We start from the raw sequence: 110,770 nt of genomic DNA on the forward strand, positions 1-110,770 counted from the left end.
TCATATTGTTAAGTTGTTCCTCTTTCTGATGGACTAATATCTAAGGTCTTGCAATTAATATTGACAACTTTTCATTATGTATAATGAAAATACCTAATTTCCTTTCAAAATTAACCAGTTTTCTTAGTGACTAAATTGAAAATTTCACCCTCATTTTTCTTCCCCCAAATGCCCTCATTTTTACTTCTGGTGAGACTTAGCATAAATGTATGCTTTTATCCCTGAGATATTCTGTAAACTCTTGTTGATTGTTAGTAAGAACAGTTACTCAGCATTTCCACATTAAGGTGGGATTTTCATATTTGAAAGTTCAGCCAAGAACATTTTGTAGAATTACTTATTCTACAATATAATATCAGGTTCCTCACAGCCTTTAATATTCTTCATTAAAAAATAAATAAAAGTTACCTCCACTCTTGTCTGATACACAGTATTAAAAACTAAGTACTTTGGATCTGTTTTGCTAAGCTCTTTTCAGCCAGATGGGCTTTCTGCTGCTGTTAGCCTAATTTTCAGATTTTCAGAAAAGTCGGTAGAAAGTGGCACTTCAAAGAATAATTTTTTCAAGTTTCATTTTTCAGAGGTTTTGATAAACACCTGAAAAAAAAAAATCAGAGGTTAAATTATTTTCTAGAATGTGCAAAGCATCCAGTGAAACGTCAGCTTTTTCCCCTCCTTGCAGGCATGACAGTAGTTTAAAGTTCTAGTAAATCTCTTCAGTGCCTTCTTCTGAATGTTTTGTACTTACAGGGTTCACACGCATTTCAGACAGTTGGAATAAAAAAAAAAAAAAAAAAAGATCTGTGTTAATCTGGAAATGTTTGCATGTTGTGACTAATATCTACGGTGGTGACTGAAAAGTACCTAAAAATGCTTAGCTGCCTCTTTTGCTTTGTTTACTTTCACAACAGCCGTGACCTAGATTCTAGTTACTGTACTTAGTGTTGCAGAAACCAGGGAGTCATCGCATTCAAACATTTCCAGTACTTTCTGGATTCCTCTATTGGATAATTAATACATTTCTCTACTCAGGGAAATTTTTTTGCACAAGTTCTCATTCAAAATTAGATGAAAACGAAAGAACTATGTGGTAAGAGGAACTGCAGTTGATTTAATAAAAGACTGATTAAAATGCTCCCCATATGCTTACCTCACTAAGTATTGCCCATACGGGAGAGTCAGAATTGACTGACAGACGAATAGCCTGTATTTTTCCTACTGACAGACTGATGCTGCCCTCTGAAATTCCATTTTCAAAAGTACCTAAATAAAAATTTTAAAAAGATCAGTACTAGTATATATTAGAAGAAAATACACTTTCAAGTGAACTTATGTGAAGAGTCTAAATTACAAATTATAAATAACCTCCAGCAATGCAACATTAGCAAAAAAAATCATTTAGGAAAGTTCAAACTATAAAAACTGAAAGATCAAGCTAATCAAGCTATAAACAAGAAGAATTCTATTGAACAGAATAACTCATTTTTCAGTCAAGCCTATTAAGAGCTTGCTTGGAAAAAAAGGCAAAAATAAAGATGTTAAAAAAATAAATTTAACAAATTTTTTAAAAAGAAATTTTAAAAAAGGTAGTGATGCCAATATACATATGATCCATATGGTCACGTTAAAGAATCTAAAAGAGCTTTCTCGGAGTTATAATTATTTTTATAAAAGACATACTAAGAATCATGGATCAAATCTGATATATCCCTTCCCTTTCCTCCACCCTTTTTCTTTTTTTTTTTTTCCTCTCTTTTCTTCCATGTTAAACTGGTATAGAAACACTGCAGCAGAATGAAAAAAGTTCATCCCACATGACGTTAATTTCTTATCAACTTGCATGTGCAACAGAGTTGACATCACATGGTTTTAGAGCTCTAATTTGAGGAAAAGGGCCAAAAGGAGGTGGGGGAGAGATGCAAATTGAAGTAGACAAGAAGTGCTGGAAAGGTGGGAGTGAGGTGTCAGGAGAGAGGAGCAGTGACGTGGTAGGAGAGACAGAGAAGACAGCAAGCAAAGCACATCTCGCATTAGTCCATTTTTGTTCACACGGTGGCCTTTCAGTTTAGCGCAAGACCTTGGCAGGTGTATGCAGCAGCTGCAGTTCATTTAGAGAAGACATCGAGGACTGCCCTGAGGAGGGGAGAAAGGGAAAGCTGAGGTGTGGACAAAAGTGGGGGAGATGCATTGTGTGAAGCTCCATCTTCATTTCAGGCTGGAGCACAAGTTACTGTTGTCATAATCAATAAAAAAATATTCTCTTCGGGTAAGCCTGCAAAATCCAACCAGAATTAATTATTGTACTTAGACCATGCAGCATATGAATTATTCCTCTAATTAGATGCCTTGGCTTTTGTAACTTCCAGAAGAGGGTTTTAATATTCAAAATAAAATAACAAGTGGTCAAATATCACATATCACAACATGCAGTAGCTCAAAGTGTTTCCTTTCCTTACTAGCTCACCTTGGAATACTGTATTTATTATAGAGTTAATGAAGTTCTCAAGTGCAGAAATATTTTAGATACAAGAACAAAGTTTCTGGTTTGGGAAGTAAATAACTTACCTATCTTTAAATATCCATCTTTGGTTGCTGGGTAGTTGAATGCACTTCCACTGTCAAGCAGTGCCTTTTTTACCGTTTCCTGTAACAAACAAAGGAAGAAAATCTCCAATAATGTTAAAAGGACATGGTCCTTTATGCCAACATCATTCATAAAATGAAACAACATTGTATTTTACAGCTGGAAGTGAGAGACTTACATCAGCAGGTAATACTTCCACAGTGGTGTCAAACAGTTTATCACCTGGGTGTTCCATGTTTCCACTTCTAAACAGGTACCTGATTATAAGAGGTATATTGTGATAAAAATATACTATTTCTGTGTATATTGTATGCTTCAGGGAAAAAAAAATCTCGATAAGTACTTTTTTTCCTGTTTTGGAGCCAGCTGTGAGCCACAGAGAACAGAAAATAGGCATTAAAACTTTCAAATACGTGATCAAACCAGAGGATTTACTTTTTAAATGGAACAAGCATTAAACCCATCCTTATCTGGAAACCAAGAATACAGTTCTGCTGTTATGGTACTCAAATCTCAAATCAATCTTTTTTTTTCCAGGCTTAGATGGCTAATGAAAATCTGTCTTCTGATTAGTTCCTGTCATGCTAAGGCTTAGGGGGGAAAGGCTTCTGTAGTACAACAGTAGAAAAAGCACCACAGTCTCTGCCACATTCTTCATGTCAAGAGAATCCCCCTCTACATCAGAATGGATCAACTGATGCAACAGTATTGCCATAGTAAGAATCCAATTATCAGTATCATCTGGAAACGTCGGTGAGTTTAAAAAAAAAAAAAAAAGTTTTGTTTTTAATTTTCTAGCATTAGAGTTCTTTGGGTTTTTTTAATCCAAAAATGGCTAAGGAAATTTAAAGCTTTAACCTCCCTCTTCCAGCATCAAACAATTGAGCCCTAAGAAAACCACAGAATATTACAAGTTTCACTATATATTTTCAGGGGTCAGTCACAGGAGCAGGGAGGAAGCAGCCATAAGGCAATACTGTATGTAAGCTAGCTTCGCCCAGATCCAACAAATAGGAAAACGCAAAAACACAGGCCTCTTACCTTTCCAAAACATAGGCCAGGCAACTATCAATGCGAGTTACAGAAGGCTACTCATGCTCCAGTGTTTATTTTAATAGCTGGCATTTAATGCTGATCACTAGATGGAGATATAGGCTTGTTTTTTTAACAATTTTTTTCATAATAAATGAGAAATCTTGAATATTTGCAGAAATGAAAGTCTCTCAGTTCTGTGACTGGTTGGAAACTCCACTGAAGACAAGTTTCCTGTCTGCATATCCTTGCAGAGAATATGGTAGTTTGTGTCAGATACTCCCCTAGAGTTTTACATGTTGCTGGGTTAGTTTTAACTCAAAACAGGTGCCCAGATTTACATGGGAAGAAAAAACTTTGCTGAACCAGGCAAGACGACTTCTTTTGGCAAGACCATCAGTTTGAATTGTTCACAGAGTAAATTATTCTGAAAAACACCTCTCTGTCCTAAGCTACAGGTATCTCTTCCTTTCAAAGAAGCACAAGTTGTTAATGTGAGAAGACAGAAGACAGTTTTGCTTTGTTTTTTTAATGACAAAAATGCTTATGGTAGGAAACAGCTAACAGCTATATTTGGACACTTGAAAGTAGATCTCTAGGTGTGAACTAGGTGCTCAAGCTCCTGCTACAGGCTCTGACTCAATTCAGCCAGCAAAGCCTAAAGAGCAACTCAGGGGACCAAGCACAGGATGAGATGAACTGCTGTCCAGATTCCTCTGACTGGATCAAGCAGATCTTCTGCATAGTAGGAGCTTAGACACCTGCCTCTCATGTAGGCATCTCCACCAAAAACACACCTATTGAACTCTCTGAATGCCACCTTTAAGTAGTTTGCTGTTCTTTGTTTCTCCACAGTGTTGGTATTTTCTCTTTAGTTTCACACACATGAGTAAGTGTGTAGCTGGTCTGGGAAGCAGCCTGTGACCTGACCAACATAATGTAAACAGCCTTTCTATTGGTAACCGTAAAAACTAAGGTCCACTCACTAAATGCATTAGTTAAAAACCAATTCCTTTCATAATGACCATAATAAAATGCAGAATGTGAAATATTTTAACTGAAGAAAGGAAAGGAAACGATGAAGAAGCCCTCTAGTTACTAAAAAAGGAAAGTATTTCAATAGCAGAATTCAAGAAGTGGGGACAGATCCATAGCAGATCGTAGATATCAGGTCACTAAAAAGGCCACAGTTTATGCAAACAGCTGAGCACTTGTCATTTTGAGCAGACTAAGTAATTTCCCAAAATGGAAACATGTAGACTTCCATATCAGGTAGTACTTACTTTTCTACTTTTAGTGGCTTCAAAAAGCTGAAGCTGATATAATCCCCAGCCACGGGCGCCAAAGCCCAAAAACAGTCTCTTCCTTCGTAAACTTTTTCCAAGGTATACTGCTGAAAAATTTTTAGGCTTGTATCCAGTGTTGCAGGTGGATTTTTGTGTGCTTTATGTAGCACATTTTTACCAAAATCTTTATCCTGTTGGATATGAAGAAATGTAAATTCACACATAAAAATACAGTGGAAAAAAAAAGTTCCAAAATCATGAAGTACTACAGAGAACAATTTCAGAAAATAAGGGTAACTCCATTTTAAAAAATACACAACCTATTTCTAGCAGAAATCTTCAGTGGAATCACCGAGATTCAATGTTGCAGTTTATTAAACAGCACTTTACTGATTATTACTGAGCTTTCTAGATTTAAAAATAAACTTGTTTGGGGTGGCCTGTTCTGTCGCTGCCTGTTACACCTTCCACCAGAATATATGCTATCTGCGAGAGGCTACGTAAACTCTAGTCTGATCCACTACAACAATTTGATCATCGTGAGTGGTCTAAAAGGCACTAAAGGAACATTCCTGAAGTCCAATACTTCTTAGTTCTTGTCCTTAAAAGATAAATAGTGGATTCTAAAAAGCTCAGTAGATTAGTTTGTTAGCCCTGAAAACTTCCAGTGTCACTGCTATAAGTATGCACTTGTTCTGCGAGTATATCCTTCCTATTCATAAGCCCTCGTATTTGGCTTGTGGCTGTTTGGCCAAGCAGGACCACCACAACCCTTTGTGTGTGTATGGTGTGCAGCACTACAATCTTGCACCGTGAAGAGGGCCCCGATTACGTGCGATGCGATTCTGCTATGACTGGTCACGCTGTGAGATTCACCACTGTCTGCCAGGAACAGTCTGCACCGCCTGCAGTTCTGATGTTAGATTAGTATTATCTCCAAAATCTGTCATGAAACAGTTCTTGAGTTTAGAAATGCCTTCTAATGCCTGCATTAAGATCCAGTCCTTGATACTGGTATGAGAAACAAATCGGAACGTAAGCATCCATAACAAACTAGAAATATGTGAGAAATTTCATCATCTTACTTTCAAATTCTGTATCTTTCCAGACAACGATGAATGAATTCCCACATGCTGAAAGAGAGATGGCTTAGCACGGATACGTAACTTGGCCTTTTCCTTTTCACAGTGTACCTAGAACAAACGTAGAAGAGAGTGAAGTTTTGTTTCAATAAAGGAGATGCTGAGTGACATGAGTAAGGAATTCCAGTATGAAGTTGAGGGTGTGGGTCCTTGCTGTTTACCCATATTTACATAAATAATTCTTAAACAAACAAAGATATTTTGCATTCAATACAGTCTTTCCAGAATTAGACTCGTAACTGCACACACAATGCTGTGTGGACTTGCAAGTTCAAACATCAGTAATTCAGGGATTTCTGCACTGTATTCCACTATATTCATCAATTTCATCAATTACACTTCAAAATATGGAGACACATGACAAATTAGAAACAGTTTGAGTGCATTCTGCTTCTGGCAAATACTACATCTGAATCCTGATTTTCCATTTGATTTGTATTTTGTGACATCACTAAGACATAAACCAGGAATTAAATAATTGCATTGGTACTGATATCTGGATTTCTGATTTTTCTTTGGCAGTAAATTATTTCTTTACATGTAAATTTTGCTCTCTATCTAAACAGCAGCATGGTTTGATACAATAAAGGAAATGTACTAACCTATATGCTAAGGACATGCTAATTAATATGACATCAGGAGGCATAAAGAACAGAGTAAAAGGCTCCCTGTGGTTTACTGTTATTTCTCCCACTGAAATATTGTCTAAATTTGGAAAATCTTGATCTCTGTGTTTCCCAGTTCTCGTATCTTTATGTTTGAGACAATAGTGTGTTTACTTCATGCAGCTAGCTTAAGCACCAAAACTCATAGGGAATTTATGTTTCTCACAGAAGTACTAATTAGAAGTTCAAAACCACCTGAAAGGCCATAAATAGAACCAAGTATTTTTACATTTGTCCACAGCAGATGTTCATCAAAAGGTAAAAAAGCAACACCACAAACAATACATATAACCGGATTTTTTTGAAAGGAGTGCTATATCTTTACTAGAAAAATTTCCATACAAGAAAATAAATTAGTGATTTTTCTACTAATTTACAGTTTATCCCCAGTAAAAATACTGTCTCCAGTATGTCTCCTTTTATGCCACAGTTGCCCTGCTCCTTCTGGGAGTAACTGAGAATGACCAGGTGCACAGGATAACTAATGGAAAACGAGGCCTCGTGCTGGGCCAACTGCCAGGGCTCCCATCCTTGCAGCCTGCTGGTCCCTGCTACATGTGAGCTGATCGCTCTGTGCTGCTGCTAGTCAAACAGGCAAATGATGATTTTCATTTTTGACCTCTGCTACCTCAGGCAGGCAGAAGCTTAAATTAGAGTTGTGTAAGCCCCACTGTAACTCCTAACTTGAGCCCACCTAACAAAAGCTGTCGAATTTCAATGCTTAATTCCATGTGTGCAAGGCGAGAATGGAGACTCCTCAGTGACACTGCTGAAATGCAAAACCAGGCTCTTTCTGCCTCCCCCAGGAGTCCTCTCTCCTACACAGTAAAACTTGAAGCCCGTTGATTCAGCTCTCCTCAGTCTCAAGCTCTGTGCATCCTCTATGTTTCTCTTCCTCCTTATCAACACAAAAGTAACACATGTGCAAGCACCTGGAGTGGGGACTCACTACACTAATCAAATGAAACTCTTGAACCTTAAAAAAACAAAAGGAGCAGAAATATAATCATTCCTCTGTGGCATAAGGCTGTTAAAAGAAGTGTGGTCTAACAAGGCACCAGCGCCTCGTTAGAGAAGACAAATAAATATTTAACGTATCACTGAGTAAACCTATACTGAAAGAAATTCAGTTCATTCAGTTCTAAGCAGTTCAACCCAACTGTTCTTTCATTTTTGGGAGGAAAAAAAAAAGTATCATTCACTCTATTCAGTCTAAATTTTTTCTTTGCATTTTTTTTTCTCTTTTTTTGCATGTAATGTAAGGTTTAAAACAAAAGAGACAAGCACCACTTTCTGAGAGAAAAGAAGTGGTGCACAAAACTCAGAGCAACTATGATTTTTTAAAAAAGCATACTTTACCAACCTTCATGTCGTGAGAAGCAAGGGTCTGCACAGGCTTGTATATGAACATGCTCAGTGTGCTGCTGCCTACGTGAAGCCCTGCAGGCAGCTGCGAGCTCGCGCTGCCCACGTGCTGAGCTCACACGAGCGCGGCGGCTCCGACACAGACCGGCGCCTTTCAGCCAGGCCTCTCAGCAGCACCTGATGGGCTCAGGCCCCATGCAGATCAATGGCAAAGTTTTCCTCACAAATTCCAAACTGGGTAAATCAAGTTTAAATGATTTGTATGCTGTTTTTTGAAAATAAATTATTTTGTCACTGGTATTGTTTGCAAGTTCACGGACATACTTACTGCATCCTTTTCTGGGTTGCAGACTTTAACCCAGAGGAGGTGATCTAGAAGCCAGTCTATGGGCTTATCCTTATGGAACATGAGAAAAAAATCCACAATGAACGGCAAATCTTCTGATTTAAACAGTTTCCCTGAAAGCAGGACATTATTAAATTGTATAATCTCATATTTTTATTGCTGGGCAGAAACCACTGACTACTTCCGCTACCCATAAGCACACAGATGCATTTCTGACATTTAGTGGAAACTTCATACAGGCTTCAGCTCTGATGATTTTCTTTCCCTCCAGCTTGTTGGGATTTTGAAAAGATTTCCATCCCCATGCCTGGAAATACTACCAAATAGCCAATGAGATGATCAAACACAATTTTTATATCCTAAACACAAACCTGCTAGTCACCAGTGTCAGTGTACCGTAAGATACAAAATCTGCATATATTATCAAAATGTTAGACATACAATTTCACTGGGAATACTGTAGTGTTATATATTAAAATCAAGTCTTAAGAATGAAAAAATGCTTTATAAAATACAATCCTTACTCATTTGGTTCTCCTGATATTTGTATGACCAGATTTTGCTGTGTTAAAATTATTTAATAGTAACAGTGGTATATAAGATAAACATCAAAAATAAGAAAAAATACAAAGAAATGTGTGTGTGCATATATATACATATACACAAATAAATGTACTGCTACTAAAATAATTTTAAAATCTTCACTGTAAAATGCTCCATAAAGGAAAGCAGATTCTTCATAGGTTGTGCAACTTGCAACGGCTATGGTATAGAAGCCTGTGGTGTCCTGAGGGGAACGATGCGCTTCTTAAGGGAACCCAAGAACTAGATCCTATGCTGAGGAGATTGTGTATTAAAAAGACATTGTCAAATGACACAGAAAGTGAGACTTCAAATGGGAGCTTTCCTGAAATTTTAGCATTTCCTGAAGAACCAAGGAAGTTTTGATACATTACAAAGCACAGAAGGACTAATGTAATTCTCATGTGTGAGACCTACTCTATTTATATAAATGTTCAGATCAAATCCAGCTGACCCTGCTGGGCCTAAATACTTACCAATAAATCCTAGTTGGGAGAACTCAAGAATCATCCACTCTTGGGATTGTTTAGCGGCGAAGTTGTTTATAGCTTGAAAATACTCAGATTTGGCTATAATATCATCTTCCAGCTGGGCAGAAAAAAATACAGAACAAGACAACTGGTGGTTTTATGGCTTACAGAGGCGGGGGTGATGTTGCCACATGTGAACGATAACCACATTGTGCTTGACTGCTGTAGAGTGTTTACCAAAGTTGTGCCAAGCAGAAGTGCTTTTATACTTAGTTTCTACAGATATCTCAGTAATGTTCATTAAATATTTATTTACAGCAGTGACCATAACAGACTGAGTGATTCCTACTTTTTCAAAAAAGAAGAGGTCTCTATCTTAAATAACTAACACTCGAAAGTAAATAGGGAACAAATTGAAGTTAATGGAGAGGATAGTAGGCAATTTGCACCAAGGCTGTAAAAGCATCAATAAGTAGAGAGACATAAAAAGTAAAATAGTTAGAAGCTTTGTAGATTAGCCTGGGCAAACTGTCATACCCAAATGGTGAAATAGGGTTAAGAACTGAAGATACTTACTGAGACACTCGTAGGAGGTGAGGCGTTTCAGAGAATACTAGCCAAGAAAGAAGGTACATGCTGGGAAAGCACAATGAAGGACAGAAACACAGAGCTTGCAGGGTGCTGTAAAGGCTCAAACTGGATACATGAAGAGAATCAACTGAAGCATATTCAGAGGAGGAGAGTGGTAGCCCTCAAGAGAATGAGAAAGGACTTCGCTGCATTTTTCACATAGCTTTCTAGGAAAAAAAAAATCCTGAAGAAGAAAAAAATAAAATGAAAAGAGGAAAAAAAAAAGCACATTGTTTCCTGCAAATTTTGCACACTCAACTGACTTAGTGTAGAATCAGCAGTAAAGTAACAGTTCATGGGAGACAGTAAGGAGAGAGCAGACACACAGTTTTCAACTGAATTTTACCACTATTATGAGTGAAGGGGGTGGGAGTGGTGTTGTCAACAGTGAAACGAGGCCGGAGTAGAATGAAACTTGATAGATATGAACTGAGATGTAGAGATGTGCTGAGATTAACACAATCTGAAATCTGACATTTGAGCTGAGGTGTCAGTTCTACAGTTGAGAACAGAGAGAGAAAAAAAGAGAGAGAGGAAGAAATTCTGCATAAAATCAAATGAGCAACGAGCATTATCCAGTAGCTAGATGTAAAGGGAGAAGAACAGTGAAGAATCACAAAGAGCTGCAGAGAATCCTCAGAATGAAATGGAAGGGACACAAAAAAGGAGAAAAAAAACCACAGCTGTATAGAGGAAAAGAAAAAGAGAAGGAAAAAAAAGAGAAGAGAAAAAAAAAAAGAGAAAAGCCAGAGTACCACGTTAAGAAAGACTAGAAGAAAATGTAAAGAAGCAGGAAGGCTGAAGAATACAGAGGCATGTGCAAAAAATGCACTGATGCACTGGAATTAGTTTACATAGAAAGGAGCCTAAAAACCTTTTTTCCTCCTGGAGCTGACTATTGAAAGTCATTATTAGACAATGTAGTTTGACATCCTATGTAGCCTATGACATTAATCATTTAATCCCGAGCTGTACTGAGCAATTTGTGTTCAGTTAAAGTGTGTTCAGTTAAACTACTTGAAGAGCATCTACTATTGCCTAGCGATTTCAGTGTCTGTTCTTTTTCAGTAAGTTATGCTATACGCATTTATCCTTGTACCACAATTCTAATTTGATTTTCTTCTGGCTTTAGCTTATAGCTATTGGTCATTCATGTGCTTTTAGGCACCAAAGGAAGTTCTGCAATGGACAGCAGAACACGCAATCACCATCCCTTTTTTAAAGTATTTCCCTTTACTCATCAGTACTTTCTGATGAAAAAAAGTCCGTGCACAGTAGCAAAGAAATGTAAATTTCCTAAGTTACAGACAATAAATGGGTTTTCCATTTGTTCTTAGTATGTGGCTTATCTGCCTAAGAGAAGTTAAAATGAGGTAGGAACAGAAAAGCAATACATACATGGGATACAACAGAAGTGCAGGAATCTGGCAGAAAAGTGTCTTCCATTTCATATTTCTAAATTGTATTAATGTATTTTTACCTTTTAAATCACTATTAAACAAATATGCAAAGCCTGTGAAGCTGAAAAATCTTATTCACTCATTTTTCACATACAATAAACCGCTAATGGTCCATTCCATTAAGATCCTCTCTCATTGCTTTTTGAAGAAATAGGCTAAAAAAAGACTATTTAGAATAAGCAAATAGAAGACTAGACCTAGAGCCTGCTGAAAAACAAGAATAAAATCATTAAAAGAATTCTTAATGACTTCACCTTGCTTTTGTTCAGCCTTTAAAACCATTAAATAGCTATACTAGGAAAAATATTATAATCTCTGTGTAAGTGCTACTGGCAGTGTATATCGTCAGTCTCTCGCTATATATGTTGCATAGACACAGTGCATCTCTCCTAACCTCACTGGAGGGAAAAAAAAATCTCTCAACTAATGAGGTGAAAAAAGTACAGAGTTCAATTAAATAAGTCTGAATTTTATAATAGATTTTAACTGAAGATGGTAAAATGTATTTTATGTTTTATTTTCAGTTCCCCCGAGTGTTTACAGAAAATGCCTTGAAAAACTGCTGTATCCAAGTTTCTCAAAGCTGCTTCCAGCCTTGAAATCTTTCATTACTTCAGAATGAAGTGTGTCTATGTGGAACAAAGAACAAACACAGCTCCTCACAGCTAGGGTGAGATGTGAATACCTGCTTAATGGTTGTGTTAAAACCCCATTGGATTCATTCTTAGTTCATTATTAGAAGTGTCTCAAGAGTGCCAAATCTGAGAACAGAGCTTAGACCTTGAGTAGCCAAGCTCAGTTGTATCTGTGTCAGTTTCTGACAAGAATTGTATGCGATATCTTTTGGTTTTCTCTTCTGCTCCTGGGATTGTGTGATACACTCATGTGGTATCAAGCCTTGGGGAAAATGAGTAAGGCTGAGAAAGTCTCTGCGTGCAGGCGTTTGCTTGAATGGATCTCACAGATCTGCAAGATCTACCATGGAGAATGAGCAAGGCCCTCTAACTCAGGCTGCGTCTCAAGCCTGGAGAAAAACCTTAACATCACTTGGTCCCTTCTGGGTTAAATCATACTACAGCCAAGTCAGATACGACTCTGCCTGGTATACTTGAGTTAAAAAGTCACTTCCCAGTAGAGCCACTGTTTTTGTTTATTAACAGGTTCCGCAAAGCTGCCTAAGCCATTACAGTATTCTAAAATTTTGTCATTTAGGAGTGCTAATGAGCAGAAACCTAGAACACCTAAATGCATGTGGATCTTCTTCTAACACTAAAAATTCTGGAGAATTTATAGAATCTGTAGCCACTTAAACTATAACTTTACCTTGTCTCCAGAAACATGTCAGTATGTTTCTCTGTTTGGAAATGTTTCTTTTCTTTAATTTTTTGTTTTCTTGGCATTATCTGGGCTATCGCCTGGACCTACCACCACTCTGTTTACTCGCCAAGTAGAAACACATTAAAACTCTTAACACCCCTAACCTAGTAAGTGTTTCAGCTGCCTTGTTTTACAACCCCATAAATGTTAGGAAGGCAAAGGTAGATTTAATCAAATGGCACCTATCTGCAAGATGTATATCACGCCACAGAAATAATCAGTATTGTACCTACTTAATGATAATGTGAACATACCTGTAAATAAAATGTTCCCTTAGGTTGGGCATATAGCATTAAAAAGCTATAATCCAAATTCTGTTTCGTTCTCCACCTAAATGTAAGCAGCAAATTCTAGTAAGTTTTTCTTGCAGTTTTGCAAGAGTTATTTGTATAATAAAAGCATTAAAACAATCATAAAGCTGAATAACTCATTGTTAAGTGAATAAGAGGAATAAGAGAAAGCAGAAAGCAAGTCTTATTTTTTTATTTAAAATAACCTCTTCTTTAAAGCTTCCCCCATAATCAGTGTTAGCATTTGTAAATAATTCAACTTTTCTTTTAAATTTAATGGTAACTAAGCAAAATATATCAATCTCTATCAACTAAGCCTGAAACAAAAATTTTAATTAATATGTATACGTATTAATATGTGTCTTGTTAAATGACTTAATAATGCTAGTCATTTTGTGAACAACAGAAATTTATGCAAAATTATTTAGAGATTATTCAAAATGCTTTAAAATTGAGTGTTTTTACTGATCTGCAAAATAGAAGCAGGTTGATAAGCTTCATTATCAAGTTTCAATGTAAACACATATTTTTCTCCATAAAGTATGTCTCATTTTACTAAAAAATAAAGTTCATATTGGATAATGAATGTTAAATTTTTGGTGATTCGTAACCATTTAGAGCAATTAACATCAAAGTGTATCTATATTGTGTCTAATTCAAATCTAATAATTTCTCAAAAAGTACATAAACATATTAATGTTCTGGAGGGTAGCAGGCTTTCTGTAAGTCCCATATACATGCACACATATAAATATGTGTATAAATATTTTTTTATATGTTTGTGCATACATACATTCTCTAATTTCCTTCACCATAAAGTTTAAATACTATAGTCCTCCCTCTGGCATTGTTTGGGTAGCTTCTAAGCTCTTTGAAATCAGAGAAACTATTTTTCCTAATAAGTTACCATTACTGCTGGTCAAAAGACAATTATTTTCCCATAGTAAATCAATTTTGTCAAGTTATAATCTCTGTCTTAATGAATTCGGTGCACGCGAGCCAACAAAATTCCCAGAAGTTAGGATGTGTTATTAATAGCAGTAAATAAAGTCTACAAGCACCAAAAGTTTGGTCATTAATTAAACCTGCAGTAGTTCTTACTAGTTAGTTACAAGGCCACATGAGGTTTTCTTTCTGTAATCCCTCCCTTATCATCAGAAAAAAACATTTTCCTATTTTTGTCCTCTATTACCAAATCATCTAGCCTATCATTACCTGGTATTTTCCATCTGGTTTAAAACCCATGGGATACCTATAGTCCAGGCCCATGGAAGAACCATTAGCTCTCACCCTGAAGATGATGTACAGTAGGAAGTGTAGCTTTTCTCACGACACTCTTGTGTAATAATTTAAAAAAAAAAAGTCACCGAAGGTCCATTATCTCTGAAATTCACTGCTCAGACAATATTGACTTTCACAGACTTTTCCATTTTACACTTGGAAAAAGTTCTCAGATTTTATACAGCTATATTACCTTACTCTGTCCTCTGAATCCCCAAATGTTTTCTTCAGGTTGGAAAAATCTGGATAATAATAAGCAGGAGGAGAAATAACTTCCAGGACTCCAGACTGGACTTCACTAGGGAAGCTGTGAAGAGAAGTTTAGGGAGACCCCCAAAGACAGCAGTTCCTAAAACTTAGGTCTACTCCTTCAAAGTAGAATTCACAACTCCAGCAAAAAACGCAAATCACCTATTTTGTAAGTTGAGACATTAAGCTCCAAGAAAGGATTTCTGACAACTAGCAGAACTGGCAGGACACTACCTCTCTTAAGCCACAGCAAACACTGAGGAGATGTGTGTTTCGGAAAGCCTGTCTCTCCAAATAATGCTCTCAATGATTTTTTTTTTTTTTCCCAAACACTCTAATTTAGTAGTTGTTCTTCTCAAACTACTCTTTCTCACATGCACATGATGCTGTAAATATCTGCAGTAAATAATGGGAAAGAGAAAACAAAAAGTGAGAGCAATGGAAACCAAGCCTTCATTTGATGACTGCTGCTTTAACTCGGCATAGCAAAGAACATGCATCTCATGCTATCCATCGCTTAATATTATAATAGAAGCTGATTGCTGGCCAGAATCCATTGCCTTTATGCAAAAGGGACCAATTGGGAAACAAAAATATTTGGAAAACATAGAAGACGTTAGAATACATTGCGGAGCACTGTAGTCCGTGGAGACATAATACATACAGCCCCAGGTGCTTTGAATTGCATCATGAATTTCACTGGAAAAAAGACTTAGTAAGTAAACATTTATCAGAGGCCTCACTTGATTACTTGAAGAATATTTATAAAATGAGAAAAAGAAAATAAACTGATACCCATCTTTGTGTTTTGAATTTCACAGACAGTTATGATGCATATACTAAGCATGCACCTTTACTTCACTTCATATCAGTTTCAATTCAGTAGGCTAGAATTTTATATCATATCACTGAAATGCTCTATTTCTTTCCCTAAATGCTGAAAGTGTATTTATTAACTGATGTGCATTACAGCATACTACTTACCTGGTCCTAACACTTGCTGCAACACTGTTAACATATTCTTTATCCACCTGGTAAAAAAAAAAAAAAAAAAGCATGGGGGGGTAATATGTATATTTCACCCATTTCATGTTAAATATTAAATAACATTTTCCAGTGAATATTTACATGTGGCCATTTCATTTTTATTCTCTAATTCTGATCATTCCAAGCAAGTGAAGCATTTCTACTAAAAAACAGTATTAGTTTTCAGGCAACTGAAAATGAATTTCCAACCTAATTGATAATATAACCAAATTATCTCTAGCTATGCTTTCTGCATTTTGATTTCTCACTGCTTCTACATGCACTCCAGCCAATTTCTGGGTAAACTGCTCTACAGCTTCCAGTTATGGCAGGAAAGCACGGTCGTACAACTGTAAATAAAAATAAATGTTTCATATTAATCATCCAAAAATCATAAAAGAGAGCCTATTGCTGCTGAGAAAGGTCATTTCAGCAAAATTTCTTAAAGCTAACAATACCAAAAAATTTACATAGAGCTTCTTAATATAACAAACTTGGGGCACTTAGTCTGAAAATTATGAGGACATACTTACTCATTGCTGTGTCGAATGAAAAATTTTAGTGTGTTTTAATGTGGAAAATATCCGTTAACTACATTAAATGGTGCTAAGTTTTCTGGATGTGATTTCAAAGCAATCCATGACCCACATTAGGAGTTTAGATTTTTTTTAAAATGCGTAAGTAATGATCATCAGCTCTACACTAAATTTGCAATAAGTAAAGATAATCTGATGTGGTGATGAGAAGAAAATGCCAGAATTTATTCACTTTCAGCCAGTAAGTTACTCTGATTTAACCCATGACATAAACATTTAACTTGATTTTCTAAAATCATCTGGAAAACTGAGTATGTGGAATCATGATCAGTGAATAGACCTCCCCTTCTCTGCTTGCATGCTCTTATCACCTTTCATATCATCATCAGCCAGTTCTAATTTACTGCATTGTTTGGGGGAAAAAAAAAGTAAAATAAGAAAGAAAAAAAAAGGAAAAAAAAGAAAAAATGAAAAAAAGAAAAAAGAATAAAAAAAGAATAAAAAAAGAAAGTTGAAAGAATGTGATGTTGTGGAAGGGAGGAGAGAGAGAGCTCTCACGGGAGCAGTTTAAGCTGACCATGAAACTACAGCCTAGTTAAGAATGCCACTCAGGGACTATCCAAAGTGGAAAACTACACCGTTTTAGAAGTTAACACATGAAAACTCAAAGAACTCTGAAGTAGCATAAGGGAACATTTATCTGAATGGCAGTTAGGCAAATCTCGTATTACCAAGGCTCTTCATTGGGAAATACACAACTCTAAAATAAAGTCCACTCCTGAAACCTGAAGGGGAAATGGAGACAGTAGAATTGGGCTTACTTATCATCATGATCCAAACTGAAAGGGGAAGTGAAGATATAACTATAGTATTACAACTGTAAAAGCTGTTGTAAGTAGTGATTAAACCAAACCTTTAACCTTAATTAATACATACATGAAATTTAAGAGGAATAAAGATTAAAAAAGGCCTGAGTGTCTCCCTAGTCTGTCCTCTGCAAGTCACCAGCTAATTCCCTTCTACAGTAAAACGTCTTGATCAACTGGAAAGCAGAGAAATTTTATCTACCACTAACATTTCAAATGGAATTTTTTTTATTTTTTCAAATGTGCATTGCTTGTCTCTGAATACTTTAAAACAGCTTGTTGAATGGCAGTTCATCTGCAGAAGGCAAGGCTCCAACATGTCAGAGCACTTTTCTTAGACTGAGTAGGTCTACATTTTTTCAGGTTCCACGGAATTTTCCTGAGGGGATTTACTTTTCATTCTTGTTATAGAAAATGTTACTTTCAGAGATAGCAATATGACTTTTTTCCCCTCCCACCATTTGGGTTGCATGTTTGTATGTTTTTGCCCCCACATCTGAAGACTGAGGCACTAAACTGCCTCCTAGCTTCTCCACTCCTAAAGAAATCCCTTCAAAAGTCCTGGCTGACACTATATTGCAGAATCATTATATTAAAACACAATTTCCATATTGTCTTTTTTATTACCATACAGCATGTTTTCATAATAACCTACCTCTGCTACAAAGATGATTATTACACAGTCATTCTTCTGCTCTTCAGAAAGTCCATATAATAGGGAATGCAGTGTATTCATCAGATAACTCTGTTTTTCCCTTTTCACAGTAGGAATACCCATGACCAGTGAGACTGCAAAGACAGGAGACAAAAATTATTTCATGTCAGACACAGAGTAACTTTAATTCCATTTTAGTTTTGATTTGACATGACCATGAGATCATATGAATCGGTCTGTTAGAAGATAATTATAACCATTAACCGGCTGGCTTTTTTGGTGACTGTCAGTATTCCCACAGCACTATAGTAGCATTTGCCCCCAGCTAGATTTAAAGTAGAGATACTTTTATCTGTGTTCTAAGCACTGTAGCCATTAGTTCTAAGCCATTACTACCTCTGCCAAACATGCAGGCACCGGCTACTGAGTTTCAGAAGCATGTATTTAAAACATTGCCCTAGCCATCTATATGGAGCTGGAAAGATCTCAGCAGTAAGAATTACCTGACACTGCTTCAGTGAGCAAATGGCTTTCTCACGGGAAAGGAGTCCTGTATATCTCAGTAAGGAATCCTTAAATAAACTGCTTTCTGAGCAGTTGAACTGGTATGCACTGATGGCTTAAGCACAATCAGTAATAAGATGAAAGGAACTGAAGTCTACTCTGGCCAAGGCTGCAGAGGTGTCAAAACAATGCTATATTACATCATTAGTTTTTAAGTACAGTCACTCTTCTTTAATGGGTGAAGGCATTCCTGAAATCGAAGAGCTAACACTTGCTCTGTAAACCCATGAAAAATTGTCCTAGTCATGAAAAGCTTGCGAGGCTGGTAAGAAAGCAGCATATTTTGAAGGAAATGAATAGATGTTGTGAGTTGGTCGAGACTTCATTATTGTTATCAATGTCAATTCAAAACCAGAGAAGTTCCAGTGTTCCTTTCCGGTGTGTAACTTGCAAAACCACTGGGTTTTAACTTTTCTTCCCACACACTGAAGGTCAACCTGTACTTTTTGTAATACAGTCTTGCTATTGTGATTTCAATTTATAAATAAACTTTGTGTTCTTCTATTATTTTTTACTTTTATGTTTGCTAGAGAATGCATCAGGTTTTCCATGATTTTTCTGCAACTGTTTGGTAACTGCCTCTGGTATTTTGCAGACCAACATGGATCTACAGGCACTCAGCAAGAACTACTGCACTAGGCCACACTGCTAAAATTGCACTTAACTTGTGAGAAGACTGTAGAAAGTTACCTGCTTTCATGAGCAATCACAAGTTTTTCCTTAACTAAAAACAAAAGTGCTGTTAGTTTTTCTTTACAAAAAAAGTCAAAACTTATACGAATATAAAAACCAAACAAATGGCTGACCAGTTTGCAATTTGTTTGCTCCTTTTGACTTATTCTTTTTATCTACTACCTGACAGTTTGGAGAAGCTGTAATTTAATCATTTTTATTATGGTTCATCAGAATTCACTCTTTTTCCTCCATGCATCAAGTTGATTTCTCGCTTGGATGAAGAAGTTGAGTAGGAATTTTACTAATATATTTCAAATTCATATATCACCTTTCAAATTCCTTATATCTTTAACAGATTGAGCAGATTGGAAATTCTTCTTGGGTTCCTTGTGCATACTGATTTTGTGGGAAAAACATCAGCCAATGCATCTTAGCCAAAAAGATACTTTACTAAGAACAAAAAGTTTTGTTTCTTACCTCCGGTTCTCTCTTGCCCAATGACAACATTTGGAAAAATGGAATCCTCATATTCTCGAAGGTGAGGTAGATAACAGTACATGTTTTGAAGATGCAGGGAAAATTTTCTGGTGAGATTTAATACTTTCCACTTCACATCATCTTAAAGAAACAACAAATCCACACATGTACATAAAATAAAAATCCAGCTGCAAAGACCTTTATTCAAAATGTTTTCCTCAATTAAATATTAGATTACCACACATACAAAGTTACTTAATCAGAATCATTTATCAGAAGGGATTACATTTCACATGAATACTTCACAATGCTTAATACTGAGCTTGCCTGGTGATTGATTCCTGCTTCAGTCTAATACAAGTTTCCCAGTTTCTCTAGCAGACCTCAGGAAAAGGCCTGACGAGATGTCAGGAATGAGTGCATGGCAACGCATGTCAATAGCACATACAAACCCCAAGTAGACTGAACCCTGCCTGTGGTTAGAGATTAGTTGAGAACCTCACACCCAGAAAATAACACAAAGCTCCAATCCTGAATAACCTGTGGAACTCCAGATGGAGTTCTCAGTGCAGAGATAATTGCAGGACTGGGTGAAAAGTTGTTTTAAATGCAGCTGGAGAAAGCTGATATATGCTTTGTGCAGGTGGCAGGTCATTTTTTTAATTAACAAAAAGAAACATGTTAACACAAATCATGTTAACAAAGTTCAATGCTTTTCCCCAACGTAACTTGTGGTAATTTTCAGTACAGTTCAAGTTATAAAGTTTTCTACAAAAGAAAAGGACAATCAGAATCAAGTTTTTAAAAAAGGTCAATCAAATTCAAGCCAAAAAAAAAAAAAACCCACACAACACCATATATGCTGTAGCTAATAGAGAGAGAGAGAAAAAAGAGGGAATATTCTCTATTATTTTAAAATAAAGATAAAAAATAGGATACTTATTAATGTTAAATATAGACTTTAAATACAAACCTCTTGAAAAAGTGCGAACTATAAAAAACATAACATTCCTTTATTAACTTATATTTCTTTTTATAAACTTTTTAAATGTTCAGGTTTAACACGTCTGGAACAATCTGCTTTAAAATTATTAGAACGTCACTGATAAACTTACAAAAAAATCATAGTTAATGCAAGACAACCATAGGAACGTAGATTATAGGCACAATGCAATTGAAAAAGGAAAAAGTAAAGGGGAGGTGTCCAAAAGAGATTATATTTTATGGAGGAAGAATATTGAATGGTGCTTGCTTCCTTCTTTGAAGCAAAACAAAAATACTCTAGGCTATATATTAACCAGTTATCTAAAGGCTTAAATGGACTTGGGCTCTCATACAACAATTCTGTTTGTCAATCTCTGCTACTGAACTTTTCTATACCCTACTAATTATCCACAAGGTGTCTTGCACTGAAAGAAAAGAAAGCTCCCATTAATTCACCTAAGATAATTCATACTTAAGCGGGCACCTCCTCCAGATACTTCAATCGTCTGTGTAAAGAGGCTGGGGATGGGGAACTTCGAACAATACCTCAAGTAAATTTAGCCAACAAAATAATTTTAACCAAGATACAGAAAACTCGAAAACCCACAGTTTCACAATCAGTAGAGCAACCCAAGGCTTATTGACTTAAATGAAGTTATTTTGCCTAAGAAAGGCATCTGGAACAAACTGTCAAATTTACCACTACTGAAAGCCCCTTAAACAATCCCTACAAGAGACTATATTCAGCTTTACTCATCCAGTTAAACACTGCCAGAAACTCACCAAGAAGGCAGTATCTCTTGGAAGTTCTTCAGTCTCTAAGATATTCTCACCAAAAAAAGAAAGATATGTTGCCAGAGATTTCCCTCTCCCCCCACCCAACACCGTTTCAGCTTTGAAAAACATTTTAATATATATGTCTAGACCTTTGTGAACAAAGACACGAGCAACTCCTTCTCTAAACTTTGATTTACCATTAAACATACTGGATTTTTGCTACATAGAAACCATTGCCTGCCTAACTTTTCAAGCACTTTCCATTTTTATAAGAAGGAGTCTCTGTTGTGGGCTAGGGAAAGCTTATTAGTTTATATGTGATAAAACAAGGCTGGAATGGGAAGCAGAAGACTAAGTAAAAATAGAAAAAAAAACAGTGATGTTAAAGAAATTTCTGCTTTGAATCCTGTGAACCGACAACGTCAACACATTTGATGTTCATTTGGCTTCAGTAGAATAAAAATGGCAGGGGGAGCAAGACAAACCTGTATGATTCGTTGTTGAGTTCATTGATTTTGCAACGAAACGTTTAATTTCACTTAGGGCACTGCTCAGTTCATGTGATCTTTTTTTGTTTTCTTCTTCAGCATATAGTAGTCTTTGATGAAGCTCCAGAAGCTGAGATTTGTACATGTCTAAGTCATCTTCTGTAAAGAGAATATAACTTATTTAAGAAAAAAGTTAATTACATAATTGAATAAAGAGTAATTTTAAGAATGCTGAACAGTCCTGAAAAGACATGACCAGGAGAGTATAAACAATTGAACAAAGAGGCCATAGAAAGTTTAATCATTGAATGAAGTAGTTTGAAAAATTATTAAGTAGAAACAGTTCAGGGAGCACAGATGTGTAAAGTCTTGAAAGGAAGGCAAAATCGGAACGTGACATAAGTAATAAGGAAAAAGTCAAAAACACTATGAATTGAGAGAAAAGTATAATCCAGTAAAATCAACATTTTTTCCAGTAGTGACAAATCCTGATGACTCCATTACACTGAACACAGTAATTATATAGCGGCTTTCTCTTGTATAAAACAGCTATTAAGTTTTTTTTAAGACATTATATAAAACATAGTTCTATCTCTCTCTGAAGTTATACAGTCTTCATCTATGACTTAAAAAGTGCCTAAAACACATTAAGAATTATTAGAAAGGATGGTTATTTGAACTCCTGGATATATTTACTTCTGTCAACAACTGGATTTGTGCTGTCTTGAAAGTTACCTTTGTAATCTTTAGACCTTCTTTGATTAAATAGCCTACAATCATATCCAGATCAAGAAGACCTTAGTCTGAATAACAGTTAGCAGAAGCCTTTGCTTTTTGCATAACATTCTCACATAAGGCAAGTTCAAGATTGTTTACAAGAGATCCACTTTCAATAGGAGCAAAGACATAAAGCAAGTACTGTTAGTCTCACGCGGAGAACTTCTTAGTTATCACAGATTATATACAAGACTCATAAGATATCAATGCCTTCACTGTCTCACTGACTTGTGAACAAAGACTTCTAGACTTGTTAAAAATGACAGGAGGTGACGTGTCTATAATGTCACTCAGCTGAGGACCTGAAAATGACAGGAAAACCACGTGAAAAGACAGTACCAAAATAGATAGATGACATTTCAGAACTTTCCTATTCTTATCTGTAATATATATATATATATGCAGGAGAGTTAGCATGAAAATCAAACATAATTGCGACAACCATAAGGTTATTTTTTAGTCCATTTTATCATATAATGATATGTAACAATATAAAAAGTTGCCCCCATTCTCAGAAACTATTTTCCCACCTTTACTTCTTAGAAATTCATGTGGCATCCTGACACAGGAGAACTGATCCTCTTGCAGCAGAGAGTTTTCTGCTGGCATATTTCATAATTAAATGCTTAAAATTGCTATTCCATTGCCATTTTCAGTATTGTAATAGCATAAATTTTTGCTAAACTGTATTCCCTCAGTACGATTACGTTAAAGGAAGAACCAATAGCGAAGTTACACATGAATAACAACATTTACGATCTCCCTTTCTGTTTATAATTCTTTCAGCTACCTAGTGTCAGCATGACTCAAAACTACAGGTACCACTACCAAGCTGACATTTTGGCATACGTCAAGTACTTGCACGTTCACTTGTTTATTTTCAGGTGTGCCTACCTATAATATTGTAGACACCTCTGCCAAATAAAAGATAACACTCAGCTATCACTGAGGGCAGTCAAAAAAGCTGGTGTTTGTAATGGGCCTTACCTCTTTCTTCAGGCCGGAACAGGGAAACTGTTTTGAGTCTTTCAGAATTGAAGCATTAATAGAGCAAGATTTCCAATATTTGCATATCTCATTCAATTTACACAGCTAGTGAAGCAAGAATTTGAAAAAGAGAACAAGTATTCATTTGCTCTTAGTAAAGAATAATTTTTTATAACACAAATGCTTCTGTAGTCTGAAGCAGAATGAGAGGTAACAAGGTATTAAAATACATCGTATAGAAATAAGATTACTGTTAGCTAACCTTTGGCAAAGAGTGTATGTTCAGAGTACAGTACTGAAATTTGTACATTTTGTTAAGCAATAGTATAGTCACAAATGCTACTGCTATTACTGTAGTAAGCTAAGAAAACAAAAGCGGAAGTATTATGAAACTAAATACTCAAGTGTTTAGCATGCTAAATGGGGAGAGGGTGCTCCTTAAGGATCTGCACAGGACTTTGACAAATATTTTTAAATTCCCATAGCTTTCTTGGAAAGAATAGACAAAGGCGTTTTACAAATGTATCTCATCTTGGTGAGGCAGAGAGGGCTCAGAAAGAGGAGTTTCAGATATACTGCAAAACACTCTCTGTCTCCAATTATCATCTTGCCCCACAACACCTAGTCTACACGAAAGGTCCTATTTGCACTTGGGAACATCAGGATAAACCGTGATCTATGGGAAATAATGTAATTGGAAGATGGCAATACATAAGATGGTTTTAAATGCAATCTTGTGTTATCTCCTAATATGTTTGTATATTTATATAACTCTTTACAATGGAAACTAAAACTGTTTAGAAACAAAACTAAACTCTAAAGCAAATACTCATTCTGAAAGTCAAGAAGGATCGTTTCAGCTTCACACAAACATACTTCCCGTTTTCATGAAGTCTTCTAGTTTTACTAACAATTGATTTTGGGAAATGTAGAAGAGCTCTAAAACAATTTGTCACTATCTCCTCCTAAGATTCAAGGGAAAAACAAAAGAAAACTAAAGCAGAACTGGAAGTAGCAGCAGGAAATGAAGAAAAATCTGAGTCTAGCAGTGCAATAACCTTTCTCCCATTTCTTGATTACAAGCTACATCCTAGAACGCTTTCAGAAAATCAGTTTTGTTAATGCCCTGTTTAAAAGAAAGCTAAATGATCACACCAACTGCAAAAGATCTAGTCATACTCTGTGCTTGGAACCACTGCTCACTACTCAGGTTAATGAAGCATATTAAAGAATTCAAGCATGCCCTGCACTAGTTAGCTGTAGTGGTTTATTGTCTTCCTGTAACTGATCTAAGGAGATAGACCTTCCTAAGTCTTCTTATTGCGCACTTTGCATGCCTAGGTTTTGCTCTGTCAGAATGAGGAGGTAAAATTCCCCAAATAACACCTAGTTCTTAAACGCTTAAATTCTGCAATGCGCTAATTTCTAAAGGTATTTCTGCACCCTTCCCAATATGGGCACCTTCCAAAATTTGTGATACGTAAATCGCCTTGTTGATAATGCCACAGCACAGAATTACTTGCATCTTGTAATAGGTTAGAGATAATCAAGACAAATTACTATAAATTCAGAAGCAGCTTCACCTGCACTGGGTACATTCACTCACTCTGTACAGTCCTGGTTAGAAGTGCAGAACTGCTGGGCCTTGCCCACAGACACAATATGTCTTAACACGCATCTTAAACCTCCGTAAGCCTCTGAAGTAAGAGTTCAGGCTGGTTTGTTTAGTATAGTTGAAAGGGAAAATTTAGTGAGTGAAGAATTGTTTCTGCTCATTTGTCCCATCCATACTCTGAAAGAGATGACACTTGCTATAGCTGATGCTGTAGCCCAGAAATAGGAGAAAAGCTTATTTTAGCCAGGTACAAGTCTCTGAGTAGGTTGAAACCCTCGCCCAACTGCAAGTCTAGGTTATTAAATACAGAAGTTCAGTAGGACAATGCACGGGGTTTAACTTGCAGTAAGGATAATCTCACGCTGTTTTTATAGCTCTTGACGTAGGTATTTAACTGAGGAGAGTAACTAGGTGGGAGTATGCTCTGTCTGCATCTATTTGTCTTGATAATATCCACTTCAGGGGCTCAAGACAGCAGAGGCCAACACAGATGCATCGTATGGACCCAGTGACATCAAAAAGAACAGTGTGTCAGCAGTTTTGTTACACAGGAACTCAGCGTTCACACTAGGGAGAAAACCAAAATCATATTTCAATACAAAACAAACAAAAAAAACCCCACTACACCCTTTTAGGATTAACTGCAGATCAAATCTAATCACTGAATTTTTTAATTGTAGAATGAGCTCAGGCCCACTATTGTTTTTGGCATAACATGTATTGGTATATATATTTTGAAAATATATTAGCATAGATTTTTAAATTTCATTTAAATACTATATACGATATCTAACTGAAAATAGATAAGCAAATCTGTCTAAAAGAAAACAAAACTAAGTTCTAATAGGGTGTTATCTTAAATGCTGGTCAAAAAACAAACCAAAAAAACCCAAGAAAACAAACAAAACCCCTCAATCCTCATTTTAGATCCAAATCTCTTCCTGCATTAGGACATAGTAAAAAGCAGCCTTAAGACATTTACTCAGGACATTATATACAGAAAAGCAATAAAAAATAAGTGGAAAATGCATAAATTAAATATTCCATGGTGCTTGTCTATAATTGGTGGATTGTTAGTTTTAACATATCAATGTTAGTAACAGTTTAGGTTCTTAATAGGAATGGAAAATTTTGATTTGAATACAGTTTTTATCAGATAAGAAAAATGTACTCATTCACTTATGACAATTAAGTAGTTATTGCTTTGTTCTGGTTAATATTTCAAACATCTTTATTGTTCTGCCTGATGTAGCAACAATCACTCATTTATACACTTGTGCAATTAAACGCCTATCAACTAAAGTATTTCTAGATAAAATCATATTCTTCCAGGAACATGTAGTGTCAGGAAAGCATGAAGGTCATATATTTACACTTGAAGTACAGGTTGTGATGATACACCGCACAGAAAACAAAGAGAGGTCAGAAATGTTCCTTATTCCTTCCTTTAAAAAGAACAACAGCAACTAGTCTCATTTTGTACCTGAATCTTTCCAGGATGACTCAGTTCCTCTGCTTCTGAAGACAAGGTAACTTTTATTCCTGCTTAACTAATTGCAAGAAGCCCCAGATTCTTAATTTAGTAAATGACATAGAACCCAGTAAACCTATACAGCTTTCTTAAGTTTTGTATAGAAATTTTGGTATCATATTTAGGATCAGTAAACACACTCTCTCAAGCCTCATTTGAGATGCATGTTATTTAAGTGTCAAAATGCAGAAGTATGCAAAAAAAAATGCAAAAAACAATAAATGGACTGGAGACACTCTTCTCTTACTGCACTGTGCGTTTTGGTCACATCCTGCCTGTACACTGGAACCAAAGCCACATGTGCAATAACCTCTGCATGCTCTCAGTTCCACTGAAAGGAAACGTAAGCATTAACGAAAGGAGGGAAGATTTCATCAAGCTCCTGATATGGGCTCCTGGGGGCCTAGTACTGTGGTCAGATACAGACTAAGAGGCCTAAAGCAGATGGAAAAATTGTTTTCTGCGCATTCATAAATCTGAATAAAGTGAAGAGATACTGGTGCACTTCAGAACTCCTTGTCCGTCTGTTAGTTTGCCACTATTTAACTGAACTTTTGAGCCAGAGAGTGCTGCTGGGTCTGCATCAGACGGCCTGCAGAGAGCTTTGTCCCCGACGCCAGAATCAGGTGAGGAGCGAAGCGCAAGGTGCGCAGCAGGAGCAGCAGCTGGCTAGGTGAAGCATTGCATCATATCTCACACACACAGCGCTACAGGAAATAAAAGCTAAAACCTGAAATCACTTGTTTGCGCTAGCACAGCACATATATTTACTTCTTTATTTCAGCCAAAAACAACTGAGGCTCATCAGAAATCCTTTTTTTTTGTTATTACTGCTCTCTCTTTCCTGATGATAAGCTTTGAGAAATAACGAGAAATTTAATATATTAAACAATCTGCTAACCCTTAAAGATTCTACTGAGAATGTGATGAAATGCAAACAGTTCCTCTTCTCCTTGCCAAAGAAATAACTAAAGAAATCCAGACTTTGCTATTTTTTGACTCAACTTATGCATTAAGATGCTTATATTCTTGTGACATTAGGTTTATCATGAGTTTCTCCTTCCTACTAGATACGGTTTAGTTTTGATTTACTTAAAGAAAGTACCCCACAGATTTTGGTGAACAGAGCAGCTGCACATTATACATGGATTCAGGGACACCTAATCCTGAACTCACACAAGGAACGCGAAGAAGCATTGCCATGATCCAATTTACCTCATTACTGTGATTTCTAGAAAACTCTGTTCCTCCATCAAGACACCATCATTATTTTTCATTCAGGAATAGTCTTTTCTGTGAGGGAACTTTACATAGTTAATTCGTAGTGAGTTTATAATATGTTCTTATGAAGTTCCTTATCTCCTTATACCTACTTGCTCTGCTTTTGTATACCTGTGATGCTTCTTGTTGATTAATGGAAGACCCTAGTTAACATTGGGTAAGCAAAGCACTACACCAATCATAAACTATACACAGCTGTCCATAACTACAACTCTGTAAGACGAGTAATTATATGACAGCAAAACACTTTTGGTCAGGAGGTGAAGTAACAGCTGGACTGCAACTCAGTTGCATAACAGTAGGAACATCTGCATCATCCTGACAACAGCCTTCCCTGCCCTCAGATGCAAACTGTTTGCTTTAGACAGGGTTTGCTCAGGGGAAGGACCAAGACCATGCAGGATATGGAACAGGTATTGCTACACCAGGCAATCTGATTACTTGCTAATTGCAGCCTGCCTCTACAAGCACCCTAGAGAATGCCAGAGGAATAGTCCTATTACCACACCAGCTTGAACGGCATCAGATCTGCTGGAGATTTGGTGATTGCCAGTTGTCTCTACAGCTTCACAATTCTTTTGCCACAAAACTGTCAGCCTACCAAAACTGAAGCTTTTACTTATTTATGAGGCAATGGAAAAACTCAAAATGCAAGTCTCACGTGTGCTCAGTGAGGCTTGCATTAGCAGGATAAAATAGCCAATTATTTACTGCAATGCCGTTACTGATAGCAAACGAACCTGACTCATATCTCGCAGGCTAGTAGTCCCTTTAGTATCTCTGGCTAAAGCTCTTGATTTTTGTTCGCACAGGAATCAGGACAGAGACAAAACCTGATTTGTACCTCAGGTCAACACTGAAGGGCAGAACGGCTGCAGACAAAACCAAACAAGAGTTTGCAGAATTATTTTTATACTATTACTGTATTTAAGATGACTAAGTCCAGATGACACACACTTGATGTCACTACAATCCAAGAAACAGTGAATGGGTGAATGGACAGAAAACAAAGAGAATATCACTGCGTAATATGATATGCTACAGTCAAAGATCAAGAAAACACTAAAAGTTTTTTATGGGAAGAGAAGGAAAATAACTATCTGAAAGTTTAACAAATATGAGAAAGAAAATGTGCCTGGAAGAAATATTGGCAAATAAGTGGGGGAAAAAAAAAAAAAAAAAAAAAAGGTAGCTGTTGAGCAGGTACATTACTTCAACTCTCAGTTACATGTGGGTAAGTGAAAAGGACATTAGAAGAAAATAAAAACAAAAAAAGAAAAGGCTGTATCAAGTTGATTTCACTGGAAAGATACAAACTCATTTACTATATATTGTTACCTCCTCTTTTAGTTATAATTATCAACTCTCTTTGTTTATCTGTGACACAACACTTGTAAGGGAGCACGTTTCTAAACATGCGCTTTCGGACCTGTTGCTTTCTGTTCTCAAGTCCAGTCTTTTTCCTCTCTCTCTTTTAGGTTAACAAAATTATCATTCATTTTCTAATCCAAATATTCCTCCTTACAATCATGCATATCATGCATAGCGAAAAGAGAAGATCGGAATCTTTCTTATTAAAGCAGGTGCTAATAACAAGGAGAATTATGTCACCTAGGAGGAATTAATTACTTTGCTGTGGAAGAAGCACCTGTGGAAGGAGAAAAATTAAATCAACCTCCTCCTCCTCAAAAACAGAACTTACCAGAGAAAGGCCAAAAATAAATAATAATAAAAACTGATTTTCAGCAAAGAGGAGTCACAAAATTCAAATCAGAAGATTGGTGGGGTGTATTTGTAGATAGTGCGAATGCTTTTGCTCTGTCATCTCCTGAACCTTAATTGCATAAGCACCAAATTCTTTCTTCTTTCTCCTTCCCGGCTCTTAGCGGAACATTAACCAAAAAAAAAAAAAAAAAAAAAGTGTGTAGCGTAGTGCTATAAGATAAACAACTTTTAGTTGACAAGAAAGGATTAAGACAGCATGACTACTGTTGTCTCTGGATTCATCATCAGAATCACACTGTGGCTTCTGCTGCCACTTCTATGTATTACAGAAATAATTAATATTAAAACATTTACTGCTACTCTGACAGTAGTTCTTTAGTTCAGTAGAATCTTTAGTTCATCCTCGAAATCACCAATTGCCTTATTCAAATTATTTTCCATTTACACAAGAGGACTTCTTTTGAAGGAACATATAGGAAAAAATAATTACAAACTGTCATATATGCCTTCAGGCTCAGAAGTGCCGTGTGGACAGACCCTCTAATTTCTCCGTGGAAAATAACACCGGTTTAATTTTCCCTACTCAGAAGCTCTTGGATGTGGCTTTCTGCAGATCTAACCAACATATACCAGCATAACATATGGCAAAGGCATTACGCTTTCTTCATCTATAAGCAGGCATACAATAAATAAGTAAATAAAAGTCTGATGTACGCGTTTATAGCTCGGTGCATGTGCGCTGAGGAGGAAGAGAGAGAAAAGGAAAAGCAAGGGCAATAGAAGAGAGAGGCGTAATTGACTTTGAGCACTGCCAAGCGCCCGCTGCAGGAGGTTTCCGCGGCGCCGGGAGCAGGAGCGCGGCAGAGGCGCGCGCGGAGCCGCCCCCCGCCTTGGCCCGCGCGCTGCCGCTCTCACCTGCGCCGCGCGGCCCCGCCGCGAGCCACAGCAGCGGGCAGGCGGCGCCGAGGCAGAGCGCCGTGACGAGGGGCCCGAGCCGCAGCCGCATCTCCCGCGGGGCGCAGGAGCCCCGCCAGCGCCGCCGCCGCCGCTCCCGGCCCCGCCGCGCCCGGGCACGCGCCGCCCGCAGCGCCGCCCCCGCCGCGGACTCGCCGGGGCCGCGGCAGCTGCTGCCAGGCGCGGCCCCTGCCCGGCGCAGGGCGCGCGCTCTCCGCGCGCACCGCCGGGCCCGTCCCGCCTTCTCCCAACGGCCGCGCCTCGCACCTGTGCGCGCCCCGCAGCCGCGCCTCGCCCGCCGCTCCTCCGGAGCAAAGGTGGCCCCGCAGCAGCGCCCGAGCACCGGCCCCTCCGCGCAGGGCGCGTGTACGAGCACGCGCCAGCTTGAGCGCTCGCCTCCGCGTGCCCTCTGCCTACTGCCGAAAGCATCTCCCTGTCCTCCTCCTGACGGTAATCCAGGGCTCCCAAAATTACACAGCGCTGCCCTTCCCACGTTAGAGCAGCATTACAGAATCACAGACTGGTTGAGGTTGGAAGGGGCCTCTAGAGATCACCTAGTCCAACCCCCTGCTCAAGCAGGGACACCTAGAGCACGTGGCACGGGGTGGCATCCAGGCAGGTTTGGAAGATCTCCAGAGAAGGAGACTCCACAACCTCTCTGGGCTCACACAAAAATCCATCCCTTCCCAAATTTAACCTCAGCATCTAAAAATCACAATCTGGATTTGAAAACCTGCATATCTACTCCTAAATTTCCAATATTTGAACGTTTACATGGATGAGTTGACTTCAACATCTATACTTAAAGGTAATTCTCAAACGGAGACTTTTATTCACAAATGCACAGCAAACTCCTAAGTAGCTCGCATCTGTATCCAAATGGGCAAATACAAAACCAAGTATGACTCTGTGAATCACTGGGAAACCTGGAGTTAGATTTCGCTGCTCTTCACCCATACCTGAACTAAACTGTCCTCCGCCTCCTTTTACTGTCTTGCACAGATATTTTTACTACAAGCCTTCTTCAAATTGCATACACTTCAAATATATATTCCTAAATGTTTTAAGTTAATAGATTAAAGCTCAAAACTACTTCTAATGGAAGACCAATTTAAGTTCTGGCGTATACTGAGTAAAATAGACATTTAGACCTAACTATTTCATATGTTGTATGTAACGAATAAAAATGCCTTGACTTGCCAATGAGTAACAAACCAAAGTGAACATGAGATGTGGTCAGACAGGAAGGATATTGAAGGCAGGAGTAAAAGGAACCTAACACACACTAAATGTTATTTACAAAGCCAGTTGGGAAAAAGTTATCATTGCATATTTCCTCAAATTAGTAACAAAATATATTCCCTATGTATGGGGAATGGCTGTGGAGACTGTCTCTAAATGCATTAAATGTTGTTTATGTTACTCAGCCATGCTGAATTATAATGATCACTTAACGCTGGCGTCTTATGGCTGAATTTATTTATGATGAGGTAAGACATTAACTGTTCCTCAAAAATCAAAATTTATGTCATTGAAAGTCACAAAGTTCCACTTGCAGACAGGAAGTGGAAGTCTTGTTTCATTCTTTTCTAACATCCTGCTCTCTATCTTTCTCTCTGTGCTGTCTTCATATGTTATTTCACATGCTCAAGAACTTTATAAAACATGAATTAAATGAACTCTTCTGGGGACTTGTTTTGTAAATGTTTCAAACAGATTTTGCCTCCCAGCAGCAGACTTCCTATGTTTTTGGTAAGCAGGTCATTTTTAAAAATACCACCTACAACATATCATTGAGTAACCCTACTATTAATCCTAGATGAAATTGAATGGCATACTTCTATTGAGGCAGCTTACCTCCAAGGAACAGTTTCTAGGCTTGGTCTCGTGGTTTTTACCTCAAGTTCTTTTTTCTCGCAAGCTGCAAAGATATTTCTCACATATTCCATACGCTTTTCAAACATCTGTGTACAAGCAAGAGTAGAGATCAGACAAATTAAAATAAACATTTGACAAAATATATGCTCCCAGGTGAAACAACTGGTGGAATACTTTGCACGTGGGATGCAGCTGTCCTTCATGTGCAAGGGGACACAAACACAGAACAACTGCCATGGGAAGTTCCTGACTGTACAGCAATCTAACTGACATTGCGGGTTAAAGTCCTCTTTTATTTATGATGTTGTCTTTGAAGAAATCTAATTTATAAGTAAACAGATTGTCACCAGCCTAACCAGAGTCGCTATCAGGATTATACTGGACGACAATCACTGAACGCAGAAAACAGAGAAAGTTAAAACTTGTTTCTTAAGCTACCCCTTTAAATGTTTGATGTTGTAATGCAAGTTACGAATTGACTGAACACAGTGAAACACAGTACATTGAGTGATACAAGTAGCAAAAGGCCTGTAAAACTAAACATGCTTTCTACTGGATCACACAGCTGTGTAAAGAACCAAATGAACCTTTAAGTCGTGTGTTTACACTTGCTTGCTGTAAAACAAAATAGGAAGTGGGACCAATTCCAATAGACAGAGCACAAAAAGAACTTGCTTTGGTTCTCAGCATCCATACAAAAAAAAATATATTGAAGTACACACATTAGAGAAAACAGACATATCCATACTGATATGAAGCTATTTAAATAATTAGAAGATCTAACAGAAAGCGAAACTCTGAGCCACACTGTAGGAAGCTTTTATTTTGGTGTACACAAGGAAATTCTCAGCAGCTGCACCTGGTGGCACCTTCTAAGTAATGCTAGCAATTGGTGCCTCCCGCCAACCCGCTGCGAGCTTTCTCAGAGCAAGGAGTGTGTGGGACCCCAGCACCAGCAGTAAGGAGCAGATGCTCATCTCCTCTCCCTTCCAAAGCCAAGCGGTAAAACGCCTGGGTGCTGCTGCCATCGAAACCTGGGTCCTCCTGACTCCAGTCTCTCAGTCCAACTCTGTTTAAAATAATGCTGCAGCAGCAGCGCTCTGCCAAATAGTCTGGATGAGAGGTGCAGTTCACTCTTTCTTCCTGACCTGGATTATTTGAAGAGTTGCTTTCTATGAGTATTCAATAGAGGGAGACATTTTCTAGCTTATTTTCATTCTGTAGCACTCTACCATGGTAAAAGTCAGATGATTCCTTTAAGAAGTTGCACTGAAAAAGAAGATTAAGCTCCCCTTAGGTTTTGAGCATAGAAATCAAATGCGCATAGAAATCAAATTTTGGGACATAACTGAAGTTCACATATTAGCAATTCCCCCACACTAAACTCTGCACCTGAACATAAAACCTGAGGAGGCATGCCAAATCTTCCGGTCCACCCTCAGAAATCCCATGTGGGAGACAGGCCCTCAGACCTACTGTGTGGCTTTTTATTCTGCATAGAAGGTACTTCTATTTTCCTAGGTTTAGAGAGGTGCCAGAATGCTGCCGAGCAAGTCCTGCGGCTCCCTTGGCGCCCTCCCACCCACCTCTGCATACAATCTGCATGGGAATAGAAATTCTCTCTGCTGCCCCAGAGGGGCCATTCAACCCACATTTACAATACAGTGGAAGTACATGCCAGTACTAAATGAAATCCTCAGGCTGAGCCTGTTTTTTGTGGCCATGGTCAAGCAAGACCCCCAGCAAGGAGGCCTCCCCTGACAGCATTCAGCCCCACTAAATTCAGAACACCTCTCTCGGGTTAGAGCTCCTTTTGGCCATCACTGCGGAAAGGAACAAGCCTTCAAAGCTTTGTAAACACTTGAGCCGGCAGGAACTATGACAAACCTTTGTCACTGGGCATCACAAGCTATTTAAAGGTGCTAAGCAGCGAGATAACACACTGACTTTTGGCCCTGGAACAAGACAGGCTGCCTGGCGTCACGGCTGCCAGCTCTGTAACGAGACCGTTTGCGTCACGACTACCAGGGCAGTGCAGGGCCAAGCTACACAGGGCAGGATACCACGGGCTGAGCCAACAGGAGCCCTCCTCGCGGGACTCGGTTACCACACACGAGGCTCCGAGCGCCGCGCTCAGAACCGCGCGGCGCGGCCGTTAGCGGCGGCCCTAACGGTCACTGTAACGGCCGGCGGAGCGCGGGCCGGCGAGCAGCCCTCCCCGGCGGCTCCCAGCCGACACACGCCTCCCGCAACCACTTCCAGGTCGCGCGGCAGCTTCCGGCGGGCGGCGGCTCCGCCACGGCAGGTGCCCGCGGCGCCAACGGCCCGCGCCCAACGGCCCCCCCGCCCGCGGCCGCCGCAACGGCGCCCCTGCGCGGCGCGGAAGATGCTGGCGGCCTTGTGGGGCCTCCTGTACAGCCGCTGCCTCCGCTCTTGGCTCAAGTGGCTCGTGCGGCTGCTGACGGGCAAGTGCGAGCTGCAGCGCGTCGTGGAGGCGGGCGGGCGCGGGGCGCCCACCGCGCTGCGCCTCGGTAAGGGCCAGCGCCGCCAGAGCGCGCGGCCACGCAGAGAGGGGGAAATGAGAACTCCGAGTGGCGTTTATGCTGATACCTGACACTCACTTTTCTTTGTGTTGCAGAACACTCACTAGAGTCGTCAAAGAATAAGGTAGGAGATATTGGAGATCAGTGCGTGATTAACCCACCTTTCGTGCCTGCTCTTCAGCAGCGCTGTCAGACATGTCATTGCGCTGAGTTTCTGCTCCTCGAGGCAGGCTGTTCTCTCTGTTTTGGAGATAAAGTCGGATTAAGAGAAATTATGGTTAAGGCAAATGCAATATCATTGTAGCACTGTATCATTGAAAGAAGTGCAACATTTATGGCTAAACATTAGTTCTTTCATAGTTTTTGAAAGAACAGGTATGTGGCAAGCATAGGATATAAACTGAGAAATAATGAGAATAAAACAAGACAATAGATTTCTGCATTTTATTTACCTTACAGGTTTTAAGAAATGCTGTACATGTTGACGAAGCTGACGTGGAAAAGTGTGTTAGAGATATAATGAAAGAAAAGAAAATTGAGCAGAGGAATACAGGGTATGTTTGAAACTATAAACATTTCTGATGTAAAGTTTGATTTTTGAGACTTAAAAAGTTATGGTTATCTTAATAAAGCTGGGATTCTCCTCTTCCCATCTTCTTGATGTACAAGTCTGAAATTTTGCTCTAAAATTTGTGATGGGATATGTGTTTCATATATATAAACTCCTATAGCATTTTGCAAAAAGTGTTTATATGGGGAGTTTTTTTTAAGATTTATGCCATCTAAGCTTGAGGGATCACAAGTCTTGTGAGTACTTAGGAGCAGACAAAGGTAAAGTATTCAGGATAGTAATGGGAGTTTTGGTGCATGATCATGGAGCTTTTAATAATTTTTTTTTCTCCCATATTTTTAAGGAATAGTGCCTGATTGTGCACCATGGAAATCTCGTAGAGGTGTTCTAAGTAGGATCATACATCAGTATACTTAAACTGTGTGCTGTGGTTCGGAAAATAAAGTGGACTAGTCCACTTCCTAATCTTGGTGTTTATATAGCCTTAACGTAAGAAAGGTCCTATACATGCAGTTGAAGCAAGAATTTATGGCTAAATTCTAACTTTCGCTGTGTTTTGTTACTATTTCAGGTTTAAGACAAATCTGCATATATGCTTGTTGCAGATATCAGGATATAAGAAACTTTATTTGAGTGTGGAAAGTCTGAGAAAGGTCCCTTATGATTCAGATAACAAAGAGCACGAGGAACAGTTAATTGAGGTGAAAATAATTTTCTCTCTTTTTAATTCTAAGGATATGACTGAATAGCTTAACTTAAATTTGTAAGTATAGATTTGGTGGTGTACCCAATTTGGTACTCCCATTCGGTGGGATATTTGGTTCTCCCGCTCCCCCCGACAAAGTCCAGCAGCTAGAAAGAACTTAATTTATCTACTTATTGCTAGCATTTTTAACAGAAAGCTGGCCTATATTTGAAGTTCTCTGCTGCTCTGAACTGCTAAGCCATTATAGCAGTGACTCATTAACACATCAAAGTAAATTTGTAAACTAGTGTTATTTATGCAGAGGTTATTTCATGTGAAATCAAACTTAACTTGCAAGTAGTAGATTTTTTTTTGTGTGTAATGGATTGCTAAATGATAACAGCTATGAAGATATTTAACCTTATGCACATCTCTAGCTTTATAAATCAGTGATTATTAAAAAAAAGACACCAATCTTTAGTTGTTACTAAATCTCACTCAGCATCAAAGAACGTAACTTAATACTGGAAGATGAAAAATACCAGTAGCATTTCAAGTAATGGTAAATAACTGCAAATGAGTAGTGTAGCACTGCTTAAGGCTTTTTAAAAATATCTTCTACTGTACAAGCATATTAGCATGCCATCTTAACATTTCATAATTGTCTCGCTCGCTAGGCGAGTCCCGTGCTGTGATGTGCTAAGCAAACATTCATTGTGAATTTGTATTTCAATTTACAGCTGGCCTGTGAGAGCACGATACGCAAATTAACTTCTGAAGTGAAACACGTATTTGCTACTTGAGCGTCAGTATATTGCCTTTGCTCTGAACGGGAATCAGCACATTTAATGCTAAATGTAATAATTATCTTAATGGTTGAGTAAACTATGACAGTGTGATTCTAGATTGCCCCTAACTGAAAAGGCCAGCATGTCCTTTGTATCTCAGTCCAGGGTGGATGGTTTGTAATTCTGAATTGTGTGACTTGCTCTATGTAACATGGAAGCATGTTTGTGCAGCTCTGGAATTTGCTCATGCCTCATGAGAGCCTGAAGGCCAGAATCAGCAAGCAGTGGTGTGACATTGGCTTCCAAGGTGATGATCCCAAAACAGACTTCAGAGGAATGGGCATGCTAGGATTAATGAATCTGGTGTAAGTGAAAATAAATATTACACTTCTGCTGTAACTCGTTCCCAGTATCTATGAATTCTCTCTTGTTAAGGCCATTTCGAGGAAAGACTGAAACAAATAGAAAATGATGGCTTCTGTCCCACTATGAAAACATGTATTTTAGATAAGACAGGTTTCTAACAGCTGCCCTTTTGTGAATTCGTAGTAGCTAAAAGCCAAAGGTTGAGGAAAGGAAGAGCTGTCCAAGCCAACTTCTCTCTTTTTTTTTTTTTGGCTATCATATGAGAGATTTGGAATGTAATGACTTAAAAGGAAGACATTAAAGCTTTTAAAATTCTGAATTACTATTATGTGAAGTAAATATGTTCACATAACTTCATTAAGTTAACCTGTGGATTTAGGAGATCTTCATATTTGCCATTCTATCAGAGTGATTGTTTTATTGTTCATGCTCAGTATCGTTTACCTTGCAACAACTATTTTTCATTTCGTGCTGTTTTTCAGTAGAAAGTAGTAGTTAATTCTAGTCTGAAGTTACACATTTTGATGTTGAACACGTGAATACTTTGTGTATGGACTAAAAGAATTAATGAAAGGTTTTAATTTACATTGACAGGTATTTTAGTAAACATTACACTGAAGAAGCTCGTCAGATCCTTTCTCGTTCAAACCACCCAAAGCTGGGGTAAGTCATTACACCACTTTTTCTGTTTTTTTTTTTTTTTTGTATAAAAACTCACATGAAGACTATCAAATACATATGCTGAAATTTAAGAGGAGAATGTTTGTGGTTTTCCACACACCGTAGGTACCTTTAACCTAAGTTAGCTTTTTGTTTTTTTAATAGGTTTAGACTTAGAAAGAATGCTTATTCATTACCTACTTACTCATCCCATGTTGGAATGGATTTGCTGGGCTTCTGTTCCACATACAAGTAGAAGTTTTGATGTTGCTTCAAAGCTTTACTTAATTTCCAAAAAGGGTCTGCCTATTTAAACGTTTCTGCTCATTGAAGAAGAAAACACTGTTTTAAAACAAATCAGATAGTGATATTGCATATATCGCTCTGATCCATCCGCTGCCCCGTTAACTCTGTCACCTGCAAAGAACGGGAGACTTTCATGACTTGAACTACAAAGGATATGACCTTACGCAATGAGGTGATGAATAGGAAAACTGAGACATTTTGCATCATCAATTAAACGAACATATCATTGACCTTGTGAATTCATCTCAGGAAAAATGGACTCAGTTATCCTAATGCAGACTGGCTCTGGAAAGTTCGTGAGTCCTTCTGTCCATATGGTAAAAGGTTAAATGTGAAATATGATTGCTGTTGCAGATACTCTTATGCAATAGTGGGAATCAACCTGACAGAAATGGCATACAGCTTGCTTAAGAGTGGTGCTCTAAAGCCTCATCTGTACAACGCTGTCTCCGGGTTGCCACAACTGGAGCACTTCCATCAGTTCTACTGTAAGTAACGGCAGCTCCTGCAGCACAGGTTCCCGAGGGAGGTCTGTGCAGTGCAGAGCTGTATTTTTTTAGAGTGCACTTCCACTCTTTTTCTCATTAGCTACAGCAAGCTAGTATCTGCTGATATTTAATCTGATCTGCTAATCTCTAGTTATGTTAGAGAACTGTACATTAAACTATTGCATTTAATGTGCCAGCAATTTATTTCTGAGCATACTTCACTCCTGTTTCTTCCAAATCCATCACTGGAATGGGCTGCTATCTTTATGGGATAAATATGTGAGGCTTTCTATAGGTTACTGGATTTAGCCTGAAAATGCAGTGCTTGCACTCTTCTCCTGTTCATTATTACTGAATACAGAACGCTGCTGTGGACTAGTATGAGACACTCCCTGTCTCGAGGGCTTGAAGAGAGTCCCAAGGACCATTTGGGGGCTAACTGTCTCAGAGCAGAAAATTGTGGGACTCGATTGTGCAGATTTCCATTATGTTTTCTTTACAGGTTATCTAGTTTATGAGTTTGACAAGTTCTGGTTTGAAGAAGAACCAGAAAGCATTATGCACTTCAACCAGTACAGAGAGAAATTCCATGAAAAAATTAAGGGACTCCTTCTGGATTATGATGTCATACTGACCTTAAGAAGTCCAGCAAAACCATAACCTGCTCTGTAGTCTGTCAGATTCTGCATTAAAAATGGAATTATGCATTTGGATGGAAGTTTTGCATATTTGGCCAAAAACTGTCTAACAATGGAACTTTTTTAACATAAAAAAATCAAAATTTCGATTATGGACGCTTGGACAATCAACCTCTGTTTACAGCTCTTTATATGCTATTCTCCAAAGGACTGTCTTTGTTCATTTTTTAAGCATAACTCAAAAGTCTAAAGATCCTCTGGATAACTTGGTTCTCCCAATTTCTTTTGTATTTCTTGGTGCAGGAACACGAAGCAGGTATTTTATGCTGAGTCATGTTTTTCATTAATAGGTTTAATTGTTTATTGTCTTTTAAAATATATTTTTAGTTCAAAGTATTCTGATTTTACATTTTTTTGCATCCTTCTTGTTTTCCGTGCAAGGTTGATACTCCATAAATCAACGTTAAATTTCTCTGTGATAATGAGGTCTGTGAAGGGGATGTATTAATCACTTACGATTTTAGAGACGAGAATTAATTTTTGGACATGGTAATGTATTTAATACAAATTCGTTTTGTCTAGAGAAGTTTTCTACCTGGAGATTTGTACCTACAAATTCCTATGCCTAGAAAGACCTTACTTTACAGACAAACAAGAGGAATGACAAATAAACAGTGTAAGGATCAAATCATCAGACCCTTCCAAGAATATTCCTGCTATCAAAAATCTTGATTCTCTGTAGTCAGGCCCTCCAGTTAGCTGCTCAGACTGCTTGACTTTGCCTCTGTTTGTATTTTTCTTTTAGCAGCTATTGCTGCTAGTGGGAAGCTCAAGAGAGTTAGTTTAGTCCCTCTTATAGAGTTTAGTATGAAACTTCAATGCAGCTGCAGTTCCTGTTTTGTGAAAATAAGTTCCGAGTACAGCCTCTGAGCAAGCCGTGTTTTCCACAGAAGGGATGCAACTGTGACACGTTCCTTCATACTAGCATCTCAGACAATCTAGTCAATAGGGCTTTGTGTCTGTATTGTGACTAATTCTTGCTTAAAGCAGCTTTAAACCAATTTGGTATGACCGTTGCTTCATTTTCTAAAATGTACTATTTAAATAAGTGCCTTCTGCTTTATTCAATCAGTGTTTTAATTTGATTCTGCATCCAGATCATAGCCTTAGAAGCTTGAATTTTTTGGACAGTCTTTCATGATACACCTAAATAGCACATAGCTACACAAAATTTGTATGCTAATACAAATTTTCATGCTTTTTTGTTTTAATCATCTCAGGTAAATTAACTAACTTCTATTTAATTACTAAATCATAAAGAGATTCTCCAAGAACACTAATTTTCAGTAAAAGGGGAAAAGGACAGCCTCTTTTGGTGGCAAGTGACACTAAACTACGTGAGTTACACTACAGAAATAGTATATGTATTATATGTAAAATGAAATCTCCTTGGAGATACTCGAAACCTGACTGGACAAGGTGCTAAGCTGCCTGCTCTAGCTGACTCTGCTTTGAGCAAGGGCATTGGACTGGATGATCTCAAGGGGTCCCTTCCATTCTGTGATTTATCTTATAAAACAGTGACTTCTTGCACTGCACGCAATTGCTCTTGGCCCCTTAAAAGCAACCAGCAGTTGCTTGTTTCTGGAATAGCTCCTGATCAGGGTAAAAAAATCATTTTCGGAAAGAGGTAATGCAGATGTTCCATTTTCAAGACAAGTATAGGTGAGAGTAAAGAAAGTTTATTTATGAATATCTTTTCAATACCAATATCTAAAATTATTTGATGTAGAAAGTATTTTTAATATGGTAAGTTTCTCCTACTGTGCGAATGTGCACAAGTATTAAGTATAAGAATTGGAAGACAAACAAGTTCAGTTAGGAATAGTCATTTTATATGGCTCTAATCAGTATTAAATTTAGTCATGATTAAAGTTACTAGAGACAGCTATCAAAGTATAGAAACAGGATCATAAAGGATCAAACAGGATCAAAGAGGAATTTATGTAACATATCACCATAACGTAGAGGGTAAAGATAAGTAGAAAGTGTTACATTAGAGGAGAAAAATCTCCTTAAACTTAATAGTCTGTTTTTAAAGATGCAGATGATAATCATGATGGTCTCATGTGATACAGTGTAAGACACCTCAGTGTCTAGAATTGAGTCCTTTGTGAGATGCATTTTTTTTTTTTAATTAAAACTATGAGCTGGGAACATACTGTGAGAAGACACAAACTGAGGAAGAAATCTCAACCATCATTAAATGAGTGGCATATGGTTTAACAAATGTATTACCTTGGATGTTGTAATTGTGTAAAAGGAATATTCAGTGTTAGTATCCAATACATTTTTCCAGTAAACAGTCAGAATTTGCATGCAGTTTTTTGCAATCCAGTACCTGAGTCCTGTCTAAGAGTGACTATATTTAGAGTAGGACTGCATTTCCCTTTTTGCACCACTGGTAAGCTTATTGTATTGTAGTAGTAATTAAAATATATGGAAAAAATGTATCTAGGATAAAGCACCAGTCAGACGGATTTTATACCAAGTCTATCACATTGTAGAGTGAACCTAAGATAATCCTACTGTAATGGAAGATTAAAAACAGTATTAGGTCACCTTCCTGCAAGCTGATATAATCAATTTATTTAACATCAGACCTGGTTGCTCATAATTTATTCTAAATAGTCTTAAGGGTTAAAGCCTTGGCAAATTTTCATGGTGTTACTAATTAAGTGTCACATCTTAAAGTATGTACTGTTTTATTAGAACTAGCAAGAATTGTTAGTTTTCTAACTTGCTGCCTCTTTAAAAAATCCACTCTTGTGAAAGTTTGCATGTAAATAGTAATATTTTTGAAAACAATCTAAAAAAGTCAATGTCAAGCTGAAGACAAGGTGGTTCTGTAAACTTTTGTTGTTGTTAAGCTGTTCCTACTGGAACTAACTACCCTGTTGTTTAGCATATACTTGAAACATGGTGCTACTCCATAAACACACTAATAAGAAGATAAAAGGTTTGCTGTAAAATAAAATGTAGTCTTTCAACAAGTCGAAACACATTGTTTTGCAAGTAACCAACTTAATTTGAAAGCATGATTTAAAGGCAGTGCTGCTTAGGAAACCAGGAGCATGTTTTTAAAACAAAGTGGCTGTGCTTTGTGCTCTGGTACAGCAGTGTGGAGAACTGGGCATTTCGTCGTAAAGCACAACAGGAGAAGGGACAACTTAAGCACCTCAGATGAAAGGTTATAGATTTGCACTCTGAAGGAGCAAGCGTTCATTCTTCAGATTTTCCATCCTTCTTTAAATAAAAAATGCTTTACACACACACACAAAATCAGACTTGATTTATGAATTACTGTTTGTATTTAGTTAGATGGGAGTTCAGAGTCAGTAGTCTTGGAAAAAAAAAAAAGTAGTGAATGCATGATAAAAGTGTGACCTACTGTTCTTGCTATCATTCCTGTTAATGTTGCTGTAGTGCAATGGTAGTCTGTCTCTGGAGAGATGTTTCCTGTGCTAGTCTAGAGTATTGTCTTTCACGAGGGAGAAATGAAGAAGCAAGTAACAAGAGCTTGTGGGCAGTTTCTTCTTACCACACAGTGCCGAGACAGCTGCATACTAATAGAAATTGCCGTTTACCACAGTATAAAAGCAATAATGTGCAAAACTGTGATGTCTGTGTACTGGAAGGAGATGTTTACAATGGTTGCAAATAAAGAACAACTTATTCCAAAAAACTGTCAGTGCACCATTAGTGCATTACAGCTTGTTTCGAAGTTGGCCTTGCTTTTTGTTCTTACAGACACACTGTGATAGAAGAGGAGGTTTTATCCTATTTTTTTTTTCCCTCCCTAGTTCTGAGAATCTGTTTTAAGAGTTCGTCTAAGGTTCTTTTACTGATAGGTACAGGCCTTGCATCTATGTCTTTCTTAAGAACTGTACAGCACAAATACTATCTGTTTAGAAATGGTAGGAAGCAGAACATCTCTATGGAAGCTGAACTGGATGAGAAAACAAATGGATTGCAGAAGGGAGGGTTCACAAACGCTACCTGGTTCACACACTACTCCTCATTTTTAAGTTGGCATCCGAGACGTACCTTAAATCGACCTATGAATTAAACTAGTAACAGATTCAACTCAGACTGCAAGATGTGTGCAAAATATGTTTGTATTTAACCCTCAAGGCTAGTCTGATACCACAGAGAAACTTTACATGCAAGTCCTGAAGCGTTATTTCTGCTGTAATGTAAAGTTGTAAAATTGGAGTTTTTTCCTTCACCTCTGACTAAAGCTTGTGTATTACAACCTTTAATCCTCCTTCCCCCAATAAAGTTCACAAAAACCTCTTTTTCCTTACAAGTGTTACTGCTACTGTGTGTCGTGTGGTCTTATTACATAGAGCTATAAGGAAGGGTCTTCTGCTCATATCTAGATGACAAACAGATCCCATATCTAAACCAGTGAGCTCGGGCCCTAGAGCTCTCCCAGAGTCGCCTGTTGGGCACCTCGGCCTGAAGGAAGGCCCAGCAAGGGCCAAGATCCTCTAGACAAGCAGCAGGCCAGGACATAGGCACCATGAACCTCCCCTGTGGTAGGGGCTGAGCTGTCCTAAGCCCCTACATTGTTCCTCAATATTTTTTCAGTTTTTCAGATATTTTAGTCTAGCCTGACTATTCCATTTTCTGACAAAAAAATTAACAAGTACTTGGTGACAGTTAATACTTAATTTCTGGTAAAATGCATCTTCTATCTAAATCATACCTCACTATTACCAAATTATAAAGAACTAGAAAAGACAAGAAAGGCTGATGGAAATCTGGAGAGTAAAAGCAGAAGAGTTGATCAACATGAATAAAACCCCAGTAGATGAAGACTTGGCAAGTTCTGTTTCCTACCAGTACTGAACACATAGATACAACTACGCCACATGCAAAGAGACACAGTCACCACAGGTTCAAAATGCTCCTGCGAGACTACTGGGTAATAACAAAGAACCTATAATAGGAGCAATCTTGGAGAGTATCCAGCTCAAGAGTCAAAAACAACTCTTCCGTACCTGGCAGTGCAGCTTACCAAGCAAAAGCACCATCTCCTTGCCTTACCTGCCACATTATGGCTATTTGCTTTCTCTTCCATATTCCTGTTCTCACTAGCCTCTGCCATCTTCATTTAGGAAAGCTGCAAATTCAAAAGCTGTTTGGCTAACAAAGGCTTAGCGAGTCTGAAGAACTAGAAGATACCAACCGAGACCTCAGTATCTGGCCACAAGTTCCAGCACTGAAGAGGAAGGAAAAGTTCTTCCCACTTTCTGTCTCTAAGATTATCTCCCCCAAGCACACTCTACATTTCACAGATTGAAAAGCATATCCATGTCAAAGTTTATCTTGTCAAAGGTAAGAGATACAGGTGCTTCTAAAGCCCTCCTGCTTTGCACAGCACGTCCACAACATGAGACTTTTCTTAAATACTCACTCATATTTCCTTGAAGGTCTTCACATTACTGCACGTCAGGCAGCTAAACCCTCTCCACAGGCTTCCTCTTGCCAGCTCCCAGTCACCACTGGAGAGAAAGCTGGGGCAGACCTTGCCATCAAATAAGCACTTGCCAGGAGGTCACCTGGTGGCTATCAGGCCATCATCAGGTGAGCAGCTTCACCAAAGCATCCTGACAAAATCAGCTCACCCGACTGCTTCCTGGAGCAAAGGCACTTGTAAAGGTGACCTGGCTTACAGTACAGGTTTTATTGACAGGGCTGTGTTAGCTACGGAAGTGAGGAAAGCTAGAGGAGCAAAACAAAACCAAAAATCACCTTGCAAAATGGCAGCCATTACAATGTGCTTGTGGATGCCTCTTGTTACCACAGCTGGGAGAGCAGAAGGATTCTCCTGCTCCAAGTGGCACCTCCACCTTGTTGGTAGAGCAGAGCGGGCAAGCCCTTTTAGGATAAAGAAAAGTTTTCAGCCTGTGGGCATGTGAAGCACATATAAAACAGAAATTTTACAGGTCTGCAGGATGCTTAAATGGGTATTGAAGACTACCATGATAACTTACTGAGTTGCCAGGCATTACAATAAAGCACTCTACTCTGACCTTGGCATCCTCAGCTAAAACACTCAAAATCACATTATTCAAAATAGTAATTATAGCTTTAAATGAAGGTCACACTTTGATACACATTTAAACCAATCAACAGGTTCGTATGCAGAAAGACTACTGCTTTTTTAATTGTTATGTGTAATCTACATAGGGCTAAAATACAAAGGAGAGAACTCTATACCGATACAAGAAAAAAATCCATTATGAAATGATTCACACAATGGTACTGCCAGTTCAAAGCACTCAAATTGGCAGCTATCTTTTTCAAATTGACCTTATATATACAAATGGTAGGATGCAAAATCTCAAAAGTAAATATGTATTCACTGAACAGCGCACACTCTAAGCTGTTCTGTCACTGTTACAGTTTTGAGGCTGACATCTCAGCTTCCCAGTGAAAAACATGCTATTTGACAATTTAAAAGTGCACCTAAAAAGCTCTGGCAAAACACAGATGGTCTGTAAAATACTGGGGGGGGGAGGTCCTTAAAAAGTAGCAACAACTGTGGCTGGCAAATGTAAACATAACAGGGAAAACCACCTTAATGAACTTGTGCCGTGTGAGAAGCTTACATGGGTTACTTGTTGCAGATGGATTTAAACACATTCAAGTATTAACCAAAACAAGGGAACTGCAAATGTTTTTGTTCCAAAATCTGTTGATGATTATCCAAAGTCACTTGCATATGTAATAAAACACAATCACCTGCTTTTCCCTCTAGCATGAGTTTAATAGTTAAAAAATCAAATCTGTGCAGAGTGTATTTTATTTGTTCACATTACCCTATTTATGGTTAAAAACCACATCTTCTGACAGTTTAAAACCATTCTTTTAAAACAAAAGAATTAAACAGCAGCTTCTGCTAAAAAAGTCTGCAAGTTACATGGAAGCAATGTACAGTAGTATAAAAAAAAAATCAACAGTGTTCTACTGAAACAAAGTTTAGGCATGTAGGCATGATCCTTAACTGAACAAATATGAAATATAAAACAGCTAACAAAATCAAAAAATCCTGAAAATCTGTATAAAAGAAGCAAGGATTCAAAGTGCAGGTGCTCCAGTTTTCATTTTAACATACCATTCAGTAAGTTGATACAGGATACTATTCATTTTATATAAAGTGACAGTGTTCTCAGTAAGACTTAAACATTCAATTACACTATCTTGCAGATTTTTTCATTACTTCTACTTTACAGTGTTTTAAATGAAGACCTATGCAATACAGGTTTTTAATTTCTTAATCTAACATGGATATAATAGCTTGGTGGTAAAGGTTAATTTTAAGAGCTAAGACATATATGCTGTAGATCCAGCTATCAAAGTATTTTTTATATTTAAAAATGTCTTTCTGTTTTTTAAAAGGGACTCTACCAATCTGTTTCAGCACCTGTATACACCTTCTTTGGAACACAATAGCAAAATTCCTAAGTCCACTTGCTGGGAATTCAGCTCTGCAGGATCACAGTGGAGATTTTCCCTTGGAAGTCACAGCTAGGAAAGGGATTTCTCTGTTGGGTTTAGTATATCCGGAGACAGCCAAAGCCTAGAAGAGCCAAATGGCCTCCACCTCCTCTTGGGGTAGAAACCGGCACATTTAGCACATTTGCCTGATGGACCAGCTAGGCTTACAGTGGACTTCTCCCTTTTACTTGAGTGTACTTTTCTTAGGTAGAGGAAGTTAGGACCCAGGCAGGTATCACTGCAGTGAGCTTTCATATACTCAACAAAGTAAATAAACATATACATTAAAAACAATTATCCTCTTTGAAAAACATTTGTATGAAACAAAATTTATTCTTCACAGATACTGCCTGGAACTTAATTTCACCCGAGGTCCTATTCAGGTTGACAGTGTCCCTTTAAATTTCAGATTCTTCCTATTTATTTTTTTGAAGAATGAGATCCCTATACAAGTCTGTTTTAAAAATGCACACAAATATCGGCATTAAGTTCACATTTAAAAACTGAGAACTAATCTTTACCATTTTATATTGACAGCAAGGTTAATACACACACTTCACTGACAACTGATTATTTTTTCTGTAGTTTGAATAAAATCTGCATTCTTGTAACATTTCCCACAGAGTGATTATACTTCAAGATAGTTAAGTTTGCACCCCAAAGTTTTCACATTAGTGAAAAGTAGCACATATTGAAAATACCAGGGCCTATGCCAGGTACTAATAAATACATAATAAAACAAAATAAATAAAAAAGGACTGCATTTCATCCCGACATAGTAGAGATTTCATAGTCACTAGCCGATGTTATTGGTTTACCCATCATCCTTACGTTCTTAGCATTAGTAATCCTGGCCATCATGGACACGGGCTTGTCAAAGTACTTCACCAATGCTGGCTCAGTCAAAAGGGAGGCTAGGAATTGCTCAAAGGTGATGGCCCAGTCTCTGTCAATGCTAGTGCTTCTACGCAGAGAAGTGGTGTGGTTGCTCCGTACCAAAACGGTGTCTTCACCTATGTCCTCGCAGTGCAACTTTTCTTCCTCATGTGAACCTGCACTCAGTACTGAGTAGGAGGACATGGAACTGTCATCTTTTGTGTCATCGTCGGAAATCAGCATAGAGGAACAGGCTCCATTGTCCCTGGGAGAGGAGTCTTCGAGCTTGATATCTTCCATCTGCATGCCCAGCGCGGCGTCAGTGCCAATGGCCTCCTCATCACTGGTAACGAGGCTGCCTTGGAATGGCTTGTGCTGCTCAACAGGGTGCTGCTGGTTCTCCTTCTGGAAGAGCTCGTTCCGAATAGCTTTGCTGCAATTGCCACTGCTGCTGTCCATCTCTTTGGTGGGCTGGATGGTGAAGAGCTTACCGACCTCACCTATCTCCAAAAGCAAGCTCGTCACAGCAGCAGTGGCGTGGTACAGATCTTGTTCGTTGGGGTCTTCACTGAACATATTATACATTGTCTTGCACAATTCAATGAACTGTCCCTAAACGCAAGGGGAGGAAATATCAATGAGAGAGCAGGAAATAAGTCCAGCTTTTGACATCTAGTAAATCAGTTTCAAGGAAGCTGGAACAGACCCATGATGCAAAGGTATAAACTGAAATTTGAATTAATGTGTCCAGGAAGTACTTTTTAGGACTGGGCAGTCACATGTACTGTCTGTTGGAAAGGCATTTAGAGTGAACTGTTCAATGTTGCTTCCAACAAAGGAGAAATTTATTTCTCTGCAACCACAGGAGGGCAACAGAGGGTGAGCAGTGAGCTGCTTAGCATTCATTTTGGGGAGGGGGTTTCCTTTGTCTGAAGGATGCCAAGTATAACTAGGGGTCTGATAAAACTAATGAAAAATAATGAAAAATGAAGCAAGTGACCTGTGGCACACTCTTAATTGGCAGCAGCAAACTGACTAATCAGAAAGAGGAAGGGAAGATCTGCTTGGGCTACCTAAATTAGGAGGAATTGTTCCCCAGGGAATACACGTTCCCTATAGGTTAATAGAAGAATCATCCATCCCACTGGATCTTTATACTCCTTAGCAGCTATTGATTTAGGGAGAATGAGATCGCCACAACAGAGGCTTCCTTTGCCAGAACAGAGGCTTCCTTTTTCAGGTAGTGAGTATAGGATAGTGTCTGCTAGTCAGTAATGTTTATTGTCTTATCACTTTTTGCCTGAAGATCAAATAATTTGCTGTCATTCCTGTACATGCATATCTCATTTTGCAGGATATTTTGGGAACTGAACTGCTTTCGGTATATTGGAAACATCAATCAAATTTTGCTGACTGCTGCTTTACTAAAAGATATATATATATATGTATATATATATGCTTTAGGACAAACCTCTATTCAGTTATAATATGCTGAATATTTATTGATATGTGAAAAAAGTTTCCAGTTTGTGAAAAACAAATAAATGTCAGCTAAAGTACCTGATTCAGTTTGGGCAAGTCCTTTGCATTTTTTGCTTTCGATTTATTCTCTGGGCTCCACATTCTCAGGTAGTTTCGATTCTCTTGTGAGTTCTTCTTGCCTACTGTTAACAAATTACCCAGAAAGGCATGAAAAGTCCATCAAGAGACCTTAACTTAACACTTTTTTTTCTATCTTCAAAATGAGCAAATTTTTCAAGAAATTTAAAACATAATTCAAATTGAGGACCATACACACCTTTATTTGTTTTCAGACTCACTGTAACAAAGCCATCATCTGGTCCGTGTTTGTTCCTGCTGTCTAGGCCAACGACTAGGAAGTATTATGGAAAGAGGAGAAAGAGTTCAGTGTCGTTTTAGATACATATCTACTTCTCATGTGTATGGTGCAAAATAAGTTATTGCATTACTGAAAACGTGGAATAAAAATGACAGGATTAAGCTGTTTTAGTCTGAACTAAAAAGTTTTTGCTTATTCTTGAATCTGAAGAATTCTATATAATTAATAATATAAGTTCTTACACAAAGACCATCTGATGTTTCGTTTGCATAGCAGAATGATGTAGGCTGTGTTTGAAGCTCTAAGTAAGTTACAACACAGGTACAAGTATGATGGGTGTTTGGTAATTATGTTAAGTGCATGCTCTTTTAAACTTAAGCTACTCTTAAAACTATTGCTATTTTGTCAAATGTTTATGTGTATTTTCAAACAATACATTTCCTTCCTCCTGTCATAGGGAGGATGGGAAATTCTTTTCTTGAATCTGAGAGAAACTTAACACCAAGTAGCTAAAAGAAGAGAGTGCTATTTTAACACAACAGAGAAGACTGACAGCCAGGTTCCCACAGGGCGCAAAAAAAGATTTGAAACTCCCAAGCTATCCTCTGATACATCTACTGGCTTCAAATTTTTGGAATTTCTTAACATCTGGGATCCAAATATATCCTGAAGCCAATATATTTATTTGCATTCTCCATTAAGGCAAATATGCTGCTCTTATCACAAAATTACTTCCAAGGCAACACACTGAAGATATTTTCAAAGTACTTCTGTTGCACACAATCCAGGGGAGCCCTCATATACACATGCCCACATCTGTAATGAAATAAAAATATGTACTAAGACTACACATTTTACTTTTTACAGAAAATACTTCACTTACGGAGATTAGGACAACGAAACAGAAGCTTTCGAAGAAGACCTGGTGTCTAAAATGCATTTCCCTGCCTTTTCATGCCTGAAGCAAGATGCTTACCATGTGTACACTCTGGTGTGATGTCTTCAAAAAAGTACTGAGTGGCTTCAAAGGCAGATTCCGGCTCTTCTTGCTCAGGGGATGGATCTAAGCAATATAACAAAATTCTTTCATTAAAAAACCTGCTCTAATTAAAAACTAGAACATATTTTCATTGATATTTTTAGAGTCTTACTTCCTAAAAGTAATGGTGTGAGAGTGTGCGGATGTAGTAGAGGGACTAAAGGTAAGATGGTAGATCCTTTTGCTTAACTGCTTATTGATGAGTTTAGGAAATGACTTATTCTGTGTGCTGACTTTTGTTGGGTTTATTTTACTTTCCTGCAAAACCCCCTGTATTAGTCACTTGCTATCAGAGAACAGGCTTCCTTCTGAATCTTTCACAGTAAGTTTTATGAAGCCAAGCATATGCCATAACATACTGGTTGGCTATATCAGTGAGGCCTCCACAAAGTATCGATCCTCTTGCTGTTGTCCACTCACTTTCTGTTCTCAGCTGGTCTGGCTTTTCCTCAGGATAATCCACCTTCACGGCACAGGCCGCAAGCCAGGGCAGTGATGAGGACATTGGTACTTTCTTCCCTTCCTTTCCACTCCTCTTGCCTCTAGAATTTTTTCCTCCTCCCCAGACTGCAACAAGAGAGCCACTGCAAGCCACTGGATTCTTTTTCCTCCTTCCACAACTCACTCTCACCAAGTACTACACATTTACTTCTACATTTTTTGGTGGAAAGAAATCTGCCATTTTTGAAAGATAAGTATATCTCACCCCATCATCTCAACTGATAGAAGACTATCCAAGCCTCCTTGGCTTTGTAGCACTGAGTCTGTAAGACTGGGATTAGCTGGTACCTCGCAAAAGTACTGGGCAAATACAGATCTGAATCCAAGCTACTTAACTAACTGTACTCAGCATACTGCCCTTGGGGAATCATCTCCTTAACACTCACAAGAAATAATCAATTGGATCTGGCAATACCTTTTTATCGTCTCCTCCATATCCAGTATTGTCTGACAAACAAGTAACAATTTTCCCTCAGAGTCTTGTATGTTTATCTTCCCATCACTCATTTCCAGTACTTTCTTCTGTGCATCTCAGAATGTGCAAAGCAAGGCATGAACCCTTTCCTAGCTGGAAATGGTCTGTCATGACTTAGTATGAGCTTACTAAATCCTGAATACCAGAAATCCTGTCTCAGAATTGAATCTTCTCTAAGGAGTTCAATAAAATTCTTCTTTAATCTTCTTTAGTTACCTTACTGTATCACTCAAGTCTACATCCATGATACCCAACTGGGAGCAATCAGGGACACATTCAAAGCATCCAGGAGAACACCCTCTCACAGCTTTTAGGCATCTTCATCAAAGGATTAAAATGCACTGATGAATTAAGGAACCCAAACAGTTTTAACATACTTAAAACACAGATTCAGCAGAGACAGTAATAGGTGCTTTATAAACCACTTATAAAGAAACAGAGAGGATGTAGTTTCAAAATAGGTTTTCTTCAGAGGAAAAAAATGTGCAAAAATGTTTCCATTCTTTTGCCACCCACTTTCTAAACTGCCTTTTTTTTCACTTAGTTCAGTGCAACAACTTGGAGGGCTCCCTAGAAAACACATTGATGAAATTATCTGTATTTTGATAGAAAAAAAGTCTGTCCCTATGAACAGTTTTACTGGCTGGATGGGGGACCTAGAAAAGCAGGGACACTTTAAGATAGCTTAATTATAAATAAAATGCATTACAATAACAAATCCCAAAGAAGACTTCATTAGCTATGCATGGGGGAAGACACCAACTCCAGCTAAATTGTCAAGGGACCCCTATAAAACTCCTGTCTGTGAAAGAAGAGCAAGAGAGGCCTGCATGATGCTTTCAGATTTTCCAGTTCCAGATGGTTAAAGCAGAAGCTCTTTTATTTTACTGCTGCATAAATACCTAAAATAATTCCCACCATTTTATTTTTAATTTGGAAAGCTAGTTGTAAACACTTCTGCTCCAAATTTCTACTCTCACCAAGGAGACACAGATTTTAATATGATTTACTTACCGGGCAAAACATGCATTTTATACAATAGCTTCAACTTCTCTGTGAGATCTCCATGGCATGCTGCACCTAAAAAACATTATATTCAAATTGTTAATACTTAATATTCACTATTTATTATCGCTACAGTAGTGCATTTTTAGAAGCTGCTACTTTCACTCCAGCAAGCATTGTTTCTCTCTTCACAGAGAGATCATAAGCCAGTCACTTGACTTCTAAGATCATGCAGTTTGCAGTAGAAATAGGAAAAACAAAAACATCCACATCCCTTACTCCAAAGTAAGAAGCTTTTATGAAGTTTTACTTCAGCCTTGGAACCTTCACAAAACATCTATTTTGTAGTTCTCAAAATAATGCCATAAGGTAAAAGTTAAGATGGCCTTTTGTGCAGACTTGAAGCTTTCAGATCTGAGGATCCAATAATGATTTAGAAAAAACAAGACATTTACCACCAACAACATCAGCAAAAAGATTCAAGCAAACATACTGCCAATCACATTTTAGTCAAGCGCTACACTGATGTTTTTTGTAGTACTCTCTACTGCTCAACCTTTACTAGGTTTACTAATTTTTCAATTAATTTTTGTATGAAATCCGGGACACCAATTGTAGCGCCTCTTTCCAATTAATTAAATTGACATTAGTTAATTCTAAAATTGTAAAACAACCTATAATCAGACAACTTCACAAAGTATTATGACAAATAACTCATAAATGAATTAATTAACCTTCATTAAATACGTTCAGCTGAGATTTACTTTATGGATTACCACATCAACCTTGCTTCTGCCATACAAACTACAGCAAGCGTGGTTTGGCAAATATGAACAACTACAGGCTATTACAAAGCTAAAGATTGCAATAAATAGAGCTGTTAGGTCAACAAATGCATCCTCATTAGCCATTTTGCATGCAACTTAGGTCATTTTTAAGCATAAAATCCTGTGTCTGCATATGGTGGCACATTTATATATGTGGTGGCATATCTATGTATATTGTGGCACATTTGGTGTGCCCACCATGAAGGAAATGGCTTCTGTTCTGGTGACACTACTGTCTTGAGGTGGCATAGCCAGGCATTAGGTGGCGTATGCCAGGCACTCATGCCAGGCAATTGGCTGCAGGGGTCTACCGAAGGACTGGGAAATAGCACTGCCTTAAGTTTATTTTAAATTTATTCCACACTGGTAGAAACAAGGGACAGAAGTGCGTTCCCCGTAGATGTATCCATACAATGGAGGTCTTTGGATGGAGGACATCTCACACAGGTGCCCATGTTCCACTGTCTGATATACAAGGGTCATTTCATGGCAAAGTCCAGAGAACTTGAGGGCCACCTGCACTGTCTCAGCACCCCCTGAACCGAAAGGCTGAGGAGCCAACCCAAGGCCTGTGAACAGCACTGGGAAGGAAGGTGGCAAGGCCTTGGCTCAGTCGCAGGAGAAACACCCCCTCCTCCCCAGCCTGCCAGAGTACAGTCACGGGATAGACACATTTTCAACCTTTAGCAAGTCCTGTCTCTATGCAATAGAGCTCTCGGGTTTTGTACTGAGAGCCTTTATTCATACACTGTGTTGGCTTCATGGTCAGAGAGGAAACGGTGCTTGGAACAGAGCATGAGGACATATTCAGAGGCTTTCCACTCAAAACAGCACCTGCCCTAAACCTTCCCTTTGAGGGCTCTATCACCACCCCTTTCACACTGTGATTAGGAACAACCTGAGCCCACCCTGGCTTCTGATTATTCTTCCCTTACAGCATTTAGAAGAGGTTGGTCTTTTCTGAGCATGCTATACATAAGCTTTCCTAACTTGGTTGTAGTCATTACAAAGTAATTAAATCAGAATAGGTTTTTTTTTCCTGTTAATATAAAAACAAGTAGCAAAAAAGAAGTGTTAGTCTGAGCTGTTCTTCCTCTGAAAGCACATGTAGGTGTGAGACACAGTTGTAGAGCAGTTACCTCTCTGAAGGAAGTAGAGCAGAAGCGTGCAGTTTACACTGCTTTCTGAAAACCCTCCTCCCCTCCATGTGGGGAAAAAAGTTGCCTTTTTTGGGGGGGGGGGGGGGGCGGGGAGCATTGGGGTGGGAGGAAGCACTCAGGTAATTCCCCTGAAACACTGTGTTCATAGTGCTGACTTGGGCAAGCAAGGCAGCAGTGAGTGTTGCTGTGGTGGGAGAAGTGCCTGCTCCAAGGAGGGAGCCCCACACTGAAATGAACAGGAAAGCAGGGTTAGGGGATGCCTGGACTGCACAGGGAAGTTCCCCTAAAGAAAACTGAGTCAACAACAGACATGCTCTGATCTAGTACTGTAGCAATCACTAATCATTCCTCTAGATGAGTCATCCAAGCAGTTTTACTGACATAACTTCTCTGCTGCCACAAGAGGACAGGTGTTAGTGCTGCTCTAAAGAGGCTTCACTGCAAGGCTGCATTCAGGGTCCTAATACTTAAATGCTGTTACCCAGAGCCAATGAAAGGGAAGTTGGGATATTTGTCCCTTCTCAAAGAGGACAGTTATAGATTCCAGAAGCCAGGTTTGCACTACCTCACTAGATACCTTCCTCTCACACTTTACAGGAACATGTGTGTGGGGTGTCAGCAGACTTCTGAAGGGATGGCATGTACTTTTATTCAGGGACAAATAAAACTTTGCTCCTCCCACTCCTTCTTTTATACACACATAAGTTTTTCAATAGCAGCTTCTTTATACAGAACTGAGGAATGAAAAGCAGCCTCTCCCCCCTTTCCAGAAGGGTAGCACTGACAAAAGGTGCAAGCTTCCAACTTCGAGGGAAAGTTTAAGGAGCAGACTACAAAATGCAGTGCCACCCAGAGACAAACACTCGGCGGGGGTGGGGGGGAAGTACAACACAAATACAACAGCAACAACAACAAACCACACAAAAGGCTTTCCCAAAGGAAACACCTTAGCTGAAGGTTGGTGTTGGTTGAACACCTTGATTATTTCTATTAACCACAGAAATTGCATGTAATCTTTGTGTTGCCAGTCAGGTCAGAGATACCAAGTGCAATGCACAAGGCACAGAGATTGTAGTAATTGAAAAATATTCTAGAGAAATCATTTCACCTTTAACTGTAAAATGCAGCCAGAGATAAAGTTCTAGAAAGGTATTAAAAAAACAAAACAAACAAACAAACAAACAAACCCCCAAAAAACAAAAACACACACACACACTATCACTGCTTCCTGTGGTTAACCTTCAGTTGGCATCTTGAGTGCCTAACCCTTCTAAGGAACCATGCCCACCACAAAAAGTGGCACAAAGCTAGAAATTCAGCTACTGCAAAAACTCCTTCATTGTAGTCCAGATAGAGATAGTAAAGACCCCTGCTCAGTCACAAAGCATGTGGCATGTTGGCATTCAGCATGTCCCACGGATACCCTCTTCCTGGAGTAAGCTGTATAGAAGCACACATGCTTCGCTGGGACGTGCAGAAAGAGTGTGACCAAAATGGTGATATAGGATGCGGTTGTCTAGGGAAAGCCGGAGAATTCAGTGGAAAAGGAAGCAATCACACCAGATGGCAATGCCCTGCCCTTTTAAACTTCGTTTGGTAACTACTCACTGAGTTTGGAAAACTATGGAAATCATGGAAAGACGCTTTCCTTAATTTTCTTTATATGCTTCTCAAAAATGCTGAGAAATAGTATGTCCATAATAGCCTCTGATACCGCCACGATAGATAGGAAGGTTGTTTCAGACTTGCTAATGGCAAATTGATTAGCTGCTGACTCATAAACTAGCTGTCGCCAGAATCCAGAGACAGGCACTGTCTCTGTAATAAGAACAGACTTCCAGAATTTTCTTTACTATTGCAGTCACTGGCTTAGCTTTGAAAGCTGCTCCTCTCATGCAGGAGTCTTGCACGCAGAGCTCTTAGTGTGATCCCACTGCTCCAAGCTCTTCAGTCATGCTTGGAAAACACTGGCAATGCTCTGGCCACAGCTAGGTTTCCACAGGGAGGAAAAAAAAAAAAAAAAAAAAAGAGGCCTCAGACCACTAGCAGAAGGAAATCATACAATCATAGAATTGTTAAGATTGGAAGGGACTTAGACACCTCAAATATCAGGGCATCCACTGAATTTTTAGGTTTTACATATGAAATTAAGTACTTCAGATCTGATGAGGTCATGCTGTGTTAAACTGAGCCAAGTTTAGCAGGTCAGATCTCAAAGCAGAAAGGGATTTTGTGTTTTATCATTTTGGTTTTATGCAGGTAAGTATTTGAACTTGGAATGTGATCCTAAGTCATACATTAATATTGTATGAGGTATCCCTGCTTGGCTTGGCATGTAAACCTCAAAGTCAGTTTCCAACTTGCTTTGTTGGTATTAGGTTATAATACCAGTATTCTACCAGTGTGCACATCATACATGTGTAATGCTGAAACTTGATGTTTCACCTCTTAGAATCATAGAATCATAGAATGCTGAAGGTTGGAAGGGACCTCTACAGGTCATCTAGTCCAACCCCCCTGCACACGCAGGGTCACCTAGAGCACGTGGCACAGGACTGCGTCCAAGCGGGTTTTGAAGATCTCCAGAGAAGGAGACTCCACAACCTCTCTGGGCAGCCTGTTCCAGTGGTCCATCACCTTGCTGTTAAAAAATTCTTCCTTAAGTTCCTGGGTATTGGCCAATAAATAATTTTAATAAGTTTTACCCTTTATAACTGTGAATATCCTGCTTGCAAAGGTCCTCCATCCATAGCAAAAGGCATCCAGACAAACTAATCCACACAGAGAGGGTTACAAAGTAAGCAAGAACTATATGATGTAGGCAGGCATCTCCTTCTCTGATATTATTTAAGAATTGCAGCTCTGAGAGCTAGATGCAAAAAAAATGAGGGGTGAATTTACCTTCATCCTTTGGTGCAAGCTATTGAAAAAAAGTGAGTTTCTGCATCAACTTGTAGCCTTGCCATACTCAGTCAGCAAAGGGTGTGAGCTAATTGTTAAATTCAGTTCAACAAGTTCCTCATTAGGGGGAAATTACCTGAGTTTGGAATCTGCTAATTTTCCAATCAGAGTGAGTGTTTGCACTTGTGATTTGGAAATAATTAACACATGGTATAACATCAAAACCTACATAAATGGTGTAATGAAGTAAGAGGAGCTGACAAGACATTTGAGATTGCTTGTGACCGTGAAAGAGCAGCAACCATCTTGTCCCCTCTGAATCTGCTCAGGCATTGACATGCATTGATTGATGTAATACTGAGCTGTTGTTGCAGTGGAGGGGGGAGAAAAAAAGAACAAAAACAGAATAAACAGAAACACATACCCAAAACCCACAGTTGCATCCCAGTACAGTTAAAGATTTCCATGTAGCCTCAGGCTACACCATCACCTTCACATGGGTGAAGGAGGCAGAGCTTTCTCTAGTTATGCGAGAAATGAAGTGGCATAAAGAGTGCATAAAGTGACAACATTCTGCTTCTTAGGGATGCCTACAGCTGAGCTCCGAGTCAGGTTTCTTGGGAAAGCTCTGCTTCACACCACTGGTAGTGGAAATCAAGCCCTGATCCTCATAATCCCACTGCTGCACACAGTGCCACGGTAATGCACACCATGAAGTCATCACGTCCTTAGACCTTAGCCCACTGCACTGATGCTTTTCCCAACGCAATACACCACTAGCCGATACAGTTGCACCTCCTGAGACCAGCCTAAACCCCTGTGGGGATCACTTCATAGGCATGAAAGATTAGTGAATCTTCACATGTACAGCTCAAAGTTGGCTCTAGCTTATCCAAACTGGAGTACATTAGCTATCAGATAGTGAGTTTGATGCAGGATCTGTGTTTCTGACAGAATGGATCACCTTTAGAAACAAACTGTTTTGGTCAGATTATTTTACAAGTATTGTGAATTCTCCTTACTTAGCCCAGAGACAAATTCACGGAAGTTGATGAGCAAGTCTCCATTTTCATCAAGAAGCCTGAATAAGCGTGCAGCTAACACATCTGAATGAGTTCCACATGCCCAAGGAAAGAGGAGAGCAAACATCCCCTTGAACTGCTCAAAATCAATACGGTACTGTTCCAGATAGGGCAGGCTGGGATCATGCCGGTCAATGGCATTGCTGTTCCCTCCCCAGTAGCAGCTAGTCAGATGTTCTGCCTGAACAGAAGGAAAATGCTGTGAGATTGTTATCAACTCTGGAAACAACTCATTATTATCAATGATGAAGAAACAGCAACAACAAAAACAAAAGAATCCAGACACACAGAGAAAAAGCCACAAAAGCTAGTCACAAAAGGCTAAAAAAATGTTCTTCCATCTACATAGTCTTAGCATTTTTGATAAGGTAAAGGCTTGCTGTGGTCACTCTCATTCCCTTTCACTTTACCACACACAGTCAAGTCAGGAAGGAGACTTGTAAAATATTTATTTTCACTTAAGATTACCATGATATGATTTTCTTTTTATTAGACTAGTCTCAAGAATATTTGGTAATTTTAATTTCCTCCATCTTACTGGAGTCGATGAAAGCTCTAGGGCTTATTTCAAATGAATCTACTTCAAGTCAGTTCAGATCTCAGTGGTAACTGGACAGTGATCCATCAAAGTGGTCTGTCTTTGCCTCACTGATTCCAGGGATGGAGAATCCACAGAAGACTAAAAGAAGGCAGTGCAGGATTTGGACAGTTGTAAGGCTTGGTATTAGAGATGGTAAATTAAAGGGAAAGGAACTCTTACCAGAATATTCTGGAGTCCCTGTTCTAACAAATCAGAAGTCAGTCGGTCTCCTGGTTGAGGGCACCATGCATGAGAATGAAGCTAAGGCACTTTAGCTCCTGACCTTGAAATTTGTGGATCTAATGTCATTTTTGCATAAGATGCATCAATTTGTGACACTAGATTTCCATAAAATATAGTATACAGTAAGTCATGAACACTGGCAAAAACCAGCTAGCACAGCATGAAAGTATTATCTGAGAGAGCAGAATGAAGATATTTCTGCTCTAAATTCTCAAACCATGTCCTTCAGTCAGGTAGACACACATACACAGATTCCTAAGGACCTAGAAAAGACTGTCAATATTCACTTTTTCATAATATTATTTGGCACGATCTTTATTTTTTCATGGACAAAACATTTAACGGATTATTTCTTGAGTTTTTTTTTTTAATGGCCTTCAATAGCACAGCAGTTAATTCGAGTTTACATTAAGATATCTGATAGTAATTCACAGACTTAACTTGGTCTTTAGAAAACATACAATCTTTTATTTCACTGTTTATTTTTCCTGCAAGCACATTATCTTCAGTTCAGCATTACCTTGAAAAGGGCATACAGTTCCTCCAATTCATCAATAGTAAAAGAAGTCTCTGTCACGATAGTCCGCACCTTTTGAAAAACAACATTAATAATTATCAATTCAAAGTCTGTCTCACGGAAAAAAACCTAATTGCAGAAATTGACTCACCCTAAACTTCAGAAAGAAGATTATTTCAGTACCTACCACATTGCGCTTTGTAGTATCTTCAAGAGTTTGGATCACTTTGAGTCTTTGTTTGAATCGCATTTGTTCAATCAAATCTGCTCGGATACTTCCAAATTTCTTGAAAAGAGAAAGGAGAACAGTATACTCTATTAGTATTAGGAATACTTAGTGTGCATTTTCTGTATTAAAGAATTCTGTAAGTGTTCACATATGGTATATCTCAAAAACTGCTCTTAAGGCAATTTTCTAACATATAACTTAGTGACAAAGACTTAAGGAATTTGCCAGTAGTATGACCATGGGCCATGGACCATGGTCATAATCAGTACTGACTGAAGTCACTGAAAAGGAACGAAATTTCACTGATTTGAAAATATCTTTAAAGTCCTATTTACTTCAACATTACAATTTTGAAAGCACAAAAAAGCTTAAAGCAGACTACTATCTTTTTTTTTTTTTAACTACAAGTTCAGTCTTTCATTTGTAAGCCACCTTTGGTTGTCAGCTGCTCATATCTTTGCCTTCTGAGATGATGCTGCAGTTACTTCTTGTTCTACCAATTCCAAACAAAGCTGAGTTACAGACTACCAACTTCTGTAAAGTTCGCTAGGTTTTGTTAAGAAATCCTCTCCTACCTCATAAGAAGACCTGATTAGTCTGAAGATATCCACCTCAGGATATGGCTCTACATCATCGCTGAGCAGCGAGTGAAGATGAGGAATGGGTGGAAGAGTGCTGTCCTTATTAGTTACACTGTCCAAATATCTGTTGAGATAAAGAAATGAGACCCAAGATTTATTTCTTCACTCTCCCTTCAAAGGGACACATATAGATCAATTGAACAAAAGAATATAATTCATTAGCAGAGTGGCTTGTTCATTCTTTTTGACATAAGTAATTCACCAATTCCTAATAATAATGTTAATACTGCTTCTCTCAGAGTTAAGGTAGGTCATCTTTACCAAGATACTGCTCTGATCTAGCTGGCCACGTTATAAGTGGCTCACTGAAGAGGTAGTTTTTCTTTCAGGTTACATATTTTATATAAGGTGTAACAACAAAGACCTATGGGAACAAGCAGCAGCGTGCTTCAGTCTGCATAGCCCCCATCACACTTATTGCCCAAGCTCTTGGCAGGAGGCTCTAAGGATTTGACTCTCCTGCTGGTGTAGCTGCTGTAGATCATCTGTCTTCTACCCTGCAGCTACTGAACACTCAATTCCTCAGAGAGCGCTGGGATTTACTTCAGAAGACCATCATAGTCCCCTTTAATCCCAAAGGTCAGGGAGAGGAGATGAAACTCCAGTACAGCTATACTTCTGAAACTTAGTAGGAAAAGAAAAAAAAAATCCAAAGTTTTCAGCAGCACCTTAAAAACTATTTTAAGTTTTACTATTTTTAAGTTTAACTGAATGTCAGAAAGTTGGAGGTTGCACACTGCAATATTCACTTGTATTAAATGTCCTTACTCAGTCTATCCATCTCCCTCTTGTCTCCATCTCATTTTCACTACCAGAAGTCCATTCATTGGTATCTATCTAATTCTACTGAGGTCTGTTTAATCCATTTCCAAAAGAACTCGCACTCTTTTTCTTAGCAACATTTTAAAGGTAAGAGGTACAAGATAAAGTAACAAAAGTAGTCAATCAAAACAAGTACCTATAACCAGATGCAAGAAGCTTATTTGAAAGTTTTAAAAGACGATTTTGTACTTTGTTAGTCTCTTATTATTTAAAAATGATTATAAAGAGTACTACTTACGGATTTTTTTTTAAAAAAAAATCTATAAGTATCTAGAATATTTACATCTAGCACAGTGTTTTTTTTTCCAAGATAGCAGAATATAAGTCAGGAAAGGAAGCAAGAAAAGATCATTTCATTTTCTATAACATAGATATATCTATAATATATACCTTCCCAGGACTGTCATGGCTTCTCCATCATCCTTACAGTTAAGCAGCTTGTCTACATTAGCATCCAGGACTGCAAGTGCTAATTGGAATATCACCTTTATTCCTTCACAGAAGAAACAATCGACAACCACAACAGCACTCTCAAATGGCATTACGCTGAGGAAAAGTGTGAGGAACCAGGACAGAGAAATGGTGGATATTACACCCAAGTCCTGCATGCAATCATAAAGCTGTGGAACATAATCTCGAGCCAACTCTTCAAAGACACCTTGATCCACCAGTGCTCCTGTTAAAAATAAACAAGGTTGGATGCCCATTCATTTGGGAGCAACTGAATACATGAGCATGAATTTAGGGTGAGGGGGAAGATATAAGTAAATATATATATGAAAAGTAATGTTAAGTATGTGCAAAAATGCTCTATGTGATGCTTTCACACATTTTCTCATTTTCAGATAATTGACAGATTCTATTCCCCTCCTGAGCTGTGCACACAAACTGAACTCAGCAAGTTTGTTTTTGTTTTAATTATACACCTCACCAGAGTTAGCAGGAAAGCTGAGTCTGCAGAACACTTACTGTTAAGCAAGACAAATGTATCTGTGCCTTAACATCCGTGTGTAAAGTATATCAGGAAGAACCACTTCTGGGACTGAATGAGTGGTTCAAGCATTTGTGAGTCACAATAAAGGCAGTTTTCAGGATAAATTGACATTAACTGCTTTTATATACATAAGGAAACTGTCCTCTGACAGCAATGAATTTCAGATACTGCTACCCTTTCAACCAGAAGTGAACAGCATCTTCTACTCTAAACTGATCAAACTCCTATTCCTACCTACCTTAATTAAATAACTGTATCCTCTAAAATTCAAAGTCTACCCTGTCATTTCTTTTCAACTTCTTTCATTGCGATTCAGCCCACTTTAGAATTCTACCTAGTCCTAAATAGATAAAAAAAAGTTAACTATCAAAATATTTTTATGGACTTACTTCTGTACTCCTTGCTTATCATGCTGCCTCATCACAAATGTTGACAAATGTTTTTATATCACAAATGCATCCATACATACACCACTTCTACTAAAAGTCATACAAGTTCATTTGGTTAATTTTGGTACTCTGTTTTCAGATAAAAATCCCCGTAACATACCAACAACTCTTGTGTTGTAATAGTCAGGAAGCATACGTTCACACAAAGCCACCAGCAACCAGAAAGCTTCCTCCTCTTTTGCATAAAGGAGGAGTACTGAGGTGACAATATTCATAGCCTAAAAAAAGAGAAAATTATCAATCACTATGCACCATTTCTTCAATACTTAGTGCAGTAAGTGAGCAGATAAATGTTTGCTGTAGTTAGGAAACATATACCCTCTCCAGCTCCTAACCTGTTTAAATGTTTTCCTGCAAATACAGCAAGCAGTGTTTTACCAAAGCTGACAGTAAAGCTTAAGGATTTTTTTTTTAATAGGAAAGAAATATCAAGAGATTTCTTTGCATACTTTTTTCCCCGCTTCTTTTCTAATACCATAGCATTGTACAATGACCTTCAAATTGTTTGCTTAGATCCTTGACTGCACTCTGTTAGTCCAAAAAAGTTAAGTATTTTTATTCTATTTTCTTCTCAGTTTGACTCCTACAGAATCAGTTGCTTATTTCAGAATGTGATTCATTAAAATTTAAGACCCCAACTTGAACCGGCAACTTAGGCTGCAACCAAAATTCAAAAATATGTTAAAAATCTTCAGAGATCTGTGCCATTCCATTTTGTCTACCATGTATGAAATACTTCAGGCACTGAATTCTCACTGTAACTGTGAATCAGCATCCTGCAAGCCGTGGACGAAACCCCAAGGCTATTAACAATTTCTCTGACAGCTTTAGCAAACACACACAATGTTAATGCTTACCATTACATCTCTAAGTAAATTATCATCGTTTTTCTTTTCTTTTTTTTTTTTTTTTAATTGTTTCATTTACCTTTTTTTTTTTTTAATTAAACATCTTGGAATCTTAACAGTCAGCTGTTAATCAAGGTCTTAGTGTTCATAAATTCAAGTATCCTTTTCATAACATTAGGTAACCAGGAGAAAAAGGTTCTGGAAATTGCTCAAAGCTACATAGCAAGTGAGCGCAGTTTGGATTAAGGTGGACTTGCATCATGGGCCTAAAGACTCTAAAGAATGCACTGCTTAACATTAACTATAGATGTGAATGGCTATTGTACAGGGCAGCAAGACACCCTTTTAGAGTTTTTTTTTTTTTTTTTTTTTTAATGTATGATTGAATTACATAATTGAAAAGAATTAAGGAGGTTTGGGAGCGTTTATCGAACAAATATATGTGAATAGGTAAGTGAAAGTTTAAGTACAAACAATTAATAAACTCCTTCCTGCTCAAAAGAATTATACCTTTTCCTCATAATTTGTCATTTTTGTTAGAAGCATTTCAGAAAAGCTCTGTAATCACCCTCTGTATAGCCTCTAGATTTATGGCAATTTCAGTACTTCAGTACTGCCAGTACTTCTACTAGCTTAGGTCTGTGTGTCAAATCCCACTGACCTCAGTATTAGCAGCACTGAGGCTTTCCTTCACACGAGTATGCACACTGAGTGTCCTTTACATCCACATATGCTCAAACATACATGACTAACAAAACAGCAGTATGATGTTATGAAGTACAGTTCCAGATCTTGACATTTTTCCAAGGAATTTCAGTTACCTGACAATATCCTATGTTTGGATTTCTAAAAGCATAAGCTGTCAACACTCTCCTCAGAGCAGCAATACCCATCTCATTCTGGAAGGCAGGGTGTTCTGGGAGGGAGCGGTGCAGATCCCTCTCTATCTCCTCTGTAGCAAGATTATACTTCCCCATCGATTTCTCCACTAGGTCCTCATAATAACCAGGGTGAGTGGCCATTTCATTAATGGCTCCTGAGAGTTGGAGACAACATTAAAACCATGAAAAAGTTACAACTAGCATGTAATATTACCACATAATTTTTTTGCTGCTCCCCTAGTATCTTGAATGTTAGGTTTAAAACCCAATAAGTAATCTGAAAACAAATACAGCTTAGGTGATTAATATGTTGTCCCTTTTTATCTTCTGTCTACAAGCATTTTATAATGAAGATTTATAAAATAATGAAAAAATTCTCAGCCATAATGACACAGGAGGCATGAAGAACAAAACTGCAGGCCCTGTAGCGTTTCTCTGCAGATTTGGAATCAATGTCACCAGGGTGAGCGACAACGTATCTGCCCGTCCTGTGTTCATTGTTCACAGAAGTCCATCTACACCAGTCCCTCATGTGGACCAGAGCCACAGGCAGTGGGACACCTCTGCCTGTACTGTTTAACAGGTCAAAGACTGGCGTGACTTTGACCTGTGCCAACTGTGAAATCTCAAAGCAATCCTGTGAGTGTGCATTAGCATCCTCACTCAAAAGGCAGGGGGTTAAAGTGCCCTGCCCATCATGACAGGAAGAGTCACTGGCAGAATCAGGAGCAGAGCTCAGGCATTCCTGTCTCTTGCTTTAGGCTTAGCTATCGCACAGTCTGCAACCAGACACACTCCTTCCTCAGGCAAGCAGCTTTCTCAGAGGCATGTCTTTAGTTGTTCAGGATAATCAAACCCATAGTCAGCTGTAGGGAGGGCTCATGATGCCTTGTGATTGCACAGTCACAAATGAAATCAAGTCTCAGCAAATGAAGCAATGCAGATAAAATAACATACCCAAAACACCCAAAAGAACACTACTAATTACACATACACAGGGAAAATTGGTCCAAACTAGCTATTAATCAAGCACAGAACAGATCTGTGCATCCCTGTGTATCCTTTTGGAAAATATTTGCTAATGCTCAGCAGCAAAGGTATAAAGTTAAACGTAATTAGGGAGCAGAAACAGCAGTTTGCCATTATATGAAGTGTCTGATGTGCCCATATCATACATGCTGCAGGCACCTGTGGTCATTATCTCAGGAAGCAACAGAACTAGCAAGGTCATAGAAAAAGGCAAAAAGTATGAAAGAAGCCGGAAGTATGGGATTATTTCAATGTAAGAAGTAATAAAATGGATAAAACTCAACTCCCTCAAGGATGACAACACAGATCTAGAGAATCTCCAGAGGCACAAAAAGATGGACATTTTTCACATGTTAGGGGCGCATAATCAAATGGTACAAAAGCATGCTTAAACAAACACACACCAACAAAACATGCTGTTTCCATGCAACAACACTACATTCTAGAATCACTTGCAAAAACTTGCTGGGAAGGCCAAAAGCAAAATTGGATTCAGAAATGATTAAATAGATGGAAAATTGATGGTTGTTGAACATGTTTGAGATGCAACTTTATGTTTAGGAACCCCCTTAGCCTGCTCACTTCTGGTTAAAAAAAAAAAAAAAAAAAAAAAAGCAGAACACAAACTCCTGTTTTTTTTTTTGTTTTGTTTGTTTTTTTTAAACCAATTATGTAAGCCTGTTTAAGGATACTGCCAGTCTAGACAAAACTCTGGCCCTAACCAGTGTGGCATCTGATAACAATCAGAGCCCCACTTGCTCTAAATGTTTTTAGATGCTCATGCTCTGCACTTTTCTTTTTTAATCACTTCTGAAATCCTCTCTCTCCTCATGCTTTTGTTTATATCTCATACTCTAAATGAGTACCTACCTGAAAGCAGTAACCAAAGTTCTCCCCTCATGCCTTCTGGAATGCCCTTCAGCACGAGGTCTCTAGTCTTTTCAGTACGATACATACAGACTCCTTGGCCATATTCAGCAAAGTGAATCTTCCAGGCCTGTTCCTTCAAAAATTCTTTAGCCTAATAACAAAGAATGAAACACGTAAACATGTAGCTCATCTTCCTAACACTCTGTCCCATTGAGATATTAAATGCTAAAAGTCTGCCTTTTTTTTTTTTTCTTCTCTCTTTTAAACTTTCCAAGGCAGCAAGAAATAACTTGGTTATAGTCCCGTTCTCTTAACGGCCTGCTTCTGCCCACATTTTAGTTTCTTCCCAAGAACACTTTGGTGTAAAACACTGTTGGGTTAGAGCAGCTGGACATAGAAGCAGGTAAGCAACTTCTACTTGCATTATGTTTGTACTTTGCTTGTGCATATAGAGAAGTTGTACTGATAGAAGAACAGCAAGTTTAATGCTTTATTTTTGTCAAAAATGCTCTCTCTTAACTGTCTGTCAAAAAAACAAACAAATAAACGACATAGTTAATAACTTTAGGCACAGAACGCTGAGATATCTTACCAGCTTGGGGTTGAACTCCTCAGGTGACCTCCGGCGATACACTGTCATTAAAGCCTGGGTTGCAGTTGGAATGCCATTGCCATTAAGATTAAACTGTCGCTCTCCATCAGACTCAGAGCTCAGGCTTTTATGAGGGCTGGCAGAAATGATGCTACTTGATCTTGTAAACACCTGCAGAATCAGTCACAAGTAATTCAGGTGTGGGGCTGAACAGGACTTTGGACTTTCTAATACACTGCATTGCAGTCACTATGCTAAAACAGCTAACCCAAATTGAGCAAACTCACTAATATACAGTCCCAGAGTGAGTGCATGGCAGCAGAAATTGAACAGGCATAAAATAATTAAACTGCCTCCAGTTTGTCAATGTCTGCTCCCATCCCATCCCATCCTTTCCAGGAAAACCCCAGATTTTGCAATCAGAATTGCTGTGGTAGCATTAACTTTAAGCAGCTCTGCAGTAATAAACTTCCTTCTTTAGCCTCCTGCTCACGTTGGAGGATGGATGAGTGCCCAGTCTCCTTGACTGTTCAGAATAAGATTCTCACACACACAAAAATACATACAGGAGAGAGAGGGAAGGAGGTGTGCAGAAAGGGTGTGTGTGGGTATGTGTGTGTGTGTATATACAACCCTGCATAGAGATGTTTTGCGGAAAGATAATTTTCTGGCTTTTCAGCTTTGAGAAGTTATGAAGTCTCCTTCTCTGGAGATCTTCAAAACCTGCTTGGACGCAGTCCTGTGCCACGTGCTCTAGGTGTCCCTGCGTGTGCAGGGGGGTTGGACTAGATAACCTCTAGAGGTCCCTTCCACCTTAAGCATTCTATGATTCTATGAAGAGTCTTATGGTTAAGATCTCTTATGGCACTTCCCACCAAATGTCTGAAGTTGAAAACACTCTGTTAGTTATGCATGGTTCCACAGGTAGCTCTATTGCTAAATGTAAGAATAATGCTTCCAATTATTAATTTTAATTATTATTCTACATTCAGAATTGTGAAAAAAAGATTAATTTTGGGCAAGAGGAAAAATTTCTAATCAGTGAGGGTGACAGAGCCCTGGAACAGGCTGCCCAGAGAGGTTGTGGAGTCTCCTTCTCTGGAGATCTTCCAAACCCGCTTGGACGCAGTCCTGTGCCACGTGCTCTAGGTGACCCTGCGTGTGCAGGGGGGTTGGACTAGATGATCTCTAGAGGTCCCTTCCAACCTTAAGCATTCTATGATTCTATGATTCTAAGAGGTGAAACATCAAGTTTCAGCATTACACATGTATGATGTGCACACTGGTAGAATACTGGTATTATAACCTAATACCAACAAAGCAAGTTGGAAACTGACTTTGAGGTTTACATGCCAAGCCAAGCAGGGATACCTCATACAATATTAATGTATGACTTAGGATCACATTCCAAGTTCAAATACTTACCTGCATAAAACCAAAATGATAAAACACAAAATCCCTTTCTGCTTTGAGATCTGACCTGCTAAACTTGGCTCAGTTTAACACAGCATGACCTCATCAGATCTGAAGTACTTAATTTCATATGTAAAACCTAAAAATTCAGTGGATGCCCTGATATTTGAGGTGTCAAAGTTTACCTAATCACATATTTTAAACACTATTTACTTTTCGTATATACATGAGTGTCTTAAAATAGGGCTATCTGCTGTCCAGGACAGAAGATTTTGTGCTGTTAGGTTTTTTGTGAAGTTTAATAGTAGTACACATGCAGTTTCAAACTTGCTCAGCTCAGATATCCTTCTTTGAAGGATCAAGTTAGAGACTTGCATAAACAGTGTTTCTTATAGCAACTGACAATTTCTTCAAGATATGAAAATCTCTCAATTATATTTTGACTTTGAAAAGTCAATGGGTATTTTAAAAAATCAGTTAATCTGTTAACTATGACGCTTCCCAGTGATATCTGCTCCCATTTCAGAACGTAACAATAGGAATTAGAAGAGCTCTTCTACAGCAATTGTTATTCCTTATATATAGTTTTCCCTTCTCTTCCCCATCACCCTCCCAATCCATATCCCATCCCCCCGCCCCCAAAAAATCTCAGTCATAATACCTTAACTTTTATGCTTAGTGCAGCTAAAGACATTAACACAGATGAGGTTAAGATTTTGTGTAAAGAATCTTGGTCTTACAAAAACGTTATGTGTGTTTTGTGTGTGTGATTTATCTCCTCCTCCCAGTTAAAATTCCCTTCAAGTAAATGGTTAATTTATTTCTTCTACATACCTCATCATTTGAGCTGACATAGCTTCCAGAAATATCTTTTTCCAAGTATATTTTTGACGTGGTTTGTTGCAGAAAATCTGAGATCCTTTGTACAAGAAAGTCTCTGTCTTTCAAGTTGGCAAAGAGGAACGTCATTCTGTTTTTAGTGCTGATGGATAACGGGCTGGGCAGCACACTGGAGCTGTCTGCCTTTTCCACTATTGTCACCTAGGGAGAAACAGGAGCCACAGGTCAAGGTCTGCAGCTAATCGAGCTGCTTGGTCTTATAAATCATATGAGGAAAAAAAAAAAAAAAAAAAAAAAAAAAAAACTGTGCCATTTTTTCCCTTACATAAAATCTTTATGAGCATCTTTTTGCTGGAAAAACAAGGTATGCATGGATTCAAGGAGTCACAATTCAAATACAAAGACTATCAACCCCTTACAGCTGATTTCTGAACTTTCACTAGCAAAAAATCCTTTGCACTGCTTATTTCTGCAAGCTTTATTATAGAACAATTTAAGACAATGGAACTTTTTCTGAAAGATGTATTTTTGAGGTCTTGAACTTTTTCTCAAAAAATATTACAAAAGCCTCAAAATCCCTCTCTAGGTCCCTAAAACTGGTACAGATTGCATCACTAGGGGATTTTTCATTTTGCTTACTCTACATAATTAAGATAGGCAAAGAACTTTTTTTTTTTTTTTTTTTTTGCTAAACCATCTGTCCTACTATGCTAGAGCTGCATCCCTTGCAGCAACAGCCATTATCAACCTGTATTTTCACAGAAACTATCCCCACATCATTCATTACAAAAGAAAACACTTAACACTAATGCAGAGGTTTCTGTGTGGCCTTCAATTGCAAGTGAGGGGGTCACTGATCTAACTGAACTTCAACCAGTGAAGAGTACTCAAATCACAATCTATTGACTACAGGTCACTAATTTACCAAATTTTGGAGTGTGTGCTAACTTAAATGTTACAGGTAACTCATACATTGTAGATGAATTATATATCATGTGCATGTTCTAAACACCACTAATTACTAAACTTAAAAACAAATCAATCAAGTTTGTGCAGTCAGTACGACGAATAAAACACAGCATAAGTTAAGTGCTTCTAACCAATGCTTTTATGGCTTTAAACAGAGTCTCCTAGGTAATAAGGATTGTGTTAGTGTCTTCAAGATAAAAGAGGGCACATTTCAGTTTATCAAGATTTTTTTTTAAGCTAGAGATCAATGGTGAGCCATTAGCACTATAAGCTGAAAGAATGAGATAACCTTTTTTCCACATAACATTTACTCTAAAGATACTTTTAAAGACCACAACACACAGTTCAGATACTAAAATACTTCTCTTCCTCTATCCTGCCAACTTCCTTTTATTTTTTTATTAACCAAAAATCTATCAGCTCTTTATTAATTTAAAAGACCCTCACTAGCAGCATACACAAGCCAGCTAAAAAGTGTACCTGTATTATCTTCCTGAGCCACTTAAGAGCTGAGCACAATCAGCACAGAAGACAGACAAATTATGCAGGCATAGGCCATAACAGGAGCCCAAACCCACTTACACACATATCTGCTTGAATGGGATGTATCTGAAGTGCCCATCCTGGAGACTGGACTTCTGTCTGCAGGGCAAGGGCACTTGCTCATGAAAAAAATTTGCCTTTCTGATTATCACTAATGAATCAATGCTTTATTTCTGCCTGTCTGTCCAGACATCTCCAGAACTCTGGAAGGTTTAATGCAGAGCTTTGAATAATCAGAAATCTTACACCTAACTACTAGGGGCGCTGATCTATTGTTCAGTGGGTTAGTACTATCCAGTTTGACACCAATTTCCTTGCAGGGACCCCATCTGTTCACATAAAGAACACTTACAAAATACTTATTCCTTCAGCTGTTTCTTTCTGTTAAAGGCTAGGAGCTGCAGTTATCAAAAGTGGTTGCTGAATCTGCATCCAGGAAAAGAGATCCTGTTAAATACAGACTCTATTCCTTTTTTCCTCTACCACTTAGCTTCACTGGGAGGACTGTTGTTCCCTTGGAATTTGCGGCTGGAATTGAATATCTCCTCTCAAATAATCAAGGTCATTGCATTCAAAAAATAACTTTTTTAGGATTAAAAAAATAAAAGAGAAAAAAAAAATCTGGAGTGGGAGTGAAGGGGTCAGGAACTGAAAATAATCTATCGTTCTTCCGATGAGACTTTTTTTTTTAAAAAAAAAACAAAAACAAAAACAAAACAAAACAAAAAAAAAACCCACATAAGTCAGTCTGTTCCTGATTGCCCAAAAGCTTTGCTACTCTTTCCAAGGAATACCTTATACACTCTTCATTAACCTGCAAAGCAAGTCAGTCAGTCAATCAGGCAAGTCAGCCTTCCCAGTATAATTATTTTTTCCATTGCATCCAACTTGAATTCTTTTTATAGAACAAAAAAATTAAATTTTATGCAACCAGCTTTAAAAAGGACAAAAGATCAATTTACAAACTCCTTACATAAATGTTTTTCACATACAGGAAAAAAATGGTTGTTTTCCTATGTGAGGAGACAATTCAGAGCATTAGCATTATAGATCTTAAAAAGTCCATCTTATCTGACAGATTAGTGGACAGATGTTCCAAGAAGTCTTACTTTCCCTCCCTACAAGGCACAAGGAAACATATTGTGAGGTTGTAGATTAAGATATAAATTATGAGAGATGCACAGCTCAGGAAGGTTGTAAAAACTGACACTGGAAACCTCATCGTGAATTTCTGTAGTACGTTCTTAAAACTAAGATACCTAGTCATTAAATATTACTTACTATGTGCCAGAGTGATACACTCACCAGAGATCAGAGGGATGGAAAAGAGCTTTTCATCAGTAATGAAAAAATAAATAAATAAATAAAAATTAAAAAAAAAATCAGAGCTAGGATTCAGTTTACAATAGGATATGCTTTTTGTTTGCCATATCAATCTGCATATACAGTATTTACCTCTCGGAGAGGGATAATAAGGCTGCACAAGTTCTCTTCCTTACTAGTAAAGCAAATGTAGTTTGTAGAAACAAACATCTGACCCAAAATGTGCATTTTGTTGAATGGAGTCCACAAAGTACAGTCTGTGTGTCCATCTAATTTCTCATCCTTGGGAAGTCGGAACAATGCACGGTATCTCTCACTTTTTGCTCTGGCATCAAGATCACTAAACGCAAAACAAGAGATAGTAGTTTTTAATTTAGAAAGATACATAATGCAATGATTTTGTATGAAATGATTTAACACAATGTATCCTACAATATAAGTAACACACAGCAGTTACATACTCATGCAATTAAGCAAAGCAAAACAGTGGACAAGGTTTACTCAGAGGGGCTATCTAATCTCCCTTGCTAGAAATTCTGAGACTACATGCAAGCAATATTGGTCAAGAATGACTTAGGTACAAGGATCCTGACTGCTGAGAGGGAACAGATTAGGTGATCTTTTGGCATACAGCTCAATGAATCCATTTATTAATTAGTGACACGTGATGATTATGACAAAAATATTTCTTTGAGGCTGATTTAGTAATGAGATAGAATCATTATGTCTCAAGTTTGTTAACAACTTCAAGATTTAGTCTTTTCAGTGTTAAACGCTGAGAAATAATGGGTTTGTACTATGAAGCAGACAAACCTAAATAATACAGTAACAGGTCAGATGTCAGTAAGTAATAAAAAATAAAAGTAAGTGCTTGTCACAAATCTCTGTGCCTCACTAACATGATCAGCATATAAAATTAACATGGAACTATTTAATTGCCATATAATATCAATAGAGACAGGCAGAAATATTTTCCAAACTGTATATCTACTACTTACAATAAGTTCTGAATAGAATTCTTTATCTATATGCTATAAGACCAAGTCTCTACATAGGCATGTTTCTTACTGACATTTAAATCGCTTCATAAATGGGCTTTACGGTAGACATCAAATACAGCCAGCATTGAGAGATGTGTAAAAGAGCTTGGGAACAAAGCTCTCAAATTTGGCTCAAGGATTTCTTTTGTTTTTGTAACAGGACCTTACTGGCCTATCTCCTTTTTTATTTCAAGAGGAGACCAAATAATTACATATAAATAATTCTCTAACTTCGCCATCATCACAAAACAATCATTTCTTTTGAAGAAACTGCAAATGGCAGCATCATCAGGAAGCCTCTAAATGAAATGCTGCAAGCAAGAGGACTGAGAAGAAGCTCATGAGTAAGAGTCAATAGTCCTCACCGTTTCAGGGCAGATACTTTTTTGGGAGACTTCTTTTTCAGTTTGGGCAATGACCTGTCTTGTTCAAATCCTTCGTTGTCCAAGAGCTGCCGCATAGCTATGTTGGCAAGCTGTTCCATTAGTTTAAATGTTTCACTGATATTGAGGAACACTGAGAAGAAATGTTCACTTGACCTTGTGCTCACTTTGATCATATCAGGGAAGAGCAGCGTAGCATTCTTTTCAAGTTGAGTGATATCAACCCAACGGATAACTAACTTCGCTGAACAGAAGCAAACAGAAAAGATTTAGTGAAAAAAAAAATCCTATCGCAAAGCATTTATCTTCCATTTTATATATTCATACAGTATTTTCTTTCATCTTGAAAAGCTGGAAGGACAACATAAACAGATAAACAGACACACATACACAATTACTTGGCAAACAGTTCTTACCACCTGGTAAGTGCAAAGTGTTCAAATCTGAGTTTACTTCTGTACAGGATACCACACCAATTGTTTTAGCCTACCTATCTTTGTAATGTTTATCATTGCCACTGCACTTAGACGTCCTATCCTTACAGGAGCAAGGAAACACAGCTTGAACACGCTAAACAGGCTTCTGACTACTGCCTAACAGCTAAGGAAGGGCAATTTACTGCTTTGCAGTCTATTTATTAGTGGGTTCAGAAAAATCCTTAACTAAATTATAATATAGCATATCACTTCACTAACAAAAGAAAAAAACTGGAACTTGAGCAACTAGACAAAAAAAAAAATCATAAAAGACTTTATGTAGGCCAGACCAGCTGATACATTTAATCTTATAGCCATATGTTTAGTCAGCTGTGGAAATTGCTCTAGCAAAGGTGGACCATTTTTTTCAAAATCAGTATTAGTCTGCTTTATTTTAGAATTTCAGATATTTCATGGACATTCAATCGGCCTTTCTTTATTACTGCAAAAGTATAACATTCAATCTAGGGGGGAGAAAAGTTTCTTTAGTGTCAAAGCATACAATCACAAACATTTAGGAAACCCGGCAATACTGGCACAATCAGGATTCCCCATAGTATTCAAAGGACATCTTGCATGGAGGGTTGAAATAAGTATTTCTCCTATATACATCTGCAATTGCCAGTAGAGTGGCTGAAGATGAAGGATTTGCACTAATATCTCATGATCTTCTTCTTTATGATTTTTATACATTAAAACATAACATTGCAAAACACTACAGCAATGCCAAATCCTTGGCTTTTCTTTCCACATCATTACAGGAGGTTTGGAACTGGTTTCTTAGAAGAGAGAGTAAATTAACTTTTTTTTTTTTTTTTCCTCCTCTCCCCTCTCAAATACAGAAATCAATCATTCTCTTCACCTACACAGCTAAAGAGAAAGACTTGGGCATGAACCATTGCCCAATATCAAGTAGCACAGACTGGCTCACCTCCTGCACTGCTTTACACGCTCCCTTCAGGGCATGAATGACTGCATAGCGCTAGAGAGCACTTGATTCCGAGTTTCCTCTGGGCATGCTGTGATCCCCTGGTGTGGTACAAGAGTTGGATATTTGAGGCTGCAAAGACTGCCTGAGCTAGGGGAATTGAACAATAGTGGGGGAATCCAAAAGTGATGTTATTTCACCTCTATTTCCTTTTATACCTGGAAGTGAACAATAGCTCTAAATCATGCCTGGATATTTTTTGGAGAGACCTATTTTGCAAAACCCAAAACAAACTAGGGAGCAATCATAAAATTAAGTAATGCTGACAATTAAGGAATTGATTCCCATTCCCACTTTACTTAGCAGTGTCTTTGTACCCTTAGCATTCAGCAAGCAAACAGTAATAAAACAGCAGAAGATTTCCTAACAGCTGTTAGGTATGGAGTCCATCATTCCATTTTTTATACATACCTTCCCTTCCCATGAGGAAAGAATAAAAGCAAAGGTGATTAATGCTGAGATACATCCAGCCCTGACGGGGAACTTTCCCCTTCCAATAACTGCAGGAGTAATAATTTACTAATTTCTCTTCTTCTGGCATCCCAAACAGCTTGTGAAATTTCACTATGGCTTCCTTAAATTTTTCTGTATCATCATCCTCCTTGATGCCATTGATTTTGTTGTACTCTGCAATGATACCCTAGCAGGCAAGGAAGGAAGCACACAGCATGTTAGCACAAAGTCTTTTCTTTGTTCTTTGTTTTTTATTTGTTTTTGCCTACATAGTTAGTTACTATATGTCACAAGTAATCAAGCACCAATCAATTAGCTTCTCTGTCAGCATCTTGTTTTAAACTAGAAAGCCATCTCAAATATTTCTAACAACTTTACAAGACATCTATGGCCTGTAAGTTTTTCCCCACCGAGGTAGGGTGTTTCTTCAGTAAAAAAGAAACAGGATTTTACTAGAACATTTTCTTAAAAAAAGGCAAACAAGAAGAACGTATTGCTTATTGAGGAAAACAAACAAAAAGAACCTGACCTCTCTTAATGGCTCCTGAACAAAAGAGAAGAGAAACAGAACCATCTTCTATTAGACTAATGAAGAGGTGCAGAAGAGCTTCACAAAATATTAAATGGCAGTAGTCTAGTGAAAATTGTTTTTCTGAAACCTGAAAAATGTTTCTGTTAAATAACTCAAGTTTTGTTGCACTCAATTATTTTCCAAACAGTTTCATAAACCTTCTTTACTGCTCTCTTTCTTAAAGAGATATAAGGGAAGCTACTTCTTGATAAATGGCTGCATTCATATAGAGAGCAAAGATGTCTAACACATGATGGTTCGCTAATTTTAAAAAATATGTTTGTCCAAATCTAAAAGTAACAATCTTCTTAAAGGATTATATTTTTACCAAACAGATGCCTTCTGACATCAGGTATTTTCATGAGCATCCATAGCCTTCATATTTGATCCACTGTGTTGCATGAAACTCAAATACAAGGGAATTTTTAAGAGACTTATCCCAAAGTGTTGAAAGAAAGGATTGAGAAAATGTCTGAAATATGCACAAATTATGTACAGTATAATCACTTTGCTTATGCATAGTCTTTTGTAAGTGTTACTTTTTATAAAATTCTTAGTGTGGATGAAGCATGCAAGTTTTAGCAGCATAGCCACTCATTCTCCTGTGGAGGGAAAAGACACACTGGCAAAAGAGACCGAAAAGAAAAAAAAAAAAAAAAAAAAAAAAAAAAACAACAACTAGCAACCCCCAACACCTATATAAGGTGCAAATGCCAATACTAAGCCATACAACTACACAGAGGTGGATAACAAGTAACAGAGCATAAAATAGAAGCAATAGCACAATTAATTTTGAAATATCTAGATGATTGGAGGTCTACATATAATTTTGTTTCTAACCACACTGTGGCTATGTGCACTAACACTAGCCTCCCTAATTTTGAGTACGTGTTACCACTCTCCATCTGGTTTCCCTTCAAAAAAGTGGAGCGTAGAATTCATGCAGGCACATCTACCATTAACAATGTTTGTAAGAATATACTTAACTACCTGTATTTTGCCTCTGACAAACGTGTTTATATCATTCTCATTTTCAAAGATGGAAAGAGTTTGCAACAAATTCTGTTCAAGCCACTCCCAATGTTCAGTGATTTCCTTCCTTGAGCAACCTGCATAATAAATGAATAAGTGTTACCAAATTTTTATGCCCTTTTAATCATAAATCAAAACTTGCCACTAATGAAAGAAGAAATATTTCACCACATAGCACATACTGTATCCCTTGAAATTCCAAAAATTCCTTGCACAATCTGTATTTTCATAGTAAATAAATGGCAATTTTCAAGATCCTTTGTAACAAACAGGTATTGCTTATCATATAATCACAAGGAAAAGAAAAACTGAACTTAGAATCCTAGCCACAATGACAGTATCAAACTGTTCAACTTGACCTTGAAAAGTTAGTGAAGGTATTACTTAAATCTCTTAGGAACCATCACCACCAAAAAATAACGGTTGTACATTCTACACTTGGTTCTTAGTTGTTCAGCCTATTACTGTACACTATCAAACAATTATAAAACTATAAGCATAAAAGTTGAAAAAGACAGTTTTCCTGACAACTCTGTTGAAAAGCATCTTCCTCAAAAAAGACCAGTACTGAAAGACATCTAAAAGTTAGGTCTTTTTAGGTGTGGGAGAGTTGTCAAAAGTAGCTTACTTGAAATGATGAAAGAATAAACTGAACTTCAGCAACTCAGGTTTTCTTAGGAGACCCAGATGGGTCAAGCAAGATAATGCTGATGCAGAAGAATCAGCATACACATAGTCTGTAATGTAGTACAGTAGAAGAAGTTTCTGACATGAATTTGAATTGACATATACAAATTTCTGCTTCCATTTTATTTGAAATAGCATTGCAATAAATCAAACTTTCATTTTGTCCATTTTGTTATATTTAATTTGCATAGTAAAGTCGTTTGTGCGGCTCAAGATCTTTCTGTGAGTATACAAAAAGAAGAACAAAACCCAAGCACTTGCAGAAATTGTGTGTCCCCAAAATGGAGCCTGTGGGTTTTATTTCAAAATCGGGCTTACATAAAAATTTTATGAAAACAATCATTAAACGTTCACATAAAAATATCTGCAGCTGAAGCTTGATTAAAAGTATGTCATTCTTTTTCAGCCACAGCTTTTGGTTCTTATTAGCAAGAACTAGCTAGGAGGAAAACCAGCCAATCATTTTAAAGAGGCTAAACTACAACAAGCTACTGCTAATAAATTCTCCAGCTTTGGTACAAACACAACTAGACTGTCACCTATCCAAGGCACACCATTTGGACACAAGTGTTTCCATGGTTTACAGAAGAACTCAATACAGCTGTCATGAATACCTACCAGAAAATTATTTGGGTATACAATCAGAGCTTTATACAACTAAGAAAAGCAACAGAATGCAAAACTTAGTGCCGGAAATTCCACATTTGGGAAGGGAGGATGGGAGATGAGAGGTTGCTATTGTTAGGCCAGAAGCAATCTACAGGTCCCTTACATAACATTTTTGAATTTTAGGTAGTGTAATGAGTTCTAGAAGTTAATAGTCTATTAAAAGGATGACAGACATACATGTGTTCACCATGTGTTCTCTTTTTGAATTTTCTTTCACAAAAATAGAGTTCTGGCTGCTGTCTAAAACACTTTGAAACTTTAGGGCTAGTGAGGTATTACATTCAAAAGATTTTCATCTTCCAAGACTCGAAAAACAGGACTATCAAATTGAGGATCTTACAAGCTTCGTCAATAAAGGCTAAATAGCTTTCATTTTCTGCATTCGGCTGCATATACCTTTTCCAGAGTTGGCAAATGGAACCAGGCTACATGCTGCTGTAATAAGTGCCTGGCAGCAGAAATTAGTGTCTAACTTTTCCAGGACCTGATGCATGCAGAAATCTTATTAACATACCAAAACAGACAACTTATTGATTTCAGCAACCAATATAACAACAGAAGGAACAGCCTTATTGCTAGATATGACAAAGTTTGAGTCATTAGAGCTAAAGCTCTTACGGGTTATCGCATCTTTTTAAGAAAATTCACTCTGTATTTAATCACATAACCCTGGCACTGCCATGCTGAATTTTAGGTACCTCAAATCTAGAAGGATGACAAACTCTGTCTGAAATAACCAGTCAGGAAGTGGACATCCCTGGGACTTAGATGGCACTTACCTAGAAGGAGACTGAGCACACCACCCAGGAAGTGCCCTACCCATAGCAAGTGTAGACTTGATATTCAGTAAAAGCTGAGATTGCACTAACTTTCTACTTTTCATTTCAAGGGGGGCCAGGTGCCCAGTCTAAGTAACTTGGGGACCATAACCCAGGAACTCCCCCACCATAATATCTGGAGGATCACCCGGGAATGCTGTGCTTCAGAAGTCTGGCAGGAATGCACCATGAGTGTGCGGAAGAACATGCAAGGAAAGGGTTAGACTCTCGACTTGCTATCAGGAAACAGTTTTGGGAGATGAACAGTGGAAAATAACACAGGCCTCTGTCCCTGCTTCAAGGCCATTTCTGTTTTTACTCAGTCATTGCCTAACATAACACTTTCTATTTCCTAAGCTTCCTATTTAACCCCTAGACCAAATTTTCTATTTCATCCTGACCCATTTATTTGTCCTGAAATGGCTGTGCTCAGTAGGCAGGATGCTCTCTTAGTTATGTGGCACAGCATCCAGGAAGAAAACAAATCCACATGTCAGTAGGCATATCCTTACCACAGGCAATAGTCCAGTATACCAAGGAGTCTGGTGCCTGGTAGAGGATTCGATATGGTGCCACTCTCGCACTGGAGTCCAGCACAACATCAAGAGTACCCACAAGGAGACCTACAAGACAGGAAGTAACAATGAACATTCAGTGATCATAGAATCATAGAATGCTTAAGGTTGGAAGGGAGCTCTAGAGGTCATCTAGTCCAACCCCCCTGCACACGCAGGGTCACCTAGAGCACGTGGCACAGGACTGCATCCAAGAGGGTTTTGAAGATCTCCAGAGACGCAGACTCCACAACCTCTCTGGGCAGCCTGTTCCAGTGCTCTGGCACCCTCACTGTTAAGAAATTTTTCCTTAAGTTCCTGTGGAACTTTTGGTGCTTCAGTTTGTGGCCATTGCCTCTAGTTCTGTCAGTGGCCACCAGGGAAAAGAGGCCAGCACCATCCTCCTCACTGCCTCCCTTGAGGTACTTATAGACACTGATCAGATCCCCTCTCAGCCTTCTCTTCTCCAGGCTGAACAGGCCCAGCTCCCTCAGTCTCTCCTCATAGGGCAGATGTTCCAGGCCCCTGATCATCCTTGTGGCCCTGCGCTGGACTCTCTCCAGCAGCTCCACATCCCTCTTGTACTGTGGGGCCCAGAACTGGACACAATACTCCAGATGTGGCCTCACCAGGGCTGAGTAGAGGGGCAGGATCACGTCCCTCAACCTGCTGGAGATGCTCCTCTTAATGCACCCCAGGATCCCATTGGCCTTCTTGGCCACAAGGGCACACTGCTGCCTCATGGTCAACTTGTCCACCATGACACCCAGGTCTTTCTCCGCAGAGCTGCTCTCCAGAAGGTCGGTCCCCAGCCTGTACTGGTGTCTGGGGTTATTCCTCCCCAGGTGCAGGACCTTGCACTTGGCCTTGTTGAATTGCATGAGGATTTTCACCGCCCAGTTGCCCAGTCTGTCCAGGTGGCAGCGCAGCCCTCCGGGGTATCGGCTACTCCTCCCAGTTTGGTGTCATCAGCAAACTTGTTGAGGGAGCACTCTGTGCCTTCATCCAGTTCATTGATGGATAAACTGAACAGGACTGGACCAAGGACTGACCCCTGGGGTACCCTGCTAGCTACAGGCCTTCAACTAGACCCTGCACCACTGATCACCACCCTCTGAGCTCTGCCATCCAGCCAGTTCCTAACCCACCTCACTGTGCACTCATCTATCCCACACTAATGGAGCTTGCCCAGGAGGATGTTGTGAGGGACGGTGTCAAAAGCCTTGGCGAAGTCGAGATAGACGACATCCACCGCTCTCCTCTCATCTATCCAGCCGGTCATTCCATCATAGAAGGCTATCAGGTTAGTCAAGCAAGATGTCCCCTTGGTGAATCCATGCTGACTACTCTTGAGCACCTTCTTGTCCTCCATGTGCCTGGACACAACAACCATGAACCTCAGCCACAACAGTGATGAACCATCTGGAATGCTGCATGCCTCCTTTCCTTTCTTAACTCCTCCATTTCACCCTCCACAACCAAAGACAAACCTTGTCTTCATCCCAACACACTTATGCCTTCAAATTGCAACATTATTTCAAAATTCAAATTGCAAAAACTTCCTGCAACAATAACTATGATATGTTATGGTCTGGCTCTTCAGAGTAGGAAGGATCAAAAGAATGAAGCTCTTTTTCAGCTGAAAGGATATTGATGAAAAGGTCACTCCACCCCCAAAGGAGCTTTGATAATTCTTTGCTGCTGCATGGCCAACAGGTGCACATTCCCTACATTACCAATAACACATAACAAGATTTCCATTACTTCTAGATGGTAATAGGAAATCATTAAGGCAAATAAACAAGGAAAAAAAGAGTTCTTGTTATCCTTTAAAACTACATGAGATTCCCCATTTTTCACTTCCACAAGAAAATCTTCATCTCCTGTGCAGAGATGTGGGTTGTAAATTTCTGTGTTGGAAATTCTCAGTAGATTCACCTCCTGGAAATGAACTTCCAAAGGAACTGTTTTTTTGCAATACTTACCAGGGCAGAGGTTACAGTTTTCTACCAGCTGAAGTAATCTATATGCACTTCCATTTAAACCCCGTTCTAATTTCAACCGGTTGTTTTTACCTTTTACTGACAGTTTTGTTAGTTCTCCATTCTGCAGGGTCACAAGCGGTATAATAGGCTGCTTTCTTACCTCTTCCTCTTTCAGACTTGCTTTATCCATCACAAATATATAAAAGTGCTATCTTAGCAGAGCCATTAAATCCAAACCGCAACTGACATTTGGAAATACCCCACCTACCAGTGATACTGTGTTCTCCAATTTGATGGGTTTTTGTTTGTGGAAACAAAATCCATATTAAACGCACTCTCTTCCCACGCAATCTATTAATACTCTCTTTTTTTAATCCAAAAATTCTGAAGAACATGAGAAACACACCTAGACATCGTATCAGGTCATTATCAAGCAAGGCCAGAAAGGTGTCTGCTGATAACAAAATATGACCACAAAATAGTAATTTTAAATGGTCTAGTGTTCATTAGCCAAGCTAGCTTTAGAAGTTACTATGCAGTTGTACACCCGCCCCTCTCATGCCTTTGTGATTACTGCTGAACACTGCCATCTTCTTCAACATTCTGCTGGCCCTCCGGATACTTCAGTGTGATGAGTTCAAAAGAGTCAAGATGTATTTTTTAATGTTCTTTTAAACTTCCATTATCTTCCACTCTTTCCTGCTAAATACACTCTCTCCATTCCACCATTAAAAAAAATCTGATCCATAAAACAATGTATACACATTTCACTTCAGCAATGGGCAGAGATCCTCAAATGGGTAAAGTTACTAGTGAGTTTAAGAGTATTTCTCATTTGGAGCACAGACTAAGCCAAACATTGAGTTTTTCCTCTGAATTTGCTGTAAGAAAAAGTGGCAGCAGGGCTTATGCCAAAGATTATTCATGCTTTACAACATTACATGTCTACTGATAGTATTAAATATGCATTTTTGCATATTTATTTTATGCATTAAATATGCAATAATATGCAGATTTACAAATTGCAACATATGCATGCTTGATGCAATACTAAAATAAAGCTCTATGATGACTAAACATACTTTTCCCTAGGGTACTGAAACTACTGGAATTTTAGAACTACGCTCATTTCTTTCCTCCTACTGCATTGCCTCATTTATTGGTTTGTGAATGGTCCTACCAAGTTTGCCACCCACTCTTAGGGGGGCGTTACAGCTGTGAAAACTGGGATCTACAGGTGAAGACAAAGAGCTAGAATAAACTGATTGACTTGCCAGGCAGCAGCACCCTCTCCCTGTGACACCACTGGTGCAGTTAAAGTTGCCGAGTCCCTTTTTCCTTGAAATAGGCTGTAGAAATATCCTTGCAGTGAGCTTAAGGGAAGAAAAACTACAGAACTCCAAAAAGTCCCAAGGAAAATTCAAAATCTAGCTTTCTGAATCAATTGCGAAAGACACTTTACCATTAAAATCTTACTTATGGAATAGAATATCTGTTTTGAAATACATGAATGTATGGAATATATGAAATATAGATTTTAGAAGATATTTATGTGCTATTATACATCAAAGAAAATTAGTATTTGCTATTCTAATCAAATACCCTTATTGCTATCTTTCAGAAATGGCTCCATTTGGTATTGCAGGTTTTTTTTTTTTTTTAATGCAAATACATGATGCAACCACAATGAAATAATAGCAGTTTAAACTGATAATATCTCTGAGGAATTTCTACAAGGAAGCAATCATAATAAAGAGAAATAAATAATTGATTTTAATCCCGTTCATTAACTCTTCATATAGTATGTACCTTCTGAGAAGCACTAAAGAAACAAGCAACTGAAAGTACATGTAAAATGAAGGAATCATACTGGTTGGATTAGATCATTCCTTGGGCAAGAGCCAGTGAATTACCCAGTTATCAAACCAACGCGACTATACTGACTGTAAATTTATTTCCCCACATTTCTCATAAGATACAATAAGGAAGGAATTTCTGGTTTAAGAATACTGAATCTGCAAGCCCATGTTCAAGCGAGCACTTCTCATGAGCACAGATTTAAATAAGGGGTTAAAAATCATTGAGATTAGTGCCTAACTGATGACAGCCCTGCTTCCGAAGGCATTCAAGCACAAATAACCTTCTACCTAGGAACAGTTCCACATGCTAGATGTCTGGAGCAAGCAGGCATAGATACGGGGAGAGGCATGAGAAGGGAGAAAGAACGTTTGTGCTTTGCTTGATAGCAAACTTTTTGAATAAAATCAGCTTCTTTTACGTTCTCATGTCATAAAGCAAAAGACCAGAAAAAACATGTGCCTTTTTTTTTTTTTTTTGGATGTGAAACATTGGCATTAGCAGAGAAAAGTCAATCACAGATGTAACGTCTGAAACTAGGGAAGACACGGACACAACTGGCTAAGAGGTCTGTGCAATTGCTCTTGCACTGCATTACTGGAAGGATGCACAATGTCCTGGATGATATTACTGGAAAGGAATCATGTTACTTGATGCAATTTACACCAAGGGAAGAAATCATACTACAGTTTACTTATCTGAACACTGTGCTTCACATTTAGTTTTAAGCAGGAGGGTGATGGGCAACAACTGCACAAAAGGTAGAGATTAGCAGTCTGCACTCATGGATTAAATTATGATGTACCATACTTGTACCTTTATACTAGCATTCTACTTCACCACAGCGTACTTTCCAGAGGGGTATGTTGTCTTGCTTTGATGACTAGCCCAACCGATCCTGACAGCTGGACTCTTTCAGCCACCCCTGCACTCTCCTCGTGGATCTGCAGGCAGTGCCAGACTCTTGCAAATTGCCCACAAATGATATGAAGTTGAAAGATGACCTGCAGCAGAATCAAGTTGCCATATCTTAAATTATCACTACTGAAAATACACACGCTTTGTAGGACATGCAGATACATAACTGTAGAAGTCACAACATTCTTAGCAATTTGGATATACATATATTCCTGTACTAGATGACTGTAACACAACTGTTTGCTGCAGGTATATATATTTTTTTCTGTTTTATTTTAAAAATATAACAATTACATTTTTATTTTCATTAGAATTTGCTAATTTACTGCAAGTTACTGATGTTTCACTTAAAATGAACAATCATTTTTTGTTATAACAGGAATTCTTCCACCGAAGTAACCCTTTATCAACAAAAGTCATGTTTTAACTTAAATAATAAAAAAATGCATGCACACACACATATCAAGTAGTCTTTACTGCCTTGCTACAGTCCACCTGACAGCAATTTTATCACTAAGTTTGTAACTTTGCAATGTTTCACCCCCTAAAACACACAGGGTCCTCATGGTAAATTTGATTACACAGTCAAGAGTGAAGACCTGGATTATATATCATCTTCTGTGGCCCACATTAAAACACCAAAACCAATTTAGATACTGTTTATGAACTACAATGAATCATGACCCTTCAAGTCTTAAGTTATCAGCAGCGATGCCTTTCTTGCACAGCTAACACTATCTAGCTCAGAACAAGGTCAAAAAGTAGCTACAACATTGCAACCCTCAGATTTGGGGTGTTTTTAGTTAAGACCAATCATCTATGGCCATTCTTCAGGGTCATGGGCAACTTGCACAAGTCTTGCCTAGACCTGAAAGGAGGTCATTTTACAGCTGGTGCAACTGTTGTGCCTCATGCACACTGCCATCTAGGGACATGCTCTCCTGCCAGATTGCCAGATGCTAGGAGTACGTTATGGGAAGAGGGCTGAAGCTGCCTGTCCTTCACCTGGCTCCTAGGAGCCTCGCTACCATCACTGCCTCATCTTCCTCTGGCTCTCCTCAGTGGCTATGGCAGCTGCAGAAGACCCAAGAGCGAAGGAGAACAATGCTTGATGGGCAGCAGCCACTTGCTCCTGGGAGTCACATCCACCCTTCTGCCCCAGGGAGAGGCTGAAGAAAGGTGCAAGCACACACAGAGCATGTGCGCAGAATAGAAATGCAGCAGCAGCTACTCCTTATTTGTTCTACCCTTCCTTTTCCTCTAATCGTCCAGCTACTGCTGCTACTGGCTTAGCCTGGGGCTGGGACAGCGGGATCCAGAGTGTATTTGTTACCACTTCGCTTCCCACTCCTAGGGAAGCTGGTTGTATCATCCCCATGGAGGCTCTCAGAGACCTGAGCGCTACCACCTTGCCAGGGTCAGCGCTTCCTTTATTTCAGTTTATCAATAGAACCACCCTGCTGAGGATCATTTTCACTATATGCACAGATCTTTTAGTAACACCATCATGCAGGTCTACAACAATAAAAATGCACCATGTCCCTCATTATTGCTATCATTCCAAAATTTTACATAAATTATTTCCAAGAGATGACAACTGCTGACAAACCCTCATTTACATAATAAGCAGCCTGTCGATCTCTCAAACATCCTCAGTAGCAGTTCTTTATTTTTAAAAATGTCTAAACAAACAGCAGGCATGCATCTTTTTAGCACAGAGAAGTGCTGAAGTACACATTCCAAAGGAGCTAAGGCTTAATACAGGTCAGACTGTGGCTCTCGGAGTCACGCTGATGAACTGTTACTCAAGTAGCCCCATTGATGTCAGTAGCCTGTTTATGCATGAGCTCAACCCTGCAAATTGGAATGTCTCAATGCATTCCTAAGAAAGCTTGCAAATCATATGCTTCATTAGTAACATTTTTTTGTTTGTTTTAAATGAGCATACTGACATTCCAACACTGAATAAAACACACACTGTTCAAATGGTTCCTGATATTAAAATCATGTTAAAGACCCTTTCTCCTCCCAGTATGCAGGAGGAACATACAATGCACTCCAGTCCTAATCCTGAAACACTGAAGAGACCCATTTGGATTGCAGATTTGCGCTAATTTCTGAGAAAGCCTCATTCAGTAGTATTGATTTATACCCTATGTTTTCATCCTGAGCATTTAGTTTTATATTTCATGGATAGTGAACAAAATCTTCCTAAAGCTTCCTTCTTCTAAAGCTTAGGTATTACTTCCTGGACTGTAAGAACAATAACTCATAATAATATATTAAGGTTAATTGTTAGGACATACAGACAAGTGTTTGTTTTTCCTAGTCACTGTAATGAATCATTATTTTCCCATTCTTTCTCAAGGCAGTCCACGTGTTTATATAATCAGCTCACTCATTTGTTATTACAGGAAGAGGTCACCCAATTACTTGTCTGCAAAACCCAACCTAAGCCACAACCTGAACCCCATAGGTAGCATTATAGACATACCCTTTCAAACTACTCATCAGTTTGATTTGATTTCACAGGACAAGCTAAATGAATTGTCAGGACCACATATCACTTGCGCACAAATCTGAGTGCTAAATTTCCCATCCTGGTAACAACATTCACAAAAGTATGAAAACATCATCAGTGCGAACAGCACCCTTGGAACTTTATGATGGAGTAGACATTTCCATAGCCTATGTGAGTATCCATTAAAAAAAAAAAAAAAAAAAAAAAAAGGTGGGGGGGGAGGAAAGAGGAGAGAGGGGAGGAGATAAATAAAAAAGAAAATGAAGAGGAAAAAAAAAAAAAGGAACATACATACAAAACTCAGGAAGGGCCAGATTATATCGTGTTCCTTGACTACTGCAACAAAAATCAGCAAAGCAAAAAGCTTTCATCCCCCTTTCAATTTTAACAACTGCAGTTGAACTGGATTATCTTCTGGAAATCACAATTTAATAGCATTCAGCAATTGAACATCTACTGCAGTACTTGCCAAGGTGGCCAAATGACTCATGGCAATCCTTGTTAAAGAATTTAACATAATTCTGATCTAAATCTGACTAGGTTAAGATTTTAGCTTTTAGGACTTCTTGTAGTTTTGTTACATTGAAGAGCTTTAACTTGTTGTAAGATATGAGTATATTGGTCAATACTATCTACTTGATTTGAAAATATTTTAGAACTGTAAAATCTTGTTGCCTTTCTCCTCATCAGAGACCAAATCAAAGCGTAAATATAAACACATACACACACACACACACACACACACACACACACACACACACACAAAACAGAAGAACAGTCTTCACTTCCACCAATGAAATCTGGAAGTAAAACTGCAGTAACTCACAAGTAATACATCCAAACAATAGGTGTCCCAGAAACAGATCTCTTAGCTACAAAATAAAAAACTATTAAAAAACTAAAAAACTATTAGAAGGGGGAAAAAAGAAGGCTCAGTAGAGAGGAGCACCAACAGGGCATACTAGACAAGTACAGGTATGTGAAGGATCACAGAAAACTGATATAGCGATCAAATCATCTCACACACCTGGAGAAAATATTCCATTCCCTCAGCATAGTGTAGGCCAGTTAAATAGATTTCACATCCTGGTGAAATTCAAACCAATGACATCTGCACCAACATAAGACTCAGGTAAATTATATAAGATTCCTGACCAAGAAAGCATGACCAATTTTTAAAAGCACTGCCAATGAGAAAGAAAACAGATTGTTAAGTTGAATCTAACCAAGAAAAATCAATGACAAAATTGAGAATTGAAGTGTCTACAGCAAGTTGGTTCAGGCTTGTTCCTTAGCTCAGGGTGAAGCACAGCAGGATCAAGTACAAGCTGAATCTCGAGAGCTGAATGGGTTTCAAAAGAAGCAATCCAGACTGTCCAGACTGGATACCGCCACAGACAGAATCAGACTACAATAAACTATCAGAGGAGGTGTTTTACCAGGGGAAAAAAGAATGCTGAATGGGAAATCCAAGTACTTTTGCAAATGAAATACTGGAAAAAGCAAAGGGGAAGCAGAACTCTGAATTGTAAGAAAAGAACCAAAAATAGAGAACTTACAGCTGAAAAGTAGGCTGTTGTGGTAGGATTTCATAAATCAATCAAATCAAGATCAGAACTGTCTGAAAACTTCAGAACAACAAGAACTGCTGCTTGCACCATTTTCAGACTAGAGAAACTCAAAATCGGATTTGAAGAAATCTCCTGGGATTTAAGCTCACATTAAATGCCAAGTACTGAATATCAACATGAAGTGGACTTTAGAAGTATGATTAGCAATTGCAAAGCCGGAAGGTGCAAAATTTCATAATCGAACCATTAAAATCACTTACACATCATCCTGCACCTTTATTTTTCAGCAAAATCAGTGGCGGCAACATCTCTGGCTTCCTACAGGAAAAAAAGGCTACATTACAGAGCGTGATACTACAACGGATAAAAACACCGGAGGTGCAAATCTTTGCAGAGAACAGATAAATCTGAATTCATCCTGCACATGGCAATTGTTTACATGAAGAACAGTTACACAAGAATACGTACTTTTTAAACCCACTTTCAAAGGCATGTGACAGTCTACACCAGCCTACCTTGTGCAACCTTTTTTAATTCTATAAAACTAACCGAAAGCATCAAAGCCACAAGCCTCTGAAGTATGGTATATTCTTATAACAGCAAGTAATTGGACATCAAAGAGTGCCACATTCTCTGTATCTTTTAGTGCAGTACTAAATAACAGAAATCCTGTAAGCAACACAAACCCTGGTATACAGAAAACTACTAAGAGGCCTAGACTTCACTTACTACATTGTGCTCTTAAGTGTCATTACCAACAGGGCTTTAGATGAACAAAGATCTCAGAAAACAACAAGCCCAAAAAACATCTCAGAATTCCAAGCTGGCAGTGTTAGAAGGCAAAAAGATCAAGTGCCAGATCAGTTCAGAGGCCTTGATAGGTCACAATACTCAAAGTATAAAAGATGAAATTGCATCAAGAACAGGAAAAAGTCTTTCATTAAAAAGCAACACGGTACGGAAACACCAAGTAACACTAAGACTTTTTATCTCAAGCACTGTATCTGAGCAAACACTGCATTTTCAGCACAAACTGGTAATCAACAGAGGCACAAGACAGGAAACAAGACTTCCTCCAAACAAGCATACGCAGATGTATTTGGGAATTCAATACAAAGACTGATGAAACAATCCAGAGAGTCAGAGTGGTTCAGCTGCCCATCTCTAGACAAAGTGGTATCACACGGTTTGAAGGAGCAAATATAGCCATACTGAACCCCTAAAGGAAAATATAGCAGCAAGAGAACAGACAATTTTAGCAACAAATGACAGAGACTAGTTTCCACTCCATGAGCCAGAATGGACATAAAAACCTGATGACTGACCACTCATAAGTTATGCTAATCACATGCATAACTCCTTTATTTCAAGTACCAGGAAGCACAGGTTTCTCTCTGAAGTCTATTGTGTGCTAAAATTTTAACTGCTTTAGTCAATATGGAGAAAAAAAGTCAGTTTGTTAAGTCTTCATGAAAAGATGTCGCACACTTTATGATATACTGGCCAGGACCTCTTCTGCTTCTTAAACATAAGCAGAATTTTAAGCCATCCTTTCCTCAATGCTCGAAATTGAGAGGATGAAAACAAGGCAAAATTTCTTCCCCGAGTTTGGGCTCCTAACTGCATTGTTCACTAGAGAAAAGTGTTCTGAGTTAGAACACTGTCACAATATTAAAAATTGTACTAGACTTGGCAATGAAGGTCAGCATCAGTCAGTCAAGTTCAGAATCTTTCCTTTCTGCCCTTCCAGTGTGGAAGTTACATGTCACCCTCTTCCACACAAATATCTGGTGAGAAACACAGCACTTAATCAGTTCATTTTATCATAATAAGTCAGATGATTTCCATTTGCTCTCTTCTGCTTAAGAATTAGAATCATCTTTGGCAACATCTCACCGACTCACAAACCTGCACTGACTCTCTTCACATATACACACACATGGTGCCCCAGCTGCAAGCATGAGCAAGCTATCTGCAAAATAATCCACACACAAAAAACAAACAACAACAACAAAAAATCTCTTACAAGCTAAGAAGAACAAGTTACTTGTTTGGGGAATCTAAGGGATCTTACAACAATAACATCTTAAAGAAAGCACCCGAGAAGTTCATCTCTGTTTCACACACAAACGTGTGCACGTAAGCAGCGCAGCACAGTCATACAAGCTAAGCATGCTCCTCCCTTGATCTCTCTCAGTGTAAACTCTAGCAGAAGCATTTGTTATGCTGTCAACTAGGGGCTGCATTAGTTACTTGCAGGAATGTTTTCAAAAAAGTTACAATAACACAGCAGAAAGTGAATACCGAGACATTTTAAACCTGTTTCACTTCACAATGAACTATATATCAAACACAAATAAACATAAGCCTTCCAGGTATTCATAAAACTTATGACATAATCAAATCCTTACATCCAGGAAGGTAGTGCCAGGTACCATGTTCAAATCACGGGAGAGAGTAGGTTCAGGCTCTCTCCAGCTGATACAGGTTGCAAACGCAGTGACACAGTGGATCCTACTGGGAACAAAGTATTTCACACAGGCCAAACCATCAAGCTGCTCAAGGGAGGCAGCTGACAAACAGGCAAACCAACAACTGTCAAACAGCAGAAAAGGTATTAGAAAGAGAAGATTAAAAGCATCCTACATCACTGACAATAAACAAAAAAAGAACCAAATGATGCTGGTGAACAAAATGAAGATCAAAGTCTTGACTAATGGTCACTCAGAAGCAAAACCCATGCAAGGCATTATACATAGAACATGATATTACTTTATTATGGCAAATATTGATCAATCAACAAACCATTTAAAGCAGGAAAGCACATTTTTGGTCTCGCCCTGGAAGCATCTTGCATCACTGCATTACAATCAGTTCACAGAGCAGATGTTAAAAACCAATCTACAATTTGTCCTTGTTTTTCTTATTTAAGAGAAAAATAAAACCCAATCAAGTCTTTGATCGGGGCATACTTACAAAGGAAAGTCACACTGGTATGACTGGCTCTGACGTAGACACAATCATGCAAAAGAGTCTGGGCCTTAGTTAAGCATAAAAATGGCTTCACACATCTTAGTAGAAAAGCTGGAATTCTGAGGCAAATTAATAATTAGCTACGTTTTGTTAGCAGAGATGACTTCTAGAGGCTGATAAGGCACTGCCCTAACACTTCAAGTTTCTAGCAGGTTACAATCTAGTATTAAACTGAACGCCAACAGTATTTCTAATGTCTGAGGGAGTACTTAAACAAGAGAGCTTCCTCTGTCTAAGTTCATTATGCAAATCCAAGCCAAAGGCAGAGAAACAGTGCAGAAAATGCCAAGATTTCACCCTTTCCCTCAAGCTGATACAAACTGCTTCATTTTGGACAGAGGTGTGTGAATTGCACCTGCAAAATCCCTTCTCCTGGGCTTTACTCTGGTGGTGGTAACTTCCATTCATGGGATGATAGGACAAGTAGATCTGAGACCCACTGCAGGCATGTCCAGAGTGACTATCATCCGTTAGCCCCAGCTGCAAAGCCCAAACACCCAGCAGCAGTACCTTTACCCTTCACCCGTACCGAAGCAGGCTGGCTCTCTATTACACCAACATCATGGCTTTACAGAGCAGCTACAAGCTAAACTCATTGGCATTTAAAGAGTTAACGGAAGGAAAACGGGGCATTAGCCTTAACCCAGATGAGTCTGTTGACTGCTCAGTTTCACCTCAAAGCTAGGTTTGGTGGCAATGCCAGTGAATCAATGCTGCTTATTGTCAAACCGCAGCCTAAGTTACACTAGCAAAGCCATCTCATGTTCATAAGTGCACACGTTCATCAACCTGAAAGTCAATTGTCATTCTACAGTTTAGGACAAACTGCTTCAAGAGTCAATAATGAGGGAACACATGTCAGCAGAAATTAGAACTCAAGGAGAAAGAGAGGAGAAAATAAAAGGCAGCGGTATTTACATAATCTTTGCATGTATAAATTCAGACCACTCCCACCACACTGAAAATCTTACACACAGTATTTCTAATCAGCTTCAAGGATGTGTGATCCTGTAGAGCAACTGGGGCAAATTTTGTGCAATACTCACGGGTGGGTGACTTAGGGGATAGGAGAGAGAGAGAGAGAGAGAGAGAGAGAGAGAGAGAGAGAGAGAGAGAGAGAGAGAGAGACCAGACAGCCTCCAGTTCTATCATTACAGTTCTTTCTTTATCATCCACAGAATTTCCACAGGATAATCTACAGTCCTATTTGAAACTACACATTCTGCTGACAGTGTCAGCAGTTTTTATTTATTTATTTAAACCTCAGGATCAGGTAGGTTCCTGAACATTTTCCTTTTAGCCAGTATTACCTACTAAGCACACTTGTTGGCCTCTCTTGACATGCCTTGGCCCTCACCGGGCAGACCACAGGTGTTACAGCAACTGGCACAACATTCCACTACTGGTGTTTCCATGAAATGCAACTAATTGGTGCTCCACTTTTTGTGCCTACCAGATCAGGAGTGGCCCCACCACTCTGTTGCCACCTTTCTTCCTCTCCCACTCTTTGTCCACATTTGCGACAAAATTCCATGTGCTAAAATGGCAAGGTCTGAAAAGTTCCTAAATGGCTCTTTTACTATTGCCAACGACTTTATGAAGACTATTCCTGCTGCTGCTAGCACGACGTGTTCATTTAGTCATGGTTCTAGCAATATAGTGCAAAAACTTTTTTTTTTCCCAGCTTCCCCTTTGCTCCAACTCATGCAAACAAACAAAAACCTTAAAAACTGGCTATTTGTTGCTATTACCTTATCCCCAGTGTAGGTGCGGTTGTCGGCAAAGCACAAACACCAGTAACAACCACATGGAAATCCATTTACAAAATATGCATACAAGTTTTGCATTCTAAATCAGTATTTGTTACATAGAGCACATCCACATAGTCAAATAACTGATACACTGCACTAAAACTTAAATTCCAGAGGAAAACATGCACAGACAGAACTATTTCTGCACTCTGAGCTCCTATGAAATGCTGCTGGCTCACAAAGCAGCAGCGGACATTTACAAATCCTACTCTCACTCAAAAGACTGAATCCTCAAGAGTTGCTTCTCACTCTACACAGTGATACCATCCATCAGACTATCACAAATACTGCAACAAGGCTTAGATATCTATGCACTCGGCTACAGAGAAAACCTAAAAGTCTCAAAATATCTCCCAGTTTTTGGGGACGGGAGGAAGTATTTGAGACACTGGCTAGGTTTCTCAACGAATCTCTAATTCAAAGGTGATAAAACCAGAGAGGCAGGAGGATGCCTAGTCAGACCACCTACAACAGACAAACAAGGAAACCTTTGGAAGCAGCATCCAGTTTTCTGAAACAAAGAACAGCCATGGAGAACTCACTCTCACTTTTGGTAACTCACCAGTGGTCAGGTAATCTCTTAAGTCTATACCTCTTTTCTCATTGGCAAATCCTAAGATTTCAAGATTTCATTGTCAGGAATCTCTTCCAGCTCTTCAAGTACTGCACTGAGATACTGGCAGCAACACTTAGCAGCAGATGTATAAGCCACAAAAAAGGCAAGAATGCAAACAATTCCTTGGTAAACACAGTGGGGTTAAACTCCCCCACTGAAGAAATGGGTTTGTTCATGATGTCAAAGATAAAGATCAACGAGCAGCCAGTGTGGAGTGACTGCTGGTCATTTCATTGGCAGGAATGAGATGGGTGCATTAACAACACCACCAACACACACTGCAGACCTCAAGGGCCTACATGAACAAACACTTTACAGTGGTGCTAAATTATGTGTGTGAATTATTTACAAGTCTGTAGAACATCCAAAGGCTGAACAAACACTCGATCTTTTGGCAAATATAGAGAGGACCTTGAACCAAACAAACATAGGCAATCCATATGCGTATTTTAACTAGTCTAAAGAGATAGTTTCAGTGTAAAGTGGACAAGGAAGAAATCAGTCTTCAAAGACCAACCCTGACTACTTTCTGCCAATTCAGGCAGGACTGGGGGCAACCCTGTGGAGCTCTGTATTTCTGATTTTATAAAAATGCATGTATAGTGACTAAAAATAATGAAAGGTCTTGAGAAACACATGCACGCATTATTAAAAAGACCAAAATGCAGGTGACCCAGACCTCTACAAAGGCGTTTGGAGTTGCCAAGAATTGAAAACAAAGCACTCGGGTGACATGCTCCACCACGATGCCCATTTGGAGACCCAAAAGCAAATGTGCTCTGGCTGTTTCCAAGAATGCCAAGTCCAAAGCCAGGGTCCTCCACGCATGCCCCCGAGTCACACCCTATCATACAAAAGGATCGCACACACACACTCCCCCATTGCCACCCGGGCAAAGCTTCAGCTTCCCCAGGAGCCCTTAGAGCGCCCAAATCCCAAGGGAACCAACCTTACCTTGCTGCAGACTCTGCACAAGAATTAAATACGTAAATAAATAAACAAACAGAGGCGGCTTCAGGCTTTCAGGTCTCGCCGCAGCCCTCGGCCACCACCTCTCTTTCGCCGCTCGGGCAGGGAGCCGCAGCGGGAAGGTCACGCCGCCTCCCCAACCCCCCTGCCGTTATTCCGCCCTGCCCGGGGTGCGGGGGAGCCGCCGCCGGCCTTACCTGCGAGCCCGCCGCCGCCTCCATCGCCGCCATGGCCCTTCCTGCGCTGCAGGATGAAGTAGGGGTTGGCCCTCTCCGTGACCCACAGCGCGTTGGCCAGCAGCACCTCCTCGGGGTTCACCCACATGCTCCCGCCGCTCCGCCGCCCGCGGCCCGCCGTGCGGAGCAGCCTCCCTCCACCCGCCCGCGCCGCCGCCACCGACGCTCAGGCTGCGGGCGCATCACACGCCGTGCCCGGCCGCGGCGGCAGGGACACGTCCTGGGCGTCCTCCTGCTGCTGCTGCCGCCCGCCGCGCCGCGGCCGCGGGGCCCCGCAGCGCCCGCCTCGGCACTGACATCAGCGCCCGCTCCGCTCCGCACTGCGCCGCCCCGCCGGCAGCGGCCGCCCCGCCCCCGGCACCGCCCCGCCAACGGCCGCAACGGCTGCGCCGCCAACGGCCGCCGCACCTGCGCGCGGGGCGGGGCCGCCATGGCGGGCGGGCTGCCACCTTCCCCCGCCCGCCATGGCGGCCCTGGGCGCGTCGGAGCCGGACTCGGGGTGTGCGGGCCTCTCCGAGAGGCCGTGGCGGGACGCGGTGCGCTCGGCGCGTTGTACCGCGGCGGGCGGCGGTGCTCAGGGTGTGGAGAAGGCCGGAGACGTGCGCAGGCCTGAGCGCAGCTCCGATGGGGAGGGAGGAGACGCTGGACGCTCCCTCGGAATCATGACAGCATCAGAAATTTGGGGATTTAAATGTTGTCGAAAGGACCGGGCCCTTTGAACTGCATCATCTGGTGGAAGGAAAAAGGAAAAAATATATATATTTTTAAATAAAAACTGAAAAAGTGAAGACTGTCTCCTTTTGTAGTGGAGAAGAAAATTTGGGATCTTTTTCCCCTTCTTTTATTTGCTTCTAGACCAGCTCTAGTTAAAACCCAACCAAAGCCGACTGAGAGTTAAATTCTGATTTGGCTGCAAAGAGTGGCAGAAATGCCTGGTGGCTCCCTTGGGTGGTCATGCAGGGCGCTGGCTAGTGCTCCAGTGTCACCACTAGCCAGCCACCTCATGGTGGTAGAGCTGGCGTAATGCCATCGCTGTGACCCTGGAGGAAAGGAAGAGTAAATCGTGCCACCACCAAGGCCAGGGATGAAGTTCATTCCCTGGGAACACATTCAGGTGATTTCGAGAGGGAACAGGAGCTTTTATAAAAGAGCCAACTCTCTGCTGTACTTCTGGTTTGTGGACATAAACTCATGGAGTTTAGTAGGATGATTTGGGTCCCAATATGGCAGCAACCTTAATTCACTATATCCTATCCCAGTACTATCCTGAGAAACCCTGTGTCACTTAGAAACATTGTCTGTAAAGTTTATTTATTTGTTTATGAAGCCTCCCTCTGGACTTGTTTCATACACAGCTGTTATGACCAAGTTAATTCCATATCTCCCTTTACATGGCAAAATCCAGGCTTTTGATATTGGCACTGCCATCTGTTTTGGCCAGGGCTGTTTATACTGCTGAAAAAATAAATAATCTTTCTTTGGCAGGATCTACTTCCATGAGATCATCTATTGACAGACAAAGATAAAACACAGTGATACTTCCATCCTATAACTATTTGTTAATATTGCTCCAGATTGATCATATTGTTGTTGTAACAATGTTCAGAGATAGACTAACTAACCAGTCCCTGGTTGTTAGGGCAACTTACAAAGCTTACTCTTTTTAAACAGGGGAATTACATCAGTATAAGGACGATAGGATCAAAATGTCAAAACATGCCATCTTCTGATGGGAAGAAAATAGATTAAATAGGCTTAACCATTAAAACTCCAAAGCAGTTGTTAAAAGTCCCTAGTCCCTTTTAAACATTCCTTTGGAGACTGCACACATTTGAGTTAATTTTACTAGCAAAGGTGGAAACCCACTAGACAACTGCCAAGAGCTGATATTTTAAATGCAGCAGTGCCCTAAAAACGGCACTCTTGCTGTACCTGAGTGACATGCTGGGAAAAGGGGAGGTATGCAACTTGGTAACTTTTTTTTTTTTTTTTTCCCTTTCCTTCAGATTCAGTGATGTGACTTCATCTTTCACTTTTGTGTTGCACCTGCAGGAGCCATTGCAGTCCAACAGATAAGAAATCAATAAACCAGCTGAGGAAGAAGCAGCATTGGGCCTGTTTCTTCACCACGAGAGAAGTGAGAAAGTTTGGAGAAAAGCACTGCTAAAGAACTAGTTTTCTTCTAAAGACTGTAGTGGTACAATGACACGCTATTGTGAAAGTGAACTTTTTACTAATTGGAGATTAGAAATTTCTTAATGGGAGACAAGTTGTTGCTGGACAGCAAAGAAATTGTTGAACTTAATATCAATTTAAGACCATTAATACCCTTCCCAGAAGCTCTTTAATTTCTTATGCTAAGCATTTGAATTTAAGTATTTTATTCTATGTTGTAAGACTTAAGTACCTTTGCCCTTTCATAAACTGTTTAGGTTTATTCATCCTTAAATTCAGCATGTTTATCCTCAAATTACATTCTGTGCTTTTCTATACAGATTTTATTGTTTGTGTTATACCACAGTGTGCATCTGATCAAAAATTTCTCTAGAGAGGAAACATTTCATCAAAGATAGGACCTAAACCTATATCACAGCGAAGGAAAGCTAGGAAAAAGCTGAAGTACTGATCTGTTTGTTTATTCATTTGCATAAGAACAAATTGTAGGATTCCTTAATTACTCACTTTCCTCGTCAGCTTCTGAGGTCTCCAAAAATGGCTCTGTTTGCTGCCACCAATGGCTTGGAAACTTCTTCAGGGATTTCCAAAGTGTAACTGGGTAGGGCGACATCATGAACTAGAACTCAAATCATATATATCTCAATTTTTCCATTCATAAGTCATTTCATGGCTTATGAAACCATGATTAATAAAGAGTAGGTGTCACAGCAATGTATTGTAATAATTGCAGTTTTTTTGCTTAATCCTGTTGTCCCCTAACCCTTACTAAATAAGCCCATGTGATTCTGGAGGGAGTCAACAAAGATGTTGATTTGGCAAGTGCTTGCATAGAGATGGTAATGTAATTTGTGGGAGTGTCTGCTCAGAGACAGGGTGTAAACAAGGGAGGGAGAAGGAAACTTTGATACTTCACTCCAAATCCTATTTATTTATTTATTTGCCTTAAAAAAAAGAAAAACAAAAGGTCAATATAAATCTGTTGTCTGGGTTCCACTAGTGTCTGTGTCTCATTGAGAAACCTCTTCAGGAGATAGCTTATCTTTAATACTGCTGAGGTGGTACCACATATATTATCTATGAATAATAAACATGTCAAATTGGGCTCATCATTTTTAGGTAAACCTCCTTGATGATCTTAATAGAGTATATTTAAAAACAAACAGTTGAGGTAAGTATGGGTTAAATAATTGTTACCTTAAGCATTTCACAGATTATTGTGCAGCATGTTTGTGTTTCATTTTATCTTCCTTTTTTTCATTTTGCTTTTGCTTTTGTTGGCTCTGAGATGTCCTCTATTTGCTTGTAAAATGTTGGAATATACAGCGTGCACCAAATATGTTTCCATGTGACTTCAGTGCATTCAGTGAAGATGCATCAGGCAGAAACCTTGCTTTGTGTGACTAAAAGCTTAATAATTTATCATCTGAATTGGTACTTAGAGATTTCTGTTGTATGTTCTTAAAGGACTAAGTGATTCTTGAAAAGCTGATAAGATATGCTTAATCTAAATGATGTCTAAATGAAGAGTGATAATTATTTGCCTGCTTATTGAAAACAGCATAGGCAACACCAAGATGAGTTAAGATACTAAAATTTGAAGAGATGACTTTCTTTGAAAACATCACATCAGTTCCAGTCAAACACATTTAAATCCTCCATAAATAATGTCATCGTTCCCAGAGTAACTCAGGAGCAGTAGCCTCGTAAACCAAATACGCTAGCCGATTTGCGCTAGTTTCCAAATGAAATGTATAGAGGAATGTTAATCTGGATAATGCTGTGATTTCTTTCAGTTTTGCAGAAGACTGTTGCCTCTATGTAAGGATAGGTAGGCTTACAATGCTTTGCACTGTGCTGAACCCTCTTTGAAACCTGAGAAAAGAAAAAAAATGAACACACGTTGTTTTGCTCTGGGGAATCAAAAAAATGAAACCTATGTTTTCGTGTTCTCCAAAAAGGCATGGCCACAGGAGACTTTATATTGCATGGTCTGTTGCATTGGGGTGAGGCGGCCCTCACTGTAAGCTTGCTACGCTGCCTTACGCTAACTAGCTCCTCAATAGAGGTTATTGTGATGGAGGGAAATAAAACCACAGGGAGAGAAAATACACTTATTTTTTTTTGTCCCTTGAGGAAACTCAGAAGATTCTTTTCCAGAAAACAAAAGTGAACAGAGCTCCCTCTTCCCTTGCTGGGAATTTGGACCTACCACATCTCCGTTAAACATCTGGTTTTAGTGTACTCGCCCTGCAGACATAGCTGAGGGAAATGAGTTGCAATGTGCCTGGCTACAGACTTGCTGCCTCCTCAACTTCGCCTTCAGCGAGCGGGAATTGCAGTGCTCAGTCCAGGGGCCAGTGTGATCCTTGAGGGAATGGCAGGGAGGGGAACAAGGCAAGACTCTCCCCTCAGCCATTCCGTATATCTGTTAATTCCCACCTCTGTGGTTCAAGTCTGTGCAGTTTGGTATTTCTTTGTTAGGATCCTCCTTTCTTTATGGGAATTAAGGGATTAGGAGGTGGTAGTAAGAATAATTTGCCCTTCAGGAATACTTCAAAATGATTATTCAGTCATTTACAGCCATTTTCCTTCCACTGCTTAGGAAAAACTGTGTACAGTAAATCAGATGTTGCAACTGACCGACTATATGAGCAGTGGCTTTCTGTAAAAGAGTACAGGTCACATTATTTTCAAAGGGATTTTCCTAGTGCCACTGATCTCAAAAATTGAGAAGTGGAATTTCTTCAAATTTCCTTCTTCTGCTTGAAAACAGTCACAAAGTAGTCATAGAAAGTCTTCCCTCTAAACATGGACTATACCAAGAGCTTGCAGGATGTTTGATAAGCTACCTTGTTATTCATTTGATTCATATGGGCTACTAAGTCCAGGATAGCCTTGACAACAGTATTTCTAGTGATTCATGTGATTTTGTTACGTTTGATAGCAATTCTGACATCTGCTTATTCTTTTCTGCTCCTTTGCCCTGGTTCAGGGGAAAGGATTTTTAAGAGCTGACCTCTGTCAGAAATGAAATCTCCATCTATTAAAAGTGTCAGAAGTTTGAACATCGTTTTTTCAACAAAACAAAAAAGCCCCTGCATTTTTAGTACAGTTTAGAAGATGACATATCAGATATATATTGGAAATCAATAATCAGCAAGAAATTTGTCAGAAGAGGCTGTTAGAACATCACAGAGATGACATCTGCTCTTAACCTTTCATGAGTTTATATTTACGTGTAATGCATCTGTTTGTAAATAAAAAAGTATAACAGACACTACGTAGAAAGAAACATTTGCACTTTTTTTTTTCTTTTCTTTCTTTTTTTTTTCTTAAGAGATTTGTCAGTAATATATTCTACTCATGATCCCATGACAAAATTTCTGGACAGTTGTGAATTGCGACACTTGAAAGAAACTTGCAGTTTTAGACTTCTCAGAAGAGATGACAGGAGAGTCAAAAGTTTAGATGTAAGAAGCAATAAATCTGGGGAATCTAAGCCATGTGTGCTGCTGATGGGCCTTGGGGACCTCGAGGGGATAATTAACACTCATTCTAAGGTAATATAAATGTAAAAGGCTGATGTCATAGTTGCCACAAAGCTTATGAGGACATGAAATCATGCTCCAAAGAAAAGCAGGATTCAGAGCACCGCCACCCTGGGGAGCTGTTCTCCTCGGCAGTATCACTGAGAACAGCCCGTGGTTTCCTATACCAGTTTTGGCTGTGCTGGAAACGTTATCAGGATTTTTAGGATGGTGCATAATAATTGAGAAAACAGTTTCATGGCAGGCATATCACAAACTTCTGGAGAGACAGGGGAAAAAATAAAAAGAGAGAGAGAGAGATTGAATTGACTTTTACCCTGCTAGTCTGTGGTTCTGTTCTGCTCATCACCACCACAGTGTTAGTCTTTGCTCACTTGCGGGGAAACCCCAGCTCCCACGAGTGTCCCTCACAAGGCAGTAGGGACGGCCAGCTGGCCTGGGCGAGCCGCTTCACGGGAAGAGCCACGGGCGGCTTGCCTCCTTTTGGAGGTTCTGCTTATTAATCCACAGTAAGTCACACAAAATCACAGCAGTGAAGGCAAAAGCAGCTCTTGGATGGGCTGCTGGCCCTGCCCTTCCTCCCAGCCCGCTCCTCCTGGCTGCCCACCAAGCAGCTGCTAACAATCTGGGGGCAGGGTTTCTGCGTCTGCACAAAATGCCTGCTTTTACCAATTGTGCAGCTAGCCTGGGCACCCAGCCAGCTTTTAAACCAACCTCTTTACCATTATACAGAAATCCTCTGGAGCTGCGGGGGATGTTCTGGGCTAGTGCTAGCCCAGCCTACAAGGCTGTGAGCTGCACTGCAACCTAGGCTGCGGGTTAACTCCGCCTGGCACTCACTTGCTTTCCTGGCATCCATGAAAGTCCTCCTGTCTTCACACAATTACCCCCTCAGGCAAAGCCAGGCTTTCCTTTAGGTGTAGCACTGAACTGAAGCATTCCAGTACAAGGCACCGTGATACCTATCCTGGACAGTATAGTGGTAGAGAGGGAGGTGCATCACTCTCCAGGCCTTTCTGGACAACGGACAAGCAAGAGCAAAAGAAAGGCATGAAATAAAGAGGAGGAGGATGCAGAGGGAATGATTCAAGGCTGAAGGAAAAGAAGAGAAAAAGATATGTAAACACGAGCAGAAAAGAGGACCAAATGGAAGTGTGTGGAGGTAGGGGTGGATAACCACTGGGAGGGGGAAAAGGAAGAAGTAGAAAATAAAGCCTGCTGCAGCATGTCAAAATATCACAGCATTTTAAAATTGGAAGATTCCTTTAATCCCATGGTACCTGCTTTGGCACACCGAATCGAGCAGATCCTCATGTCAGTTCAGGCTAAGGTGCACACAAAGCAGCTGCTGCAGGATCCTGGCAAAGGCGCCCCGGGTTATAGCCTCCACATTCATAGGAATGAGGAGAAATGAAACCTTTTAACTCATTAACTCTTTTTCTGTTCGCAGTGCCTATATTGCTTACCTCTCAAATAGAGGTCCAGGAGCAAACCAGGTATACACCATCTCAAAACAATCAGATTTCTCACAGGAAATTAAAAACATGTAAATTAAGGGATTTCATCAAATTCCTGGAAGCATTTGACCTTTTGACGCTTGCTCCTACGTCAGTGGACACTGCCCTTCCTTTGCTTTTGTGGAAATAGCCTGTGGAAACAGCAAAATCCTCTGCCCAGTCCAGGAGACCTTTCCAGTGGCTCTCATTCTGCTCACAGCGGGCTGCAAAAGTGCTATGGAAAATCCCTGTGGAAACCCAGAGGCTGTTCGTGGGAGTCTGCCTATTGCAGAACATCCCCGCTGAGGAGCTGGGACTTGTCATTAAGGCAAGTATAACCGGAAGGCTGCACTCCCAAGGATAATAATTCCAGGTCTGCTGCTGCCAGACCACCCAGCAGGATCGGTCTGATCCATCCAGGATCACATTTCCATGAAATTATATGGAACATGGTAGGAATGCCAGCTCTGCGCTGGCTCCAGAGAGGACAGAATACCTGACACAGCATAAAGCCTGACAGAACAAAGGTCACCAGCCGCAGATTTTGTACAAAATCTGAACTATCAGATACTCTGCAGGCTGTGATCCAGCACGGGGAGCCCGAAGCCGAACTGCTGAGACACATCTCCAAAGTCAGCTTTTCCATGTAGCTCCTGAAAGGGGATTCTGAAAATTGCCCATGGAAATATGGGCTGGCAGACCTCCCTGTGTGTCAGCTGCTCAGACAGGGGCTGCAGGCAAGGTGGAGAGGAATGTCAGTTAATAATAATAATAACAGCAACATACTTGTACAACTCCTATAGGCCAGTGCATTTATTCTAGACAAGGTTATTGCCGATGACAATGCAGCTGAGGGTCGACCAGCTTTGTTTTGTGTCTGCACAAACCCCAGACCAATGCCCGACATACGTGAGAGCTGCGTTACTTGGACCTGTACCAGCAAAGCATCCGAACCCTGCACTGTCCTGGGAGCGCTGCCGAAATCAGAGCAGCAGCCTCTGATCTAAGCTGGCTGCTCAGCTCTCTGTAAAGCAAGGTCACGTTCACCTCACCACGGCAGAACTAAATTGCCTACTTTCAGTGCACGACTGCAAGGCAAAAGGAAAAGGAAAAAGTGCCTCCTTAAGAGAGATCGTTTCTGATAGCACACGCACAAAAACCACATCCCCATCAGTCCTTCTGCTTGTTGTCACCCCACTTTGAGCAGCTTATACATGTTCCTGTTGCAGACAAAAGAATATGAGAGAAGAGGCTGGCTAAGGGGAAAAACAAACCAGCAAATCAAGAATGATAAAGCCAGTGTGACCTGGAGAATATAAATCATTCAGGAGCTGGAGGAGGAATCTTTAGGTTAAGGTGGAGAGGGAAATGGGCATGAGGAGGGCTTAACTGTGACTGAGTATGGGGATGAGGCACCAGGAGAACTAAAGGAATCAGGGCAGAAAGGCAGGATTTGAGATCAGGAGGGAGAAAAATGTTGCTGTGGAAAGAAAAGAGGAAAACAGCTAATAGAACAGAGAAGGGTAAAAAGGCATAGAATAAATGAAATACAAAAACAGTGATGATGAAGAAAGGAAACAAAACACACCAGGACCTAAGACTATGACATGGGAAGAACCTACTTCCAATATAAAGGACTCCAGGGGGGGAAAAAAAAAAAAAAAAAAGTGTCTATCTCACAGCTATTAAATATACCAATGTGCAGGGCAGGGCTTTCTTCCCCAAATTAGTTATCCTTGAATTCACTACTATCTTGCCATGGAAAAAATAGAGGAGGAAGTAAATGAATATTTCATAATAGCTTGTTAAGAAGGCAGCATTTATAGTAGTGTTATAGGCTCTACATGAACACAGAAGAGGCAGTTCCTATGGTTTTTACTATACATACATCACCCAGCAGATTTTTTACTGGCACCTAACCACAGCAGGAAACCACTTTCACCACTTTCATTAATTTTTCTGGGTATGACTAAGTACAGGGCTATTTCACAACAGGTGAGGCAACAGAGGCATTATTTAGGCCCCCCAATGCTACATGGCTAAGCGTATTTATGAAAACATAAAGTCTTTTCAGAAAGAGAAGTCCATAAAATACCAACTGTGACTTGTACAGAGCATAAACGTACCAGCACACTAAAAGGTAAAACTCCTTTCTAAATAACTCGTTATGGAGCTCAGACCAGTCCCAGAGCTGAATTATGCCCAAGGCAAAAACATAAAAATTTTCTGTTAGAGCAGAAACACTGAAATAACTCTGTGCTATTCTCAAAGTGCTATGCCGATAAACCCTATTTGTTTCTCCTCAGATTTAATGTAGTGTGTATTACTATGGGTATGTGTTATTAACAGCTTTGTGAAACCGTGCTACCCGCTTGGTTTGGTATTGCCGCCTTTTGAGTACCTCAGACACCTCTGCAACTTATTGCCAGTCAGCAAGGGCGCCAACTGCATGGCATAGAAAACTAGGGTTGGAAACGATGACGAAAAACCAGACCATACGTTGTGCCTCGGGAAGCAGAGCTGGCCTCCACGGAGAGCTCTGGATCGCTGCCCGTGTCCCTTGCCCAGCGTGGGATGGAGGCTTGAGCATGTGAAAGGGAAAAAGAAGAAAAAAATCTATTTGCACAGGGAACTCTACAATTTTTTATCCCTGGCATTGAGACTATTTTTAGAAAGATGTATTATCTGTTCAGCTACATTGTCTGCACTTTTTGCTCTTGCAGATAAGACGAGGAAAAAAAAAAAGAAATTGCTTTTCTAGGGAATGCAAGGAGCATCAAGCCAAGAGTGATCAGCAAAACTGTCTTGGTGGAGGGACCAGTAGGAAAACAAACAAACAGAAAGAGTCCAGCAGCACGATCAACTTGTGTACTCTTCCCTGAAAACAAACCCAGGCCGAGGCCAGCGGCTGCGCCTGGGCAGCGCCGCTGAGCATCGCCCCCATGTTGGCGGGGCTGCTGAGGGCACCGGGCCATCGGCAGCGCCGCTGAGCATCGTCCCCGTGTTGGCAGGGCCGCCAAGGGCACCGGGCGATTGGCAGCGCCGCTGAGCGTTGCCCCTGTGTTGGCGGGGCCGCCGACGGCACCGGGCGATCGGCAGCGCCGCTGAGCATTGCCCCCGCGTTGGCGGGGCCGCCAAGGGCACCGGGCGATTGGCAGCGCTGCTGAGCATCGTCCCCGTGTTGGCGGGGCCGCCGAGGGCACCGGGCCATCGGCAGCGCCGCTGAGCATTGCCCCCGCGTTGGCGGGGCCGCCGACGGCACCGGGCGATTGGCAGCACCGCTGAGCATTGCCCCCGCGTTGGCGGGGCTGCCGAGGGCACCGGGCCATCGGCAGCGCCGCTGAGCATCGCCCCCGCGTTGGCAGGGCTGCCGAGGGCACCAGGCGATCGGCAGCGCTGCTGAGCATTGCCCCCACGTTGGCGGGGCTGCCAACGGCACCGGGCTGTCAGGCCGCGGCGGCTGCAGAGCGCTCTCAGGGACGAGCAGGGCAAAGGCGCTGTAACCAGCCGCGGACATTTAACGTGTACGAAAAACAGCCGTTGCGGTCCTGGTGGAGAATGCTCAAGCATTTACACACGTGCTCGTGCTACCCACCCTGTGAATAAAGGCAGCAGGTTTCTGGCGGTGCGCTTGCTTTCGGACGGCGGCGGTGACGGAGCCGCCCCCGGTAGCTCGGCGCTCAGGAAACACCGTCCTGCGCCGCTGCGGGGCCCGTGGGCAAGGCAAGCGCCGCGTCCCCAGGGCCCCCTGGCAGCCAGGGGTGCGGGTAACAGGAGGAGGAGGAGTAAAGAGCAGAGAAAAATAAATCAATGAGATCTGGGCAACTTGTTCAAGACTGGAATTCCAATGTAACCAATAACCTCTGTAATTTTCCCAAAATACCTCCATGTACAGACACATTTATTTAACAATAACTTTGCCTTCATTCAACGTAGCTTTGAAAGCGGATTAGACTGATCTGGATTAATGTATTCTTTTCCCAGAGTAAGATTATGCTCCAAGGAATCATTCAGATACAGCTACCACAGTATAAATTCATAACCTGCCAAAAGCCACATTAGGTGTCATGTGTAGACACCTGCTTTGTAGAAGGACAAAGATCAAAAAATGATTTCATGGCATAAATACTTCTGAATGTAGGTGCTGCCCCAGAGTTATGTTGTTGGGTTTCAAACATGCCCCTGGACTACGAGGTCTACATTTAAAGGCTCGGGATTTTGTTTCCATACATCCCAGCTTAGACGCTCCACATTTAAAAGGGCTGTGCGAGTGCCACAACAGCCAGGCCCAACATAGGGTTATTTTCTTTTCCTCTGCCTCTCTCTGCTTTACTATCTGTGGCCATGAAATATTCATTTGCTCTAGCTGCACTGCCTGCTTAAGCAATGAAATCTTTCAGAGTTACCCACGAGGGACGTCAGGTGGGGTTACGGCGCGGAGCAGGATATTACCACGGCAGGAACCATTCTCCGGTATGGAGACGACCATCACGCCTCGCCAGCGCGCCCCGCCGTGCCCGGCTGTCCTGGGCAGGACACTGCGGACCGCCGGGCAGGGGAGCGCTCCTGCCCGCCTGCAGGAACGACCCGCGCCAGCGCAGGGCCCGCGGGGCGCTCGGCTGCCGCCCCGGCCCGCGCCAGCTCCTGTGAGGCAGGGAGCGTCGCTGCTCACCAGCTGCCGCCTGCGCCGGGCTGACGTTTCCCGGCTATTTTTAGCAAGTGACTCAGCCTTGGCGCGGAGCCTGCGCCGGCCCCGCGGATGCTCCGAAGCGCCAGGCGAGGAGGGCAGGGGCTGGTGAGGGCACCCGCAGGGCTCCCTTCGCGGCAAGGAAGGCGCATGGGGCGGCAGGGCGATGCAGAGGAGAGCAGTGACCAGGCGGAGAGGTTTCCGCAGCTCTCTCGGGAGCGCTTCTGTAATGCGTTGCCAGCTGCTGCAATCAGACTGAGCTTTTGAGCTAGCTCCAAAATCTGTGGCTGAAAACCCAAAAGAGAAGTAGGGAATATCTTCAGCCTGTTCTGCTGATGATTGACCCTCCTGCCTGCTTTTCTGCAGGCATGGACACACATTGCTTTAGTTGTTGAGAAACTGATGTACTTGATTAAGCCTCAGCCTGTGCTGGGTCTCCCTACAAGCTGCCTTCATGAAGGGGAGACCTGTGCACCTGGGGAGCAGGGTCTGAGACCGAAAGCCGTGCCCAGCACCCTGGGGAACTTGTTCCTCCCCACGTGCCACTTCGAATGCTGCCTGCAGGTACCGACGCTGCCTCTGATGCGGCTGCAGTCCCTGCACGGTCTTGTGGCCCTGCTGGCTGGAGCGGCAGGTAGCTGGACACAGAGCCCTTCCCGCAAGCTGCACCTCACTTGCAGGGCCCAGAGCGTCCTCAGTCCCATCCATCAGCTTTAACAAGAGCTGAAAGCAGCCAAAACTCTGCAAGGCTCGAATCCCTGCTTCCTGCAGCCTGCCAACTTCACTTTCACGTGTTTTTTTTCCCCCCTTTCCTTTCCAAGGGCAGGCAGACCTGAACGTGATCTGAAGCGCAGGGGAAACGTGGGCTGCGGCGGGAAGGAGCCGTCACCCGCTGCTGGGCACAGCCGCCCTTGCATCAAAAACAAAGGCCGCCTCACACCCTACAAACACATCCTTTCTCTTGGGAGCTGCTTTCCAGCAACATGAGAGCCCCGCGAGCGCTCCTGCCCGCAGCACTGGGCAGCCTGCACCGCATCCGCAGCACCACATCTGTTTGCAGCGGCTGGCGCGAGGCGTCCTGAGCAGACGCTCCCAGCCACGCCAGAACCAGGCACGAAGGTTCATGCCGCGTGTGGCCAGGCGCTGCTGTGGCACAGGCCGGGACACACAGTATTTCCTCAGGAACCCCTCAGCCAGCGAGCAAGCAGTAAAAGGCTTTAAACGTGAGCAGCTTCTGTTTTGATTTGCTTTCATCCTACAATTGTTTTAAAATTCTGGTTAGCACCACAGCAAGTGTAATTTGTGGTGCAGTAATCTTAAGTAGCAGCGATCAATAGGATGCTGCATTATAGTATTTCCTTTCATTGCTTTTAGGCTTCGTATCTTTCATGCCCTTGCATTTCATACAGGAGTAAATAATCGTGACTACATGACTGTTTTCTCCAACAGTATTTTATATCCCCCTCAAGTTTCCTGCACAAACTGGATGAGTGCAAGCAGTGGGTGATAGGCCAGTGCTGAGGACAACCATTACCACGTGGGATGGTGGCTACTGGGCCTGAGCTCCAGCTGATACGAGTGGAAAAAAAAATAGCTGTCCCTTGCAGCCAAAGAAGAAAGCTTCACTGGCAGAAACAAAAGCTTCAAGCTCCCAACAAACCACCTGCGACGAGCAGAAAACCGTGCCAGGCTATGCGAGGATGGCTCGTACAAGAAGATACTGCTATGGAAAGTGCCTCTTCACAGACATCCAGAAAACAAGCACCTGAAAACTTGTGTTGAGGTGACCGGCTTGCGCAGCAGGGCGACCTTCCTTCTAAGGGGCACCCACGCCACCAGGCCCAGATCCCGCTGCTGCTCTGGGGCGGGTGGTGAACGTGGCCTGCAGGACTCGCACCCAGCATTTTGCTATTGCACCTTGCTCTCTCCTTTCCCATGTGTCATCGCCTTTGAGTCTGCTCTCCTCCTTATTTCTTCCACTTGGCAACTTGGACATATATAGACCATATATCTATCTATAAAGACAGTGCATGAATCAGATTTTTTCAAAATATCCGGCTCCACGGTAGCTATTTCTGAAAGGCATTTGTTTAACATGCAGTTCCTTTGCAGCTGCTTCCATGTGCTAATTTGTTGCCACATGACAAGATGAAAGTCAACTCGAGGCAATGAGGTGGGGGGAATTCAGCACAGGGTGGCATGAAATGCAGGAAAGGAAGAAAAAACTCACCTGAACATCAGACTCCTGCAGAAGGAAAGAATATAGGAAATACAAGCATGTACCCAGGAACAGAAGCCCAGGTTAATCTCACTGAAGGGGGTGGGAGCTGGGAACGAAGCCATCGAAGCCCCCGGGGTTGTAACAGCAGGTGGCTGCTCCCTGCAAAATGAGGGTCTGAGCAGGGGCTCCTGCCTCTCTGCTTGGTGCCAGGGCCAAGGACCCTCAGCAGCGTAACCGTGAGCGAGTCGGGAGGAGCGGGGACCAACACGGCCTCAGGAAAGCTCTTAACCCAAAAGGGAAGCGCTTGAGCCCCCGGCTGCCAGCCGGGATGGCGTGACGCAAAGGCTGAGAAACCCCCGCTCCTACCCGAACCGGACACCGAGCAAGACAAGGATGTTCCCTACCGCCAGCGAGGGTTAATGGCATTACAGTTAAGGGCAAACAGAAGCAAGCGGACACTGCACTGCCAGGCAAAGGCAAAATTGTATTTATGCCTTTCATTTGCACGCAGCCAGACTCCAGATCTCAAAGATCCCAAGACACATTCCTGAAGGGCTTCATTTACCATCTTGGGTGTGGGAGGAGGGCAGGTCAGTAGCACTGACTCGCTCTTTTACTGAGGAGACTTAATAATTTTCTGCAGCTGCAAGATTATCTCCCTCAAGGTTATCTTCAAAACAGGAGAGAAAACCTCTTACAGGCAGAGTGAAACTGCTCCACGTTTAGGAGGCCTGGATGCCACAAAACACATGCTGGTGCTCAAGCAGCAGGTACCAGAAGAACAGGCAATTTAC

General features: G+C 40.0%; 3 protein-coding genes across 4 annotated transcripts; 1 reads left to right on the plus strand and 2 right to left on the minus strand.

Annotated features, from left to right (window-relative positions):
* Positions 1-395: 395 nt before the first annotated feature.
* Positions 396-30,729, minus strand: MGAT4D (MGAT4 family member D). The gene is made up of 15 exons (XM_088526592.1): positions 30,639-30,729; positions 21,805-21,966; positions 19,559-19,699; positions 17,843-17,976; positions 15,744-15,790; positions 14,704-14,817; positions 13,194-13,269; positions 9,479-9,590; positions 8,403-8,533; positions 5,988-6,095; positions 4,900-5,093; positions 2,763-2,841; positions 2,566-2,644; positions 1,151-1,263; positions 396-597 (listed from the first exon to the last, which is right to left on the minus strand). Exons 1-15 carry the CDS (start codon positions 30,727-30,729, stop codon positions 571-573), a joined length of 1,608 nt encoding a protein of 535 aa, XP_088382718.1. The 3' UTR covers positions 396-570.
* A 4,212-nt stretch (positions 30,730-34,941) lies between these two features.
* On the plus strand, positions 34,942-39,727 carry ELMOD2 (ELMO domain containing 2). The gene is made up of 8 exons (XM_088526615.1): positions 34,942-35,086; positions 35,194-35,222; positions 35,558-35,652; positions 36,241-36,370; positions 37,374-37,507; positions 38,103-38,171; positions 38,829-38,962; positions 39,465-39,727. The coding sequence occupies exons 1-8, from the start codon at positions 34,942-34,944 to the stop codon at positions 39,620-39,622; spliced, it is 894 nt and encodes a 297-aa protein (XP_088382741.1). The 3' UTR covers positions 39,623-39,727.
* An 8,192-nt stretch (positions 39,728-47,919) lies between these two features.
* Positions 47,920-95,959, minus strand: TBC1D9 (TBC1 domain family member 9). Of its 2 annotated transcripts, none has more exons than XM_088526532.1 (21): positions 95,808-95,959; positions 80,288-80,398; positions 77,560-77,678; positions 75,957-76,185; positions 74,064-74,325; positions 72,791-72,998; positions 69,818-70,024; positions 67,571-67,741; positions 66,979-67,129; positions 65,020-65,234; positions 63,451-63,568; positions 62,298-62,583; positions 61,020-61,149; positions 60,403-60,501; positions 60,219-60,287; positions 58,816-59,056; positions 52,915-52,980; positions 50,862-50,948; positions 49,844-49,918; positions 49,606-49,706; positions 47,920-48,657 (listed from the first exon to the last, which is right to left on the minus strand). In XM_088526532.1, the coding sequence occupies exons 1-21, from the start codon at positions 95,932-95,934 to the stop codon at positions 47,935-47,937; spliced, it is 3,795 nt and encodes a 1,264-aa protein (XP_088382658.1). In that variant the 5' UTR covers positions 95,935-95,959; the 3' UTR covers positions 47,920-47,934. The 2 variants fall into 2 exon arrangements, with proteins under 2 accessions (XP_088382658.1, XP_088382657.1); XM_088526531.1 differs by having other exon boundaries at positions 49,606-49,709; positions 95,808-95,958.
* Positions 95,960-110,770: the final 14,811 nt, after the last annotated feature.

The sequence above is a fragment of the Tinamus guttatus genome, unplaced genomic scaffold (genome assembly GCF_059628265.1).
Source record: "Tinamus guttatus ecotype Peru unplaced genomic scaffold, ASM5962826v1 Tinamus_guttatus_pri_ptg000247l, whole genome shotgun sequence".
Classification (NCBI taxonomy): Eukaryota; Metazoa; Chordata; class Aves; order Tinamiformes; family Tinamidae; genus Tinamus; species Tinamus guttatus.

Coding starts and splice junctions, on each gene's coding strand:
- MGAT4D (XM_088526592.1), bottom strand. CDS start 30,729: ATGCGGCTGCGGCTCGGGCCCCTCGTCACGGCGCTCTGCCTCGGCGCC. Junction 8,534..9,478: donor CTCCCAACTAGGATTTATTG/GTAAGTATTTAG, acceptor TCCTGCTTTCAG/GGAAACTGTTTAAATCAGAA. Junction 6,096..8,402: donor GCAACCCAGAAAAGGATGCA/GTAAGTATGTCC, acceptor CGTTTGTTCTAG/GTACACTGTGAAAAGGAAAA.
- ELMOD2 (XM_088526615.1), top strand. CDS start 34,942: ATGCTGGCGGCCTTGTGGGGCCTCCTGTACAGCCGCTGCCTCCGCTCT. Junction 35,087..35,193: donor GCCCACCGCGCTGCGCCTCG/GTAAGGGCCAGC, acceptor TTTGTGTTGCAG/AACACTCACTAGAGTCGTCA. Junction 37,508..38,102: donor CTAGGATTAATGAATCTGGT/GTAAGTGAAAAT, acceptor TTACATTGACAG/GTATTTTAGTAAACATTACA.
- TBC1D9 (XM_088526531.1), bottom strand. CDS start 95,934: ATGTGGGTGAACCCCGAGGAGGTGCTGCTGGCCAACGCGCTGTGGGTC. Junction 67,742..69,817: donor ATGTCAGCTCAAATGATGAG/GTATGTAGAAGA, acceptor CTGATTCTGCAG/GTGTTTACAAGATCAAGTAG. Junction 65,235..66,978: donor ACTTTGGTTACTGCTTTCAG/GTAGGTACTCAT, acceptor TCCAACTCTCAG/GAGCCATTAATGAAATGGCC.